This window comes from Cupressus sempervirens, chromosome 4 (genome assembly GCF_028749045.1).
Source record: "Cupressus sempervirens isolate cs-2001-9-10 chromosome 4, ASM2874904v1, whole genome shotgun sequence".
NCBI lineage: Eukaryota > Viridiplantae > Streptophyta > Pinopsida > Cupressales > Cupressaceae > Cupressus > Cupressus sempervirens.
Window position 1 is genome coordinate 449732482 of NC_143121.1, and position 129317 is coordinate 449861798.

The window sequence follows — 129317 nt, forward strand, 5'->3', positions numbered from 1 at the left end:
AACTCTACTCTATCTATTCTTAAGGTTGCATCAGGTTGATCATCTCTCAATGAAGCTTGCAAATGAAATCTTTACCTCTTCTGATAGGAAAACTGAGTAACACTAGATAATTTTCTAAGTTTATTTGCCAAAACTATATCCTTACATATTGCTCACCTCATGTTGAATATATGTTGCCATAAATGACAACACCATATTGTTTAACCTAGCCAAATAGCCAACACAACCCACTATTTTGAGCTTAAATCCCCTCCACATAGGATAGCATACTACTTTAGGATGCTCCTACATTAGACACCCTAGGTGCAAAGAAAGATGTTTTCAATAGCTGGAAGAACATCTTTCAAGGTTCAACACATAAACCCCAAACTAGTTCTTCACATACATGTCCTCCACTACATCAGCTTGCACACCGTTTCCTTTGTTCCACTTCTGTAACTCATTTTTTGTAATAGACAATAGTTCTCTCTGATTCTTCACATCCATTCTCAGGGCATCATGATAATATCTACCCCTTTTAGAATACTTCACCTTAACTCAACTACCAAAACTCAGGTTTCTCCTTCCAAGCTTTGCATTTTGCAAAGGAATTAGGGAATGCTTTTGGCCATCCTCTCAATAATAAACACAATCATGCGCTACCCTACAATCATACTACCAAGTTCTACCAAGTAATATGTGACAACTACTCATGTCCATAATATCACACAACACGTGATCAACATATTATCCAATCTGAAGATTAACAAGACATTGCTCCTTCACTTCCAAAGCATGTTCATCTTGTAACCAACTGATCCTACAAGGACAAGGATGTCTCACTCATTTTAAACCAAGTATCTGAATCATCTCATCAACAACTAGGTTATCAACACTACCACCATCCAAAATTACATTCTAGAATTTACCTCCAAACATGTAATGAGTCATGAACAAATTCCTTCTTTGACAAGGTTCGAGTATCTTCTTATTAAGAAACACTCTTTGAATCAACAAATTATCTTCCTCATGCTTATTTACTAAATCCACATTCTCATTCATCACATCAACTCTTTTATCACTAGCCTTCTTGTTAGTATCCAGACATTCAAACACTCTATGTCCTTCTTTACCACATTTGAAACAATAACCTTTAATGCAACCTTACCTGCTCTCCTCCTTTGCTCAACACTTTTTGGTTCATCTTCAACAATCTGTTTATCCTTCTCAGAGTGTTCCTTCCTTTCCTTATCTCTATAATTACCTTGATATCTTCTCTTCAACTTCTCTTATGCCCTTAGAGAATATTGATAAGCATCCTCAATGAAGCAACATTCAACATACCAATCTCATCCTAATATTTATTATTAGACCATTAATATATCTAGCCACCTTTTCTTTAGAAATTTCTCCATGTCTAGACCGAATGGTCAACTTGTACAACTTCTCTATATAATCTCATAGAAGAATCCTTTTGCTTCAGATATTGTAACATCTTAAACAACTCAAGTTCATAATCAAAAGGAATGAACTTAGCCTTCAATTTTATCACCATCAATCTCCATGAAGTGATCTTCATTTCACCTTCTTCTTCTCTATCTCTTTGTAATCACTTGCACCATAAAGCAACATGTCCTTTCAGCTTAGTTTGTGCCAATCCCACTCTGAGTGGATCTCCAATATCCTCTAACTCAAAGTAGTCTTCTAGATCAGCAATCTAATTAATTAGGTCTTCAGGATTCAAAGTACCCAAGAAATTAGAAATATTGATTTAATGCTTCATCTTCAATTGAGCTCGAGATCTATCCAATTGACCAATTTTGTCTTCCACATGTCCCTCCATGTGATTAGTTATGCCCTCATTACTAGATCCAATGGCTTCAAAGTCTTCAACAACTTCCTCATAACCTTCCTCACTACCCACATTCCTCGGTACACCAAAAATAGCTCTCATAATCTCAACAACCATATCATTCTTCATCAGCTCTATCTCAGATCTAAAATCTGATTTAATCTTCTCTGTAATCCTCGGCTCCACAATATCATAGAGATCTGCAATTGGCCCAGGTTCCAATCTTCTCGGAGGCATCTTCTAAGATCTTCACAAACCCAAAGCAAGAAATCCGCATAATAAACTTCCCTCTAATACCACTTGATGCAATACAAGGCGAGATAATCCCCATAGGAAATGTCCTAGCCCCTAGCAAGTAACCACACAATGGAATATAAATAATAACATTGAGATTTATATCTAAAACAATGCAAATTCACATAATAGAATCATAAGATTTACATCCAAAATGCCCGATTGTAAGGCCTTCTAGATTATGGCAAAATAAAAAGCAATTACAATAACAATTCTGTAAGACCTCATAATATATAAACTTCTATCTAGCCTAGACCCACAATTTGGTCAAAAAACCTAAGAAGAATCTAAACTTGTGCTCACAAGCCACCAATCAACCTTCTTATTTCCTAGCCCACACTTAGCTACAAGCTCTGCTAAATTTCACTTCTCTCAGCTACTCCATGTTGAACTCCATCACAAATAATGATCCAAGACATCACAAGACCCCCTACTTATACTAACCCAAGTCATAGGTCACCCTATAAAATTACATTAAATAAACACTCACATATTAAACAAACCCTCAAGCCACAAGTTGGCTTGGCAACAAACATTAAATACATGAAATAACTAAATACTTTGGAAAAGCCCCAAGTTTACAATGCATACCTAACTCAAAAGACCACATAAGAGTACACACACTTAGACATAGGTCCATGTGCCATCGAACAATCCAACTTTAAGAGCACACATGCCAACTCTCGTAGATTGAAGCTCATGAAAATAATATCCAAGATTTTCTAGTCAACCAGGAACACATTACCAACAATCACCAAAATGCTTCTAACTCCAAGATGATAACTCCAATATTTATGTACACTTAGGACAAGGTACCCCTATGTACCTCGAACTTATCCCTAACTGCAAAAACTGTCAATCCACCATTTTGAGCTCAAAGCCCTTGCATACAGGATTGCAAACCAACCCATGATTCTCTTGCATTAGATGGATTGGAACACTCAAAACTAAAAGGCATTACCCATCAAAAATTACATACTTGTCAATAGGATTGTCCTCATACAAAGACATGTCTTGAATGTTCATACCCTTCTAGGTTGATCATGCTATGATAAGGGAATACTGGTGCATTAGTAGATAATATTTAATTTAACTCTCAAACAAAGTGAAGAGGAAATGCACTTCAACAAGGAATTCTCATGACCATATTATCATTGTTAACAAGAATAGTACAATTCAATATATAAAATGAACAAAATTGCAAGTCTAAAAGCAATTGCAATGACCATTGTTGCAATCGCTTTTCTTGTGTCATGGAATTATTAACAAGGGTAGAGGTTTGGAATTTCATGAAGTTTTATGGCCACATCATTATTTTTTCCAATGTGTCCAAAAAAGCCCAGGAAATATGCAAGATTGATGCTTGCACACTAAGTCGTTATTAGTGCACTTAAGTGGCATCACATAATTTCTTGTCTTTTAGATCTAAGGAATACATTTCATTGAATGAAGTAAATCAAGGTCATTAAAAACTTTTAAGACTAAACTATTGGTGTTGTATTATTCAAAATATTGAACTTACGGATTTTTTTGTAGGGCATGTATATATATATATATATATATATATATATATATATATATATATATATATATACATAATTTCTTGTCTTTTAGATCTAAGGAATACATTTCATTGAATGAAGTAAATCAAGGTCATTAAAAACTTTTAAGACTAAACTATTGGTGTTGTATTATTCAAAATATTGAACTTACGGATTTTTTTGTAGGGCATGTATATATATATATATATATATATATATATATACATTGTGCATGTACATTTTGACATGATGTGTAGCTTAGGGTTAGAGGATATAAGCTTAGTTGAAGATGGTGTCGATTTCAAATCTAGGTTCACATATTGATTGAGATGGAATTTGAATCCTAGTACTAGATAGGGCGATGGATCCATCATTTCAATGAACCAACATACTTACCTATCCCATCTGTCCTAGCACCTTAGAATTGAAGGACCTAGCATCCCTTTTTACGAATCTATTTCTTATCGATAGGATGTGCCAAAACTCTGCTAGAACACACTAGAATATACCAAAACTTTGTTGGAGTTCACTAAATGAATATATGAATGATATGGAATGAGTGTATTGCATAGATGGGCCAGGGGGTTGCATTTGTGTTGTAACTTAGTTCTGACAAGAAGTTATCTTGAAAATATTGGTATCAAATAGGACAAGGGCTACATTGTTCTTAGGGCATAATTGATGGTGTTTTTGGACAATTTTTTTATGGTCTCAAGGAGTACATTTACTATTTTTGCACAAATTTTCTTTCAATCCTAGATAAGGATGGGGTGATTGCATAAGAGGAAGGTAAATTTTTGGGCTTGGAGTGCATGACTATCGTTGTGATAATAAAAAAGGCATGGACAAGAAGAAGAAGATGAATAAATAACATAATCCAAAAATAATAGACATAGAAACTAAAAAACTCCAAATAAGTTAAATACTAGTTAAGATGGAATTGGAAAATCCTACTAGATCTAAGTGATATGTGGGCTTGCAGCCTTGAGTGCCTCATAAGAGAATTTGAGAGCTTTCATGCTGAGACCTTTCACACTGGACATGTTCGACTATGAGAATGATTTTATGGTTTGTCTTTTTTTATGTATTGCCTAAGACCGTCAAAATTTTGATGGTCTGAGAAAATGAAGTTGGAATTCTACCGAAATTGGGGGTAACTGCAAAAAAAAATACCAGTTTCACAAAATGTGCCCCCTTTGTTAGAAATTTTCGTCAGAAAACTAAGCCAAATGTAGTATTGACATGACTACAAACCTTCACTCGCTAAACATTTCTTTACTTTTGTGGGATACTTTCTGCAACTGAAATAGTTCCATCCATTATATTACCATCCCACATTCAACATCAAGTCTACATCTATATTGCTCTATCTATAAACATGATTAACTTTGGATTACACAAAACTTCTAAGCACAATCTTGCTTTCTTCCATTATACTCTTTTAAGATTTGTTATTTATTTATTTGATGACCATTATTCTCACTAGGAATATGCTTAAATTTTTATTACCACATCTTTGAACTTCAATACTAGTTTTGTAACCCTTGAGCAGCTCACCCAAGTTATTCTTGGTTATAAATAATAATAAATAAAAATTTAACTTTGCTTTTTAAATCTATCTTTTAGTTGAATACTAAATAAATGCAACTAATGAAGGAGTCACGAAGAACGCGTTTTGGACTGACTGTAACAAAGTGCCATTAACAAACCCTAGCTCGTTGACCAGTCAGAAATCTACAGATGGAAAGCTGGACACCGCTTATCTCTTGGCCATGGCTAAGGATAACAACGAATTGATGCACCTCAAGGCGGAGGCTAGAAAAACGGCGGGAGTTCCTTCTGATGGTGGGGCTTTCTCATCCGCTCAGGGGGACAATGTAAACGCAAATATTGATACGGGTGTTATTGCAGCAAGTAAAGAAGATCATGAACAGGACAAAGACAATAGCCGGGTGGAAGATGTGATGGACGCAGGTCAAACCCACCACGCCGAAGGCGACAAAACTATGGAGGAGCCGACAAATGAAGGTAAAACCCTAGAGTATGTACTTCCTGATGATGTGCTCGAATCTATTGAAGATTGCCGTATAGATCTGTGATTCTGTTCTTTTTGAAGGGCATTCCTGCTGAAAGTGATTTCTTTAAATGGGCAAAGTTAAATTGGGAAAGCAAGGGGTGGGAAATTGAAGCCATGAGAGGGTTGGGTAAGGGTTACATTTCTTGCAAATTTAAATTTGCTGGTGCTTCTCAAGCAGTTCTTCAATATGGGACATGGGTAATATGTGGACAGATTTGTTATTTACAGGCTTGGACCTTAGATTTTCATCCCGAAGGCCATTCTAGATCAAAATACCCAATGTGGATTGAGTTACCATTCCTTAATCTAGCCTTCAGACCTTTTTTGAAAAATATAGTGGCCCAGCTTGGGAGAGTTATCTGGTGCAAAAACAATGCTGATAAGTTTTCTAGCCTACGAGTACATCCAAGGGCTTGTGTTGAGATAGATTTGAATAACCAGTTGCTAGAAACTATTAAGCTCGTTGGGCCAGGCTTTGAGTTTTCTCGACTAGTAGTCTACCTTAATAAACCCAATGCCTGTTTTTTCTGTAAACAGGAGGGACACTTGATAAGAGACTACCCAGCCCGTAAAAGTAGAGTTAGTCTCTCCAAGGCCATAGCTCCAACCTCAAACCCTGAGTTACAATCTTCTCAACCTTTGGTAAGGTCAACTATAACTGCCCAGCTAAATCAATCCAATCAGACTGCTAGTGAATTAGAGAGCCTAAATGACAATGCTACATCACCTACCTATAAAGAGGCAATAATGATAGATAGTTGGAGGATGATTAGGAAAAGAAAAGACCATCCTGGGTCTGCTACTACACCTAATACAAGGTCTTCACCTTTTCATAATCATTCTTCACCATCAACCAGAGCCAATGTCAAGAATAAGGAAACAGCCCTGTCTAGTCCTTCCACAAGGCATAGATCTCCTTCTCCTTCAAAGATAACCAACTCTGCTCAATCTGGAAGACATCGATCAAGGTCTCCTAGCCCTAAGATTAAGGATCAAGAGTATTCTGAGAAGTCTATTGTGCATGCAAACCGTTTTGATGTATTGCCACAGGAGGATGACTCTTCTACCTTAGTCTAACTATGAATTTTAAAACTGTGTCTTGGAATGTTAGAGGGTTATCCCTCTCACACCGCAAATTTGAGGTTAAGAAAACCATTGTTAAATGGAAACCTGATGTTGTTTTCTTACAAGAGGTCAAGTTAAGTGGCCCCCGTCTTGCAGCTTCATTACTCAATGTTTGGAGAGAGGGAACTTTCTTCTATACATCGCATAGTGAAGGTGGGTGGGGGGGGGGGGGGGGGCAGTCTTGGGGTTGGCTTCTTGGATCAATAGGTTTGTCATTGATAGAGGGGAGAACCCTGCACATAACTGTGTGTGGGTCCTCTCTTTTATCAATGGCCGACCTATTAGTTTTTGTTCAATTTATGCCCCGAATAGTGCTAAAGAAAGATGTGACTCATGGGATTGGTTGTCTAATAATTTACCTCAGGTTGACTGGGTTTTTGGAGGTGATTTTAATATGGTTGAACATCACTCAGATCGCAGTTGGTCCAACTGTGTAAAACTTAGCAATGATGAGTTTGATAAATGGCTTTTTTGTCGCAACATTGTTGGGGTCATAGATCCAATCAGTAAAAAATATTCCAGTCATCATCAAAATTGGTTTACTTGGACTAACTGCAGGATTGGAGCTGAACGGAAACTTAGCAGATTAGATAGATTCTACATCTCCCCAAACTTTCAACTCGTTGAAGGTCACATGGGTAACTTGGTTACTGTAGATTATTCTACCACTCTTTTGGATCACTTTCCTATTGTTTCCATCATTACTAAGGGGAATTTGAAAGTGGCCGAATCACAACTACCATTTAAATTTAACACCTCCCATCTAAAAATTCCATCCTGTGTTGATGTTTTGGTTGGGCTATGGAAATCTTTTCCCAAGCCGAAAGAAGGAGAGTCCTATAGAGTGTGGTGGCATTTAGCTATCTCTAAATGTGCTGAGTTTTTGCGTGCATTTGGCAGAAGATTAGCATGGCAGCAGAAAAGGAAAGAGAAATCTCTACAGGGAAAACTTGAACTACAACAAAAATTGTTGCATTCTGATCCAAGCAATGTAGTTATACAATCTTCCATAGCTTCCATTGAAACTCAACTTCGTAAGCTTGACTATTATAGAGGGCAAGGAGCCAAAATCAGAGCTAGATTACACTGGTTTAAAGAAGGCAATACAGGTTCTAAATACTTCTTTCAATATCTAAATTATAAGCATAAAAAGGAATTTATTGGGCCTATATTCGATGAGGATGGTCAAGTGCATTCTCATCCAGCAGACATCCAAAAATTATTTCAGAGTTTTTATGAAAAACTTTTCAGGGAAGAGAAGCATATGTGGGATGTGCATTTGGCTTTAGAAGATATCCTTGAAGATGTTATCCCGAGGAAGGTGGACCCAGATTATGGTCATTATATTGATCGCAACCTTTCTGTTGAGGACTTAGAACATGCTATTTTTTGAATGACTCGTAACAAGAGTCCTGGGATTGATGGATTATCAATTGAGTTCTATCAAACCTTATGGGAGCATATTAAGGAAGACTTCTATTATGTGTACCTTGAAGCTATCAAAGAAGGATCCTTGGGTCCAGAGATTAATGGAGGCTTGATTAAGCTTTTGCCTAAAGGGAAAAATATAGACTTCATATCCGGTTGGCGCCCCATCACATTGCTGAACACATCTTACAAAATTATTGCAAAAGCTTTGGCATCTAGGATTAAACCAATGACCCAAATGATAGTTCGACCTGAACAAACAAGGTTTCTTCATGGCAGATTCACATTGGATAATCTTATGTTAGCATGGGAGGCATGTGATTGGGCTCGACAATCAGGACAAAATGCGTTGCTAGTTAAGTTGGACTTTGATAAAGCTTATGACAGAATGTGGTGGGCCTTTATTATAAGGATGCTGCAGTTGTTGGGGCTTGGGCCCAATATTTGTAGGCATGTTAAGACGTTATTCAGTGATGCTAATGCTCAGTTAAGGGTCAATAATTCATTGTCTGAGCCATTTCCTTTACAACGCTCTATAAGGCAAGGATGTCCATTGTCTCTGTTCTTGTATGTTTTAGTTGCAGATGCTCTTGGATATCTTTTGCATAAATACAACCAAATGGGTCTTATTAAGGGCATATCTATTCCCAATAATTCAGTGGTAATCAATTCTCATTTTGCTGATGACAACCTGTTGTTTCTTCAGAACTCGAAGTCTAAAATTGAACATGTGATGGAGGTGCTGGACCTGTATTGTTCTGTGTCAAGCTCTCAACTTGCACAACACAAAATAGAGTTCTTGATGATTCAGTCTGATCCTGTACCTCCTTGGATTCCTAATCAATGGAAGATTATTAAACATGGACAAATTACCCGTTACCTCGGTATTCCCTTTGGTTTGGGGGTCACTCTTCGTGACATGTGGAGCTGGTTCCTTACTAAATTGAAGAACAAACTCTTTAATTGGGGCAATAAATATCTTTCCTTAGCGGGGAAAATACAGGTGATTAATCGAATCTTTTTAGCTTCACATGTGTATTATTCTTCTTGCTGGATGCCATCTAACAAATGTTACGATGATCTTACTAAGCTTATCTGCCAATTCTTGTGGGCTAAGTGGGATGGCAAGACAGGTTTTAGGGCTGCCTTATGGCTTTATTGTATTCAGCCTAAACAAAGAGTTGGATTGGGAATATTAGATCCTAAGACGCAGGGGGTTTGTTTATCTGCCAAATGGATAGTTAGAGTTGTTTCAGGTGATGAACCATGGAAGATCCTGGTACATAATAAAATTGCTTTTGCTGATATGAATAAGAGGTGGCATTTTGTGGGCTGGTTGGATAAAATTCTACTTGCTCCTTTTTTCCGTATCAGAGGTTCTCCACCTTTGCAATCCATTTGGCAGGCCTGGTAGCGAGTCTGTAGTTGTTTGGAATGGAGAAAAAGCTCCTTACAACATGGTTTTAGCTTTGCTGGTTCCTCAATTTGGTGGAATAGGCTTGTTCAATATCATGGACAACCCTTAGCGTTATGTTTCCCTAAGCAAGCTCGATATCTTTTCAGCAAAGGTATTAAACATTTTAGTGATATTTGGGATTTTAATACTCTTGGCTGGGCAGATTGGACAGATATCAAGGTATGCTATGGTTTACTTAACATGTTTGAAGGATTCGTAATTTTTATCAGGTCGCTTGTGCCCCAAGATCTCCTAATAAAGATGTGTACTCCCTTGCAATGTAACGTTCTCAAGGATTGGTGGTGGCTGGAGAAATTTCCGTTTTGCAGCTTCCCCCTAAAAAAAATATACCTTCAAATTCTCCCAGCCTTAAATTTGAACCCTCCTCTTAACAATAAGTGGAATTGTAAGTTTTCAGAGAAGACATGGATCAACTTAAGTTCGCAAATTTGGAAATCCAAAGCGGAGGCAAATGCTCAGATTTTTTCGTGGAAAGTTTTACATCAGAAATTACCAGTTGGTGACAAATTAAGATTCCTGTCCGTGAAAGCCAATTCTTGCCCTTTTTGCCATCAACCTGAAAATTTGAAACATATCCTTTGGAGTTGTCCTAGAGTAAGAAAGAAATGGAATGTTATATTTCAGCGTTTTCCTGCTATTTTTTATCATATTTTGAAATGGAAGGAGGCAATCTTCGAGATTGGTTTTCATAAGAACATAGTTGCATATTCTATGCGGCAATGCATTTTGTTACATATATGGAAAAGTAGATGTCGAGCACTTTTTACTAATCATTGTTTGCATCAGGAAATAGATATTCTAGTGTTTTACTCAGACATGTTGTTTGAACTAGTTTATCTATGTTCGCAGCTGAAGATTAAGCGTAAAGATGGAGCACGATATCAGAGACAGCTGGATGAAATTAAATATCAGTTTTTGCAGCTACAGGAAGGTGAAATAAAATGGTCCAGGCAGCTTCAACAATTTCTTAGTTTCAGAGTTTAATTGCTCCTTTATTTGTCTCAGTGAGCCGCTGTTCTAAGCCTTGTGGCTGGTTATGTTGCATGGTTATTTGTCTTAGTAAGCTGTTGTTCTAAGCCTTCTGGCTGGTGTAAGTTATGATGGTTCAGCATGTTTTGTCTTAGAGTTTCATAACTATGGCTATTTATTGTAATTCTTTCAGCTTTCTTCAATAAAAAATAAATAAAAAAATAAATGCAACTAATGAATAAATGTTCCAATATACTTTTTAAACCCATCTTATAGATAAATACTTAATAAATGCAACTATAAATAATAAGTAAATGCTTGACTAGCTTTTTAAATTTAATTTATCTTTTAATTGAATACTAAATAAATACAACTAAAAATGTAATTGAGGAAAATTTATAGAAATATATAAGAAAATAATTGTCTTTCTTGAAAATAATAGTTGAGTTTTCTTCTAAAGATATGTTTTCACCAAATAGTTAAATTATTATCTTATGATATAAATTTTATGATTTTTTTGTATGCTTTCTTCTTTTTGTATAAATTAAGTTTCAAAATTTTTATAACCTTTTTTTTTTTTTTTCTTTAAAAGAAAAATATTCATCGTATTTCTTGAAAGGTTTTCTAAAAAAAAATCTTGTATATTTAGTAATGATTTATTTCAATGTTATAAACGATAATGATTTTGAAAAGGTAAAACCTAATCTTGATCTAAGGAAAAGTAAATGTTCGTATAAGAAGAAGAGTACTAGGTGCAAGTTATGAAGGAGTTTACCACAAGCTTCTTGAGTCCTTATAATTAATTATTATTATTATTTTACTTATATTGATTTGAAATTGTCAATATGAGCTAATCTAAATTAGATTTAGCTCATTTTAATAAGTCTAAGTAAATATTTAATTTATTATCTAATAAATAGATTGTGGCATTCCATTAAATCTAATAAAATAAAATAATCAAAACTAATTAAGACAAAAAAACTACATAGATTTAATTTTAAAACTAAAAATCCACACTTAAAATTGAATGTTGTAGATATGAAACAAGTTAGGTGTATATTCTTAATAAATTAGCTGAGGTATTTGTTATATTGTAGGAACTATTGTTTGTTATATACTTCTCATGAAGATACAAATGGAAAATTTGAATGCCCAGATAGAGTGTGCTTGTTTTGATTGTGAGAAAACAAATAGTGGAGTTTGGGCAACCTATTTGAATCCTTTCATAATTTAAAATATATTCTTGAGCACATTTTTTTATAGGACTATTGTTAGGATGGAAGAAACATGAAAAGTGGATCTAAATTAGATGAAGCAAGAGGATAAATGATTGATAAAAAAATCACATTTAAATGGAAAGGATCATGCATGCAATTACTTATAATGTTTTCACTAGAAGGTGAATACAAAATTGAAGTGACAAGAATGTTGAGTTAGAATTAATTTTTTTTTTTTAAGAAGACACAAAATGGAAATAATTAATAAACAAACACAAACTACTAAAGATAGCTAGAGAGGTCTAAAAGGTTCAACATGTAATTTTTTGCCTTAGAGATGCAAACTAACCATCATATATTTTCAGGTTCTATAGGGATAAGATGAGAAGTTTCTTGGCTTTACACTTGTCAGCCTCATCACTTGATGATTTTTATTGGAAAAAAATAAGAATAATAGCTTGCTCAAGACTATGCTATTACTCATGGGGAGCCAATTCTAAATAACCAAGACACACTCAATGATAACTAGGGATTACAACATGATGGCTAATATCCTCTTGCTACTAATTTCATTTTTTTGTTTTCTTAATTGTTTGATTTTATATTTGTGGATGCACCCACTTGAAATTTTGTTTCTTCATAGACCTTTTCTTATGACATAAGAACTTAAATTTCATTTTAGAATGTAAAGCCATGTTGACCATTTATTCTCAACATAAATAATTAAAAGTAACAAATTCAACCTTTTCATTGCTAAGAAACTTCATCAAGGCTATATCATGTGAAAGGAGTAATTTAAGTTATTAAAAATTTCTATTAGTTTATTTAAGCATGCATGACTATTTTAACGATACTTTGTTTATTAATCATTGTTGACACTAACATTTCAAGAATAACTTAATAAAAGGCAAGAGCCTACAAGACAACGGTTAATTGTGAGCCTCTTTATTGGGAGGTCTTGGGTTCACATCTACTCAAAGTTTAAAAAATGAATGAAAAAACAAACAAACTTGTTAATATACATTAATGATTTTTTTTGTCCAATTGTTTAATTATAACCCTTAAGATTTACCACCCAATCAATACAAAACACATAATAAATCTCTAAGCGTACTTATCCCTCACCAACCTAAGTCTATAAATTAACCATCCAATCTAAAGACAACAAACAATATTCCTCCAACGATACTTATTTCTCAACAATCTATTTAAATAGTTAAATATTTCACATACACAGACTCTATAAATATTGCAAATGAGAATATGTAGCATGTAGTTCTAAGCTCCCTTGGATAGGAAACGTACGTAATTTTTAAATTGTAAAATTGGATAGAACAGCTGGTGCGTACGTAATTGTTATTAATGTGAATGCAAAACGATGAATGTGAAAGGAAGAAGAGATGGAAACTTAGGATGCTTGGTGTGGGACCTTAAAAATTCTCACAACCTGTTTCACAGGAGCGATCTGTGATGGTAAAACATATAAATCTAGAAATTTGTCCAGGCGGGATGTTGCACACCTTTACACCCACACTGTGTGGGACCCATTACTAACAACAATTTTGCCTCCATTCAAGAAAAAAACATTGAGCAAGTTGGAGACGTAATTTGGGCGTGTCAGAAAGTGGGAAGCTCGGGATATTGTGATTCAGATCCCACGATTCTTTGCATCACCAGGTATAATTTCTTCCCCCTTGTTTGGTTTCTTTCTTCAATCTTGTTTCCTTAAAAGGATTTCACAGATCTCAGAATCGAAACCACATATTGGAGATTATTAGATCTTATCTGTTTTAAAACCAAGGACGAGGGGCCCGAATTCCCATGGTCTGTGAGCTACAAACAATTCAATTTGTTCTGGTGTAAACTGTGAAACGACACACATTAAAGATTCTCGTTACTTTTTATATTGATCAGCCGTACACGAGGGGAGTTGAAAAGGCGTATATTTGAACAGGCTCGCAAAATCTCTAGACATAAATGCTGTAATTTGTGCATGCCTTAGTTCTACATGTAATCGGATCCCTGTCAGCTTTCCTGTAGCTAGGTCTTGACACAGTAAATGCTGTTTAATCGGAAATTAAGACAGGCTATTTGACATTTAATGGGATTTATTGGTGGCATTTATTGTAATCTTAATGTGTTTTTTTTTTGTCGCGTATGGAATGTTGCCGTATTTTTGGCTAATGTTAAACTGGTTTATGTTCCTGACAGAGGTTGAAAGTGCCGTGGCTAAAATTTGGCGAGTTTTACTGCAGTCTGTTCCTGTCAGTCGCTGGCAGAAATTTCTTCTGAGTAGCAGCTTGTACTTGTCTGGGGACGACCTCTGAAGTCTAACCTAACTTGCCAAGTGTTCATTACAGGATTTTGTTTGATTGTCTTCCAATATGGTTTAGTCATCAACAGACGGTCCCATCTTAGCTATGGGGTCATCTGGTTTAGCCGACTGACTTTTAGTTTTTATTTATTTTTGGTCGGGGGAGACAAGTTTATGGTGGATTGAAAACAATCAGCATATTTGATAAGCGAGAAGGAAGGCATGGGTTGTTGCCCCTCGAGTCTTAGGCACTCATCTCCTCCCCAGGAAGACGTTGAAATCATTGTGAAACCTGAAGGTATGATCGCATCTCTTTTCAGAAGAGCTTTTCTTTTAATTATGGACCAAGGAAGATGCAATACTTATATTAGTCTAATGCCATTGGCCTCTATTGGCAACATGAGGATGTTGATATCTAAACTAAATGAAATTTAATTGCCCTAATTGCCTCTGCTGTATTTCACATCATTCATATTGGCATTGGCCATTCAAGCTTTAGCGTCATTGTACCTTTGTGTAGTTTGAATTTCTGGTAATAGTGTGATTACTTGTTGGGATTCAACCGTGTAGATTCAAATCAATTTTATCAACTCGTATATCAGTAGTAGTGGATTTCCAAGAGCCCATTTTCATAAAATAGATTTCAAGAATTCATCTTTGATAATTATAAAAGGTCCATCACCCATTAAATATGGGTCCATGAAGCTTGACTCTAATCTATGCAGTTAAATCCAGATAAATCATCACATTGTTTGATACACTGCAGAATCACAACCTATGTGAAAATAATAAATATGGTAATTCCTTGTTAAAGTTTTTTGTTTGAGGGTTTAGGCATCTCTTTGGTATGTCATGTGACTGTTTATCCTGGGACCTGCAGTATGCGCATTTCCAACATAGTAGCAAGGCCATTCCCTTGGTTAGCCCATTTAGCTTCAAAAGTGAGTGCAGCAGGTTTAGCTCTTAGTATCCAGTATGATAACTTTAAAAGTTATTTAACTTCAATGACACAAACAAATGCAGCATACTATGGGGATGTATTCTGGAGACACAATTCTATGCCCGCAAGCCCCTTGAGAGCTTCATTTAGCATGATTACCTTTGTATTCAAGAGCATGAATAAATGTTTCTAACAGCATATATAATCTCTCTTTTGATTTCCAGAGGTCCACTGTTGATTGTATTCCTGTTTCTTCAATTGCTTTTCTTGCACTTACCCTTAGTCCAACAAATGACACTGCTAATATTAACAGTTCTTTGCCAACTAACTGTTGTGACTTAAGATATGTTTCTAATGTTTTTAAGTTTCACTCCCATTAAAGGCCCTGTGGTGAAGACAGGATGCCATTTTGTGCAGAAAAATCCTATTTGTCATTATTAATAATTTAATATTAAATGCATTCAACTTGGCTCTCTTGTTTGCTGGTAAGTTAATGTGTTTGCCATTAAATTAGTGTTGCTACCTATGATAAACAAATTTACAATTCAATTAATGCATATGACTGTAGATCTGATTCCGGCAACAGATCATTCATAATTGTGTGAAGCCAGGTGTTCATTTGAGACATTTTACTTATCCTGTTTTCAGAGGCACTGCCATTATACAACATTTATTTGATAAATTTAAGAACTACTACATGTTTGATATTTTAGATTTTTAATAAATATTTTTCATACATTACTATCTGTCCTGTATAAATCTTGTTTTGTCAGGTGCTATTCAATTTCAATATTTATTAGATAGATTAGAAGATTTCCTATGTGGAAAAACTCTAATTTTAATTCCAGTATTTTGACTAGCATATTTTGCATAGCTTTCAGTTTTGTGATTTCTATAATATGTTACTGTTGCAGAAAATGGAGGGGAGCCTGAAATGGATTCTATACCACCATTTACTGAATATTCACTTGAGGAGCTACGAGTGGCTACAAATTACTTCAATTCTGATAACATTGTTTCTGAAAGTGGAGAGAAGGCTCCAAATGTTGTCTACAAAGGCAGACTGGAGAACAATCGTTGGATTGCAGTTAAAAAATTCCCCAGAATAGCTTGGCCCGATGCCAAGCAGTTTGTGGTATAGTTTCAGTTCTTTGTTCAGTTTGGGTATTTCGGTCATGATAATTGTTTCCTTTTTCTAATTGCTTCAGAGTTACAGAAAACATGGGTGACAGTTGCAGAGGAAAACTTAAAGATGCTTTTTACCTTTATTTTTAGATTAGTACTGCAAGGTCACTCAGTTGCTAGTCTTTTAGACGCCATGTTTATGTCTTACCTTTTAACCTATCTTATATTTTATTTTATTTGTTAAGTGCAGGAGGAGGCCTGGGGAGTTGGGCGGCTACGCCATGAGAGATTGGTCAATTTAATAGGGTATTGTTGTGAAGGAGATGAGCGGCTCCTAGTTGCAGAGTATATGCCAAATGATACCCTTGCAAAACATCTTTTCCATTGTAAGTTGCCGAGTTTACTCAAAGCAAGCATCATTGTGACAAGAACATAGGATTCTATTGTATAAACATAAAGCTTCTTTATCAGCATAATTTAAAGTATTACAGCTGACTTTTCACAATTTAATTATATTTACTGTCTAGTTTGATAGAATTCAGAAGTCTAAACTAAATCTGCAATTTCAGAAAAGAAGTTGATTGATGTAGTTTTTTTAAAAAGAAACCATTCTGAGTAGAACATTTTAAACTTTAATTTAAAGGAAAATATATATGAGCTTGGATCTCAAATGCAATAATCTTTGAGAAGTGTTGGGCTTATACAAGAAAGAGCCAATAATCAAATTATCAATGGTATCTACTCATGCAATTCCTATTTAGAGAATTCATTCCACTTTTTAGTCTCTATGAAGACAGTCTACTAGTTAGATTTATTTCTCTACCTTATTTGACAGTATTGTCTGGAGATTTAGAATAATCTTGTGGTAGGTTGTTCCTCTTGAGAGAGAGTGGACAGAACTAAAAGTGAGCTAATCCCTTATTGTCTCTTGTGAGTTGAAGGAGCTGCTAGGCTCTACAAATGAAGAAACTATTGCCAGAGTATTTCGGATTGAACATTTTCATAGTGTTAGCTCAGAAACTTATTCTATCTCATAATTATAAGTACGAGGTATTCTCTCCAGCCTTTCTTCCTGCCATTTGGATTTTAGGCTATGTTACCCCGAGCGTCCAGTACAGGGACAGCAGGGGACGGCGGGACGGGTTTCCGGGATGGCAAATTTTTTTGCCCATTTTGGTGATGGGGGGGAAGGCAAATAGGGACGGCTATATAAATATAGGGAAACTCTAAAAATATACACTGAAATTTGCAAATATGCATGTGATTCATATGAAACTAAGCACAAAGTATGTCATTTAAACATTATAGAACCTCAACATACACCATTTGAATGCCATATAGGAAATAATAACTGATTCAGTACTCAATATGTATTAAAATCTAATCCTAGTCTATTATGCATTCATAGAACAGTTTCAATTGTCAATATTCATAAAAAATATAAGTTTAACAGTGAACAATATCATAGAAATCTGAAAATCTAAATATGCCCAAAGGCTAGAGGGCTGCCATAAAGTTTCATCATCATGTTCAAGTTCAACATAAAAAACAAAATATAGAAAAATAAAGCAGATTGCTGCTCCTATTCCTCTTCATGGAAAATAAAAAGTAAAACCCCAGCCTGCTGGTATAAACTCCAAATGCAAAATAAATGCGAAACAATGGCATATGAGGGTTGTTAAATGGGGAGGTGGGCTCCACTAAACACCCAAATAAATTACATTAAAATAAGATTCAAACACTTTATTAAATATTTGTTTGCTTTTACGCCCTGTCCCCCTTTTTTCCTTGTGACCTCCTGGCATTTCTGAAATGTCCCGGGCAAATTTTTCTGTTTTTGGGGATGTGGGGGGGATGTTCCGTACCTGTTCCCCCCTCTAGGGGATGTCCCTGTTCCAGAAACTCTGTTTTTTTTGTGTGAGGATGTGGCCCTGGGTGACGTAGGGTTTAGGTGGATGTATGCTGCTATGTGCAAATGAGTTGCCAACTTGGCTTACCTTTGCTGAACAAATTGGTTGATATTGCTCAATTTACAAGATTAGTGTGAATCCCTTTCTTCAATGGAAGCTCTAACCCAAAAAAGCATTTTGTCAATATGTTTGATTTCCTATATGGCAGGTTCTATTACTATGAAGGGCACCAGGTACTTGAAGTTCAACCATAAATTGTTTTTGGGCATCTTGTGTAGTATTCATCTCCTTGTCTTGGATTGTCTTCACCTGAACACCTTAAAATATAAAATCATAGACTATCAAATTTGTGCATGTTAAGTGTTCTTCCTAGGTGTGCCTAAAATAGTTGGCATTTATTATATGATATATCTATAATCTATAGCTTTGAGGAATTCTTTCATGAGGTAAGACTGACAATTAACAGCAGTGTTATCAGTGCAATCATTATTTGATTAGTCTTGCCAGTGTCTCTACAAATCTTCTCTTGTCCCTATTAGCCATGGACATGAAAGATCCCATGACAATGGAAATAACAGCTTCCATCACTAGGATTTAAAACTTGCAAACCTCCAATAGCTCTTTCTTATTTTCTTGTTTTGTATCTGAGGGCATAAGATTACTTCTTTCTCACATCCTTCAATATGGAATAGGCTATTTACCAAAATACGGTGATGAGTGAGGGTACAAGAAACGCCATTTTTTGGGACATTAGTATGGTTTATTCTTTAAGCACCTGATAGAAGGTATTCAAAAAAGGAAGAAAAATACCTCAATAACAATATTATGTGCATTTTGAGTGTAGTTTTACAAAATATTACATCATTTAAAAAATCAGAGGTTTATAGATTGCAATTTATGATGTAGGTTAACTTTTTAAATTTTTGTGGAAGGTTTTTTTAAATTTTCAGCAGACCTTTGCTGTTGTGGGTCTGTTCTGGGACTAGGGTATTTTGAAAAACCCAGGGCATTTCCTTAAAGATCCAGAAATGGCATCTGTACTGGGGCTGTTTCGGTTTTAAAATTTTAATGGCTATGGGCAATTAGTGACATATGTAATAAACATGCATTTTTTGTTTTCTCTTTCTGTAACTCCCTTTTCTTGTTGTAATTAGCCATACACCAATGCACAAGGGTTTTTAGACATCTTTGTCATGTGCATCTGAAATTCATTAAATAAAACTTATTGCCAGTGCTACCCAATGCAAGCCTTACCAGCAACTTGTAGTTCTGGTTGTATCACAAATTATAATTCTATTGATAATAAGTAGTTTGCCTCTGAAGACATAGTTATGATTTACCATTTCATGGCTGTTTTACTTGAGCATTTATGGAACTTTTCACAGCATGAAGTTACTACAACTCTGGAGTAAAATTGTTCTTTGAGAAAAGAGCATTGCTCTATAAGTCTGTTATCAGGATTCAGGAGATTGATTTTTTTTATCATTGCATCCTTACTAAGTTCTTTTGCTGATACACAAACCCCATATGTTGGCACATCTTCTTCAATGATTCTTCACATGCTTATGTGATTTTGAAATTTCGTATATATGAAATATGAAAATATTGACTTCTTCCAGATGCGAGCTTGGTCTATTTTTGTAATATGAAACTCATTTCTTTCAAAACAATTGAAAACTTCTCTCCATTCATCAAGCACTATTGTGTATAATGTTTATTGTTTCTCTGTTGGTTTTTTGATTTTTGTGATCTAGAAATCTCATGTTTATATATTCAATGCATGTTCTTTATTCTCGGTGGTTATTACTCTATGTTGGTAGTTTTAGTGGTTGTAATAAGTGCTTGTCAGGTGGAAGGCTTTTAAAGTCAGAATGTAAGCATTGACATTTTAATCTAGTTAGCATAATAAACTCTTTCTTGTTTCCTTTTGGTCCTGTGTTAATTTGTAACCATTTCTTCTAGATTTGTACCAAACAATGGTATTAGAGCCACAGGAAATATGGAAGGATTGAAGGCTTTTAAAGTTAGAATATAGGCATTGACATTTTAATCTATTTAGCATAATAAACTCTTTCTTGTTTCCTTTTGGTCCCGTTTTAATTTGTAAACATTTCTTCTAGATCTGTAGCAAACAATGGTATTAGAGCCACAGGAAATATGGAAGGATTGATTTCTTAAGGGCCTCCTGCAATTGCAAACTTGAAACATTTGCTTTTGTGGAAAGAACATCCAATTATTGTTGTAGTTTTTTCTTTTCCTACCAACCTTCTGGTGTGAGGGCATGAAATGTACAACATTGGAAGTTTGAAGGACTTGACAACATTCACGGAGGGTATGGAAAATAACACATTGATAGAGGCATTCAAAGAGTGTGATGTCAACAATGATTATTGATGTTTTCTTAGTTGAAATTTCTTTTGTATGCTGTGACAAACCCCTCAATTTTTATAGACTTTCATATATTGCATTTTTTTTTCTCTCTGTTTAATTAGATTTGTCCAATTACTCCAATCTACAGCATGTGTGATGGGTTGAGGTATTATTTCTGTAGTGCAATTTATTTCTAATTTTTGCTTGGACTTGGATGGGCACACCCAAGAAGGTTCCTGTGCTCAGAAGTAGCTTCTGTGCTGAAGGTCGTCTGGTATGACAACTACGAGGGGTATTCTTTTTGGCATATACTTCTTTTAGATGACTACTTCACTTTGCACTTGTTGCAGCTTATTCGTCATGTGACATTCAACATTCTGTGTTTAGCTCAGTGTAGCATCATTTAGTATGCTGAATATTGCTTCTTTTATTTGCTGAGGTAAGAGTCAATTTATTTGACCATCAGAGGGAGATGTGCCATGCCACAGGTTCATGGTTCACAGTAGGCAGAGATCAATGTGTTTGGACATTGGGTAGACATGCCACATGCCCTTTTGCACTCATGCATCTTGTCACATCAATGTCAGCAATTTCTCGACTCATTTTGAAATGCAGTGTCCAATGGTTCCTCTTTTTTTTGTCTAAGGGGTACTTTTAGTATCAAGGCCAATTGAGGCAGTAGTAAAGGGGTGGTCTTCTATCACAACATTTGTAGAAGGGGTTTGCATTCCCTTTTCTTTTTTAAACTTTTACTGTCAATGGTTGTATTTTGTGTAATGTCCCTGACATAATAAAATATTATTTGTTTGTATGGCCTCAAATTTAATAATAGTATTGTTTAGGCCCTTTTATTTTATTAGTTAGATGTTTTATCGTGTCGGTCCATTTGTAACCCTTCAAGAAGTTTCTTAGAGCTCCTTTATACGATCGAGTTCGACATAGTTGTAGGTATGGTGAATTGGATATTTCTTTGTATTTGCGAATTCGAGTTGGAGTTCAATTCTTTTGCAGTTTTGAAGGTGCAAGACCCTCCCTATTTTGTATTTGTAGTTTTGGTGGGAGTAACTCTTCACCTAGGTTTGGTTGTTGGTTTGAATCTATGAAGTTTTCATTCAACGACCAATTTGATGTAATCTACGAATCATAAATTTAATTTTGATCGCTACATATTTGATTATAGTTTGTATATCTTTACCATACAATTACTTGACTCCATTATTCTGTGGCCTAAGTATTCACCGATAACAACAAATCCCTACGCATATAGGAGAAAGTTGACAAATTCGTATGCAAATTGATTGTGCGGTGTACGAATGTGCAAAAAGTTGATGACTGTGCAGAGTCTGACCACACAAGTGTACATTACTAGCTATTCATAAGATAAAGTAAACTATTGTTTTCAAGTAAAACAAACTTGTGATACTATTTTGATTGCAAGGGGCTGTAGCATTTGAAATCTTTGGCCATGGAGGCACCACCAACTATGACCATCCTTACTAAATTGATTATGAAGATCATCATGGCTTAGACCTCTTACATTGACAAACTCTATGAACTCATCCGTAATAAAATCGTGCAAAGTGTGTCAAATGCTTCCTTGTACCCATCATACACTTACAAATCTCTATATGGTGGAAGCCTTCTTGGTAGATCAATATAATGGGTGCTATAATATTTGGGTGTTGTTGTCACAAAAGTTTGCACCCTTGCCTAAAGTTTGACCTAAAGGCAACTTTGTGAAACATGGAAATAGTCTCCAAGTTGTGGGACTTGAACAATGAGATTGAGTCTCTAGAGAAAGCTGACTTCTTTACTATTAGGATGCACCTAAACTACTGTTTGAGAGGAAAAGGGAGAAGGAATGCATAAAATTAAATTGCTGAAGGGGAAGGGGGGTGATGCACCAAGATGGAAATGGTTACAACTTTGCTCAGGGATGCACAACACATTGATGAAAAAACCAAATACACAAGTCTTGACTCTATTCTACCTTCTAAGAAACCACATGCAGGTTTGGAACTAATCAGATGTTGAAAGGAAAGACATCTTCACAGTACAACAATCATTAACAGTTTGAACACAACATATAAATCTAAGGAAGCGGAAAAGAAACATTCAAAGAGAGGCAAGATATATGCACAGACTCATGAATGGCAAGTAGAGGTAAGAAACTAGCTCTTTCCTTAATGTAAGGCAAGGAATATAGTTGCAGAGCATAAGGTTGCTGCAAGTAAACATGACAGAACAGGGAAGAACCTCTAAACATATTTACAACTGCCTTTTATAGAGTTCAGGCATAACTCTGATGTTACATTGAGTTCAAACCCCAACCAGCTAGAGTTGAGATTGTAGAGGAGAGCAATAATTGAGAATCAAAAAGGAAATCTGATCAGATGCATGTTTCCATGCAGAAAATTTGATCTTGCGTGCAAATCGAGCCTTGAAGAGACAGAAACAACGGCCATAACTGCTCTGACCAGTAGATGGATAACCAAGGCGGTGGAAGGATGAAATTTGCACTTACAAGGCATGGAAAGCACCAAAAGGTGGTTGCAGGCGATCAAAAGGACCTGTTTGCCATTAACGAGCTATTGAGTTTCATGTTCACTACAGCACCAAGTCAGCCATGTCATCATTCAATAGTCAACTCTTCCATGCGTCCTCATATCCTTTAAATGTTCTGCCACCTCACACAGCTTTCTAAATGTTCATGTTGACCCGTGCTTGTACTTGTTCGCAGCTTCGCAAATCATATTCTTTATTGACTGTATGGCCCTGCAAAATTGCGACTGCTTCATATTATGCCTTATTGCTGCATCGTAGCTATCTTCCATGTCAGTTCACTAATTGCTGTGACCTTGCAATGACCATGAACTGACCTCCTCGCAACTTCACAACAACTGATGACTTAACCTTTCATTTTCCTGCAATGTTGCGATGCCTGTATGTTTAACCTTGTCGCCTCTTCGCAATTGTTTATGCCTTCAGTGCCATTTCACTCGCGACATTGCGATAACTGCTTGAAGCCAACTGTCTCATGCCATCACAACTTTGCGACTTTAGATCTTTGTTCCCAGCTTAATCGTGCGATGTCGCGATAACCCATTTAAGGTTAACTGTTTCATGCCATCGCAACCTCGCAACTAATATCTTCATTGACCATGTTGATCTACGAAGATGCGATGGAGCGATGACTAAATCTTGACTGAAGCTGTTGACTTTCGTACCTTCGCAACTTGAAACATTGAAGCTTTTCGATGGAGTGATATCGATTCAATTTATCTGCTTTTATTCAACAAGACACTCCTTCGAAAACCGATTAACATTAAATTGCCTCATTATCCTGCGACGATGTGAAAAACGATCTCATATGCGCTTGGCCCCACCATTCCATGTGTCGCATGCTTGTTTTCCCGTTTTGGCTAAACTTCATGCATCTTCAGAAAGTGGGAAAAGGCCAGTTGTTGATCGACTAAGATATTGCTATAAAACTAGAAATCCCTTGTTGTAGTCAGCGCCTTCGACCAACAAACACCGCCATTTTGACAGACTGCTTTGACACATTTCCTTTTGGGGCCTGCAATTGAGTTTGGTCCCACTATATCCACGTAGTGAATGCTCGCTTTCTTGTTTTGGCTAAACTTCACGCATCTTTGAAAAGCGGGATCTTCCTCTTTTTCATTTATGATTTGCTTGATCTTCTCAAGCATTGAGTCTTTGCCATCATAGATTTTTCCAAGGCAAGGCCTATCCATGTCAATGTACCAAAGCATGCTCAGAATAGGCTCGGTGAACTTAATGAGATAATCCACACGTTCTTACCACGAGTCATCCAATACCCTTTACCATGAGTCATCCAATACCCTTAGCTTTATTTTGGTTGTCCTCTCAAAGTTGTTTTGCCTCCATATAGATCAATTATTGTTGATCACCAATTATACACTAATTATTTTTGGATCACCTTGACCTCTTTATTGAGCGAGGTGGTCCGTACTCTCTCATAATTGGGGCCCTTACCCTCCTAGAGCTTTATTGGCACTTTTCAACATCTTCTTCCACTATCGACAACAAACAACACTAAAAGGCTACCCTTTTGCATTCATGCATCTTGTCACATCAATGTCAGCAATTTCTCGACTCATTTTGAAATGCAGTGTCCAATGGTTCCTTTTTTTGTGTGTCTAAGGGGTACTTTTAGTATCAAGGCCAATTAAGGTAATATTGAAGGGATGGTCTTCTATCACAACATTTGTAGAAGAGGTTAACATTCCCTTTTCCTCTTAAAACTCTTATTGTCAATGGTTGTATTTTGTGTAATGTCCTTGACATATTCAAATATTATTTGTTTGTATGGCCTCAAGTGTAATAATAGTATCTTTTATGCCCTTTTATTTTATTAGATTTTTTGTTGTGTTGGTCCATTTGTAACCTTCGAGAAGTTTCTCAAGGCTCATTTATGAGGCCAAGTTTGGCGTAGTTGTAGGTATGGTGAATTGGATATTTCTTTGTATTTGCAGATTCTAGTTGGAGTTTAATTCTTCTGTAGTTTTGAAGGTGCAAGACCCTTCCTATTTTGTATTTGTAGTTTTGGTGGGAGTAACTCCTCACCCTAGTTTGCTGGTTGGTTTGAATCTATGAAGTCTTCATTCAACGACCAATTGATGTAATCTACGAAACATAAATATAATTTTGATCTTTACATATTTGATTATAGTTCATATATCTTTACCATGTAATTACTTGACTCCATTATTTCGTAGCCTAAGTATTCACCGGTGATGACAAGCCCCTACGCATATAGGAGGAAGTTGACAAATCCGTATGTAGATTGAACGTGTGGTGTACGAGTGTCCAAAATGTTGTTGACTGTACAGAGTCTGACCACGACTGTACATTACTAGCTATTCATAAGATAAAGTAAACTATTTTTTAAAAAGTAAAACACACTTGTGATACAATTTTGATTGCAAGGGGCTGTAGCATTTGAAATCTTTGGCTATGGAGGCACCACCAACTATGACAATCCTTCCTAAACCAATGATGAAGAGCATCATGACTTAGACCTCTTGCATTGACAAATCCTACAAAGTCATCTATAATAAAATCTTGCACATCGTCATTAGTAAAGAGTTTTTCAAATGCTTCCTTGTACCCATCAGACACTTCTAAATCTCTATATGATGGGTGCCTTCTTGGTAGATCTATATGGGGTGCTATAATATTTGGGCGTCAATGTATAGGCAAGCAAATGTAGATGGTTGGTCATTTGGTTCCATCATTCTACAACAATTGCTTGCAATTGTTTGAAGGTGGCCTCGGGATCTTCCTCTTTTTCATTTACAATTTGCTTGATCTTCTCAAACATTGAATCTTTGCAATCATAGACTTCTGCAAGGCAAGGCCTATTCATGTCAGTGTACCAAAGCATGCTCGAAATAGGCTCAGTGAACTTAATGAGATAATCCACACGATCTCACCGTGAGTCATCCAATATCCTTAGTTTTATTTTGGTTGTCCTCTCAATGTTGTTTTGCTTCCACATAGACCAATTATTGTTGATCACCAAATATACACTAATTATTGTTGGACCACCTTGACCTCTCTATTGAACGAGGTGGTTTGTACGCTCTCATAATTGGGGACCTTATACCCTCTTAGAGCTTTATTGGCACTTTTCAACATCTTCTTCAAGTATGGGGAGCAAACAAAAGTAAAAGGCAACCCTTTTGCATTCATGCATTTTGTCACATCATTGTCAACAATTTCTCGACTCGTTTTGAAATGCAGTGTCCAATGGTTCCTTTTTTTGTCCAAGGGGTACTTTAGTATCAAGGTCAATTGAGGCAATATTAAAGGGATGGCCTTCTAACACAAAATTGTAGAAGGGGTTTGCATTCCCTTTTCTTTTTAAAACTATTACTATCAGTAGTTGTATTTTGTGTAATGTCCCTAACACAATCAAATATTATTTGTTTGTATGGCCTCAAATGTAATAATAGTATCTTATAGGTCCTTATTAGTTAGATGTTTTGTCGTGTCGGTCTGTTTGTAACCCTTCGAGAAGATTCTTAGAGCTCATTTATGAGGCCAAGTTTGGCGTAGTTGTAGGTATGGTGAATTGGATATTTCTTTGTATTTGCGGATTCTAGTTGGAGTTTAATTCTTTTGTAGTTTTGAAGGTCCAAAACCCTCCCTATTTTGTATTTATAGTTTTGGTGGGAGTAACTTCTCACCCTAGTTTGCTGGTTGGTTTGAATCTACGAAGTCTTCATTCAACGACCGGTTGATTTAATCTATGAAACATAAATATAATTTTGATCTTTACATATTTGATTATAGTTCATATATCTTTACTGTGTAATTACCTGACTCCATTATTTTGTAGCCCAAGTATTCGCAAATGACAACAAACCCCTATGTGTATAGAAGGAAGTTGACAAATCCGTATGCAGATTGATCGTACGGTGTTTGAGTGTGCACAAAGTTGTTGACTGTACAGAGTGTAATCACACGAGTGTAGCTAACGAGTGTAGACCATTCAAAAGGGAGCTATCGAGTTAGGTGCTGTAGATGGCTAAATACTGTATAGAGTTTTGCATATAGAGGCATCGTATGGTGGAATAAGGAGACCGTATGGGTGTTGGGTGGACAATATAGCACTGTTCGGACATTGGTGTCCACTGTCACCTTACGAGTAAGAGGTGGGCTTGTCAAGCTAACACTGTACCATTCAAATTGACGTAGAGTTGCGAGGAGTTATTTTATAAACAAGTGCACAGAAGGGGAATGTATGGGGTGTATTGCTGGGCATCTTGGGGGTCATACGGGATGTTGAGATTGCCCTTGGAACATTCCAATGATATTAGAGCCAAAATCCTGCCAACCTTTGCAATGCTTTGGATGATTAGATAGATGGAAGAAAGGGATAATAAAATTGCTGCCTTTAAAATCAGTAGTGGTATGAGAGATGGTGATTTTGCTAGGCTATCAGGTAGTGGATGGTGGTGTACACCAGGTAGAGATATTGTTCTACTGACAGAATAAGGGAACCACAGGATCTAGCCATTGGAGTCATGACACTAGGGAGCTAACCAAAAGCCAAGCTCAACTCAACAAAGCCATGGTTAGAGGGGAACAACGACAGTAACTCATGGAGGAGATGTTGTAGAAATTGGTCGAAGGGAGAACAAAATGGGCACGATGATAATTCCGTCACAGGTAGAGCAAACGCTCAACAATTACACTCTCGACCATTGATACCGACATTTTCTTGAAATTTTCTCAGAAAACAGAAGCACCTTGCAAAGAGTGAGAACCTACTTTCCACTTGTTATAAGAGTAGCCGAGACAAGACTAGAGGGAGATATATCCTTCAAGGATTATGTTGATTCGCGAATGAAATACTCAGGTGATAGAAGACATAGCTACCTCAATAATGACTTCAAGTAGTATATAAGCAAAATAAATTTATCATCCTTTGATGGGATTGACAATATCAGCAAGAGCATGGGTACAAAAAGTAAATACTTCTAGCTTAATCCAATGGCTGACGATGACACTTCACTTGAGGGGTTGCTCATGAATGGTGGCATCATGGAATGGTCAACCTTGACCATAATCAAGTAACTTCATATGCTAAATTCACAGAGAGGTTGATAGATTGTTTTGGCAAAAAGAATCCAAAATTCAATTTTAAGGAGTTGGCACAATTGAAGCAACCCAAATCAGTGAATAGTTACATAACAGAGTTCCAAAGGCTATCCTTGCTCGTAACAAACATCTCAAAGAGGTGATTGATTGTATTATTCATGGATGGGCTGATAGAACCTTTGAAGGGTTGAGTGTAAGGGCTGAAACCTTATACACTTACCGAAGTATTAAGAAGTCGCGTGACATGACAACCTCTTCTCTTCCTGTAATTATTCGCACTCCAAATCACCACTCGCATTGAAGGAGAAAGATAAAAATTCCATCCAAAGAAGCCATCATTGGACGAGGCAACAAGATAGGAGCTTAGGAGGGAGGAAGTTCTGTTTTACTTGCAGGGAGTCGTGGGATCTAGGGAATTGATGCGTAGGCAAGGGGAAGATCCATTACATTGAGGCGATGTCTGACGATGAGGAGTATATGGAAACAGAAGCACCTTGCAAAGAGTCATTGTCATGCTCAACAGTGGGGTTATACTCAACTTCGTCAACTCGTCACTTAGAGGAGTCTGTGAAGAGAAGAACATGAAGGGTTCAAAGTCAAGATGGTAGGAGGAAATCTCTTCTCATGTACTCATCTGGTTTTGCAATTGACTATCACCATAGGAAACTGCAGAATGACTACTGATTTCTTTGCAGCGTGTCATATTGGGCATTTAATGGATGAAGACCCTCGACCAGTGCACCTAGAACTTGAAAAGGGTCGAGTTTTCGTTCAAGGTAGATGGTAAGAAGGTAGTTTTGAGTGGTGTGTCGAATGACAACACGAGGTAACTCTAGATGGCTCACTATTTGATCTCATGAAACTTGCGAAATGGCACAAATCTTACTACTAGATTAGGAGCTTCATGTGGTGTTCGAGAAGCACTACTTGCTCTTCACTGATATTCCACCCTGTATACCTCCACATCGAGGCTTTGAGCACAACATCTAGTTGGAGGAAGGAGCCAAGCTTGTTATCACCACACCCTATCACCATTCAAAGAAGTTCAAAATAGAGATAGAGAAGACGATCTCGGAACTCCTCGATAAAGAATGGATCAAGCCTTGGTATAACCCCTTTGCATCGCGATGGTATTGGTGAAGGAGGATGGACTTTCAAGGTGGTGTCGAGTATCGTGCATTGAACAAGAAAACTATCAAGAGTAGATGTCCCATTCCCAGGATTGGTGAGTTGTTGGGTGAGCTGTATGATGTAATCTATTTCTCCAAAATTAATCTTTGCTCTAGCTACCACTAGATCCACACGAGGGAGCAAAGTGTCAAGAAGGCAACTTTTTCATTACCACTACAATCGCTATATGTTCTTGGTTATGTCGTTTGGGTTGACCAATGCTCCAGCTAGTTTCCAGTTCTGCATGAGCCACATCTTCAATTGCACAAGTTTTTGTTGGTGTCCCTTGACAACACTCATTTACAACAAGACTTGGGAGGAACGTCTGAGACATTTGGATGAAGTATTGAGGATCATGGAGTCACAATCATTGTTTGCTAAGAGGTCCAAATGTGAGCTTGGGATGACTGAGATCTTGTACTTGGGTCATGTCATAAGTGCCCAAGAGGTATAGGAACATTCACACAATTCTAGAGTGTCCTCCATCCAAGACTGTCATGGAGATGTTTGGATTCTTTGGATTGTATAGTTATCACAAAAGGTTTGTGATGGATTTTCCCAGCTTTGTTTACCGTTGACAAACCTAATGAAGAAGGGATCCTTCCTTTGGGATGAGCAGACACAACTTATTTTCAACAAGTTGAACAAAGTTAGGAATATGTCCTTCATCTTGGAGTGCTATGCCTTGGGTTAGGATGAGCAGACGCAACATATTTTCAACAAGTTGAAGGAAGTCAGGAGTATGTGTTCAATACTGATACAACAAGACTTAACTTGGTCCTTCATCTTGGAGTGCTATGCCTTGGGTGAAGGCATTAGAGCGGTGTTAATGGAAGACTGTCACCCCATCGCATTTGAGAGTCAGAAGCTCTTGGGAGTGGAGCACATGTAATTCATAGATGATAAGGAGATGCTTGCCATTATGCTCACAATGGTGAGGTCTCGATAGTATCTCATTGGCGCAAAATTTGTTGTGTGGATGAACACAACATTTTGAGATATTTCTTGGTAGAGAAGGATTTGAACGAGTGACAACATAATGGGTGAGCAAACTCCAAGCTTATGATTTTGATATTGAGTAGGTAAGGGCAAGAATAATGTGGTAGTCGACACCTTGTCAAGAAGACTTGCCATATGTGCACTTTCACAAAATCTTGATAGATTGGAAGGCACACCTGCTAGTTGAGTACTCCAAGAATTCTTTTGCGTGCAAAGTGATGGATGGACAAATACAAGATGGTAGGTACAAGGTGGTTAACAACATCACCTATTACAAGGACAAAATCTATTTGGTACTTGAATTAAAGATGAAGGAGAAGATTTCAGAGGAAGTCTATGACTTGTCTCTCGTAGGACACCTAGGGTACCTCAAGACATATAGAGAAGTTTGAGGGAGGTTCACTTGGAGGGGATTGAAGGATGATGTCCTATACTACGTACGAGAGTGCTTCACTTGTCAACAGAGTAAATTCAAGTATACCTTGCCTGTAGGGTTATTACAACTCTTGACAATACTTGAGCAAAAATGGAAAAGCATTTTGATGGATTTTGTCATTGAGCTTTCGAAAGTGCAAGGGAGAGATTGCATTTATTTCTTGGTAGACCGTTTGACCAAATATGTGCATTTCTTTGCCATTCCACAGGAAGTCGGGAAACTCAAGTGGTTGAGATGTTATGCTTGCATAGCCTTTTGCTGAACATAGTTAGTGACTAGAACAACTATCTTCTTAGCACTTTTTAGGTGGAGTTATTTCTCTTGGCAAGAATAGAGTTGTTGTCGAGTATGAGCTACGACCTATAGATGGATGGTCAAACAAAGATTGTGAACAAATAGTTGGAGGGTTACCTTAGGAGCTTCTTTTTACCACAGCAAAAGGCGTGAGCCTATTAGTTGCACTTTGTAGAACACTACCACAACACTACCTATCACATGTCACTAGGTATGTCGCCCTTCAAGACACTATGGTTATGAGCCTTTGTCATTTGTGGATTTGACTTTAGGCAATATCTGTGCACCGAGAGCCAAGGACCGGCTGTAAGAAGTTTGTATATTCTAAGGGTTTTTAAGGACAACCTACAGAGGGCTTAGAATCAACAAAAGATGTATGCTGACTGACATGTGGTAGAGCGAAGTTTTGATGTAGAAGATTTGGTTTACCTTCGGCTGCAATTGTACAAATGATCATCCACGAAGAAAAGTGGTGCCAAGAAGTTAAGAATGTGTATAGGCCCTATAGAGTGTTTCAGAGGGTGAGTGAAGTTACCTACAAACTATAGCTTTATAAGGGAAGTCAGATTCATGTATTTCAGACAACGCGTCACGATTTCTGAGGAACTTCCACCCATGAATGAAGAAGGAAAACTTATTTTGGAGCTTGTAGAGATCATCAACATTAGAGAGATAAAGTTGAGGTCATGCATCATCAATGAGTATCTAGTTCTTTTGTAAGATCTACCAATTGAAGATGCCATTTGGTAAGGCAAACATATCTTGGAGCACCCTAGTTGCAATTGCTTGAGTGCAAGCAATTCTTGGGCTAGGAGGACTGTAATGCCCTCTACATAAATAAATAATTTAATTAAATATTATTTGTTTGTATATCGCCAAATTTGATAATAATATCTTTTAGGCCATTTTATTTTTATTAGTTAGATGTTTTGTCACGTCGGCCTGTTTGTAATCCTCTAGGATTTCCCAAAGCCCATTTGTAAGGCCGAGTTTTGCGCAGTTGTAAGTATTGTGAATTTGACGTTTTTTTTTTGTATTTGTGAATTCCAGTTAAAGTTCAACTTTGTCGTAGTTTCAGAGGTGCAAGACCCTCCTTATTCTGTATTTGCATTTTTGGTGCAAGTAACTCCTCACCCTATCTACCTATTGTTCCGAATCTATGAAGTAATCATTCGAAGACCAACTTGATGTAATGTTTTAAACATAAATGTAATAATGATCTTCACATATCTGATTATAGTTTGCATGTCTTTACCGTGTAATTTCTTGACCCCATTATTTCGTAGCCTTAGTATCTACAGATAATGACATACCCCTATGTGTGTACGAGGAAGTTGATAAATCTGTACGTAGATTGACTGTATGGTGTATGAGTGTAGAAGATGTTGTTAAGTGTACATTGGAGTATGACCACACGAGCATGGCTAAGGAGTTATTCAATGTCGATCGTACAGAAGTGAGGTGTCGAGTTAGGTGGTTGTACAGGGCTAAATATTGTACGGAGTTGTGCATATAGAGGTACTGTACAATGGGGTAAGGAGACTGGTATGGGTGTTGGGTGGAGAGTATGGTACTGTTCAATCATTGGTATCACCCTTTGGGTAGGAGGTGGGCTTGTCAAACTCACATTGTACCATTTGAATTGATAGAGGGAGAATTGCCGAACATTCGAGGGGCCATATAGGGTGTTGTGACTATCCTCAAAATATTACGTTTTGCACATTCTTCTCTTTTGCTGCCTCATACTCTGCAATATATTATAATACTGTTGCATTTGGTATAGGTGCATTTTTTTTCCAGGGCATTTTGTGACTCCACTTCTAGGGATTCCGCACAAATGATCTATCATACAATAAGATGAACTATTTCTTTCTACATCACAACCTCAAAATTTCTAATAGAATGCACCACCTCTAGAAGGGGTTATACAATATCAACATACTTCAACAAAGGAGAATCAGAATGGGGTTCAATTTTTTGTTTTACCTACGATGGAAGAGGTAGATGTCATTTTAGTTCCTTTTCATATGGAAAGAAATTATAAACATTCAATTTAGAAGCAAGAAAATGAAAAGTTCTAAAAAAAGGTAGATCTTATGGACAATGAAAGAGAAATGGAAAAAAAAAGAAAGAACTTAAACAAAAACAAAAGCTAATGGAACAAGAACTTACTTTTTCTATTCATTGTAAGCTTGCAAATGTGTAGGAATGAGCCACAAACACTTGAAGAAGATCCACAAATCAATCTACCAAATTCTACTTGCACAACCAAGCTCTTGCTCAACCCCCTATTTGCTCTAGCTCAAGACACAATAACCTATTTGCACACCACAAATGAGAATTAGAAGTCAACATTGTTGATGTATAGCATCAGCTGAAGTAATATTATATACATGCAATTATGATTTAATGAATTCTGTACATTCTTTAGTGAAATATATATATATATATATATATATATATATATATATATATATATATATATGTTTTTAGATATTCATAAAATGGACTTCATTCATATTGGGCTTATGCATTGGAGATTATCAGGGCTTTGTATCTACCACTGATTACTAATTAAATTGCCGCCAATTGCCATGGATATTAGGTAGTTATTGGTTATGTTTATGGTTGGTTAGTCATGCCTTCGTAGAGGCATGAACCTACATGACCTTTGGTCACATAGAGTCATGTCTCTATGGAGACGTGACTTCTCATGTTTATTTATATATGTGTGTGTGTGTGTGTGTGTGTGTGTGTGTTTGTTTGTGTGTGTGAAGAGATCGCTGGGAACTATATCAATTTAAGGCATACAAGTCCCAACGATCTACTTCTCCTATCTGCAGATTATAACAATTAAATTGTTTGATTAAGTAAAAACAGGTTTTAAAGGACCTGAAACCTTTACAAAAAAACAAAAGTCGAGATAAATGAGAGAAGTAAACATCAGAGAAAAGAAGCACAGGACAACATGAGACAGACCTCCAAAAAGAACAGCCACGAGATCACCCAAGAGAAAGCTGGAAAAGACAGCAAAAGAACAGTAAAAGAACAACAACCGACCAGCTAAGAAGTCTTTATCAGGTCAACAGCTTGATCTGCTAGAATATGCATATTTTCAGCAATGGCCTTCACCTCGTCCTTTTTGCTCACATCCTCATTCTTCTTAGAATGAGCTCGGGTGCGTTTGCTAGGTCCCTGAATCTCTACCACCAGAGGGGAGTCCTGCCCTTTGTCCTTCTCAATCCTCTTTTGAAGGATCTCTGAATAACAGTTAAATTGTTGATACTCCATTGGTGAATAATTTTGAAGATTACTGGACAATAGTCAGATCTGAAGATTGTATTATCTGAAATACAAAGACACAGGTTTGGATCATTCCTTCTATAGTACAAAGATATCAAGTAAGGATAATTATAGTTGTTACATTCTGATATAATAGTTTACTCTGTCAGTGATCCTTAAAATTAACATGGTATCAAAGCTATTCTGATAAGGAACTCTATTATTCAGAATTAAATCTAAAATCTCAGATTTATAAAATTTAAATTATATCCTTAAATCAAAATGGTGAATCTCATAAGGTTAGAGGATAGACTTGAGAGAGCATCAAAATTTTCATCATGGAAAATTCAAGTCATGATAATATTAAGAGAAATGTAATTAGAGTACATAGAAATAAACAAATCCATGCCTGAAAATGATCCAGATAAAATAACATGGAAAAGACACGATAACAAGGCAATGAAAATTATAATAGACTTTGTGAAAGATCATATTATTCCCTCTACATCCAGTCTTAAGACTGCATCTGAGATGTTCTTTACTATCAAAGACACATTTGAAATCAACAATACTAGTAGATTGCTAACCCTAAAACAAGATCTACTGTACATAAAGATGAATAATGGGGAATCTATTACATCCTATTTTCTAAGAATTTCTGAATTAAACGATCAACTTGCAACAATGGAAAATCGAGTTGATGACAAAGAACTTAGCATGATAGCAATAAGAGGACTTCTTCTATCTTGGGAAACATTTATTCGAGGTCTAAGCTCTTGACCTGAGCTTCCTAAATTTGAATTACTAAAAAATGAGTGCGCACAAGAAGAATCAAGATTAGTCTCAAGAGGACGAAGCATAAATCAAGAGGGAGACATTCAAGCTCTTCATGCAAATTCAAACAAGAAAAGAAAATTCAAACATAATAAAAGGGAATTTGACAAATCATATAAGAAACGTGATTGGTCCAAGGTAAGATGTTTAAAATGTGATAAAATTGGTCACTCTCATTACTTTTGCCCTGAACGGAAGAGAATTCAAGCAGCCCTAGTAGAAATCAAAGGAGAGGAAGTAGAGAAAGAGGAAAAAGAAAACTATGCATTTTATTTAGCTCTTTCAAGTGAATTAAACTCAAACAAGAACACTTGGATTATAGGCAGTGGAGCATCTCGGCATATAATAGGTTTTAGAGACAAATTTGAAAACTTCTCAGAAAACTTCTCAGAAGAAGTCACCATTGGAGATAATTCTACTCATCCTATCAAAGGTATTGGCTCTTGCTCAGTTCACCTAAATTCAGGAATTACTTTCCAACTCAAAAATGTTTTATATGTACCTAGTATAAAAAAGAATTTGGTCTTTATTTCTGGTCTTGATGATCAAGGATTTAGAGTCACTTTTCATGAGGACAAAGTTCTATTTTGGCCAACGAACTCTAATATCAAGAAAGCTATTTTTATTGGATTTAGAGATGGAAGTCTATATAAACTTTGTAATAATCAAAACTTAGCCTTAAGTCATGAAACCTCAAATTCTATCGAAATTTGGCATAGGAGGCTAGGTCATTTTCACTATCGTGCATTATCATCTATAGGAAAAATTGTAACATGATTACTTACTCTCAAAATTGATCACTTAAGCATCTGTAAAGGATGTGCCTTAGGCAAAAACACAAAGCAATCATTTTCTAAAAGTGTTCACAAATCAAAATGTATTCTTTCACTGATCCACACTGACCTTTGTGGTCCTATGTTTGTACCTTCACTAAACGAGTGTCTCTTTTTATGTAATTTTTATTGATTACTATTCTAGAAGAATTTGGATCTACTTCCTAAAATAGAAGGAATTGGTTGAAGTATTATCAAAATTCAAGGAATTCAAAGCTCTAGTTGAAAACCAGTCAAGATAGAAAATAAAAATACTAAGGTCAGACAATGGAGGTGAATAAATCTCCAAATTTTTAAAAAACTTTTGCATTACTGTTGGGATTAAGAGGGAGTTTTCTATACCATATAATCCTCAACAAAATGGAGTTGTAGAACATAAAAATAGATCAATTGTTAAATTAGTTAGAGCAATGATGCATGATCAAAACCTTCACACTTCCTTCCGGGCTGAAGCATCTAACACTGCAGTCTACATTCAAAACAGATGTCCACACTCAGTATTAGAGAGTACCACTTTTGAAGAAGTATTTACAAGCATTAAAGTAGATCTAAGTTACTTAAGAATATTTGGGTGTCCTATTTATATTCACATTATTAAAGAGAAAAGAACAAAACTAGAACCATCCGGAAAGAAGGGGATACTCATTGGATACAGTGAAACAAAGGCTTCAGAGTTTTTGTTCTAGGTCAAAGAACAATTGAGATTAGTAGAGATGTGAAATTTGAAGAAGATATTGCCTTTAGTATTTCTAAAAATAGTGATGAATCATTTACCAAACCTGTTCTTGAAATAGATGAAAATCACACAACAGAAAAGGGAGAATGATAGTGAACCATCTTTTACCACTACATCAAATCATGAAGATTCTGAAAATGTTAACAATAAAAAGAGGCCACTTGGGCTAGGAAAATGATAGAAGAGAATTATGTTGAACCTAATCAAGTGATTCGAGAAAGTAAAAGATCAAGAAACCAGTCATGCTATGTAGCATTATTAATTGAACTTATAAAAACAAAACTTTCAAATGTTAAAGAAGCACTATCAAGCCAACCTTGGAAAGAAGCAATGATTGATGAATATAATTCCATACTAAAAAATGATGTATGAGATGTTGAACCCAGACCTAAAAACAAATCAATTGTTTCTTCTAAGTGGTTCAAAATTAAGCATGCACTTGATGGTAGCATTGAAAAGTACAAGCACGAGGTTTCTCACAGGAAGAAGGTATCGATTATGAAGAAACATTTGCTTCAGTTGCTAGATACACTTCAGTTAGAACTATCTTGGCTATCACAACATGCAAAGGATGGAAAGTTCATCAAATGGATGTTAAAACAACATTCCTAAATGGTAAAATTGAAAAGGAAGTTTATATTGAGCACCCAGAAGGGTTCTATACTAATGACAATAAATCTCACGTATGTAAGTTAAAGAAAGCATTATATGGTCTCAAACAGGCTCCCAGAGTGTGGTATGAAAGAATAGACAACTATCTAACAAAGTTAGGATACTCTAAAAATGAAGCTGATCCTAACTTATACTTCAAAATAGATGGTGATGATATGATTATTCTTTTGTTATATGTTGATGACTTGTTGATAATAGGTAAAGAACATCTCATAAAGAAATGCAAACAAGAACTAACAATAGAGTTTGATATGAAAGATTTACGTCTTCTACATTACATCCTAGGATTGGAAATTTGGCAAAGGGTAACTACATTTTTTTGAATTAGAGAAAATATACAGTTGATATTTTAACAAAATTTTGGGTGATGGAATGTAAACCAGCTACTACTCCTATGGAAGTCAATTTACACAAACTGAAGGATGATATGATCAAATCTGAATCTACGGATCCTACTTACTACAGGCAAATTACTGGATCCTAAATGTATTTAGTGAATACTCGAATTGACCTATGTTAAGCGACTAACACCTTAAGCTAGTTTATGTGTGCACCGAAGAAGATACATCTACATGCAGCTAAATACATCTTGAGATAGCTAAAAGGTACTATTGGCACGGGAGTCAGATATGATCAAGTTAGCATCAATCTTCATGGATATTCTAATTCTGATTGGGCAAGCAGCCCTATTGAACGTAAGAGTACTTTTGGATGTTGCTTCAGTCTTGGATTTGGAATGGTTTCTTGGTTCAACAGAAAACAATCTTCAGTTGCATTAAGTTCTATTGAAGCAGAATACATTACCTCTTCTTTGGGAGCTAGAGAAGCTGTATGGTTATGAAAATTGCTAGTTGATTTGTTCAAAAGACCTTTGAAGCCCACCGTGATTCATTGCAACAATCAGAGTTGTATCAAGCTCTCAGCTATCCAGTCTTCCACAATCGTTCCAAGCATATTGAAATTCCTTATCACTACATTAGAGATATGGTGGATCGAGGAGTCATTCAACTGGAGTACATCAGTACTAATGAGCAAACAACAAATATCTTTACTAAGCCTCTTGCTAAAGTGAAGTTGGAACACTTCAGAGGAAAACTTGGTATGATCAAATTGTAATATTGGATATTGAATTTAAATTTTCAATTTATATGTGTTTATGCTTCTATTGTTGTTTAGTTGCATCAGATTAGTAATGAAAGGTGATGATCTTTCATAGACATATATATTCAGAAGGTAATCATTTGTGAGGTGACGATCTTGCAAATGACAGGCCTGTTATGATGAAAACTCTACGTATTGTTTCGGACAATTAGAGATCATTGATAACGAATGCATTATATGATTACTCTTGTTATTGTTTCAGACAATTAGAGATCATAATATATGTTATGATAGTTTAATCTGTCAGTGATCCTTAAAATTAACAAACATAAGCCTTTCAAATCCATTTTTTAGGGTTGTAGATGTCAAAAAGTCATTAGATTTGCAAAAAAACTTCAACTTGGCCACTGTCAAGCGCCAATTTGCACAAGTTGGATGGTAGCTCGTCAGTTTTGGGGGTGCTGCGCCCGGGTCCGACTGGCCCCTGGTCTGGTTCAAACCTGGCTTGTGTGGAATGGACCCTGTCCAGACCCACAGATGGATGGGACTAGAACCATAGACAAGATCGAACTGTGGCTGTTCTGGCAGCCAGTTTCGACCAATTGGATGTCCTAGATTTTAAGCAATGTTTTTTTTATGTTAGATCGTTACTAGTAATTCTGGTAGTTACAAATGGAAGGCTTTTAAGACCAGACTGTAAGCATTGAATTTTAATCTATTGAAGCATGAATAACATTCGTTTTTTGTTACCTTTTGATCATGTTATTTTGTAACCATTTCTTCTGGGCCTGCTTCACCATTCTGCCTCTTAAAATTAATAGAAGTGATTGTAATCTTTGAATCAATATGTCTGCAATCCTCTTCATGAAAATGTGTGGTGGCAACTAAGGTGGTTGTTAAGCATGAATCTCGGTATTCTCTGCTTTGATATTACCTTCCAGATGTTCTGAACCAGCCAAATACTCCAATCAAATTTTAGCAGCATTGACAGTTAGTGATTTGCACTTACTGTGGCCAACTCCTCAGTTCTTTTCATGGGCGATATAATAATGTTCCAAATAAAATTAACACACTTTGATAATTGCGCTTTAATTAATTCATGGTTGTTAAGCATGAATCCTGGTATTCTCTGCTTTGATATTACCTTCGAGGTGTTCTGAACCAGCCAAATACTCCAACCAAAGTTTAGCAGTATCATTGACAGTTAATGATTTGCACTTACTGTGGCCAACTCCTCAGTTCTTTTCATGGGCGATATAACAATGTTCCAAATAAATTAACACACTTTGAGAATTGACCTTTAATTAATTATGTTGATCTTCTGGCACCTTAACGAGCATCTAATATCATTTAAGATTATTATTACATTGATTTCAAACTATTGGATAAGATATAGCGTTAAACTCCTCATTTTACAGAGTTCCTAAAGCCTTGAAATGCACACCACTTCGAAAATTTCCAAGATTTTAATTCTGTTATTTAACTTTTTCCTTAAAAAAGATCGAAGAAGTAGCAGCGAAGAAGTTTGTATCTGCATAAAATAGCTTGGCCATTACTCTGAGCATTACTTGCCCCTCTTTAGGCCCCAATCCAAGCCCATGAGATATAGGTTCTTGTGAATGTTATTCATAAAATATGGGTTGATAGGATTGACTCAAAAACTATGCAATTTAATTTCCTCCCCTCCCCCTCCATCCCTCCATGCCCCCCATGCCTTATGCTGTGTGCATCATGTGAATGCAATGAGTGCTCTGTGGACCATCCATGCACATGAGATATAGGTTCATGTGAATGTTACTCATAAAATATGGGTTAATAAGATTGACTTAAAAGCTATGCAATTGAATACCGCCCCTCGCCAAAGGAAAAAAACATCACATAATTCAACACACTGCAGAAATACCACCCACTTGAAAAAGCTCTCAAACTGTTGAACTTAGTCTGCTCTGCATCTTTATATTATTTCCACCCCTATACAAAATATTGTTTTGATATTGGTGCAAATTGAAACAATTTCTTCAAAAAATTAATAAGTTTTGATGGGGTTCTATGTTTTCAAGGCTTCTGTTATTTGCACGGAAAGCTCCCCAACTAGCTCATAGCTTAATTCAACAGAATACAGTTCGTAATAAATATATAAAATGCAAATTTTGTACCCGTTTTACATGGACTTCAGATAGGATTGTGGTGGACATATTACCAGTGTAATCCATTGAGCAGTATTACCAAAATCTTGGAGTTAAGTTTACTGTTAATTGCAAATCTACATCAGTATTTAATTTTCAAAAATTACAATTGGTTTTGAACAAACTCTTGATAATCAATTAATTGCTATAAATCAACCTTTCTTATGTTTTCTGGTCCTCATCGCTAGCTTCTACAAGCTACTTTACACATGATAATCTCTTAATTGGCTCTAATACCTTGGCAGGGGAGAAGCAGACAATGGAATGGGCCATGCGTTTGAGAGTTGCATTTTATATTGCTCAAGCATTAGAGCATTGTAGTAATGAAGGCCGACCTCTATACCATGACTTGAATGCCTACAGAGTCCTTTTTGACCAGGTAAAATGCATTAATGCTTTCAGACCACATCGTATGTGCTGCTATTATTAAAGTGATACAATGTGTAGAAAGAATATATCTTCATTTGCTCATTAGAGAACATTCACAAACTGTGGTCCAACTTTTGATGTAGATGTGGGTTGTAAGCACCATGTGAATGAGCAAAATAATAACCCAAACATTTTTTTAAATACCAAGATGCAGGAGTGACCCAAACATTTTTAAAATATCAAAATTCAAAAGGTTACAGTGAGCAAGCAGTTTGTCTTTCATTATGCAATTTTATTTGAACTGTCAAAGGATAGTTGCTGGCTGGAATAATAACTTGTTTTTCTATCTTAAGTTCCATGGATGGTTCTTTTTCTTGATATCATGTTTGCCCATGCAAAAATTGTAACACAATCTGCAATTTCATAGAAGAGTAAACGACTTTAAAATCAGAAATGTACAACGAATTTCAACTTATGATATGTCTCATGAATATCCATTGTATTTGTGGTCATCCACATGTAGGAGAGTAGGATAGATCTTTCCAGCAAAGAATTGATGAACATTGCAAAGACATTTACTATGGCAGCATTAAGAGCTCAGCACTAAGAGCACTTCCAATTTCAAGAAATTTGCATAGGATGGAAACATCTGTGTGAGAGGGTATCATTTCACGAAGATAAGCTAAGGGAAGTTACAAAGATTGGGAAGCATCTGAATAATCTAAATCAGTACAAAGGGTTGGAAATGTTGGGGGGATGGCCGATAAAATAAAATAAAATCATTAAAAAATATAAAATGTATTTGAAAATAAGTGATTTGGTAATCCATTTGATATTCCTGATGACATAATATGAAGTTTGTAAATGCAAATTATAAAAACGCAAATTGCAAATGATGAAGTGATGGAAATGATAAAATGGTAAGTGAATTTTGGGTTATGTTCCTGTGGTAAAGTGTGATCTTTACGTTGGGTGGCTTTGTTGGACCCCATAAAGGCTCTAGGTAGATATTATTTTTGTTTTAAGCTCTTTTTTTCTTTGCATAAGTTTTTTGTTGGGAAGGGAATGGCCTAATATTCCAGAATATTTAGCATGGTTGGTCCCTGATCAGTAGTTTCCAAAGGGGGACATCTCTGGGTAGCAAAAGTAGTTAAAAATTGGGAAGCAGAGAATGTTCTGCTTGCATCCTCAAGAGATCCCCAAATGGAGGGGCATGATAATGCCTCTGGGGATTTCCCAGGGGTACTCTGGAAATAATTAGATACACTGTTAAAATTGATAACATTTGTGACTCAGTTATTTATTTTTAGGTTGGTGAGTGGGATTTTGAGTCCAGTCTTACTAGGTAGGGCCACAAATAAGGGACCGCATCCCTGAGATGAACACTCAAAATCAATGGGAACAGTCTAGATCCATGAGTACAGTAGCTCAGCGAGGGTCTGGAGCACTAGGAACTTCCAATGGACATGAGCAGCATCAATTTGAAGGTTCAAACCTGCAAGCCCATTGGATCAGCAAGGGCACAAAACCCATGATTACAATAGCCTAGTAGAGATTTGAACCTTGGTGGCAACAACAACAATGCAATGACCTAACCTTTCAACTATGGGATGAACCCCAACAGTTCTGATTTAGTTAATATTCATTTTTTATTTAATGATTCTCTACTTTATTGATGTAATTTGAGCTATCCACATAAGGATTTAGCTGTAATCTATCTTTCATCCTTTTGATGGGCCTAGTGCAGTCTGAACAGCACACACACATCAATACAAGACGTGTTTTTAGGGATATGTCTCATATGGAAAATGATGAATGTCGTTTAATTAATTTCATCATATTCATTCTTGAGGACAATCTTAATTCATAAAAGGAATAAAACCATAGTTATTGTAGTTTAGTTTTTTCTGCCTAATTTGGGATTTTGCATGATAGCTAAAAGTAGTTACCTGATAAGGAATGGATTTTGTTTCCCGCTGATGCTTCCCTATCTACATATACAACCATAGCTTCTGAGCTGTATCTCGATTAAAAACTGTGCTTTCTGTCTCTCTTGCAGGCACAACAAAAGGCTGAGAGATTTGTGGGATTTAGTTATCTTCGATCTTGTGTTTACATAGATAGCTATGTGGCATAACATAATTTTACATCCTTTTAAGTTTGCAGAAGTGCAGACTGTAACTACAGCAGTTCAAATTGAAGCTATGGATCTGGAAAATATTCAAAAAGGCATATGCCAGTATTTGTTGTTAATTCTTATTGAATGCTACACCAAGTTTCATAGATGGAATGGCAGTGGACTCGTTTCTGGGACAGAATATTGGGGAGGCCCTTTTTAGGGGACAGTAGAAGATGACTAGAAAAATTTGGAAAATTTAAAATTCGTATGAGACATTGATAAGGCATTCATAAGATTATGTAACCCATATGCCAGTATTTGTTGTTAATTCTTATTGAATGCTACACCAAGTTTCATAGATGGAATGGCAGTGGACTCGTTTCTGGGACAGAGTATTGGGGAGGCCCTTTTTAGGGGACAGTAGAAGATGACTAGAAAAAATTGGAAAATTAAAATTCATATGAAACATTGAGAAGGCATTCATAAGATTATGTAACCTTATACAATAAGCTATAACATTGCAGCTGCATTGAGATTCCACATCAGAGTCAACACACAAATTAACAAAGTCAAATGTTATTGCTTTAATGCACCCGGTTCCCCCTCCCAACCCAATCAGCTGCTTTCATGTGCGTGCAGAAAGCCCACCCCACTCTGCACCAATGAACCATCCCTGCATGCAGGGTGGGAGGGAACTCTATAGGGAAGATGCCTTACCTTCATGGTGGGGCATGTTATGTATGGAATCTTGAGCCATGGCGACAACTTAAATGGCTATGGCTCGCTATACATTGGGTAATAATTAAAACAGACCACCTAAAGGATGTGGTCATATATGTCTATATAAGAAGCGATGCTTTGTATATGTAAGAAGTGCTACTTTTCCATCTCCTAAAGGATGTGATCATCTATGTATATATAAGAAGCGATGCTTTGTATATGTAAGAAGTGCTACTTTTCCATCTAGCATGGGCTGAAGTGATTTTTATTGTTTGCTTTTTACAACTAGAGCAGGTGTTTGGGGTAGCACCCTCAGTGGGTAAGGGATAGCAAGGGGTCAGGATCCCTTGTATGTTCCCTGTTGTGGAACAGGGCAGGTTGAGATATTGAGCTCCTTCCATCAAGACCAAATTAAAGCCTTTGAGGCCACACAAACCTTTAAAGTGGATTCCATTTTTCAGAATTTGTCACTTTCCATGTTTGAAATATAGATCTTGAAGTGTGGTAAACCTTCCTTTAAGTGTTTTGTGTTATATTTGAAATTTCTATCATATTTATGATTTTAAAATTTTAATAGTATGGTTGATATACTGAAAATTCAAAGTTTGTTTTTAATCTGTTGCGGCAGCCAAGAACAAGAGCTAACCAGACCTTGTACCATCAGTAGTGTATTTTTTCGATTCAAAATATAGAATATGTGTCCACCTGAAATGTTTCAATCCATTTGCAAGAAATATCCTCTACCAATAGAGATCATGGAGTCTTCCAAAATCTCCATAAAATATCATTTGTTAATATCTCATGAAACAGTAGGGTTGTTCATCTCATTTATAATCTATAAATTTATAATATAGCTTCAGAGTTGGCACTCATTCATTTAAAATTTAAGTTCAAAGGCCATGCCAGAGCATTTAGAAACCTATGAATACCAACCTTTATTGATTATCTTGAATTCCTAGGAATCCTTTGCTGAATCATATTGGTTCCAGAGTTTTTTGTATTTTCTTTTTGAATGTTTTAGATTTCTGTAGCATGCCCTGAACATTTTAGAGTATAGTATATAGTGGGGAGAGATTTCCAGGGCATTCCTGCATCATTGGTATAGTTACGTGTGCAAAGGGGCAAGGAACACATTCGTGTGTATTATAGTTCTTGTTGACTATGCTTTCAAAAAATAATTTTCCAAGTAATTGGAGTATTTGTAGAAAACTATTTTACAGGATTTTACTGTGTGGAGTGTTTTAACAGTTAATCCTTAGGTCACTGGTTTTTCTGGAGTGCTTATTTCAAGAGATTCTCATGTCATGTACACTAGCAATAATCACAAGGTAAAGGGAACTCCAGGAAGAAACATAAGGGCTTCTTGCATCTCGAAGTCATGTTTTTGGATAGAAAATGCTGAAGATTTGTCAAACATAAATAGTTTCGAGCCATGTTTGCTCACCAAGATTATTGCAAACATTCACAAACTCACTTAATGATATGATGAAAATTGCCACAAAGCATTTACATGGAATCAGTGATGGAACCAAGGATTCAAATATAGTCATCTTGGACCTACGGACTTAATGCCTAAATTTTGCATTGAAATCAAGAACCATTCAACTTAAACATCTTAAGATTTGTCAAAGGATGAGACTGAGAGTAGGTAAGGAAATGCTCTTCATATTGATGTCTTCTCTTGACCATCTTGACTATAGTCATTGGGATTGAGCCCTACAGATATAGCATTTTTATAATGTTATTGGGATGTACTTATTTTTAGGAATGACTTTTGAATCTATAGAATCTAGTTGGTCTTTGGGTCTAGACTATTGTTTGCAAATTTGTAAAGTTGTTGAGTACTCTCAAAAAAGTTCTCGCACGGAGTTTTTGCAGGATTGACTTCCAACTTGCTGAAACATGGGAAAAAATGCTAAAAAATGCCCCAAAATATTTTAAAATATTGTATTTTTGCTGTCTTTTTTGCGTGCCTAAAACATGTCCCTTATAACGCATTTTTAGATTGAAAAATCTGACTGTAGACTGAAAAGCTTCCTTTGCTGCTTTATTTTTCTGAATTGCAAAGTTTTGTTGAGTTTCGCTTGAGTTCTTTTATTTGGGGTTTTCAAATTTTGTGTTTCTGAATTATAGTGTAGATTACTATCAATAATTAATAGTATCTTGTATATAATTAGCAAATTGGGTTCAAGTACTCAATTAGCTATAACCATAGTTTGAAATGTTAATGTTGTAGCTTCAGTCGGATTGAATTGACCTAGAGATAATCATTCTATGGTTATTGGTTAATCATTAATTAGACACTCTCATATATATATATATATATATATATATATATATATAGATATGTTTATATAATTGTTAGTATTTTCTAAATGGTTATTAACTTACAAATTACCATAGAGACATGTCTCTTCATGAGACAGGTCTCCTCCACTCATATATATATTCAAATCTGCACTTGGAACACAGATACCGAATGGGCAGTGCCATTACATTTGTAGTGATCCTGAAATCTCAACATGGTTTTAGAGCCCGACTGCAATTGTAGAAAAGAAGATAAAAATGATAAGAAATTATAATTTTTTTTGACAACTTTAAGATTTTTTTTAGGAAAGATAATGTTAAATAAGCCAGACTCAAAACGAAGAATAGGAAAGCACCAATGCTACCACACAACAAAATAGAAAGACATAGTGGGAACCAATAAAAATGACCAATCATAGGATATGATAGAGTGGCTACATAAATATCACAGATATGAATTGAATTGAAGAGATTTGGAGGACATGGGATACATCACTGGACATTCTCAGATATTGGAATAACGGTGGTCACAGAACAGAGATATATGATTGACTCCAAATAACTAGTGGCTAGGGTGAATTAGATTCAATATGATTGCACAGACTCCCCTATCAGCATAGATTTATGTGTTATCACAAAGATATTTACAGTTGTAGTTGGAAGTGCGTGGTACTAAATATCGTAAGTGAGAGTTGCAGTGAAATATGGATGAGACCTTAATATATAATTTAGTTAGCAATCATGGATCATTATGGTAATCAAGATAGAGTCCACCAAATATATATGAAGAACGAGGGTTATGAACAGGAATACATAGAGCCACAAAGAATACGATCAATGGACATAGTATACAATCAACAAATGGAGTATTCAATCAACGTTGTATAAGTCTAGCAAGCAAGGGTCATCTTTAATCAAATTTCATCAGTGGGACAAAAATCAATGGACTAAAGCGGTGATCTAGATGATGATGGGTACATTGGCCAGATAGATGTTGCTGTCTTGGCGGCCATCATGACTGTTCGCATGTTCTTTGCAGAAGCTACAAGTTCTCGCAAAATTGGAGTTCACTGACACATTGAGGAACTATGGCTTCAAACAGTGCTGAATTGAAAGAGTAGTGAAATGGCTGCCCACATTTGCGATTTGCAATATGAAGGAAATGAGCTCACCTCGTCGTATATGATGCCGCTAGGGTACTCACACTCTCTTCCTTGTCAATTGATGAACTTTGTTTTATTCATACTGGGGACATGAATAAAAAAAAACATGTTTTGGTAGTAGTGATTCCGGCAGGCACAGAAACAATGGAGACTAAGCTGCACAAGTTTTTAACTCTATGGACTCATGCTTATTGGAGAGGAATGAATTAGAGATGAACTCAGAAGGATCTAAGTCAACAGAGAAAAATCACAGTGGTAAAAATATATATTATAATTACCACTCTGTGGGTCAGAGCTAAAATACAAAGCAACAGCAAGAACAGTCAGCAATAATAAAAACATATGCAATCCAAATTAATAAAAAAGATTAACATGTCAAAGAATAACTTACATCTTATAAATTCAAAAAAGGGAGGTGAATACTAGGCAGAATAACTGCTCAACAATCATGAGCACCCACTCAAGGAACACCGATGCATAACACTAGGCATTCCAACAGAGAGTGAATTCAGGTTTAAAAGGGAACCATATATCAGTGGGTTTGAACGCATATGGAATGAAGAGCACTGCCAGAAAAGAAATAAAGAAATATCCAACATAGCAGAAATATGTTATAATAACCAGGACTAATGTATCACAATATAATCGCAGAAGGATATGATAATAAGCAAGACACATACAAACATCACTCATTACTGAAGGAAGAACGTATGGGTATTACCGTTAAAGCCCACCTTAAAGAGGACATCTATGAATAAAATGTCAAAACAATAATCTGGTCAGTGGAAAAGCAAATGGAATAGAAACTTTACTGTGGAATACAATACAAACCATGGTGTATATCGGGGCATTAGGGATATATCTATGGACAACAATAGTAAAGATAAATTAAGACTGCCAATTATATCTCTACAATTTGAGTAAACAAAAAAACAAAATTCTCCGTGATCATAGGAGATATTTGAGATTTTATATTTTGGACATTTGTATTGCTCTAGTTCAGTAATGTTTGTATTAAATAGATGTTGTTGACTTAAAAATCATAATAAAAGTAGTACATTGGTGAAATATTAAATAAGATGTAGAGTTATTAGCACCACGCTGATGCCCCAATACACAATATTCGACAATCATATTAATAGATATACACATACAATTTTAAGTGTGAACCCTTCCAATGGCGACACCTCGATATATTAGAGGGACATAGATAATGACGTGTATCTTCATGTTGGACTGGAGACCATTTGAGAATGATAGTTCCTGAGCCAAATATTTCTAAACTCACACTAAGAAAGGAGATTGATAATATGCCAAAAAATTAACTAAATTAGAAAACTCAATGATCAACTAATAAGCAAACTATTTGAATGTATCATGGGGACGTTAGATTGTTCATGCAAATAGCCATGGGTGTCAAGTTGATTGCAAATTTGGTGATAGTGGCAAAGGCTGGTAGTGATGATTATATAAGAACTACTAATGCTATTAACACAATTGTAGAGGAGTGAAAAATTGATTGATTATCTCTCATTGGACCTGATAGTGATTGAAAACTCTATAAAATGGAGTAGGTGGAAATTTTACATTGTGGGGGGGGGGGGGGGGGGGGGGTGCGCGGGGGAATTATAGCCAATGTTTCACTTCCATTGTTTGACAAATGCTTATATGGAGGCGTTTTCTGATTTGTTGCATATGGACCTTTATTGGAGCAACTTGTATCAAGGATATTGATGTTTAGATAGGTATTTATTATTCTTGAGTATTACATTTATCTACTCATTGTATTCTCTCTCTTATTTGCATTTCTATACAAAGCTATTTGCCTTGATCTTTTCCTTTGTCTATGAGAATGTGCTTGCATGAAAAGAAGATTGGTACATTAGGCATGCTACCAACTACTATACAAGACTCAATCTTATACAGTAGGTCCAAGAGTAAGTAAGTAGAGGATCTAGTTTAGTTGACATTAGAAGATCTTGGACATTTTGTTTTAGAGGAAGATTGACACTTCATTAAAGGAAACCTTGAACGCAGAGGTCTGAAGATTAATATCAGATTCATAGGGAGTCTAACAAGCAACCTTGGGCGAAAAAGTCAACAGATTGAGATATGCTTAATGAGTTCTTTTTTTGAGGGAGAAGTTCGAGGTGAAATTTCTTGTAATGCATTCTTCTCTATGAGAGAAGTTTTGAGGTGAAAGCCCTTGTTCCACCCTCTAGGAGCAGCTATGTTGGATCCACCCTCTGACATGGTTCATGGTGGATATCATCTAAGTTACTACACGATTCTGTTGAAAAACATCATGAGGTGACGATCTTTCATTGACGTTTGATTATGGTTGCTATTGTAAGGTGGCGATCTTCACAATGACTTGATTTGTTATCATGATGGACTACATTAAGTTGCTGTCTCAGAGTTAGATAACACGTATCCCTCTAGGATATGACATTCCCTTGGTAGGCAGCATGGACTTGATGCCAGTGCACATACCAAGAGAATATAATTATGATGAATATCGTATGGTTGATATTCCTGTTGAATCATGCTTAGAATGATATCGAAACATAACATCTATTTTGATGGATATATGTTAATATCCTTAAATATGTCATTCCAAGAATATCATATTGAAATGATATCTCTTTATATGTTTGAGAGCATAATGTGTTCTATAACAATCCTCCCTAGCTAAGAGGGGTTGTTAATGTTGTAGTTTCAATTGGATTGAATTGACCTCTTGATAATCATTCTATGGTTATTGTCTAAATGGTTATTAACTTACAAATTACCATAGAGACATGTTTCTTCATGAGACATGTCTCCATTACTCATATATATATATATATATATATATATATTCAAATCTGCACTTGAGACACATATACCAAATAGGCAGAGTCATTAAATTTACTGTGATCTTGATTTCTGAACATGAAAACTCACGATCAACAAAATCTTGACAAACCCAATTTTGACTGGGATTAAAAAAATACTTAAATTCCTTAAAATCTTGCAAAATACAATTACACAATGTGTTAACTGAATTTGTACAATGTTGGGGAAATACTTTCTACTACATTTGAATAAGTAAAGTGCACAATATTGCATCAACATGCAAATACAACACTCAGCTATCATGTTGATTGAGAATAATCATCAAAAATATAAATTCCATACAAGTTGCAACAATTTATAGTTTTTTCTTCCTTCTGTATTTAAGTGATTGGGGGCCCATTCCTCTCAACCTACTATACCTCCACCCTCAAACTAGAAGGTAATTGCATTTTAGATTCAACATCATCATTATTGATATGATGCTATCTAATCCAATGCCTCCTTTTGTTGCAGCTTCCATCTTTTGTAAACTTGGAGTCCTCAACCTACATAATCTATTTACTATATGGATGGATGCCATTGAAATTAAAATCAGTTAGCTCATGACTAGTTGATCCTTGCATTTTAGTTTACTAAGACATATGTTATATTGCATGGAGACATGGCCATTGGGGTGCTCTTTTGTGCAAATGATATAAAAAAAGCGTTGGTTGTGGTCATATCATGAAGTAACAAAAGACTGGGACAAATTTTAGAGGGCTAACTTTTGAAGATTTTTGTTTTTTTCCACCCCAATCTTTCTACCAAACAATTGCATAGAATAGTTGTGTACATCAAAGATTTGAAATTTGGAAGGGGGGAATATGATTTTTTCTTACTACATGTTTGTGTGGTTTCCCTCTTCAATAACAAGTGGTGAAGTGAAGAGCCTCCTTTCAACACACTTGTATTTTTGCAACTCTTTTATAATTGGATCCTTGACTCAAACCTCAAGCAATGCCCTCGCAATGCATGGTGAGAGGCCTTATATAACGTCCTCATCAACATCCTCAAAGTTATATGCAAAGAAAATCAGATTTGATTGGCACTCCCTTGCATGAATGGGTTGTTGGAGTTGATTGTTTCATCTCCGACCAATAATATTCCAAACGGAGTCGAAATTTCTTCCATCTCCCTTGTGATGGTTTTAAATGGCCTCATAAATGTACACCATTGAGTTTGCTCCCCTTCCACTTAGTGCGGTACCTTTACCAAAGGGTAAGACACTTACAAATACATTAAAACTGCAATTAAAGTAATTATTTAATAAAAATAGAACCAATATCTTGTATTTAGAATTTAAAATTTAGATAAAAGTTCAAGTCACCTTGTGATCTCAATAGTGCTCTTTGCAAAGAAATAAATAGTCATCTTTGTGACCTCTTTCTAGTCATCTTCTTTGTGAAAAAAAATCCAACCATTGTTGGCTCACAGGCATTTGCATGAAAGATGTTAGCCTTTTATAATGATTTGCAATGTGAGAATGTTAGTTACAAACTCTGTAGCACTTGCTTGCAGAATCTCTTTCCTCTTAGTACAATTTCTAATTAGGTTAATTACTCGAGGGTGATTGTATATGTATTTGGCAATGTTCTGAAAGTTACCTTGGTGATTTCATTGGAGGAAATAGCAAACTAGTCACGCTTGATCGCACAAGCTCCTTTCCTTGATGCAATCTCTCATCGAAGTCAGTACCCAAGGGTTATTGTTGTGTATTTGGTGATATTTATAGACTTCACCCAATCAAGTTTGCCTATGTCTTCCATTAGAAAATTAATGCAATGAGCAATACAAAGGTCAAAACGAGGCGTTGAGTGCCTCTCTACAAGTAGTCACCTTGTCACCACATTTTTTGCTGCATTAGTTTTTACAACGTGTGTCTTCCATTAGAAAATTAATGCAATGAGCAATACAAAGATCAAAACGAGGCGTTGAGTGCCTCTCTACAAGTAGTCACCTTGTCACCACATTTTTTGCTGCATTAGTTTTTACAACGTAGGCCTCATTTTCTATGCCAACCTCTAACACAACCTTATGCAACATTGTACTCAATTTTTTTACTTTCTTGACTTTCTTTGAGGTGTTAATGGACCTCAATAACATCATCTCATCAAAGGAAGCCAGTAGGAAGTTGACGAATGTATGGATCCTTTCATTTGTGTCTTGATATGAATTTGAGGTAATCATCAAGGTGACACACGTGGCAGTCACTACTCTGCACCTGCTGAAGGATAATCAGGAGGTGGACCTGACTAATGAAGACTCCAAAATGCTGTTTGACTTCTTGGCTGAGGACTGGGCCAACATCCTCCTTAAGGGGAAGATTGAGAACAAGCCCGATTAAGGCCGGCTCCCCTTGGTTTCTTGTGTTTTATGATTTGCTGCTTACTAAACTTAGTGTGGTTTAAGGCAGCTCTACCTTTGTTTATAAACTTTTACAGTTTAAGTACTGTTTCAGGCAATAGTTGTAAGTTGCCTGGTAATACTTTTTTTAATGATCCTTCGGGTGTTGTTTTTGCTTGGATTAGTAGTAGTAGTAAGGGGTAATTTTGTCTGGTGGTAATTTGCTGGTTTTATGCCAGTTTGTCTGTTGTAAGGGCCGGCCCCCTTGTTTTGGCTGCTTTTTAATTCAACAACAATATATGAATTTGAGGTAACTAATGTCTCCACTTATTGTAAGTTCACAACAGTTGCAAATGACTGTTCTTGTTATAATGTCCTTAAAATTAGCTGTAATTGCTCAAATGAAAAATAAAGTGCAATGTGAAACTGAATGCAGGTCAAATAGGTTTTTAAAAGGAAGATCAATTTATTTAACATCTGTCCTTTGCCTAGGCTGTGTTCTGTCTGCTGCACTGTATCTGTCCAGGCAAGTCCTAGACATCGTGTTGGAAAGTACATTGTGAATTGGTGGCTTTCGACTGATGAGTACCCTATGATTTTCAAACTATGGTTATGACAACTCATAACTCAATTATTCTTAAGTTCAGCCTAGTCAATTCTCTTCTCTATAATTGGTAGTATATTCGAATAAGAGGAAGCTGTTCATTATCCATCTATTGGAGGAAGAAATGCTACTGAGGAGATATCAAATTGGTGCTCTAGGGTAGAGACATGTACTAATACTTTTTGCTCTCGGTCTTACAAAAACAGTGATATTTATTAATTCCACAACAGATGCTTATTGCAAAACCCTTGTTAAAGAGAAAGAACTACATTGTAACAAGATAAGAGCCCAAAATGATGCGTATAGGGAAATTTCCCTTTAGCTTGGAGATCATGCCTTGTTCTTTGAGTGGTTTTAAATTGACTTATCATTTCTCAATGGAAAGAGAGACCTTTGGAGGGGTATCTAATTTGAGGTTAAACTCATCTTATTTCTTTGATGGATATTGAATGCTAGACAAAGCCTTGGAGATCCTCTGTGCAGTTTTAAGAAAGCTCTGGAGCAACAGCTTCTTTGAGGTTTTGATTAACAGTAGAGCTTGATGTATTGTAGCTATGCAAGGAGATGATTGTGTCCTTAGGCCTTGGAACATGGTCCTTTTATTCTGGATTGATATGTTGTCTGCTAGGAGTCTTGGTTGTGATTGTGTACGCATTAAGTTAGGAGGTTTGTAGAGAGTGGTATCAACTAAAAGTTGAATTAGTTTCTGCTACATTTAACTATTATTTTAAATTGCCACCACCATTGATTATTTTTTCTAAGCTCAAAATAATTCCTTTTTCGCCCTGCCACTAGCACAAGCTACTGCCTCACATGCAATTGTAGTTATGATTTATCACCTAATTTAAATAAGTGACAATATCATATTTATATTTACTTAAATTCTAATTTAACATAATAGTATTTTATTTTAATAAATAATACATTTGACTATATTATTTAATAATATAATTCATTTTTAAATTTAGTATTGTTAAGTTATTTAAAATTTAATAAATTTAATATTTACTTAGTTACCGGTTTGAGTTCGATTCGATGTTCAAGTTCAAAGAATCGGTTCATTGGTATACCAAAATTATGGAAAGGGGTTTGGGTTCGTTTGAACAAAAATATGTAAAAATAAAAATATATATACATATTTATGAAGCCTAGAAGCATAAGTTAAAATTAGAATGTCACATAGTATCATAAAATCATATGATTTAATCATTCAAACAACCAAAACACCATAGGCATAAACTTAAAACTCGTAAATTTGTAATCAGAGCATCATGAATCGTGATCATACTATCATGTATTTCAAGTTCAACATCAAAGATTCAAAACATTGAACTTAAATCATGATTCATGAATCATAATAGCAAATTCAAGTTTCATTGTTTCAAGTTCAAGTTTTAACTAATGGATTAAAAATGTATTATTATTCATCTTCTTCTACTCCTCCTCCTAGTTCTTCGGCATAAATTTGTTAATTCTGTAACTTCGATCTCATACTGATCTGATTGTACAGATCGTACAGGTCTAATTATGCATGATATGCCTTACTATTAAAGGCCTATATATAATTGTTCTATTCTTTAGGTATGATTGATGTCTTCCTTGGAATGTTGCTTGAGAATAAACTTGTCTAAACTTAGTTTAAATCACTAACAAATTCTATTCCTCCATTAGACGCCAATTAAAAGAATACAATTCAGGGCCGACCTAGAGAAGGACATGTCCCTTCTAGGGACATGCCCCTTGGTTGCCATAGTTGTGTAGGGTATTATTGCGGATAAATGACACACAAATATTATATGGTCTGCTCCTCTAGCAATACTGCCCTATCCAATTTATTGCAGAGTTAAGAACATTTCAGAATAGTATTATACTATTGATTACACTTCATAAAGAGGTCTGTACATTCAAGATCATCTTCAGCAATATAAAAAGATATTATCTCAGTCTGCTTTATAGCAGAATTTGCAGAAACTTTACATTGTATCAGAGCTCTGGTAGTTGAACCTTGGGTTCGCAAATTGACAATCAGATTTAAAATATCTAGCGACTCCTTATACCTTCATTGCAAGCACAATCCGACTCGAAGATAGGTTTGATGGAAAAGAACACTTTGTTGCTGGGAAATTCAGAATTATGATGATTCTTGAAGACAATGATGTAATACAGTTTGTTGATAAAGAATACAAGCAACCTGATACTGATCCTCATAAAACTATTTGGATTAAAGGAAACATGAAACCCATGCAAATCATATTAGATGGGGTTAAAAATGAAATAGTACCTATGCTAATGAAACATCAAACAACATTTATTATGATGAATGCATTATTAAATGCATACGAGGTTAACAATGCGACTAGAACCTTTGCACTAAAAAGGCAACTAAATCATGTATAGATAAAGAAGGGAGAATCTATGAAATCATACTTCCTAAGGGTGGCTAGTTTAAGAGATGAACTTTCAAGTATAGGGACCATAATTGAAGACAAAGAGCTAACTCTTATGGCTATAGATGGGTTACTGGATTCATGGGAAACATTTTCACAAGGAGTAAGTACTACAGACAATCTTCTAGACTTCAAAAGACTTAAAGGAGATTGCCTTCAAGAAGAATCTAGGAAACTTAAGAAAGGAGGAAAATTGAAAAGTGAAGATGAAGAACTTCATGTTCTCAACACAAATTCCTATAAAGGTAAGAAGAAACACTTCAAGAAGAAAGGTAATCAAAGAAATGACAAACCTAAGAAAGATTTATCCAAAATAAAATGCTTCAAATGTGAAAAATTTGGACACTATAGATCTAATTGTCCTGAGAATATAAAGTAGTAAGTAAAGTGTACAAACGTTACCAGGAAAGAAGAAAACTATGATCTTGAGAATTGTGTATTGTATTCTGAATTATCAAATGTAGTATCAAGCAAAGCATGGGTAATCGATAGCGGATCACCTCGACACATTATAGGATACAAAGAAGAACTAGATTCTATATCAGAAGAAGTTGACAACGAAGTTACCATCGATGATAATTCCTCTCATTTAGTCAAAGGAATTGGGAATTGCACCTTGAAACTAAAGTTAGGTACTTCTCTACATCTCAAAAGAGTACTCTATGTACCTGAAATAAAGAGGAATCTAATCTCTGTTACAACACTTGAAGATGATGGACATAATGTTGCATTCATGGACGGTAAAGTAATGACGTAGTCTAAGAACTCTTCATTTAAGAAATCAAAGTTGGTTGGTCAAAGAAGGGGTTCTTGTATGAATTAAATACAAAACCTAGTCAACCCATTCAAGCCTTAATTCTTGAAGCTGCTGATATAAACAAAATATAGCACAGAATGTTAGGACATCTAAATTTCAAAGCCTTATAGACTATGGAGAAAATGGTCTGGTTTACCTAAGTTGAATCAGATCATTCAAGCATATGAAAGGATGTGATTTGGGTAAGAACACCAAAAGTCCATTTCATGATAGAACTAGAAAAAGTAAGAATGTTTTGGAATTAGTGCACTCAGATATATGTGGACTTATGTTTGGTCCTTCTCTTGGAGGATTCTGTTACTATATTCTTTTTATAGATGACTTCTCTAGGAAACTTGGATTTACTTCTTAAAATGTAAAGAATCAAAAGAAATCCGTAATAGATTTAAAGAATTCAAAAACTTAATTGAAAACTTATCAGGATACAAATTTAAAACTCTTAGGACTGATAATGGAGGGGAATATACTTAAGATTTGTTTAAAGAGTTTTGTAAACTGGAAGGAATTAAAAGGGAGTATACCGTTCCTTATAACCCACAACAAAATGGGGTAGTAGAAAGGAAGAATAGAACAATTATAGAAGCAACAAGAGCTATGATATTTGATCAAAAGTTAGAATATTATCTTTGGGCATAAGCCTCTTGTACTATTGTTTATATTCAAAACAGAAGCCCTCACTCCCACCTTTGAGATAAAACTCCTGAAGAAGTCTTTTCTAAGGTTAAGCCTAATATAAGCCATTTTAGGATATTTGGGTGCCCAGTATATATACATGTTCCAAAAGAAAAGAGAACTAAGTTAGAACCCTCTGGGATTAAAGGTATTTTTGTCGAGTATAGTGAAACATCTAAAGCATATAAAATTTTGATACTTGGTTAGAAAAATATTGAACTTAGTAGGGATTCAATATTTGAAGAACATTTAGCATTCAAAAGAGCCCTAAGTCCTGAAGATCTCACACATTTACCTAGTTTTGAAGAAAATCATGAATCTGAGTTTCAGAGAGAGAACATTGAAGAAATTGAAGATGAAATTCAAAATCTTAATCTTGAGGAAACTAAAAATCCTAAGAAAAGACCACTCTGGGCTATTAAGACTATAGAGGAAGCACAAGACTTCACTACACCATTTGGAACCTTCAGAGAAAGAAAAAGACCCAAAAGATGTTCTAGTTATGTAGCAAACATGAGTGATTTATCTAAATCAGAACCAACCAATGTTTCAGATGCTATTAAACATACAACTTGGAAGGATGCTATGATGAAAGAATACCGATCCATTATTAAGAATGATGTTTGGGAAATTGTTCCAAGGCTTGAAGGAAAATCAGTTGTTTCTTCTAAGTGGATATTTAAAATTAAGCATGTTGCTAACGGTAGCATTGAAAAATATAAAGCCAGATTCTTAGCCAGAGGTTTCTCTCAGAAGGAGGGAATTGATTATGAAAAAACCTTTGCTACAGTTGCCAGATACACCTTTGTAAGAGTAGTCCTAGCTATTGCAACATTGAAGGGATGGAAAGTACATAAGATGGATGTAAAAACAATATTTTTGAATGGAAAGATTATAGAAGAGGTATATTTGGAATAACCTAAAGGATTTGAAGCTCATAACCCTAAAGTTTTTGTTTGTAGGCTCAAAAAAGCTCTTTGTGGGCTTCAATAGGCTCCAAGGGCATGGTATGAAAGAATTGATAAGTATCTCACTAATTTGGGATTCTCCAAGAATGAAGCTGATCCAAATCTCTATTATAAAAGGATAAAGATGATATCATAATATTGATGAGTTACTAATAACAGGTGATGATCATCTTATAGATCAATGCAAGAAAGATCTAATCAGAGAATTTGAAATGAAAGATTTAGGACTCCTTCATTACTTCATAGGATTGGAGTTATGGCAGAATTTTGACAGCATCATACTTAATCAAGGAAAGTATACATTAGACATTTTGAAGAGATTTGGAATGTGGAATTGTAGGCCTATGTCTTCTCCAATGGAGATTAATCTACATAAACTTAAGGAAGCAACAACAAAATCACCCTCTATAGATTTATACTCTTTACAGACAGATAATTGGGTCTCTTATGTACTTAGTAAATACAAGACCTGATATTTGCTATGCTGTTAATGCTTTAAGTCAGTTTTTGTGTGAGCACAAGGAAATTCACCTAGTTGTAGTCAAACACATTATGAGATACTTACAAGGCACTCTTAACCTTGGGCTCAAGTATGAGAAAGTTGACTTGGACCTACATGAGTACACAGACTCAGATTGGGCTGGAAGTGTTGCTGATAGGAAAAGCATTTTAGGATGATGTTTTAGTTTAGGCTCAGTGATGATATTTTGGACATGCAGAAAGCAGGCATCAATAGCAAAGAGTTCTATAGAAGCTGAATACATTGCCGCAGCAATGGCCTCTCGGGAAGCAATTTGGCTTAGAAAGTTACTTGTGGGATTTTTTGGTCGACCCATGAATCCTACTATTATTCATTGTGATAATCAAAGTTCCATCAAGCTTTCTGTGAATCCATTTTTTCATGACAGGTCCAAGCATATTGAAATTCCTTACCATTATGTAAGAGATACAATAGATAGGAATACTATAAAATTAGAATACATTTGCACTGCAGCTTAGAGATCAGATATTCTTACCAAAACTCTCTCTCGAGTGAAGATAGATCTCTGAGATAATGAACGCTTGTATAAAAGACATTATAAAAGATGACGATTTCATAGATAATGTGCTAAATGGTAGAGATCTACTGTCAGATCTAGATGAGTTCAAGATCACATTGTGATGTAGACATTTCTATGCCTATGAATCACAAATTGGATAAAGGAAGAATTTAATCATTCTCTGGAGTTTATCTTGTGCACTGATAGATCTTAACTCAGGATCATATTGTGATATAGGCTTGCCCAATACCTATGAGTCACAACTTTGATAAAGGAAGAATTTAATCATTCTTCAAATTTTATCCTATATATTGCATTCCATGCAATACTGTTATCACAAGTATAAGTGATAAGTGATATCACAGGTATAATAATATGACTTAGTATCATGTGTTCAATGATACCACATACTTAGAAGATTTTGATAGATATAGAGTATCAATCTATGCTTATTCATCTTAATTGATGATGTTAGATATGTTATGTCTCAGTATGATTATCAAGTTAAGAGGGAGTGTTAATTCTGTAACTTTGATCTCATACTGATCTAATTGTACAGATCGTACAGGTCTAATTATGCATGAAATGCCTTACTACGAAAAGGCCTATATATAATTGTTTTATTCTTTAGGTATGATCGGCGTCTCCCTTGGAATGTTGTTTGAGAATAAACTTGTCTAAACTTAGTTTAAATTACTAACAAATTCTATTCCTCCATTAGACGCTGATTAGAAGAATACAATTGAGGGCTGACCTAGAGAGGGACATGTCCCTTCTAGGGGAAGGGACATGCCCCTTGGTTGCCATATTTATGTAGGGTACTATTGTGGATGAAGGACACACAAATATTATATGGTTTGCTCCTTTAGCAATATTGTCCTATCCAATTTATTGCAGAGTTAAGAACATTTTAGAATAGTAATTATAGTATTGATTCCAATTCATAAAGAGGTTTGTACATTCAAGACCATCTTCAGCAATATAAAAAGATATTATCTTAGTCTGATTTATAGCAGAATTTGTAGAAACTTTGCAAAATTGACTCAACAATAGAGCTAAGGCCCATGGGATCAGCAACAACAGTAATAGTATGGGCATCAGAACCTTTAAATCTTCAATTGTAAGCCGAGAAGTAGAAGCATCCAAGTCCGCCAACTTTGCATTTACATATCACCTCTTTGTCTCCCCTTCTTTGTATTCGTTAGTCTTGTGTGACAAGAGACACAAATTGTAATCCTCAAATACCAAGTTCTCCGCTCTTTTTATTGCAACCTATTGCGCTTCATTGAGTGGATGAACGAATATTTGCTCCAATTTCTTTCCGAAGTAGATGAATTAGCAACCTATGAAGACATGACCAAGTAAACAATTAAAATAACATTTAAATTATGTATCTTAAATCTTAGAATTTCTAGTAATTTTTGAAGACAAAGTAAACTAATAGTAATTTAAGAAACATTAAACTTACTTGTGATATCACTTTGATTGCCAAGGGCTGCAACGTTTGGAATCTTTGGCCATGGAGATACCACCAACTATGAGCATCCTTCCTAAACCGATGCCAAAGAGCATCATTACTTAGATTTTTTGCATCCACCAACTATATGAACTCATTCGTAAACAAATCTCACATTATCATTATCAGGAAGGAGTCTTTGAAATGCTGCCTTGTATCCATCAGACACTTCTATATCTCTATAGGGTGGTAGCCTTCTTTGCAGATCAATATATTGGGTGCTATAGTATTTGCACGTCAATGCATAGTCAAGAAAATGTAGAGGAGTGGTCATTTTGTTCCATCGTTCTACAACAATTGCTTGCAATTGTATCAGGAAGGTCCCTTGAGGATCTTGCTCTTTTTCATTTACAATTTGCTTGATCTTCTCAAGCATTGAATCTATGCCATCCTAGATCTCTCCAAGGCAAGGTCTTTCCATTTTTGCATACCTAACCATGATCATAATGGGCTCAGTGATTTTAATGAGATATTCCACATGTTCCCACCATAAGCATCCAAAATCCTAAGCTTTATTTTGGATGTCCTCTCATTGTTGCTTTGCCTCCATATAGCCCAATTGTTGCTGATTACCATATTGGAAAGTGTCTCTTTCACTTCCATAAGTCATCTCAAGATGATTGCATTTGATGCGAAATGTGTCTCAACAACTGGTAACATAAAATAGAGAAAAAAACACAATTATTAGAGACATACTTCAAAAAAGAATAAACATTACACAATAAAAAAATCAGAAATTGTAAGAAACTATTTTTATAAATTCAAATAACTTGAGTTTAAGTTCACTTACCTTCAATATCTCCAAATGTGAGAACATTTTGAATATCCCTTGAGTCATGTGGTGCTTTGTGATGAACACTTGGATGTCCTCAGCTTCTACATACACCTTCTTGATCCACTCAATACTCTTCCCAATCTTTTGTAGCATAAGATTGAGTGAGTGAACTGCAAAAGGTGTCTAAAAAATATGATGGTATCTCTTCAACCAACAAACCGGCAACTCTACAATTCTTGGCATTGTCTATGACAACTTAGACAACGTTTCTAGACCCACTTTTTCAATGACAGAGATGAGAATATTAACAATAAATTGCCCATCTTTTACTTGCCCCTCACAATCCATTGCTTTTAAAAAACATTGCTCCTTTAGGAGACACCGCCAAAACATTGATTAATGGACAATCTCTCAAATCTTTCCACTCGTTTGAAACATATGTTGCCCCCGTCTCAATCCATGAATTCTTTATGGGCTTCCATTGCTCATCAGCCAACTTGACCTCTTGATCTAGCAAGGTTGTTTGTACTCTCAACATCCTCTTGAAATATGGAGAGAAAACAAGATTAAAAGACAACCCATTTGCAGACAAGCATCTTGCCGCATCAATGCTGGCAATTTCCTTACTTTGATTTTGAACTACATTTTCTAGTGGTCCCATTCTTTTGTGTGGAAGGGGTGCTTCATCTTGAGAATTAGAGGCATCTGAGGTAGGATAAAAGGGGTAATCTTCTATCAAAACCATCCATGGTGGATTTCATTCCCTCTGCTCTTTTTATAATTTTATTGCCATCAATGGTATTTTGCCTAAGTTCTTCTCTCTCTTTGGCTTACTCATGCTCTTGGATATATTTTAATACTAATTAATTTGGCACAACTGCATTTCTCTTTCCATGACATTTCTTGACTCCTCTTCCAGGGTATCCACACAAATGGCCCACTGCATGAAATTATGAACTATTTCTTTCTACATTACAACCTCGACATTTCCAACGGAAAGCAACACTTCTTAGAAGAGGTCGCATAATAAACACATACTTCCACAAAGGAGAATTAGAATGGGGTTCTATTCTTTGGTTGGTATTGGCATTGCCTAGTGAGGAAGAGGTAAATCCCATTAAAGTTTCTTTTGCTCTGGCAAGAAATTGTATACATATCGAGAATGAAATCTTAGGGAAAACAATGGCTAGATCTTATTGGCAATGAAAGATAATTGAAAAAAAATAAAAAAACTTAAAAAGAAAAAAAAGGAAAATGGAACAGGGACTTACGTCTTGCTGCCATTGTAAGCTTGCAAAGGTGCAGGAATGAGGCACAAGCACTTAAAGTTAGCTCACAAACCAATCTTCCAACTCCTTGCACAAACAAACTCTTGCTCAACCACCTATTTGCTCTTGCTCAAGACAAAATAACCTATTTGCAGACCACAAATGAGTGTTAGAAGCCAACATAAGCCTTTCACATTCATTTTTTAGGGTTTAGAAACTCAAAAAATTATAAAATGTCAACAAAAAAAAAACTCAATCTATGGGTCACTAGTATGCTTTGTGTAATAACCCCACTTGGTTATATCCTGGACAAGGACCAATTTCTGTTTTATTTAGCAATTTGGCATTTCGTCAAACACTTTGTGAGCAAGCTCATATATCACTCTAATGAACTTGCATAGCAAATATTTTATAATTGCAGTTCCAATCTCTAATTGTGACATAGTCATAAATTGCAATTTAACCAAGCCAATCTCTATACAACAAATAATTGTAAATGGCATTCTACTGTTTCACCCTAGAATCAAATGGGCTGACAAAATAATCTTCAATTTATAATTATTATTTTTGCTATTCAAATACTTGAGCAAATACAACTCAAATCACATTGCCCCCATCAGATAGATGAGACACCCCTATACATGTTGCTTCCTTGAACAAATCACAGCTACTAACCAGGGATGAAGTTGCCCATGTATTTGTAGAAGTCTGGGGGCTCAACTTTCAGATTTTCAGCCACCTAGACACTGATACCAGTTACAGCACAACAGCAGAGTATAAATGCCTGTAGCTGGCATTAGAAGTAAGAAACCCAATATGGCAATTTGCCCTCTCAATATACAGATCATGCCTTTAAACAGTCAGCCAGAACTACTGTAGAAAATCACAGCCTATGCATGATGAATACCTGCCCAAATCTTGTCGCCAACAGCTCCCAATGTGCAGCCTGAAATGTCTAGGAAAGATGTTGATATTTGCAAACCTGGGCCTGTTAATATTTAACCCAATAACAGCACCATTAATAGGGGATTTTAGGTGCTTAGCAACTGATGAAAATTCTACCAACAAAGTCGCCTGTAATAGGTACTCTGCCCCACACAAAATCAAGGAAGATGGATGCTGAACCTCAGTGATGAGAAACCTAAAATTATATTTGCAGATTACCATCAATTTTCTCAACACGACAGTATCTCTGAACGACAGAAATTGCAGCTGTTGGAAGATAACAATGATTCCCCGCAATGCAATTTAAAAATATGTTTATCAGTAGCAACAATATATCCCAGCTACGGTCATTCACAGTAAAGGAGATTCAACAAATATTGAGAATATAATGAAATCACTATAACTCAGCAGTGATTCAAATACACTTCTCGGCTTCAAACCCTTATACCTCAGCAAGGGACTTGAAAACTCAGGAAACTCAGAAGCCCTTTACAAGACAATAAAAGAAAATAAACAACTGGATCCTTCATTTGCTTCAGGAAGCCACCTTTTATAATCCGCTTGGCTTCACCAACACGCCATTAATTAGAAGCTTCCATTAGATTCTTTTAAAAAATTACTTTTCTAGCACGACTTCAAGAAGACACTTTTCACTTAAGTGGCTTCAACTTTTACATATAACAACTCCTTGCCCTTTTATATATAAAACTTGACTTAGGCTTATAACTAATTAAATAAATGGCCCCTTCCAATGAGGATCCAACCCTCAACTTAAGTGAAAGTATAACTTTATATTGAGCCATTTAATGATTCAATAATAATTTGGCCACTAAAATAATAATAACTTTCAAAAGACCTTATCCTTTAAGTACGCCGTTTAAAATAGGAGTCACACCTATTATTTCCCCATGTGATCAAATGCACTTAACTAAAATAGAAAGGGTCCCTCTCAATCATCACCCCACTTGCCATAAATAGCAGGTGTATGAAACTAAGCCCAAACGAAGTCCAATTTGAGTCAAGCGAAGACCAAATTGGAACATATTGAATTGTGAAGAAGACAAGACCTTCCCATAGCCAAGCCTCTGCTTCAGAAGACTATCCATCCACAATAATTAGCCTTCGAGGATCACAATAATAGGCTAATTTCTCAAACTCTGATGGTGGCAAAAATGGGGACATTACACCTGGGTTCATTTTTAATTGGGACCAATTCAAATTTGATAGCAAAAAATCAAACCTTGGTCGAATTTCTGCCCAACTGTACCTGGACCAGCTAGTAGTTGGAACCCTGGCCTGCTCCAGAGGGCATACCAGTGAATCAGGGTAACTAAAATTATTTATATATTTTAAAAATTCAAATAGGTATATGACGAATTTAATGTCGATTTTCTTCTGAATTTTTTACCTTTGTCAAATTTCATCCTAATTTCATTGTCGCCGAACTTGAACTCGAATTTGAACGTTGTGACATTTCCAAGTGATGTTTGAAGATGGGCAGGGAGTAAATTTGTGTTAGGATTTGAGCCCCATGTTTCACTTGAAAATTACAACAAAATGATATCATTATTAGGCTATGGGCATTCATATTTTAACTTTTTTGACCCCTGATTTACTTCTCTTGTCTGATATTTGTGAAAGATGATTCGTTTTTTCTGTACTTTGTCCAGAGGGATCCTCTTCATGACTGTAGGGATGGTATCCCCAAATTTGAATAATCTTGCTTGAAATTCAGTAACATGCCTAATGAATAAGATCTGCTGATAGCCTTTTCCTTATACTTGGACGCATAACAGATCATCCAAACTCTAGTTGAAACAGTGATTTAGTTGTGCAATGATATTTTTGAAAGATGGTTCTTCCTTTCTCTATTTGGTCTAGACGGATCCTCTTCATAGCAGTGTGAATGATATCCCAAAATTTGAATTATTCTCAGTGAAAATCTGTAACATGCATCATAATGTTAGGATTCAGCTATATTCTCTGAAATCTTCTACTTCATAATTTAAGCCAAACGGGTTATCCAAACACTGTGTTAAATGTCACTTTTGGTTGTGCAATATTTGCATTCATGATCCTCTATTTTAGCACCTGTCTTTAAATTGAGTGAAGTTTCATTTGTAAATATATGAATTTTAATTCCCCTACTTCCTGCTCTCAACACATACACATACATTGTATGATCTTGCATCTTTATAATGCTAGCAGAGGAAAACTAGTGAATGAGAGCATGTACTGACATTTCTTGATAGCATATGAGACATTGGGAAGTGTACTCTAGACACCATAATGCTGTAGGTATTTCTGTTAATCAACTTTTCACTTGTATATTTTCAGGAAGGGGATCCTCGACTTTCATGCTTTGGCCTTATGAAAAATAGCAGAGATGGAAAGAGTTACAGCACAAATCTTGCATACACACCTCCAGAATATTTGAGAACTGGTAACCTTTAATTTACGAGACATTTTCTTTAATTCACTGTATAAATAATTTAGGAAATTTCTTGCTCAGCAGCATTTCATTTCTCTATTATTCTTGTAGTGTCTATTGATGATAAACAGTTATAATGAACTTAAGAAGAATCTTGAATTAATTTTTTTGGTTCTGCTTATAGTTTTTCTTGAAGACATAGGAGTAGTCAATTTGTTTGAGGCATTGCATAATTTCACATATCCACCAAAGGGAGTGATGGAGGAAAGAAGGGGTGGAGTTGTGTTTGAAATTTGCATAAGATTGTATTTTTTCTTTGAAAGCATGGCTCTTTTAGATTCAGCTCCTAACTATTGATTCATGTTGAACTTTTCTGGAAGAAATTGTTACATCATTTATGTACTTACAAACAAGAAAAAAGCTTGTCTGGTTCTCTAGACCAATGAATCAGTAGATTGCAATTGTAAATGCTCTGATAAAATAATTCTACCAATGAATGCTAGCATTTATTAACATAAAGTAACAAGAAAAGTTAATTTGATCTTTAAAATGGTCATTATAGTTTATTTAGATCCTGTGTACATGTACAGTTACTTATTTAGGGGTTTCAGTGTAGGATGTCTAGCACTTGACAATAAATTAATTATGTTCCCGGTGTTGGCATGGATAGATATTTGCAGACTAAAAAGAGAATTAAGTTTAGAATACCACATAGCATAATATATTCAACAAGATCTCTGTATGCTCTACAGTCGTTTAAAACGCAAATGATAAATATAATAAAATATTCATCGTTCAAACTTCAAACGTCAAGTTCAATATTAAAATAATAATATCAAGCTCAACAATCAATTTTCAGTGTCATTTTCTAATTCATCAACACTAGCATCATCATTGACAATAAATGATGTAGGAACATTTACAGAACCGCAAGTAGTGCCTTAGGTATGCACACTAAAATTGTGCTCGCTTTTCGAACTTAGGTGTATTAGATTGGAAAATGAAAACATCCAAAAGATAATTATGTTCCCGGTGTTGGCATGGATGGATATTTGCAGACTAAAAATAGAATTAAGTTTAGAATACCACATAGCATAATATATTCAACAAGATCTCTGTATGCTCTACAGTCGTTTAAAACGCAAATGATAAATAAAATAAAATATTCATTGTTCAAACTTCAAACGTCAAGTTCAATATTAAAATAATAATATCAAGCTCAACAATCAATTTTCAGTGTCATTTTCTAATTCATCAACACTAGCATCATCATTGACAATAAATGATGTAGGAACATTTGCAGAACCGCAAGTAGTGCCTTAGGTACGCACACTAAAATTGTGCTCACTTTTCAAACTTAGGTGTATTAGATTGGAAAGTGAAAACATCCAAAAGTCAGTTATATGTGGCTCCATATCACATAGCTTCATGGGGGTTCAAAGGAAGTGCTACAAGTTCCTAGTTTGATTTGAATAGAATACACCTTTCCAACACATAGGTAAAGAAGTGGTCTTCAGGACCTTGGTGCAGTTCATCAAGAAGTAGCCCAAGACATGGGATGAATAACCTCCATACATTCAATACTTGCACAATAGAGTGTTGGATTGTTCTACTAATATGTCACTGTTTGAAGCATGTTCAGGATACTTGCCTTCTAGGCCAAGCTTTTGGGAAATTTCAATCTTGAAACAATTGTTTGACATTCAAGAATAGTATCGATTTGGTGAGATTCAGGGCTTTGACTACTAAAATATAGAAGCTAAAATTTGTATGCAAAATAAAAAATAAGTGTTCATAATCTTGGACTAACACGAACCATTATAATTGGATTTAAATTAGCAAATAATAAAGTCAGAAAAGACCATTATTCCAACACATAACGTAGAATTTACATGTAGAAATCTGAAATCCTTGTGGGAATTCTTTTTTACCAAGAAGAGAGGCCAATCATATATTAACTTTGAAAGAAAGATTACAGTACAATCATGCTTCCATTCTCCTCATTGCCTGCAATTCGGTAGCAGTTATGCACTTGTGAACAATGTTGACACACACAACTCTCTATCCTATCCTTGCAAATATTCCTCAATGTTCCAACTACTCTGAGATTTTCCACTATGTTGGGTATATAAACTTTAATGAAAGAGGAATTCATTGGTAGCTTATAAAACAAGACAAAGCTCAGTAGGTTCCAACAAGGCATCTAAAAATAACTTTCATGAATTCACACGAATTGTCCACGAATCATAATTGGAAAAAGAAAATCCCGAATCCACGGATCTGATTCACGTGTCCAAATTGGATTTGTTTCACGAATCGGCAACTAAGGTTTAATTGAGTACACAAATTAATATCCAATAACAGCTCAAGTGTGCCTAGTGACACTTCTGAAGGATGTTGCAAACACGTAAAATGACATAGGATTTATGAGGCCGATGGAAACTAAAGCCTAGCTCAACCAAGATGAATAAGCAGGGCAACATGATGAGGTGACTTAAGCATCTGAATTTGTTAAAAAATTAGGGGAACTCAAAATTGAGCTCAAACTCAAAGAACAATTGGCAAGAACCCAACAGTTGTGTGAAGAAAGACATGATTAATGTAGAAGGTAGCCAAAACTTGAGGTGGGAGACAGTTTTGACTTTCAATGGGCAACGGAAGACCTAAGTTAAAACAAAGAACATTAAGCCATTAAGGTATTGACATTGCACAAATTTGGAGGCCACAGGTTAAAATGCTTCCAAGCTTACCCTTTTACCTTTCATGAAAATATGTTCATCTATAAATTATGAGTATTTATAGCTTTATGAGTCCCGACTCCGCTAGGCTGGATAAAGAAGGACAAGTGTTACCATCTGTAGAGGACTTGGGTGTGGAAGGAATACCTACGCTTCATGAGGATGTGGTACTCTGTAATAACCACCCTAGATTTGTTTAAAAGAAATTCAAAACACTTATGTGTGGAAGGAAGAAATATGCTTCATGAGGATGTGGTACTCTGTAATAATCACTCTAGGTTTATGTTTATATTCTAAAAAAGTTAAAAAACAGCACGTAAGCTCAACACAACACATCAGCACTGATATCTCTGCTATCATTTTATTTTCTTGGTTTTGTTAGTATTGTTTTATAGTTTTTATTTTTGGGTTAATTTTTATCATTTTTTGCAAATTGTGCTTTGTTAAGTTTTATATCTTTTATTTCTCCAGTAGTTGCAGTTCAAAGCAGACACAAAGATCATCAAGAAACCAATAATCAACAACCCAACAATTGAAACTATAATATGATACCTTGTATGGATGGTATTGAACACGGTGGAACAGGTCTGAAAATGGTTGGTGTCATGCTGCTATAGGGCTTAACACCAAGAAACCACACTAGAAAACTCATCAACTCTTATCCAACACACCCTACATAAGCATTGGCTTGAATATCGTCTCAAACTTCACCACACGCACTCCAAAATCATTGTAAATGAGGTCATATCAAACTGTACGCACATAGAGAGCACACTAAAAACTACCATTGACTGAAATTTGACTAAGTGTGAAAACTTTTAAAGATATGAAACCCATCTCAAACATCATGTAATGCATGAAATGTAACTTTTTAAGAAAGGAAATAACCAAGTATAAATGCCACTTACACTTAAATGTTTATGTCTATATACCAAACCTCATGGAAAATCTTTAGCAAGCTTTTGCGGCTTAAACCATCAAGAATTACAGCCTAAAACATAGGTGCTTTGACTCAGCAAGCTCACACCTTGTTTAAGGAAGAGGTACAGTTGTACCTGGCCACACAAATAAGCAAACACACCTGCATAATCACTTCGAACCAGTTTGAAATCAGTCCTAAATGTGGCAGACAGACATGCAGATCACCACTAAATTGTTTGGAGCCTTATAAAATTATGATCAATCTCTTCCTCAGTTGGAAATATCCGCTCTTTAATCCTGCAAGATAAGAACTTGTCAAATCATTTTCAAGATTTAGCAACGACTTTGTTAAATGTTAGATAAACATTTCAAAAAATACGTGCTATCAGAAGACATTAAATGTTTCCATCAAGAAATACAAAACTGAAAACTTTTCTTAAAGCTCAATGGTGCTTCATGAGTGAAATCATGCCCAATCTAGCTAGGGATTATCTTTCAAATCTGAATCTAGGAACCAAATGAATTAATCATCTTTAATCAGTTTGGGAAGACTACACAGGGTCAATCCAACAGCATAACAGCATAACAGCATAACAAATCTTCAACACATCCACAAATGAGTCCCAAGACCTCCTTTTATAGACTTTTGATTGTCATTGCAATTTAAAAATTATAATGACTATTTTTTTGTCAAAAAATCACGTTTTTAAAATAATAACATTTCAAGTGCAAGGGTCCCCTTGTCTAGGCATCCATCACTTATTTAATTACCTTTCCAATGAGCTATTACGCTAATTTGTCCATTTAATAATTCTCAGTATTAGACAACTTAAGTGAATTAATAAAAAATGTCGGGATAACTCGTCCAAGTTGTAAAAAGCACTGAAATGACATCAAATCCAAATTTGATCATTCCACGATGAAATTGAAGCGACTAGATGATTGCTGCAATTTTGATGACTTGGTAAAACTAGACAGGCTCTCCGAGAATTGGAAAACACCCCAGGAGTTTGAAAACGCTTTCAAAATGGGTCAGGATGGTCCATAACACCAACTAAGCTCAAGGCCATAAATTGATGCCAATAAAAACTGAACTGCATACTCCAAGAAGTTTGGAGTTCTCTATTAAGGAGCAATTTAAATGAATAGATGTTTGACAGTGCTGTTAAACTGTATTGGACATAGACTGTAACGGGAATGTGCTAGCATTTGGAATTTACTTTGGATGTGAAGGCATCCAATACTGAACAATGTGTGTAATATAATCCTTGACTAATACAATATGCTATAATTAATTGGTGTCTTGGTGTCTTTGACTGCGTTTACACCTTTTCTGGATTTATATTTATTTTTACTCTCTATCAATACATTTGAAATAACCACACTTCCAATCTCAATGGTTACATTGTATATACCTTTTAATAAAATCTATTCATTTTTTATGGTTGCCACTTCTTGGGCTAACATTTGCCCTTGGGTTAATCCTAACATACAGTCCTTGCACAGGTTGCCAACTTTGCTGGCATTGTTTTCATTGCTAAATTGTTTGGGGATACCTACTTCTGTATTGTGTTCGACTCATTATTTTCAGTTATTTTCTCGTTCTTTGTTTGGTCTGCCCTTTCTTACTGAATGCACTGGTCCTATTGCTTTTGGCCAATTGTTAATGGTCTTCTCAGCCTGAATTACATCTTGCATCCATCACTATTCAAACAGCATATATAATTATTTTTGCTAAATTTACAAATAAAAGGAGCTGATTAAAAAGTCTAACAAAGACTCACCACAGCTGCAAAGAGATCCAATAGGAAATCCATAATAATAATCCCATCAGTCTCTCCCAACCAAACTGTCAAGATATTACATCGTATAACTAGTTATACAAAATATTTAAAAGGGGAATATTCAGAAGGAATTGGATAGTTTTTAGACAGTATTGTTTACCATAAGTGACAATATTAGTCAAGTATCACTGCACTATTAATCAAACTTTTTAATGAAATACTTAATGCACTTTCCCAGTGTCTTGACTCTAAGATCAACACATTACTGAAGACAGGACTGGATATGAGTTTATAACTCAATAGGAAAACTCAATAAACGGGAAACAGCCATGTCCAAATAATTGGGTCAAGAAGACCCAATAATATTTTGCAAACCAAACTGCCCAGAGGTGACTGCAACAACTTCTATCTACACCATGGAAATTCAAATCAGGAGTACTAGCAACACGCAACTTAGAAGGAGGACCACAGCCACCTGGATTAGCAACAATGGTAGGAGAGATATCTTAAACAAATTTCAACATCATAAGCAAGGGTAGAACAGCTAGCATTATCATCCCATATGAGAAAAAAAGGAATCCACCTGAAGGGCATGAAAGCCACTATTGAAATAATGTAATATTTCTGTAGTGGTCATCCTAGCTACATTAGTTGCTTTAGGAGGTTTTCTTTTCTGTCTTCAGTTCATGATTGTTCAATTTAGAAACATAGTCTCTGCAAATCTAGTTAAGGATGCTTCGTTTCCTTTTGTCTGATATATCGATTTACTATAACATGGTATTAGAGTGGGTCGATGGGGTTTTGTAGAATTTGGCAAATTTTTAATAAAAAAATCGTAGCCTCTTTTATCTGGAACCTTTTTCCAAAACATTGCTTTTTTTTGATCTTATATGTAAAAAAGCTGCTGGAGGTTTCTTTGAGATTGCTGGAACTTTCTTCTGATTTTTGTGGGTTCTTGTCTTCTGCAAAATCTCATTTCTGCATGTGTGAGGGTTTGTGTAAAAATCTGGGGTTCGCTTTTCATCTTCTAGAGTATTTTTCTGGCCCGAGCGACCTTTTCTGTTGAGATTTCCTCGTATTCAGTAGAATGCTGTGTGCTTTTCGGCCCTCATGAGGCCTGGGCATCTCTGTGTGTGCGATTTATCCTGTTCTTGCAGCACCATTTTTGCATTTGTTTGCTACAAGTTTACACTTTGTTTGCCAGAGTAGGGTTTTCTGTGACGGTATTTTCTCTGCCTGATGGCTCATTTTTTTCCTCTTGCCATCTCTGAGTTTTGTAACTATTTTTTTTGCGGATGAAGCCCGTGTTTCCAACCCCTATCCAAAAGCCATTTAGGATAATCAAAATTCCACTTTAAAATGCTAGATTGTAAACATAAATCTTAGAGCTCGAAGTAATATAATACAATTCCAACTAGTCTTGAACAATCTAAAAATATCCTCATCCATTTCAACAGAAGTCATAGTATCATCTGCAACTTAGAGCTCTGCGGCATAGGCATTGAAAGGCAATTATTGACCTTTTATACGAAGAGCTTAATTTCAAATCCTCAAGCAAATAGTGCATAGTGCTAGGAGCAACAATAAATAAATAAGTAGTAATGGGGAATTCCCTGATCAACCTATGAAGAGGAAAGAATCAGATGAATTAACGCTTTTATAAGTCTGTCTAGAGGCATCTCTAAACAAAACATTGACCATTCCACAATAGAAATTTCCAAACCCTATAACCTTAAATGTAAGTAGATTAAAAGGCCATTCAATTTTATCACATGCTTTCTTAAAAAGAGCTATACCAATTGTAGACACCCAAAATACATTCTTGCATTTTCACGAACATCACACCAAAACTATCCCATAGATCCTATTTCATTGTTGATCAAATAAATACTAATTTAATTTAGCTATTCAATTGTTCTACTAGAATTAATTCAGCCACTCCAGACTATTTAGTCAACACAACCTTTCTTTTAAAATTATTGAATAAATTACCTCTAGTTATTTAATCAATTTAAACAATTTAGCCCTTTTTCTGAATTCCAACCTTAATTGAATAAGTCACATTTACTTAATTAGATCATTCATTTCCACAAGATTCTCTCATAAATTGAATGAATGTACAATATTTCTTTCATTCCTATAAAATCACCTTCATCATTAGTTGAATAAATGAATTCAATCTTACACATGGCTCCAAGTGTGCAAGGCTTCAAAAAGCTTTTCAATCTCGATCTTCTATCATATAATATATTTAATCAAAGCTCCACCATTCATCTCTTCTCAATCCTTGCCTTGACCATGTGCACTAATTGTAGGATGCTACTTGTCGTCCTCTCATTCTCCTCTAAATCAGCCTCAACTCTTCAGTAAACAAGATCTAATCTCATTCATCGTTCCTATCAAAAAACTATGAATTGACCAATACATAATCAGTGTCAAGAAGAGTAATAGCAGTCAAACAAGGTTATACTATAGAAGCAAGTAACTTAATTTGATTTCAACAATCAACCAATCATTTTGAGCATACCATTTAGGCAAACAAAAGTTTGTGAGGTAAAACGTTTATTGCTTTGTAAGTAGTTTACTTGCCTTTTGCTCTTTTGGTAGCTTGGTTAGGTATACTAGGATTCTTGCTTTATGCTAGCTATGTTTCCTATTGTTTTCCTCTATATTTTAGTGTTTGTATGAACATTTGCTTAGAAATTTAGCTCAATGCATCCCTTTACCCAATGAAATAAGGTAGTGGCCACAAAATTGCTTACATGCAAGAAGGGGACATTACAAAATGAGAAACGACAATATTTTGATGTGAAACATGGCCCAATATAAATTTTTTGTGTGGTTTTGTTGGGTGAATATTTTTACAATTGACAGTTTTGTTAAAATCTAGTCGCAAAATAGGATGATCAATCACAACGTATGAGATAAAGTCTCTCCTACCTTAAAGGGTAGGCTCCCCCTTCTCACCAGTCCTTGGATCAACTCAAGCTAAGCAAGAAGTTGAGAGATTTGTAATGGGTGTTACCAATATTCTTTACTCTTAGCTTTTAGGAAAGATTCTACTTACCCGTGGAGTGAGTAATGGGCAAGATGAAATCTCTAACTACAGTTCTATCTAATAGCTGGAAACAGTGATACTGATAAACCAACACCAACTCAAAGGCTAATTCAAAGCGTACTGGTTTAACTCTTGGTCCTATTTTAATCTAGTTTATAAGAATAACCTCTACTATTGGGGCACAAAGACTTTCAGAAGTAGGGAATTTTAACTATTTCAAAAATTATGGCAATTCAAGCTACAACCAAAGCTTTTAGTCTATGTATTACTGCAACCACTCCCTGTCAAAGCTTTGGCTCCGGTTGCTTCTTAACTCAATATGATCTATCTTTAAAATACACAATAATAACACGAATCAAATACAATAGGCACAAATTATAGTCAAAGCTTCTAATTTGTACTATCACAATTGCTTCCAGTCAAAACTTCGAATCCAATTGCTTCCTTTATTCACCTTTCTCCCAAATTGGTACTACACAATCAAAGTTATGCTTGCACAAGTTTGACAGAGCTTTCTTGCATATAACAAAAGATGATTTTTACAATGAGGGGAGCACTTTTGATGTAGGAAAAGAAGTGAGAAAAAAAAGGAAAAAGTGGGAGCAACTCAACCACTTTGACCCGGTAAAACTAGTTGAGAAGAATTATTGGATTACATGTTTGAAGGACATGTAAATGAAATGACATGTAATTGTATCGCATGCAATTCATCCTTATTAGCTACAAGCATAAAAACACTTGAAGAAAATGTTGAGGCTGTTGATTCTGAATGAATCAATCCTGTAGACTATCTGCATCGCTGCATTCTCTTTGATGATTTTCTAGTTGTCATTAATTCTCCTTTGTAGATTGGCACATTCTGGAGTCACTAACACTTTGAAAATCTTCTTGATGGTGTCCAAATGTAAACTTGGAACAACTTTCCATTAACACCATTAGCAGCTTTAAGTCTTCTTTTTTCTTTTTTGCTTTTTGAAGCAAAGTGCTTGGTGCATTCCTACACGAACTCAGGTTTTCAAACAACCTTTGGGAAAATGGAGACCAAATGAATTACTGCTTCTTTTGATTTGAAGCATGTCTTCTCAACAAGATGCCTCTGTTCTTTGAAGAAGTTCTGGCATATCTTGAAGAGTGTGCCGCAACATGAAGATGAAAACATCTTCCATTGAGATTGGATTCATGTTTGGGATTTGAGTTATAATTGTTAGTGACGATAGGCAATAAACCGATTGCTATCGAACATCCATAATGGGCTCTAACTCATTCACACCGATTGTATTATCGGGTGACATCCCGTGTTAAGTATTACAATTGTTATTGGGTCTAACTAATACCCGTGGCTTATATTGAAATTGTTATCGGTTTAACTAAATCATTATGAATCCGTGCTAGTGTATGTGCATATTGAGGCATGATCACGTAGGGTCACGCCCCTACTTGGTTGTGCTCCAATATGTATATATATTAGTTCCAATTTTATATCTGCAGATCATATCAATAAAAGTGGCATACAGATCTCAGAACATAGAGAATATTACTGCAATAAAACATATAATATTAAGGAGTCAAGTTTATATAAGGAATACAAAAGTCTTTTGAATCAAGTAAATCGGACTGAATCTAATTGATAAAGTCTCCACCAACTAAGATTTATTAAACTTTACAAACTCAAACCTCCAATGCTTTCTAATTCTGGCATGGATCAGATTATTAACAAATATGATTATCGCTAATAGATATGAATCAAATTTTCATCATTTTTCTAAACCAATTCTGTATAGAAGTGTATCGCTTAAAATGATAGGTCAGACTTGAAAATATTCAAACACTGTTATGTTTAATATTCTATGCTTTTGATGCCATACAGTGTGACTCATGATCACTACCCAGTATTGTCTTCTTATTACAGTCTTTACCTCTGCATGGTCATCATCTCTTGCATGACTCCAAACCTCTGACTAGAATATTTTCTTTACTTTCAAAGAAACTCGTATCTCCATCATATCTGTTCTGCCCAGGTGGATACGATGAAACTTTGTATTCATAATTGTTTCAACATCAATCTTAAATACTGTCAATTATTTTGCCACCATATATAAATCTCATTGTTTATATGAGTGTGTCACTGCATATCATGATGCAATTTCCTGTGTCTTTAGTACTGTTCGTTGCTTAGTGTAGATTTCCACATGTTTATGTAGTTTTGCCAACATATGCAATTAATTTGGTGTCTCTAAATATTACTTCCTTAGGAAATATATAGGTCTATTTGTAATGAATTAAAATATTATATCAATAATATGTATCTTCAAATTTATATGCAACTCTGATCATGCCTTTGACTTTGATATCAATGACAATATTCCATCACAAACAAGGAAAACTTTGCACAAAACAAAAAACATACCTTTGGCTATTGACATGGACATGACAAGTAACAAGACAACTCTCTTACATGTAATTTCGTTTTTGGAGTTTGGGGAAGTTTCAAGCACTTGAATAGATAAGATTTCATCTTATTTAAAGAAAATTTGCAAAATATATGGCATGACTTTGAACAAATGGACAAAGGTAAGCCAAAATATGCAACAAAATAGCGAAGTAAGAAAAGACAAGCAAAGTTGAAATCTTCTTACTTGGAGCTCAAAGAGCCCAATGTGAAAGATTAAGAAGTTGGAATGAATGACTTTCCTCCAAATTCGAATTTCCCAAACAATTCTTCTCTTTGACTATTTCAAAGCTTGCAAATGTGATCCTCCAATGTCAAATATATGGGGCGTTTTTACATGTGGATGCAAAAAACGTGATTATTAAAACCTCCAAGTGTAAGTTTTTTTGAGAAACTCATGTATATGGGATGTTTTTGGGTTAAAATGTGCCCTCTAGATGCATGAATATGGGTCGTTTTTGCATAAAAGGTCAAAAACATGGATTTCAAGTGCATTTTAAAACTAAAAAATGTGCTCCCTAAATCCCAATGCATGGGCTGGAAATGCCATTTTATGGGCGTTTTAAGCTTAAACGTGCCCTAAAAATGCATATGTATCATGTTGATGTATAGCATCTGTGAAAGTGATATTGAGCACTTGAATTCATGATTTACATGAACTTTGTTTTACTGGTGAGAATATATACATATATACTTATATACACACACACACACACATATATGATTATATATATATATTCAATTGTTCATAAAATGACTTCATCTTAATCAAGCTCTTATCCTTGAAGAGACTATTGTTGTCGAGGCCTTGTATATTTCTGTTCTACCACCAATTGCAAAGTAGACAAATTACATTTCTTATAGCTGAAACTAATATTAGTATGCCCATGTAGGGGCATGACCGGCCATGTAGAGCCATGTCTCTACAGGGACGTAACTCTCCATTCTTATATAAATGATGCCGAGCAGTCGTTGAGGAAATGTATCAATAACAAGGCACATACAGTGCCATTGATTGCTCTCCCTACAGGTAAACAAAAGAAAAGTTCATCGATCCTCCATTAGCATTCAAGTTTGAAGATTATCTTACACAAATTTCTATCCAAGGTTGAAGATCTGCACCATTCAACAACACAGTCAATCTGAGATACAGGTAAGTAAATTTGAGTTTGTACAGTTTGCAACTATAGTTTATCTCTATCAGAGATCCTTATATTTAACATGGTATCAAAGCCATCTTGATAGGAATTTCTATTATTCAGGATTAAAACTAAAATCTCAGATTTATCAAATTTAGAATTTATCCTCAAATTCAAAATGGTTAATCACGTAAGATTAGAGGATAGACTTGAGGGAGCATCAAACTTTTCATCATGGAAAATTCAGGTCATGATAATACTAAGAGAAATGAAATTAGAACAGTACATAGAATCAAACAAATCCATTTCTGAAAATGATCCAGATAAAATGACATGGAAAAGACACAACAACAAGGCCATGAAAAATATTAGACTCCGTAAAGGATCATATTCTCCCTTCTATATCCAGTCTTAAAACTGCATTTGAGATTTTCTCTACTATTAAGAACACTTTTGAAATCAATAATACTAGTAGATTGCTAACTTTAAAGCTAGATCTTCTATACATAAAGATGAATAATGGGGAGTCAATTACGTCCTATTTTCTAAGAATCTTTGAATTAAAAGATCAACTTGCAACAATTGAAAGTCAAGTTGATCACACAGAACTTAGCATGATAGCTTTAAGAGGACTTCCACTCTCTTGGGCTACGGATCCTACTCACTATAGGTGGATCATTGGATCCTTAATGTATTTGGTGAATACTCGTCCCAATATATGTTATGCTACTAATACCTTAAGTCAGTTCATGTGTGCACCAAAGAAGATACATCTAATGGCAGCCAAATATGTCTTAAGATATCTAAGAGGTACTGTTGGCATGGGAATCAGATATGATTAAGTCGAAATCAATCTTCATGGATATTCCGATTCTGATTGGGCAAGCAACTCTATTGAACGTAAAAGTACTTCTGGATGTTGCTTTAGTCTTGGATCTGGGATGATTTCTTGGTTCAACAGAAAACAATCCTTAGTTGCATTAAGCTCTATTGAAGTAGAATATATAGCCTCTTCCTTGGGAGCCAGAGAAGCTGTATGGTTACGAAAGTTACTAGTTGATTTGTTTAAGAAGCCTTTGAAGCCCACTGTTATTCACTGTGATAATCAGAGTTGTATCAAGCTTTCAACTGATCCAGTTTTTCACAATCGGTCTAAGCATTTTGAAATTCCTTATCATTACATTCGAGATATAGTAGATCGAGGTGTTATCAAACTGGAGTACATAAGTACTAATGAGCAAACAACATATATTTTTACCAAGCCTCTTGCCTAAGTAAAATTGGAATACTTTAGAGGAAAACTTGGTATGATTAAATTGTAATGTTGAACATTGAATTTAAATTTTAATTCATATGTGTATATGCTTCTATGGTTGTTAGTTGCATCAGATATGTAATGAAAGGTGATGACCTTTCATGAACATATATATATTTAGAAGGTAATCTTTGTAAGGTGACGATCTTGCAAATGATAGGCTTGTTATTATGACAGTTTTGTTCTGGATACGTCGGAAGTCATTGATAACGAATGCATTATGATTACTCTAGATATTGTTTTGGACAATTAGAGATCATAATATATGTTATGATAGTGTTCATAACATGGTGATTATAATTATTTGACAAGTCACTATTTCAGAGTGAAGTTAGATAATGTGTTATGTACAGAGATTCTATATTTTGGTGTCTCTTAAAGAGTTTGTTACTTCTCCCTTGCTAAGAGGGAGTGTTGATGTATAGCATCAGTTGAAGGGATGTTGAGCACTTGAATCCATGATTTACATGAACTCTGTTTTACTGGTGAGAATATATGCATATATACCTATATGATTATATTTATATATGATAATATATATATATATATATATATATATATATATATATATATTCAATTGTTCATAAAATGACTTCATCTTAATCGGGCTCTTATCCTTGAAGAGATTATTGTTATCGGGGCCTTGCATATTTCTGTTCTATCATCGATTGCAAAGTAGACAAATTGAAACTAATAATAGTTATGCCTACATAGGGGCATGACCCTATGTGGCCTTTGGCCATGTAGAGCCATGTCTCTACGGGGACGTTTACTCACCATTCTTATATAAATGATGCCAAGCAATCGTTGAGGAAATATATTAATAACAAGGCATATACAGTCCCAACGATTGCTCTCCCTGTAGGTAAACAAAACATAAGTTCATCGATCTTCTGTTGGCATTCAAGTTTGAAGATTATCTTACACAGACTGCTATCCAAGGTTGAAGATCTGCACCATTCAACAACACAGTCACTCTGAGATACAAGTAAGTAAATTTGAGTTTGTATAGTCTGCAATTATAGTTTATCTCTATCAGAGATCCTTATATTCAACATATCGGTCGTTTTTGACTTGTGAATGTGTCTTCTCTAAATGCTAAAACATGGATGAAAATCCAATGTGTTGGGCATTTTCAGCAAAAGCGTGCCCTAAAAATGCATGTATTTGAGCAATTTTTGGCTTGGGAATGCAAAATCATGGTCTCCAATAGCATTTTACATGTATTAAAATGTCCAAAGGCACTCCATGGAGGAGTTTTACATGTTCAAAATTCATAAATTTGAAGGTTGGGAAAGCAAATCACACTCTCCATGGCCAAACACATGTTTTAAATTGCATGTAAATGGGGTTGAAGGAGCGAATTGCACTCTCCCAGCTTTATTGCGTGTTTTAAAATATGCAATATGTTATATGCTTTGGTTGTTTTTGGACTTGGAGGGAAAAATTATGGACTTGGGATGCAATTACATGAGTTTTAAGTGCAAAATCAGATTCTCCAAGACACATTACATGTATAGTTCATTGGTTGGAAGAGCATTTACATGTAAATGGACTCCAATAAGTCTATTGCATATTTCAAATATGCATTTACATGTTTAAAATCAGACAGTAAATATACATTTGCATTTTTACATTTTTTTGTGCGAATCACACTCTAGAAGGGCATTTGCATGTTTTAAAAACTCACTTTTTATTTGCTTAAGTCCATAAAATAACTTTCTAGTGCAAATCACACTCTCAAGGGGCAATTTCATTTAAAGTGATTTACATGTAATGGGGATTTTTTTATGCAAAGTGGACTCTAGGAAGTCTATTACATGCATTTCTAGTGAAAATTGCACTCTAGAATTGCCTTTACATGTAAACATGTAATAGACATGTAAGTTGAGTTTACACAACTTAAAAGACCAATTAAGCACATGTTTGATTGATTTTTGAGTCAATATTAATTAATTGGGTCAAAAGTAATATTTACACTATATGGTTAATATGTCTTTTGCAAATATTATTCAAAAAGTCAAAAATAATATTTACACTATATAGTTAATTAATCATGTGCAAATATTAGTCAAAAAGTAATATTTAACTTCGATGTGTTAAAATAAAACAAAATGTAACTCTCAAAAATAATTTAAATTATATAGTTAATAGTCACTTAAATGAAAAATTTAAAATCAACTCAACATGAAAATATAACATGATATTTTAAATATGCAATTGCATCTGAAGAGTCCACCTTTTGGGCCCTTAAATGATCATATCTTTTGACTACCAATTTCGATTAAGCCCTAAGATATATCGAATCCAAGGGAAAACCAAAAGCAAGAGATTGAACGAAACCAAATGACTAAAAGCAACTAAACACACACTCAAAAATGCGAAAAGGACATTGAAGGCTTCAAAAATCATGCATAGGCTTAATAAATTGAAAAATGAAAAGGACTTGATGAAAGCCTTTAGAAAAAGGGCTCATTATACCAACTGGGAACGACCGGTTGATCAATGTTGGCCGATTAAATAATGAACTATCTCAGATAAATGCGAAACTAAGTTGAAAAAGTTTTGTACTGTCACCTACATTTTGTGGTGACAAAATGCAATGTCAGCACTCATCTCTCATGCATTTGTCATTGTAACTCAAATCCCAAAATTTTCATGAATACGATCTCATTCGAAGATGTTTTCATCTTTATGTTGGGTGCACTCTTCAAGATATGTCAAAACTTCTTCAAAGAACAGAAGCATCCTATTGAGAAGACATGCTTCCAATCAAAAGAAGCAGTAATTCATTTGGTCCCCATTTTCCCTATGGTGTTCCAAGAAGCTGAGTTCGTGTGCAAATGTGCCAAACACTTTGCTTCAAAATGCAAAAAAGCGAAAAAAAGAGAGTTAAAGGTGCTAATGGTAAGTTTTTTTGAGTTTACATCTGGACACTATCAAGAAGGTTTTCAAAGTGTCAAAGACTTAAAAATATGCCAATCTACAAAGCAGACAATGACAACTAGAAACTCATCAAAGAGAATGTAATGGTGTTGAATACACGAATCCTCGATCCAACAGTCACCACGAAGTACAAGGCTTTTGCGATAGTCTATAGGATTGATTCATTTAGAATAAACAACCTTAACATTTTCTTAAAGTGTTTTTTATGCTTGTAGTTGGAGAGGATGAATTGCATGCGGTGCAATTACATGTAATTCGATTTACATGTCCTTTAGACATGTAATCCAATAATTCTTCTCACCTAGTTTTACTGGGTCAAAGTGCTTGAGTTGCTCCCACTTTTTCCTCCTCTTTCTCACTTCTTTTTCTTTATAAGAAGTGCCCCCCGCATCGTAAAAATTATCTTTTGTTATATGCAAGAAAGTTCTGTGAAACTTGTGCAAGCATAACTTTGATTCTGCAATACCAATTTGGGAGAAAAGTGAATAAAGGAAGCAATTGGATTCAAAGCTTTGCTTGGAAGCAATTGTGATAGCACAAATTAGAAGCTTTGATTGTAATTTGTGCCTGTTGTATTTGATCAATGTTATTAATGCGTGTTTAATCATAGATCATAGTGAGTTAAGAAACAATCAGAGCCGAAGCTTTGACAGGGAGTGGTTGTGGTAATACATAGACTAGAAGCTTTGGCTGTAGCTTGTATCGCTGTCTCAATATACTAAAATAGTCAAAATTCCATACTTCTGGAAGTCTTTGTGCCCCAATGTTAGAGGTTTTTCTTATAGAATAAATTAAAATAGGTACTAGAGCCAAACCGGTACACTTTCAATTATCCTTTGAGTTGGTGTTGCTTTACTGGTATCACCATTTTCAGCTAATAGATAGAAGTGTAGTTAGAGATTTCATCTCCCTTAACTTCTTGCTTACCTTGAGTTGATCCAAGGAACGGTGAGAAGGGGGAGCCTTCCCTTCAAGGTAGGAAAGACTTTATCTCATGTTATGGCGGTCATCCTAGTTTGCAACTGGATTTTAACAAAACTATCGGCTGCAAAACATCCACCGAATAGGTTCAACAAGCAAAACTTTCATAATTAATTAAATCTCCATGGCTTTTATCTCTTTTCTGATGGCTAATAGTTACTACATCTAGAATGACAAATAATATTGACAAATATGCCAAATTCTACTTATTGACAATTAATTCGAGGTGAGTAGAATTTTCTTTTTCATTGATGGTTGTAGGTGTCAGCTTGTGGTAAGTCCTTTATGGATCTGTTTGGAAAACTGCTTGCTCTTTTGCCATGGATTTCATAGATTTGGCCATTCTAGAAACAATTTTATTTGGGTACCATGGCAAAAGCTTGATGAGAATTTCTTAGATTTGGCCATTAATGTCAAAAAATGATTAGTATTCTTTGTTTCCCAATCACAATGTGTAGGGAGGATATTTACTAGATTTGAGTTCGTTTGTATAAGAAGTGTGGGTTGCTATGAACTCTAGCTTATATGTTCTTAATTTAGTTTTCCAGTTCTGATGTCAACTGCTTTACTGTATGAAAACTTGGAGGTGGTAGAAGAAACTGTAAAATTTAGAAAACGGGCATAGGGGAATAATTATTCCACTTAAAGTTGCTAAATCATTTGATCAAGGGATAAGGCTTCACAATACAAATTTGATTGCTTGAGTTTGATACTTCAACATCTTGAAAGGAAGAGAGGCCAACAAATTTTGCTATTGCACCTGTGTTGCAGAAACTCTAGAGGGATTGGTTTTGGCCTCAGAAATGATTCAAAAATTGAAACATTATAGGTATGTGTGAAATTTTTTCTTTCCACACTTCCTGATCTGGGAATTGTATGGAAAACATTTTTAATGCATTTTCAGACACTTTGGCCACTTTTTAGTAAACAAAGCCTTCACGACCCTTCGTGGTACAAATTTGACATTATAGAAAGTTTAAGAATACTAAATTGAGGAATACACAGAGAACTCATGACCATTATGAGACATGCACACCTGATTTGATGAAGAGTTGATTCGAGCCTGCCGACAAATTTTCTTCATAGTTGTTTGACATCTTCTCGCAAAGCTTCCAATATTTTTCAAATCTACTCAGCTGTTGCGCATTGAAAGTATTATGAAATATATGGTAATAATGAAATAGTGAACGGGGGAAAAAGGATTCTCTGCACGGATGATGCCATTACATGAACTTATATTATGTTAATGTCTTTGATAGGCATAGTGGAAAACTCTCACTCGGCAACAACTCGCCAAGCCCCTAAAAGTTTATTTGGGAAAAAATTGACCAATTTAAAAAAAAAAAACTTGGGAAAGCTTGGGAACCTTAAAAAACTGCTGAAATTTAATTAAAAATACTTTTTTTTTTGGGCAAATTTCACTGAGAAGATGCATTTAATGAGTTAATTAAAGAGAACACAAAAGAAACCAGCAAAGGTTTGATATATATAAATGCATATTGGGTACAAATCGCATTCTCATGCGGAATGCTGATGATGGGAAGCAAAATAGTAAATAGCTTCTGTCAAAAAAATAGCGTTTTTGGCTTTAACTTGCCATGGCCAAGTCATTTTGTGAAACTCGCCAAGTTTTTTTCCAAATACTCGGCGATTAAATGGCAATTTTTTTGAAAAAATTGGTGATTTTTTTTCAGTGAGTAAAAATGCCTAAAACTCGCCACCGAGAAAACCTGGATGATTAGTGGCAAGTCACCAAGTATTCGGCGATTATGCCAACTATGTTGACAGGTCACATGAACTTTTATTATGTTAATGTCTTTAACCTATGCCAGGTCTGGAAGATTATTACTGATGCACTATTAACTAAATAATAAATTTAATGAAAAATTAGAATTTCTGGCAGCGACATTATTATTTTTTTGAAACAAAAAAGATTTACATTTGGACACTTGAATTATTTTTCTCAACAAACAATGTAAAAGAGCATCTCAATCAAAGCTTGAATCAGTAAATTCTTTTTGATATTTAGACTCACAAATTACTTTTACATCGACTAAAAAATGCACACCCTAGATAAATGTAAATGTGTTTTTCATGCATTTGTCATATTTATTTTCTTTATATTATATATGTTTAAAATATTACGTTCGAAGTTGTATCCTGTTTTGTTTCTGCGTTGTCATGAGGTTTGACAGTTCATGCTATCAAAGGTGCTTTTGTTTAGGAAATTCAGTGCATCAGCATTTCATGCATAACTAATTTTAAATCTAAATATTCTCATATATAATTTCTTGTTCTTACAAACTTTTGCTTGTGTTTTGATTGAGTGCTGTAATTGTTGAATTTGGTCCATATGGTTATGCTCAAGATGTTGACATTGTGGAATTTGTGAGTGTTTATTTTTTGTTTGTCATGCTTGTGCACTTATATTTTGAAAAAACAGTAAGATAAAATTGCAGTTATCATTGGTAGTTTGCATTTAGATTTTTCTCATTCTAATGTGGATTGTGCATATTACTTTTGCAGGAAGAGTCACACCTGAGAGTGTCAGTTACAGTTATGGCACTGTTCTTTTGGACCTTTTAAGTGGAAAGCACATTCCACCAAGCCATGTAATTATATTTTAGTCCATAGCATCTGCAAATTTTCCTCAGTACTGAAAATATCTCTATTTGTATTTAGGCTACACGGTTTTCTGTTTGAAAAAAAGGCTGGAAAGATACAATTTGTGAAGAGGGATAGCAATTCAGAAAATTTCTCATTTTCTCCCTCTGCATTTATCTGAAGTTCCAAATAAAAATGTAAACCTAGAGAAAAAAAGAGAAAAACTACATTATCCCTTTCTATTTCCTTGCATCTCTTTGTAAACTGTTTGTGTTCCAAAAAGTACAAAAATCGTACGTCAAGAAAAAGCTTTGTTGTTAGCAATTTCTAGATGGCAGGACAACCGTCTTGCATCTAACTGCATTTCTTTTTATAGAGATGGAACAGGAAGTGGTACAGGCTATCTTTCGAAGAGCTAAACTTTTTGTCTACTGAATTGATATGACCAGTACAAATGTTTTAGGGTTGGTTTAGTAACTTGGGCATTTTTCGCACCTATTGCAGATGGACCTTTTGCCTTCATTACTGCTTGCCTAGTAATTTGTTAGATGGCACACTGTGTAGCACCCACTGTTGGACTGGGCTTCACATGTACTACAAGACAAGTCCCTGGAAACATGAAGTCCACGTGTAATTCAAATTCCAGATTCCAGGTTAAACAATGATTAGTGAAGTTTAAGGCTCGAAGCCCTTGGCACATGAACGGGTTTTTCTAAGCATTCATCTCTCTCTAAAGTATTGTAATATGACTGTTTCACATTCTCTCAACTGAAGAACAAGAGAGTCAATTCCGACATTAATTCTACCATCAGTATAGAGTCTAATATTTAAATGCCACACAATCCTTCTGAGTATTCTGTGAACAAGAGATAATTTTGTCTACTTCAACTTCCAGGGCAAACAATGATCAGGACATGAATGTGTTCTTCTAAACATGCATCTCTCTGTAAAGTATTGTAATATAACTGTTTTGCATTTTCTCAACTGATCAATTGGAGACTCAATTGAGATATTGATTGTACCATCAATACACAGTCTAAATTCCATGCAATCCTTCTGACTATTCTGCGCATGAGAGATAACTTTGGATTTATAGGTCTTAAGTGTACTATTTATACAATTTTTTATTCACAAATAGTATAAATGCTTGTGTTTTTGTCTGTTTAATTTCTATTACACGGTACAACATATTTCATGTATTAGTTTATTCATGAACAATAGAAACACATTGTTCACAATCCCTTTCCTTATTGTATATGGAATACAGCTTGTGCTTTGGTCTTATATGGAATACAGCTTGTGCTTTGGTCTGTTTAATTTATATTACATGTTCAACATATTTCACTTATTAGTTTCTGTAGATCTGTCTCTTATTATGTTGTAGCTTTATGGTTTTAAAATAGGTGATTGGTATTAGATCATTGACCTATTTGGTATTTTGTGAGTTGACTTCCAACCATCCTATCATTCTTTTTACACAATATATTGCCGTTTTGTATGACTATTTGTTTGCAGTTTTAGAAAGAAGGCGTACAACAAGGTCAAACAATATCTTTTGAGAATTTTCCCTGTAGTAGATGCATCATATCACAACATAGCAAAATACATTGTGCAGCATAAAATTAATTTCAATCCCATTTGGATTCAATTATGACACTTTCTTACTTCTAGCAAGAATTAATGTGCATTGAAAGAAACCATTAGTTTTTGATATGCTTTGGCTTTGTGTATGCATTTTAGGCCCTTGATTTGATAAGGGGGAAGAATATGCCATTATTAATGGATTCCCACTTGGAAGGGAAATTTTCACCAGAGGATGGAACTGAACTTGTGCGTATTGCTTCACGTTGCTTACAATTTGAACCACGGGATAGGCCCAATCCAAAGACTCTTGTAACATCATTGGCACTACTGCAGAAAAGAACAGAAGTAAGTTTTTTAAGCTTTTGCTGCTTACATGAACTATTACATGATGAGCAGAAAGTGCTTCATGGATATGGTTAATTATATTGGCAATGTTGGCCACAATCACTTTAACTATTGCATTTTTCCTTCTTCAATTTATTGACTGATTTTTTTCTGATTGTTTGATGATTGATAACGTTTTCAAATGTGTATAAGCCAATTGAAGATGCTGAATATTTTTTGTGTGTTATTTGGGATTAATAGTGAGCTTTTTACTAGTAATGTTTCTCTTATTATGAAGGTATAGAGGAAGAATCATACAACCTATACATAGTTGATTAATTGAAAAATATCATCTTATTCTATCACCAAATATAGTGGGTCCAATGCTTTGACATAAATTGTTCATTTGTCCCCCTTGCTCACAATCCATGCCAATCAGACACTCACATGTTCTATGTTCTCTCCACTCCGGAGATTACTGGCCATCGATGTGAGGAGGGGTTTTTAGGTGGGGTACTGTAGTTCCTAAGTAAATTCTTTGGATACAACATATACATGTTTAGTTATATGGATTGCCTATGATACCTCTTGGAATATCTTATGGTCTGACAAATACATTCTGCATCAACAACAAATATAAAGAACCTACAAGATGTTTAGTTCTCACAGTTAATGCAAAGTAAAGTCATATTACAAAAGGAAATAAAAGCTCACCTTGTTATATCAAAAGTATTCCCTTCCCTACCTGAAAGAGGAAATAAAGTACATCTAGTATGTGCCCCTGGCAGTATCCACCCAGACACAATAGACAAAACCTGGCTCACGCTTGAATTTCTTATTCATCTGTATATACCATAATCAGATGAAAGTTTTACTACAAAATTAATTCTCAAAGGTCTTTAAATTTCAACTTTCCTATTGCCAACGAAAAGAGAGAATTGACAGTCTGAGGACAACCTAGAAATTATTCTCTACATTAACATGGATCGAATTCTAAAGGTGTAGTCTTCCAATGTGAGGGTTAGAAAAGGCTACCACAGTAAACCTGGAAGTTTGCATACGAAAACTAAAGTCAGTTTTAGCTAATCTATATTTTCTAATCGACCAATGATATGTCTAGGCTTGAAACCAAATGTTAAATCACATATAGAAGGATTATTTCAAGCTATCTAGAAATGAAGTATCTCGCCATTTATCTGAGGTCTGTTAAAGTAATCATGTAATGTTTATATAATGATGATTCAGTTAGGATCTTTCCTTTTTGTAGTTAGTTCTTATTTAGAATGTTTCTTTTCTGTTTTAGAAACTCTGCATGCAGTCTTTATTAAAGGAGCTTTCATCTCCTTTGCAATTCAATCAATCAATCATCATTTCGATGTCTAGTTTATCAACCGCATTATGTGATATATGTTATTAGTTGACCTCGGATGTACACCTGTAAAGACTCACAGGGACAATTGGAACAAGCATAGATATGTTCAGTTTGAGCGATGATTGTATGGTGATGTCCTGGAAATTCTACCATGGTTAGTATTTTATTTGCTTTTCTTTTGGCTGGAGAAGGACGCGGACTTCAATTTGTACTAGAATTAAGCTTGTACAATTTACTAGTTTATTGATTATTCTTGTAATTTTTATAATCAATATTTTTGGAAATATTGTGTTAAAATGATGCTATGAACTCAATGTTTTGCATCTAGAAATTTGATCTGTCATCTAGAGAAAAAATAGCAAAAATTTTTAATAAGCAAAAGTCTCTCTGCTTGTAATGTTCTGTTTTTGGGACAATAGAAAAATTGAAGTCAATATCATGAAATATTAAATTGGCTTATGGGAAGAAGACAAGAAGATAGGCTAGGGGAAGCCGAAGAGTCATGGCATTGGGCATTAAAAGGAGGAGAGTCGGTTTCATTTCACATGCATGGATATTGATTTTGGTTTTGAGTTTCTCTTGGAAAGTCTGCGAAGTGTTCATCTTCATGTTCAAAACTTGAGTACAGAGACCTTCAGGCTCTACCCAGCAAATTGGATGCAAAACCGGTTCAGCATTGGAGGTGAACTCGTGATGGAGTTCACATTGGAGTTACAAGTTCATTTCTATAGTTTTTCGAATCTGACTATTTTTGTTGTTTGTAAGATTGGATTCTATCTTATGTTATTGTATTGCTGGTTTATAATGCAATAAGGAATTCTGAAGTTCTTGATTTGAGCATTTGCTGGTCATTTTCTGGTTGATATGAGATTTTATTGCCTTAAGTTATCTCTTGCATTTTGAAAATAATGTTGGGAAGTTCTTTGGGCAGAATATCCAGCTGAGATATTTCAATGGTATTAGAGCGGTGTATCTTGTCATCTAGTGAGGTTTAAGAGTGACGAAGAGATTTTTATTATTTCTGAAGCTTTTTGGATGAAGAATATGAATATTGAAACATTGTTCTATTGCTGAGTTTTATCGTGTGGCCTGGATCAAACCGTATTTGTTGAGGATAGACTAGTCACTTTTTTGGCAGGGAGAAGCTTTTGAAAGTAATATTGTTCTGGACTGGAAATATCGTGTGAGAAAAGTTACAGTCGGGAAGGGCGACGGTGCTGAGATTAGAGATTTCTTTAGAAACCGGGTAATGCAGCAATTTAACAAAACATTTCAGACTTCACACAATAAGGGAGCCTAGAATCAATTTTCAAGTCTTCTGTTCAGCATATTAAGAGTGAGTATTGAGGAGTTTATGAACTGAAGACTGCATATCAGCATGATACTCGCTGAATGTTGATGTCACGAACTCAAATGTCGAACATCTACAAGAGCCTGCGAATTTGGAAGGGACAAACAAATACCTCAACTATCGTGTCCAATTTTGAGTGAGACGAAAATACATTGTTGTAATGTCTTCTCAGACTGGGTACAGGTTCTAATATTTCCAGCTCTTTATATTCCAAGTCAGTCGTGTGATGATTGACATTTCTTGGCACTTGGTTGATTTTTATTATTATTGAACTAGAGAACTAATATATTGGCAAACAGATGTTTGGACCATGTTGTAAAGGTTAATATTGTGGATATATTTCTTCATAGGTTCTGGTGAAATTTTAATCTATTGGGTGAAATTATAATATTCAACGAGCTGTTTATTTTATTATTTGACATTTTGAGGGTGTTTTGACTATTAATAAGCCTGATAATTTATTAAGTTTTCCAAAGGTTTGGTGATTAAAACTAGTATTGCATTGGGTGATTAAATTTGGTATTGGGGTATTGTTTTTCATGGAGGGTCCGGTTAAAACGACTGTCAGTCTTTAATAAACTTTATTTGCCGCAAACACCTACGATGGGCATTTGGAGCTATAAGGACATACAAAGTTTGATCTATAAATTATTTCTAAGGAACTTGATACATACCTTTGCCGTAAATAAAGGCTTTGGCTAGAAATAAATATTTTGTCGGAAAGCCTATAGCCTGGGTAAAATGAATTACTGAAGCTGATTTCAGCTGTTGTCAATTCATAATTGCAGGTTGGCCGAAATTTATCATTCCCTGAACTTTAGCAGAGGCTATAATATGGGCGCACATTCTTAATTTGAGATGCCTATTGGCTGTATTTCATGGTGCTTTAACTACTGTTACAAGAATTATTGTCATTTTAATTTAGGAGTTTTCATTGCTGTAGGAGGTGTCAAAAGGAGAAAATTATTTCTAGTTCCAGTATTATTTTAATTTTAAATTTCTTTCTAGTTAGTTTTCTTCAAAACAGGTCATTTCATTTGATTGGTTGAAACATTTGTTCATTGAGGAGCTTAAGTGTATTGTCATGATTACTTGGCCGACAACTATAATATTCTTGGTGATTGTGAAATGAATTTGGTATGTGCAGGTACAAAGCCTATTCAAACCAAGAGTCATTAAAATGTTGATGCAACTTGGTTAGTTTCCTCTGAGCAGATGACCACACCATGGATGCTATTCGCATAGGTCTTTGGCTCAAGGCATTACAAATGGATTCAACTTCTGTAAATGGTGGGAACCTTGGTAAAATGTAATCAACTTGCTAAGAAACAGAGAATTGGAGTGTGATACCATGTCATATTTATAGGATCATTTTGAGTGATAGTTGGGTCAATAAGTAGCAAACTGAATCATTTTGATGGTATCTATCAACACAGACACAAGTATTGGTGGTCTTGAAGTTGATTGGTGTATGTTCATACCTTATATCTCATATCAATCTTCCCTGACAAACATTGTGCTGAGTCTATTGACACACACAGGCAAAAGTTGACCAGCAAGACAAAGTCATTGTGGTTGAGCAGTGCATATGTTGCTTACACTGCTTATGGTGTATAATGGCTAAAAACAATAAAATTGTTTGACAAAATTACTCAGAGAGTGAAGTGTGAATATCTGAATGTTACTTTCATACAAGTGTATGTCTAAATGACTTCTTAGGGTGTTTGTCAATGATAGTGAGCTTGGGTGTGTAGTGAGTCTATGACAGCAAGCTTTTGTTAATAAGATCAGTAGGTATCTTTCAACTCTTTGAAAAGCTGCATTCCTTAAAGGTTGGGGCTGTAAGGGACTGTGTTTGGTTGGCTCCTTCGTTGATTAAATATTTAGCTGTGGATGCTTCTACATTCGAGTGTTGGCATCTGGTGTATTGACTTATAACAGCAGCACATATACGGGTTAGATATTTCATCTACATGACTGTACCACACTCATTTATTTAAATCGGTTCTCTAAAAACATTGAATATCATTGCCAAAGCTTATTGATGACATCAAGCGGCCAAACAAATTTAATTCTGTACCTCAAAGTATGCTTAGACGGTTAGCCTAAACTCTCAATGAGATTATACCAATGTTACACCAGTACTGGGGTACGTTTGTGTAAGCATGCTTTTAGCACCTGAGTTTCAAACTTGGAAAATTGGGTTGGTGGGAAAAGGATTCTTAATTGTTTTAGTTTCTCGTTAGTTTTCGCTACTAATGATGCCTTAGTAAAGTTTAATTTGTGAAAGAGACAATGTCATGATTTTTTGTCGAACTTGAACTTTGAACCTTCAAGTTCTAGTTCAAGGTTCGAGTTCAGGTTCAAAAGCATGAATGATCAGTTCAAATTCAGTGATAGTCCAAAGTTCAGATGCTCAAGAATTCAAGTTCAGAAGCTCAGATCCAAAATTCAGTTTAAGCTTAAGATTTGAACACACGCTTCAGAATTCAGATTCAAGGTTTTGTGTTCGGATTCAGGTTCAAGTTCAGATTCATTGGTTTGAAAATGCAGATTCTTTAGAACCAAGTGCAGGTTGGCCAGGCTACTTAAGTCACGACTATCATTCCAAGTCAATGAAAGTGCCAAATATTATGATCCTGTTCCGAAAATTATGGGGATACTTAATTTGAAACCTTGAAGATCCAATCAGTGCTCTTCTATAGGGAATGTATAAAGTTGTAAGGTGTATTCAAAGAATCCATATTTTTGCCCGATCAAATTATGATCGTTTGTAAATTAAGCAATAGTTGATGGGGTCCAATTGTATAGCACCAAAAGAGTGATGCCATTCATCAAACTTCAAAGAGTTGGGTTTGAATCCGCACAACAAATGTGATTCAATATGGCATAATGATGAGACATTCAAAGATTAGTTAAGCACCATAGTGAGCAACCATATCCTTCGCATTGAAGGCCTACTATGTTCTTTAATTCTCAAATGCACTTCTTAACAAGGCTCAAGGATTTCCCACGACAAACACATTGGTAGCCAAGTCGAGGTAGAGGAATATTCTAAAAATGGATAACCCGATCACTCGAACACATTCCCATAATTGCTAGTGTGAAGCTACAGTCTGAGGTTGAGGGATATCAAAGGTGTTATTTGTATCCCAATAATAGCCAGAAGCAATGATATGAGAGGAAGGGAGTAAAGATAGCTATCACTTTTTCAAGACACAAAGATATTCATCATGATGAATATTTGGGAATGTTTTCTTTTGATCCGCGTCCGGCTCAAAAAGGTGATAATGTACAAATTATAACTCCCTCCCAAATATGGCTCCACTAGAGTAGACTTTCATGATATTAGGCAAACTATAGTCCCCTCGCAAAGTGCTCGTGTGCCAATAGCGTGAATATCACTAATTATATTTGAGACACTTGTTGAAATAAGATGACATGAATATGGAAATCGCGGGTTGGATTTGTTTTCATAGTGATAGTGAAGCATAGGAGTCGCCGCCAGTATGGTGAGGATATTGATAAGTATGATCTCCAAATCGAATCTAGACTCCCACATACCTTTGGCTTCTCTAATTTCTTTGGGTTGCTAATGGGATTGAAGAAGATATGCCACTTTACATATCCCATATTGCTATGGTAGATTGCAGCATGCATCTCAGGTGACTTGCAAATTGTTTGATAGAATGTAGATATCATCAGCCGCCTTGTGTGAACCCTTGTAAGAATTCAGAAGAGAACGAGGTGCTCAATCTTCAAGATGACTGATTTCCATAGATAAGATGCATGCCACTAAGCTTTGAAGCTCCTCTTTGATGTGTCAGATGATATAAAATGTGCTTGAATCTTGATGGAAAATATTAGAAATGCAAAATGTCCGATCCATCCTGGCTATCGTCTAATGATGACTTGGTATAGAGCAAGCCCGAGGCTAGTGACAGTATAACTATCGGGTCCCATGAATGTGAACAGGCACCAATAGAGGCATCGACACACCAGTCAGTGACTAAATTGAATAGATAGGTAACATTGGAAATGGGAAGCAATATCAAGCCCATTAAGTATGTTTCCATAATGGCTCGAGCCCCATAGTGTAAATAAAAACTCATCGAGTCAAGTTTTGAAGGAGATAATCCTTGTAAACTTGAGGATGCATAGGGATTCCAAGTGTTACATCAGAAAGTTTTGAACTAATTTAAAAGTTGTTCATAATCGTTGGATTTAACGAATTATTCATTCATGATCATGTGAAATAGGTAGTTATTTATATACGTTGTATTAACTGTTAATGAAGATGGTCGTTGTTACAAGATTCAAGAATTGGAAGATTAACAGATTTTCGGATGATTGATTGATTAATAGAGGAACAAATGTGTTCCTTATAAAGAATTACAAGGACGTTGTTTCTTTTAGAAACAACGTAGACTGAAGATGAAATTAGAAACAAAACTGAAGACAGGATAGGAAACATTCCTATTTGGACTGAAGACAAAAGAGATAGGATAGAAAACATTCCTATCTAGACTAAAAGATGGACTACAGACAAGTAGTTGACCATTATAGAAAGTATTTAACTAAGGAGATAATATCTTAATACCCTCCCTTAACGGTCAACGTACAAATGTCGGAACATTTTGGGATAATTGAGACCCTACTTGGATCTACAAAATGCTGAAACCAAGAAGCTTTGCCAGAAGAGTGCTATGACTCAAAACAGATTGTAGTTACAAAACTTTGTTTTTGTGGAAAAATGGTAAAACCTAGAATCTCATGCAACCTTGTGTATTACAAACAACATGAAACGATTTTTGAGAAAAAAATCAACAAACCCATCACGCCTGTGAGTGAAATGTCGGGAGGCACCGAAATCTATGTACCAGGCAGAAGATTTCACATGATCTATAGGTATGCTGGCCATAAAGGCATGGTAGATAGATTCTTTTTGCTCTGAGTGTTGGACAACATTGGCTTGCTTTTCAATTGAGTCTGACTTTTGATGCTGCTGAACAGATGCTCATAATATGTGAATATCTCAAATGGCACAAACTTTGAGGTGAAAAAATGAAAGACCTAGAAAAATCAAAGTACCCAGAAGAGAGCTCGAAAAACCCAGAATAATGTTGTTGGAATTCGGATTCGCTGGCTTGAAAATCAAGGCACAAAAATCGAGGCACCCAGAAAAATCTAACAACCCATTTGAGATCTTGAAAAACCCATCAAGAATTTATAATTAGAAAAAGTTTCTGAGCCCAAAAATTAGGGTTTCAAAAAAACTCAGATTTCTTGATAATAATGGCGAATTTGTTAAACAAAACGTTGTTGGCTCCCACCAATGAAGTCGTTTTTTGAATTGTGAAGTCTAAAACGACACTATTTGTGCAAGAAAGACACCATAAACTACACTAAGAAAAGACTATGCCCAGATTTTCAAAAAATCTCAGAAGAAAATAGACCCAAAGAATTTCGAAAATTTCAGTCACAAAATTATAGGGGTTTTCGAAAAATTCCCTATAATGGCTCTGATACTATGTTACAAGATTCAAGAATTGGCAGATTAACGGATTTCTGGATGATTGATTGATTAACAGAGGAACAAATGTGTTCCTTATAAAGAATTACAAGGAAGTTTCTAAAATAAACAACGTAGATTGAAGACGAAATTAGAAACAAAACTAAAGATAGGATAGGAAACATTTCTATCTGGACTGAAGACAAAAGAGACAGGATAGGAAACATTCCTATCTAGATTGAAAGACAGACTATAGACAAGTAGTTGACCATTATAGAAAGTATTTAACTAAGGAGATAATATTTTAATAGTTAACCATTCACTGTTATTAGATGATTAGCAGTTGCTTGATTTAAAATAACGATTATTATGTTTATATGAAATTATTATTATGGCGAAAGTGTTTTCATGGGTGATTGGAGGAGAAGATGTAGAGGGGAGAAGCATTGCTAAACGGGATCATCGGAATGGGATGTTCGCTTAGTTCAGTCATTAGGATTAGTAGGTATGACCTTAAACTTCTTTGGAAAGGATGCAACGACTTGATTGCAGGATACATTTTTGGGACCGCATGAGCTATTAAGAACAATAATCAAAGAAAACATAAAATAATCTAATTTAAAATATAAAACATACCTCAAGAGATTTTTAATGGATCTTCATCATATTATTATAATAAATATTTACATACGTATAGATAAATATAAGAATGAAATGATACCAATAAATTATAATATCATAATTTAATGATGTCACCCCATTGATATACTTACATGAACGTATATAACTATATATTATAATAACAATTGAAAATTATAATCTTTTCAATTCTTCTTTCCAACTTATTTTATTTTTTATTTCCTTTTCCTCTCTTCCATAATCGATTTAATACTTGGAATTCCAATGGTTTTAAGTCTTTAAACCGATGGAAGCCAAGAAGTCACAGCTATATTTTTAAATAGAAGCTGTGAAGGGAGTCGGACACCACTGTCCACATTCTTACCTTCTTTTCTGCCACCATTTCCAAACTCCTTGCTTCAATAAGCCCTAGTGCTATTTTATCACTATAATTTTTCTACATTGGCCAACACCTTGCAAATATCGATTCAAACCTTGATCTGATTTTGTGAACATAACTGAGCCGAGGAAGTATTTCGGCTAGATTCCTGAGGTCAGGCATTGAAGTGACATCTTAAGAGATGAGAGGATGCCGATCTGAAGTCAAGTTCTTCAAACTATATATATCAGGTCATGAAATACTTTCCTACGTTTTTTCTTTCCTTTGTTTGAATGCAAGATCTACTATAGCGGGCTAGGCATAGAAGTTCGTTCTTAAGACTGAGATCATAATATGTAGTTTGCTGACTGTCTCTTGCGAGTTATATAGAGTTTACCATTTTTTATTTTCATTGTATCCTGAACCATCATTAAAGAAGTCGAGTGGTAACTTTGAAAAGGAGTCTCATAATGTTGTAAGAACCGTCAGGAATAATATTGATATCAATATCAAGATTTATGCTGTCTCAAAACATGATAAAGATATTAAGAGCAGAATGCTCATCCAATGCACATGGGAATCACCAGCAATGAAACCACAAAATGGTGAAGAGGTGAAAAAGGGCAAAGTGCTCATAAATTCTTAATGAACCTGGGACTCACTGGCTGGTAACCATGAAATGGTGAAGAGGTGGAACACATCTGCAAGAAAACAAAGAAGAAATTAGACACGAATAACTTAAAAGAAATATGCTCAATAGCTCATGCTTATCCCTGTAATAGAACTTGTTGTCAAGTCGAGTGGTGGTGATCCTGAGGTAGGGAGGGCCATTCTAATTTAATAGAATGTGTGGGGATAAGTATGGTCCGAGGTTGGGAGGTTAAGCCTATGTCAATGCTTCTCTCACCAATGTCGAGGCTTGCACAACTAGCTAAAGATATTCCGATGATGCTTGTATGTTTCTTTCTTTCTTGTTAAGCATTTACTTTACTTGTTAATCGGTTGATCATGAATACATTATGATAGTTAATCATTAATTTGGTTATTTCAGCTGAACATGATTACAATTATACTTAGTTATTTCAATTCAATATGATTACAGTTATTTTCTGTTGATCATTTATACAGTTATGATAGTTAGTCGTTAATCTATTTATTTCAGCTGATCATGAATTACAACTATGAATAATTAATTGTTGATCTTGAATATGATTACAGTTAATTTCAGTTAAATGTTGAAAGCAGTTTTTATCATGGGAAAGGGATTCAATTATCTACATATAATGCTGGGAGATTTTAGTTAAAACCGTCAATGAATTAGATATGAAAATCCGTTTGTTACACCAAGACAGTCTAATACTTTTCAACGGCTCGTAGTGTTCAAATTGGGTTTACCTAGTCTCCTGATCCTTTTCATTGATGTAATACGATTACAGTGGATTAGTAAAAGCCGAAGATAGGGCATTGAAAGTAGCAATTATAAAAGAAGTAGGATAATATTTATAATCCCCTGCATAGATTCATTCATATACAAATCGATGGTGTTGCCTTGAAAAGCACAATTGAATTATCGGGCTCAAAAAGAGATGTCAACTATAGGAAACATATTGAAGTAAGGCTTCCGGGGGTGAAAGTCAGAGGAACTGATCAAACCCAAATAGATCATTGCATATTTTAAAGTTTTAAAAGCTTTTTATAGAGACATGCATCAAACATAGCCAACATAAGCTAGAGTGATACATAGAAACTTCACCTCCTCACAAATGTTGATTGTTAAAGATGTATGCCTCATTTCCCTAAACAATTGTGCCTTACAAGTGGATCGTAAGTTATAGGTTGAAAGATGTGTGCCTCATTTCCCCAAACAATTGTGCCTTACAAGTGGATCGTAATTTATAGGTTGAGATCGGCTATCCTAAATGAAGTCGTGTTTCAATACAAACACAATGATCATTGGAAGAACATCTGGGAAGCCACGAAATAATGAAAGGATAATAATGAATCAATTTCAAGAAATGATTACCATAACCGAATCACAACCGTAGACATTATTTATTGCAAAAACGTAGATGTAAAGAGGGTTTTTCTTTTTTGGTTCTAGGAGTCCTGAGGCTGCCAAGGAAGAGGGAAATACATCTTTATGCTATTTGTAACAGGGAAATATATGAAAGTTTATTTGATATTTGCTGCATTCTTGATTATAGGGATAGGATACAGAATGGTCTTGTGGTCATTTTGTGATACTTAGATATAAGGCTAAATATATTTCACAGATCATGTGGTTTGTAAGTTTATTTGTCCTTGTTTCTAGGGTTTTAAAACCCTAAGTATCCCCTCTTCACTCAACAATGTGAGAGATTAGCAAAAGGCAAGCTTCTAAAGATCATTTCTAAATTATTTTGCATTATATAGTATTTAATTCTTTAAAAGAATTAAATATTAAAATATTCAAATGCAAAATAATTAAATATCAAATTAATTTAAATAACATTAATCTCTCACATAATTAATTCTATGAGAATTAATTATGTGAGAGATTAATGAGAATTAATTATTATCATAATGTGAAAAAGAAATAAATTAGGTGAGTTAACGGGAGTGGATTAAATTTGAAGAGGAATGTAAAATAATTAATTCGTGATAGAATTAATTATTATTGTAATGTCCATAAAGATTTGTGGAATTGAAGTGGAGGATAAGGTAAGGAGATAAAATGTAAATTGATTTGGTAAGAAGTTGTGGTAGTTACCAACTTCTTGGGGAAAACTATTTAATGGGGGAAAATCTATTGTTGCGAGGTTCTTCTCCGGTTTTGACTTGCCTATGCATTTCTGAAGGAAAGGGAAGGCATTTTAGGTTTCAATTTGTAACAGAGAAGTAGAGGGAGATGATCTTATTTTATTTTTGCAAACTTGTTAATGGTTAAGGGACAAAATGAGCAGTTGGTCATTTTGTATGTGTATTTGGAATAAAAAGGAAATACATTTTCAGATTTGTTGGTTTGGACTTATAGTTCTCTAGTTGGGAGTGATCTGTTGGTTATTCCAATCTAATTTCAAATATCATCTTGCTCTCATTTATTAAGGGTTTTGGGTGTGTGATGGAATCTTGAGGTTTTATTCATCCAAATATGCAAAATGAATATTAGATCTCCATTTCATTTCTCTGTAGATGGGAAGATTGATTAGATGGTCTGTGTGCCATAGATTTGATTTTCTTTTAGAGGTATTTAAATCAAACTTTGCATTCATATCATGTTGATGAATGGATGTTAGTGTTCCTTCTTTGGCTTCTGGTGAAAGACATATCGGAAAATTATTTATTATAAATCAAAAGGAGGGAGCTGTACCTTCATTTCAAAATTCAGAGAACACTGGACAAAATAGTTACAAGTGACTCAGCTATTGGTTTTAGAGTTTGTCTTCTAGTTTGGGCATTTCAAAGCTAATTGTGAAGGATTTTGAAAGAAGACAAATCTGTTTGCTAACAGTCCTGATTAAGATTAATTATATGGTTCTCTTTTTCATGTTTCTAAATGTCTTCCTCCAATATTGTATCGAGCATGTGTTATATGTAATCTTGTGGTTCGCATACTCACTTCTTGTAGAGTAATATATCTAACTTTTTTTATCTCCTCTGTTATGTGAAGGATTAAATATGCAATCTTGTGGTCGTTTGTTTGTCCTTCTTTCACCTTTTAGTTTATAAATCTTATAATCGCATTCATTTCATGCTTATGAATGAATGTTAGAAAGCCGTAGTATCTTCAGGTTAAAGATACATCCTATTATTTAATTCATTGCAAATCTTTTTATGAGCGAGCTGTACCTTTCAATTCAGAGGAGAGTTATCAATCAATGGTAATTTGTCCTACTGTTGGTGAGTTTGTTTTTCCATTCGGGCATTTCTAAGTCATTCTATATTTCTTTTTGAAGGACAAATTTGTTTACCAACAGTTAGACAGCGAGATGTTGGTACGAGTTTCCTAGACAGGGGGAAAGTGGACCTCATTTTCGAGACGACGACAAGGGGAGGACGGGGCAAGGAGGGGTGTTGTATAGTATATATATAGAACTTGAAATGCTTGTTATGAAATGAAGTTTCATTAGAACATACCAAAATAAAAATACTTTAACATAGCAAAATTGAAACATGAACGAACATTCAACATAGTAAACATATTACAAAAATCATAATTCAAGTAGAAATCCAAGTACCCATTCTAGTGGCAGCATGGTTGCGGAATGGCGGAGGTGGGGGTACTTGGGTATGCAAGTACCTCGTGCTGGGATGTCTTGGGGATGGGTACTTCAAGGTGTGGGAGGTGGGTGCGAGTCCTCGTGTTACACTGGATTGTACTTGATTGTTTGCCAAAATTCTTAATAACTCACGAAGTTCAACAAAACTCCGTGAAAATAGATTTTATGCAAATTTTTTGACAAAATTATTGTAAGATTAAAGGACAAAAAGAACAACTGTTGGTGCAGAAATTTTTAGTGCATCAGACTTGGTGAAGGAAAACAAAATAAGCAAAAATGGAAAATCTAAAGAATGAGGTGTTCTCAAAGTAATTTAATGACACCTTTAATGATCAACAACTAAGATACTTGTAGGAGGAGAAAATAGGGAATGGGCTCTATATAGTCGGGTTGCAATTAGAGCTTGTGGATTTTAATGATGGTCTCCTTTCAAAGTTGGAAGAGCTGTTTAACCAAAGTGGATTAGTTTGATTGGAGGCTATTAAATTGGGCCTTACGGCCTTCTGTGATTGCCTTAGTCGAGCATAGGTTAATGGAGTGTTTGTGTGAAGATGTGAGGTTAATAGTTGCTACTTTCCTGTGTGAGATTATCAGGATAAGATCTCCTATTATGCCTTATGATTATATCACATTGAACAAGGTATTACAATTGATTGTGAAATTGTTTATGGGGAGTGCATGACATCAAGGGTCCTACCTTTGGTGAGAAGATGAAGATCTTAGAACTCATGACAAAGATAAGATTTTTTATTCTCATGTTGGATCTTGATTGCGAAGAAATGATTCTATAGTTGATACAATGTTTCTTAAGGGAGTATAGGAAACATCAACCAGACAATGTGAGAGCTTGCATAAAACCCATCGTGTCATTAACCCTAGATGAGGATGATGACATATGTAAGCAAGTACAATCAGATTCGTTAGCTATACGAAGAAGTGAGAATAGAACCTTACTCATGGCTTTTGAGCTTGTAGAGGAATTGATTGAACATAAGTTGAATGTGTCCAAATAATTTATGAATGAACATGAGCTAAGATCAACAGGGATATAGATTGTGGGATCTTCAAATTTGAGCAAGAATCAAATGAGGAAAAAGAGGCTTTGTTTCACTTGCAAGTGTGCTTGGTCTCTTGGATGCTTTTGTGAGAAGAAAAGGGAAGAAGAGTCAACTTAAGAAGTGCAGATCAACATTGAGGAAGTTGAGAACTCTATAGTCTAACTTCAACATAATGAAAACCATGGGATGGAACCAACTATGGATGATAGTAAGGATTATACTATTATTTGGTGACTTGGAAGTGCTAATTGACAAAAGCCCTTTCATGAGAATGTCTATCAACTAGTAATTTCCAAAGATGAAAATGTATCTCTCTATGAGAATGACCTATTTGAACACAATGATGTCATAGTTGATGAGAGAATACATTCTGAGATTGAGGAAAATTCTGAAAAATAATGCAGTTGGAAATGAAAATTACCTAGGGGATGCTCAATGTAGTATTCAAGAACTAGAGCAAGATGAAGTTACTATAGGGGCTGATTTGAAGGACCAATCCGAAATTGATGATGATTTTGGAGCGTATAATTTGGGGGATAAGCTGAAAGCATTAGATGATATAGTCATTGCAGTCTTTTTGTTCTTTGAAAACATCAATAAAAACGTTGAAGAAACTTTGTTGGAAGTACAAATGGTGTTGAGAGAGAAGGGGATAGTGAGTGGAATTAGTAGTGCATACGCTCACACATTTAAAGGGGCCTTGATTAAGATGAAATTAGATTATTTGAAGTTGCTTAAATATAGGGATATGGCCATCAAACATGCATTAGATAAAGAGGAGTTAGATGAGCTATGCCTTTGATTGAGTACGACACAATACTTAATTGTTGAAGACTGAAAATCATTCTTCTATGGCAGCTACTCACAAAGAAGGTGGTCCAAATTCAAAATCCAAGGATACCATACAAATTGTTGAAGGAATGAACCATAGTTGGAAAACTCTCACTTGCCAACAACTCTCCAAGCCCCAAAAAGTTTATTCGAGAAAAAATCAAACTATTTTAAAAAAAACTCTAGAAAACTCGGGAATCTAAATATCGCTTAAATTTAATTAAAAATACATTTTTTTTGCAAGATTCAACGAGAAGATTCATCTAATGAGTTAATTAAAGAGAACACAAAAGAAATAAGTAGAGTTTAGATATATATAAATGCATAATGGGTAAAAAATTGCATTCTGGTGGGGAATGCTGATGGTAGGAAGCGAAATAATAAATAGTTTGTGCCAAACTAGAAGTAAATACATCATTACAATCACATCTTCCTCTTCCCAACTCTACTAGCATATTGTAAATTCTCTATTTTATATAATACATATAGGCTTTCGTTAAAAAAAATTAAAAATTAAAAATATAATTTAAAAAAAAAAAATTAAAAAAGAAGGGTTTTTTTTGAAAAACTCTTTGCGATTAATCAGTGATTTTTTCACAAAAAGTTGGCGATTTTTTCGCTAGCCAAGTCGCGATTAAATTTGGGAAAAACTTGCCGGTCAGAAAAACTCGATGATTAGTAGAAACTTGCTGATTTTTTTGGCAATTATGCCAACTATGGAATGAACATCATTTGTAAAGATGAAAGTAAGCATAACATTCCCACCTCCCCCTATGCAAACAAGACTATCATGCTAATGATTATCAAAAAGACCATCAATAAGTTAGACTCAAGAATTTTGATTTTTATAACAACAATTTTATGTCTTCACCAAGCCATGATGCAACACTTTTTCCATATGAGGATGAGGATAAAATTAGTGTTACTAGCTCTGAACTTTTAAGTGGTGATGGTCATTTCCTTGGTGGAGTTGAAGAGTTGATTGTTAACACCAGAAAATTTAGAGTTGTCTTTAAGGTGTATTGATGAGTTTTACAGTTTGTCAAATGATTTATCACTGCATTTTAATGAGATGGAAATAATCTATATATTGGTTAGTGATTTTATCCTTATTGGGCTGCCCTATTTGGTCACATGTTGCGTTTTCAAATTCGACTTAGTCTATAGAAATTATTTAGTTGAATGACCATTTGTGGAGACTCAACCATGTGTTAGATAATGCACATATGATAGATTTCTTCCATATACATGAGAATAGTTACGCCTTCAATATCCTACTTAATGCTAGCTTATCTTATAACAATGACTTTTGGTGGCCTATTGGGTTGATTGCCATACATATTGGAGGTGTGTTTGGCAATTGTTGGATGGGTCATTCATTCAAGTGGTTATTACATGAAGATGGTAGGATGATGCACACCCGTTTCTACTCCTGAGTTCAGATGGATAGATTGGTTTGGGATCCAAGAGTTGATAGGATGAGTGCTTTGTGGTTTATGGTGAGTTGCTACACTGTCTGGAGTAGTTGTAAGTAGAGTAGCGCAACATATAGTTGTAGTAGTTGTAAGTAGGTGTAGTAGTGTTTTTCAGGTTGACTTGGGATCCATGGATCCTACAGATGGATGAATTGCACTTGGACTCCTTGCCTCACAGTATGCCACGATGTCATCTCAGTGGTTCCAGATTGGGCCATAGAAATACTGGCGGATTTATATGGAATCTGAGGATAATTGCAGGATTCATGATTTCTTGAGGACAAGTGGTCTCAAGGAGGGAGGACTGTAATGTCCCCCTCTTGGGACATCAGATAAATTAAAGTCAAATGTATGAAATATTAAATTGGCTTATGGGAGCTCAATGCAGATTAATAAAAAAAGGTCGATTCTAAGGCACACTTTTGAAGGGTCATCATTGTGTTTTGGGAAGCTCAAATGTCCTAGAAATACCCCACAACCCATAGTGTACCCATGGGACAAGTCATTTTTCGCCAAAACTAAATGACCTCCCATGCATGTAGGGATGTTACCCTTCCCACACCTGGGGGTGTAACAGGGTAGGACATCCTTCATCCCCGGTAGTTAGATAAATTAAAGTCAAATGCATGAAATATTAAATTGGCTTATGGGAGCTCAATGCAGATTAATAAAAAAAGGTCGATTCTATGGCACTTTTGAAGGGTCATCATTGTGTTTTGGGAAGCTCAAATGTCCTAGAAATACCCCTCAACCCATAGTATACCCATGGGACAAGTCATTTTTAGCCTAAACTACCCCCTAGGGTTACTTTTTACCTTCCAAATGTCCACTAAAAGTTGACTTGTGAATTTGAGTGATGGGACAACCATCTTGGTTCCCTAAACAATAAATCTTACCTAGATCTCCCACATGCTTATTGAAGGGTTACTCTATCCAACCCAACTCACCTTGTCATGCCACATCACAATACATGTGTCAATTTTCACCACATTAAACACATCACTTTACAACCACTAGGCATGCCAACAAGGATATTCACAAATTACATTTAAAAATTACACATTTCATTCCAACACAATTTATAAATAAAATACAATTACATTTAGGTTATATCCCTCCTTGGGGTTAACCTTGGTTTCACAAGGATTCAACAATTCACCTGGCAAAGGTTTTCCATAGTGTCCATGGTCACTTTCCTGCATAACTCAAATCGAACATTAGTATTCCAAGAATCTTAAACATATAAGTATATTAAAGTACTCATCATTTAGTCATGTAACATTTAATGAACAATTGTACATGATCAAATCGTATCTCACTGCATAGAACCAATTATCACATTTTTAAGGAAACCACATGCATATAACCTTTAAAATATACTTACAACAATTCACAACTCACCATCACATAACTCTGATCAATATTTACAAAACAATTCCATGTGAAACACATAGATGTGAGTATAGGATAAGTCCATTTTATAGCATCTAGTTAACCTCTAATCTCCTCCAAGGCATAATTCCACATGAACAACTCAATTCAATGTAAAACCCAATACTCTATTGCATGTATAAGACAACAAATTCTAATGCATGAAACACTGCATCTCATCATTATCATTATAAGGGTTAAAATCAACATGACATAAAGTGCATCATAAATCAATGTAGCAAATCCCTATTCAATAAGGTCTAAATTCATATTGCATCAGCATAGAATACCAATGGAGAGTCTATCATGCATATGAACAAAATGCTATGACATGCTAGGGATTAGGGCCTCATGATACAACAACTAGATGAAGGAGTACAAATGGCAGACATGAAATAAGAACCCTCTAATCTCCTAATCCCCTATTAACAAATATTTATAACAAGCATTTTATCAAATTATCACTTGGAGAAAAATATGTGTCTGCATAATCCTCATCCAATTTCCAATTGGTGAAAAAAAACACATATTCAAGAATCCTAGGAACCCTCTTAATAACATCCTTACATAAAATGTATTACATCAATTTTTCACATGGAGAAACACTATGTGATTTACAACAGTATTCTCAAGGAAAACCATCACTCATACCTCAAATGAAACATCGCATCTCACACACTCAACCTATGTAATTCACTCTATTAAAGGACACATTCATGAAATTAGAGTTTTATTAAGTGCATAAGAGGAGGGGTTTTACAGTTTCTAAACGAGACAATCGTGAATTGAAGCTGGAATGGGAAACTAACTAAACTAGGGAAGATGGCCATTAAAGAAACTATACCCTCCCTTAATGCTCATTGTCCTAACTACCCTACAGAAGACAATTTGCATGTCTTTTGGTCACAAATCCATAGAAGGGAGCCCCCTGCTATCATGAATACATAGAAGGCTCGTTCTAGGAAATGGGCCTGCTGCAGATACCCTACCTAATTTTGTAGAACTTCTAGATATGATCAAGATAACCATAAACCTTCCAACTTGATTGTTGGGAAACAAAGTTGCCCCTCCCTATTGCCAAAGACACCAAGTTGAACTTTTGAAATTGAAACCACAAGTTTGAGGAGAAAATTGTCAAACCCCCTAGTGCTCCAAAAAAATTACAATTTTGGAAAAAATCAGCAAAAGCTTTTGCATATTAAAACTATGACCCCAAAGAACCTATAAGAAACCACAATTTTTGTGGAAAAAATTGCCAAACCCTTTAATAATATTTTTTGGAAAAAATAAAAAACCCCTGAGATCAACATCACCGGTCATGATTTTTATGGAAAAGAAAACTAAGAGAACTTTTAAGATGATGGAGATTTCATTGTATGCCACGTGTTCGCTTGAATGGATGTACAACCAATGGTGGGAGTGGCTCTTTACGAGGGGGACCAAGGCACAAAGAGGCCACAAGGCTAACCCATTGAAGAGTAGCAATTGTTATGGTAAATCAATGTTGTTGTAGTTGTATTAACAAAGGAGATGAAAGCTCCTTATTTAAATTTACGGCCGTGTTTCGAAAAGAAACAATTGTGAACTAAAGATGAAAGTAGAAAGTACCTAATAAACTAAAGACTAATTAAGATGACCATTAAAGAAACATTATAATATTCTAATACCTTGCCTTAATGGTCAGTGCCTAATTGTTGTTTTTTGGTCACAAATTCTTCAAAACATTATGCTATTGCCGAGACCCTCCCTGGATTTATAAAATGTTAATGACCAAGAAGCCAAAATTTGTCTATAAAAGAATAGATAAGGGTTCCCCTTCTTCAAAAATCTTTGCAAAAAGATACAAGAGCTTGCCATCGACTCTTCCATTGAGACGAGTCTGCCACTAAACCTTTGTAAGAATCAACAAAACATCTAACTAGACATCATCACAAAACAATCCAACCTAATGTTGGATAATGAAGTTGCTCTTCCCTAGAGAGAGATACGCAGTAAGAACAAGTAGCACGATTTTGAGGAAAAATCGACAAACCCTCCAAACTTTGTGGATGAGCATGATGCCCAAAATAGACTGCAAGATACTATGGTTTGAAGTTTACAAAACATTGTTTTTAGGAGAAAAATTGATGAAAACTCAACACAATTTTCAAGGTGAATTTTATCAAAACCCAACATGTTTTTTGAGTTGAAAAATTAATCAAAACCAAACATAATCTGAGACACAAGTAATAGAATACAAAACTTCATTTCAGAGGAAAAATGGTAGAACCCAATAGATAAACTTAGAGGAATTTTTTTATAAACCCACTAGATGATTTTTGAGGAAAAAATAAATAAAACCCATCAAAGAAACCTTCATGCGGCAAAACACGAGACTTTGTAGGGTAAATACTAAAACCATACATGCAACTCACAAAAAGCACATGCAAGCAATATGCAAGCACAAGCAACAAACATGCAAGTACATGCAATCCTAAAAAATTAGAGACTTCTATTCATACCAAGAAACCACACAATCAAAACCTACAACAAGGCTCACGATTTTCAGCAAAAATCTTCTAAGACGAGCAAGTTTTTTCATACAATACCCGTGGTAATTTTTATTTCAAAATATAAAAAATCAGATTTCTGGAAAAAAATTCAAATTAGAAGAGGTTCAAATTTTTCCTAAAAGATTTGCAAAATTTCATGAAATCCCATTGACCCGCTTTGATACCATGTTATGGTAAAGCGAAGTTTTTGAATTAAACAAAGGAGATGAAAGCTCCTTATATAGAATTACAAAGACGATGTTTCTAAAATAGACAATCATGAACTAAAGATGAAAACAGGAAATACCTAATAAATTAAACACCAACTAAGAGAACCATTTAAGAAACATTATAATATTCTAATTATTTTTTAGGAAATTTTTTATAAAACCTAACACTATTTTTTTTGAATTTTTTTTGTAAAACCCAAAAGTGGATTTTATGGAAACAGTTATGAAGCTGAGATTGCAAAATAATTCTTTCTTGTAGAAGGTATAACATTGTTTGCAAATGTCCATGGTTGGGGAGAAAACCCTAGGTTGGCCAACAACCACCCTAGATATGCAAAATAATATGATTTTGTTGACAAAACAACTTCGATCTGCAAATCTGAATCTGGAAACAATACAGAGGAGATGAAAGCTCCTTATATAGAGTTACAAACACGATGTTTCTAAAAGAAACAATCATGAACTAAAGATGAAAATAGGAACTACCTAATAAACTAAAGACTAACTAAGAGAACCATTTAAGAAACATTATAATAGTCTAATAATTTTTTAGAAATTTTTTTATAAAACCCAATAGTATTTTTTTAGAAAAAAATTTGTAAAACCCAAAAGTAGTTTTTTATGGAAACAATTATGAAGCTGAGATTGTGAAATAATTCATTCTTGTAGAAGGTATAATATTGTTTGCAAATATGTTATAAAAGGTATAACATTGTTTGTTGGTACCATATATATTATTATTACAAACATATTGCAAATCTGAATCTGGAAACAATACATTACATCTTAAAACTTTACCACTGTTCTTATTTTGAAAACTCATTGTCATGACTCACATTTTCAGGTTTTCTATAAAATATTAAATAATATAAAAAAATGATGTACCCAGGTACTCCTCTCCCCTATTTTGAAAAATAGCCATACCCATACCCAAAGTACCCAAGTACCCCTGTCCCCGTGCAACCTTGTTAGGAAAGATGCCATTTTTTATTTAAATTAGGCAAGAAGGGAAATACTATATGTTAAGATTACCGTTGATAGTATAAATAAACAGTATACGCATTTGCTTCAAAGGTTAAGGGAAAAGGAATTGTACTGAATCATAGATAGTGGACATTTTTGGTGTACCTGACCCCCTTCATTTGATTGGTGACATTTTGTCTATATGCTATTGTTTAAATTTTGAATATCCCTGAGGTCTATATCTTGTTACAAAGTGAGCAAACATGGTGTTTGCCCATCTGTGTAGACCCTCAAGGAGTATTGACATTTACATATAATATTGATAACTTGACTGGTAGTAGACATTTCAACAGGCATCTTTAATATTCAAATATTATGTCGAGATGAAACATACTGCATAGATTCAATGATGAGCATTTCAGATCAGTTCAGTCTCACCAATGGCACACATTTGTATATGAATACCTAATTCCAACTTCTAGTATATCGTGGGTTGTATTACATATTCTAAAACATACATGTTCTCATAGGCATGCTTCTAAGAATATCCATTATGGCACTTTCCATTTTGACAATCTTAAAAGGAGTTATTATTATTACTGTAAATTAATAATAGATATTGAAATTATAAAAGATCAGTCATCTGCTCTTAGTCTAACAACAAAATTGCACTTTTATAGGTATCATCTCATGTTATGATGGGTATTTCAAAAAAAGAGGAAGCACCACCTCCTCCACCGCTTCCACCTCTTTCTCAGTTGGGTGAGGCATGTGCAAGAATGGATCTAACTGCAATGCATCAAATAATGGTCATGATACATTATAAGGATGATGAGGGTACTAATGAGGTGCGTTATTCTTCGTATTTCATATTTGCTTTGGTAAAATTCTGTATTATGTTGATTTCTTAATTTCCAGAATAAACACAAAAAATGTGTATGAATGTCTTAGTACTATACCTGGCCCAAATTTAAGTTATTAAATTCAGAAAACTGAAGTAAGATTTAATTGTTAATTTCGGTGGCACAGAAAGCAGTTTGCAAATCCTGTTGCTTATTCATCATAGCTTGTGTATAAAACCTATTCAAACTTTAGGTGCATGGCTACCTGTAGAACGGGAAAGGAAGGGAATCATCCATCATGGAAGCATTTGTTTCTACATCATTCTTATAACTAGGACGGGATCACTTTTTTCAAGGAAATTTCAATTCATAATGTGAGGAAACTGAGACAAAGGACAAAAGCCCTTGTTATTCGTCTGTAAACTTAGTAAGACACTAGTAGAGTAGTAAATGAATTTCTTACTATAGCTTTTCTAAAAACACTCAAAATTCAATTATTTACAAATTCAATCAGCAAGACAGTTTAACCATCAATTACATCTTGCAAATACCTAAATAATCATGGAAGACTAATAGAAATATAATGCATGACAATGACTGCAAATGCACGAGACACACAGGAGATACATTGAAAGGGTGAAAAATACAGCAAGAGCAAGCATTTAGCTCCTTAATCCACAATGCATTTGTCAATTATAGATGCTTTAAGTTGACAACATTAACAACGGAACCTTAAACACATTTACAAGCTTGTAAAATTTGGAATCATGTCTGCCCTTCATAGTGACAAAAACCTACAACTTGAGTATAACATGTGGATAGGAGAGATAATTGTCACACAATGTTCATTATGTACCATGGTGTATACTGTATATATACTTTGTATGTCTCTTGAGGCTCAAAAATACTCTTTCCAACACTTGGAAGATGAAATAAATTGATATAAACCTGTACATTACTTTTCTTGTTTGATTTGTGGCAAAATTGGCACTTTTGCTGGCGGTATTTTGGAAAATGTGCATCATTGACACTTTCAACATGTGACAAAATTTAAGTACCATAGTCAATAGCATTTTCGCTGCCTGCAGAAACCAACAAAAATGTCTCGATTTAAAAGTCACTTCAGTTTGATGCCTGCACACCTATCCAGTTTCAACCTTGGGATGCACTAGATCATCCCAAACTACAAATATACACAAACATATGAACCCCTGATATTGGTGAACTTTGATTTCCTTGTGAAGGGAGTTTACAACTCACACAAAATGTGAACTGTTAATATGGGTGAAATTTGATCTCCTTGTGAAAGGTTGCCTTGAAAATTTGAAATGACTCACTAACTGTGGACACATCCAATCAATTGATTATGGAGAAGTGATCCGATTTACATATCAAACCTCTAAACTGGAGGCGATTGGGCCCCAAATCTCAGGGGCACGTTGCTAATCTTTTGTGGTGTTTTTCATATTGTTTTTCTTTACCCAGGGCATTGTAAAACCATCTTTTTTATGTACCTATTAATATTTTTATATGTACGAGGGGTTGGAGTAGTGAGTTTTATAGAGATCTCACAGATATGCAGGGGCTGCTAGAATGCTGAAGGGAGAAAGCATGTTGCATATGTACTGTTGTGTTGAATACACACTTTTTCTTTTCTTCAATGGCGGGGCTTTTTCTGGCAAGGGTTTCTTCATATACATTTCGTGTTATGTGTTTATTTATCATGCTTTGTTGGTTTCTGTTTGTACTCATAAATCTTTTAATGGAGAACTCAATGTCATATTGTTAAAAATCATATGTGCACATTTTGGATTGGATAATATTTTAGTGGTTTAAAAATCAGATTTGCATACTTCTGAATGGATAAAATTTGTAGTTATTTACATTATTTTAACAACAGTAGTTAGGTGGGAAAATTACCGACATCCTCTTTTGGATACCATTCTGCTTTATGTGGAAGTTGAACCTTAAAGATATTTAACTATATGTTATGTGAACCTCTCGACATGTTTTCCTTTCCTTCTAAAAAACTGCATTATGTTTCAACTCTTCTAATACACCTATATAAGGATCCTCAACTGAAGGCAATAATTTTATGTCTCTCAATCCATCACGGAGGCTCAAGTGGATGAAGATTTTCAATATTCATCACTGAATATATCACGTGGTGGCAAATCGAGTTTAAAATTATTCTTCCTGTCTATTCCCAAATGAGATTTGGGATTAGATCTTTATGTACATTGGCAAAACAAGACAAAAAACCTTTTTTGCTATTTGTTCAAGATTGAGAAATAGACCATACCTTTTCAACTGTCTTGTTTGTTCTTGGAGTCTTTCTTTTCCCAAGTACAACCACACTTTGTTGCCCACCTAGAATTTGTGCTCTCAATGGTGCTGATCACATCTTTTCTTGTACATGGTAGGTAGCCAAGACATGTCTCAAATAACAAGAGCTTTGCCAAAGTATGTTATATCCTGGTTTTAGAATGTTATATCTCAAATAACAAGAGCTTTGCCAAAGTATGTTATATCCTGGTTTTAGAATGTTATATGCATGCAATACTCTTGGCCCATGTCTTTGGATGCTTTTGGTTGTAATCTCAAAGAAGCTATGCCAAGGTGCAATCGATCACTTGTGTTTAATACATACTTTTGCTTTTCTTCAATGGTGGAGCTTTTTCTGGCAACGGTTTACTCGTGTTTAGAGATGGGACTCTGTGGACCTTCTCAATGAGTTATTCATCTTCTCCCACAAAGCACACAAAAACTTTATCTTGAATCCCTAACTGTTACAATACTTTAGAGAGAAAAATAAAGAATTCAAATATGTTTGAAAAGCAACACAGCTGTATCGTTACCTGTGCCTTTTTGCATGGAACAAGAGTGCACATCTTGCTAAACCAGTCAAACAACACAGAGATAGTTATGCACTTTGTTTGACATGGGCAAACCAGCTAAAAAATACATATAAATGTCTCAAATGATGATAACTATAGATAATGTCTGACATAGGCCTTACTTCTAGTTGTTTCATTGATTACACCAGAACTTGCAACTTCTTATGAACTTTGAGAAATCCACATTTTACATGTAATGGCTAATATGCATACTGCTGGAGGTTAGAGAGGATCTTGTTAACCCCAAATTGTCCAGCCACCTTGGAGGTATGGTGAATGATATACAACAGGATACTGAATGAGATGGTTGCTATATTCCAGAATTTTTAATCTTTGTGGAAATCCAACTTGGCCCAACAAAGGGGATATACGTTTGATAAATTTGAGGTATTCCTCTCTGATAAATGCCCAGATATACTGGCTCTCACAGCAGCTGGACCCTTCATCTCCTCTTCATTCATCTGCACCAGAGTAGCTATCTGTTTGATCTTTGTAACAACTCTTTGCATGTTGCAGGTCTACATTTTATCCTATCCCATTCTAAGTTACTGATTTGGGTGTGGATGCAGGTATGAGAATCCAGTATGGGGATTTGTAATTTTTTTTTGGGGGGTTTGGATGTGTTTATATGCACACACACATATAAAAAATGAAAGAAATATATGAATTAAATCATTTGGTAGTATGATACAAAGTCACTCAAGTCAGAGATATAAATGGGCAGCGTTGCAGTGAACTGGTTCCGTGACAAATTGAGTTTCTGCAAATGCATGCACTGCAAGAGGGCATGGGGGAAGTGACCAATGGAAGCATTGGCTTGAAGAGCAAGGCAGTGAGATTAGAAAGGGCACATGTGGTGGAACTAAGGTTGCCAGAAATGGGGGCCCTGTGAGAACAAGGATTTTGGTGAGACTCATTCCAGTAGCTCAAAGCACTCTGTGCATTCCTCCAATCTGCTTTTTAATTTTGAGCAGAATAACGGCATCTTGGGAAAGGGAATTGCAATGGGAAAGAAAATGCAAAAAGGTGAGAATGCAGCAAAAGCAAGAAAGAATGCGGATGGGTATCACTGCTGACATAATATCCCTGTTTTTGCAAAATAAAAAACTCTCCTTTCAGAAATATCAGGAAAGCTCTCAGATTTAAGGCTCGTTGGTAGATTGTTTTATTCCCAAATTCCAATTGATGTAGTGGATGCGCATCGTGGGAGCTTCTGATAACATCAGCTTCCACCTCTGCTTCCAAACACATCCGCTTCCGCCTCTGGCCAGTCACTGAGGGGATCTGGTAACTCAGATCCCATGTATCATTCAAAACAGCCTAGTTTCTGGACTGTAAAACAGCCAATTTTAATATTTTTTTTTACAGACTTTGAATAAAACCTTACGTATTTATACGGACAAATCTTATAGACAAATTTAAACAAGTTTTTGGCAATAGTAATGATATTGTCTTGATTTCTAATTTTTGATTGATGTAGGGCCAATGCTCTGACATAGTCTAGCAATCTTTTGGTTTAATAGGCCTTTATTTGCTTCCCCAGCTAATGGAACTGTAAAATAATGAAAAAATGCTTTGAGATCAGATGAATCTTTCATTAAGAATTAATTTCTTATGATCTTCTTGGATGAGGCCTCTAAAAGAAATTGAGTGGAGTAAGCGTGCACAGAATTTTAGGAAACTTTGTGGCTAAAGCTGATCTGTAATACTGGCCAGTTTTCTGAATCTCTATTATCAATTGATTGGGTGTGTCCATAATCAATCAGCAAGCTATTTCAGGGCTTGACACGGAGATTGGAGTTCCCAGTTTCTATTATGGTAAAATAATGAATGTGTTATTAAACAGAGATCATAAATGATCTATATATACAAGTATACACAAGAATGTTTCTATAACAAACAAATAGAGAGAAATAGAAACATTCTGAAGAGGGAAAGAGAAAGAATTCCATATTGAACAGAGAGAGTATGGAAACATAGAAGAAGAGTGACCATTAGAAAGAGAAGTAAATCTATGGAAGAGAGAAACAAAACTAGAGAGATTTTACTCTAATAGTTTCAGGGGTTCATATGTTTGTATAAAGTACATATGGCACATAAATTTGATCCAGACCATCCTAGGCTAGACTAAGGACAGGTACACAGACATAAAAGACAAGTGGCTTTTTGATAGTGTCACTTTCACTTGTTTCTGTAAGCAGTAAAAATACCATCAACTGTGGCAATTTCTTTTTCTCCACCTAGCAAAAGTGGCTAAAGCATCAAGACCATAGCAATTTCAAAAGTGCCTCCTAGCAGAAGTGGGAATTTCATCATAGACACAAACAAGACAAGGAATGTGAAAGGTTAAATTGCTTCCTTCATCTGCCAAGGATTGGAAAGCACATTTTTGAGCCTACAAAGATGTTGGAGCTCTGGAATACACTATGGTACAGATTGTGCAAGGATTAACTCTATTGTTATCTTCATGTTATACTCAAGTTACAAAATTGTTTTGTCATAATGGGTGGGGCAGACACGATTATGGCTCTACTAGCTTATAAGCATGTTGAAGGCTCTGCTTGGAGTATTACTTGGTAATTACAATATATAAATGAGCTCACTCCTGCTGGAATTTCTAATCTTTAAAGTTTCTCTGGGTTATCATATCTGTTTACAGTCAATCTCACGTGTTCTCGTGTTTCTATCATTATTTTATGTTTCTCTAGGTATTTCTACATACTCCAATTATGGTTGGAATGTTTTTGTGGTAGAACTTGCTATAGCAGTGTTCTTGAAGGTGTTTTTAACTTTTTAGAAGAGCTATAATAAGAAACCCATTGCAACTGATAAGTTGTTTAAGAATATCTGGCTCAATTCATGGATCAAGTTGTATCAGAACACGTTAGAATTATCTATTGATTGGTGAAATTCCAAGGTTATGCCTGCTGTTACGTCAAGCAGAAGTTGTAATTTGGGGGCATGAGAATGAGTTTGGTTCTGAGAATTCGAATTGAATGTAGACATGACTGTCCAGAGAAGGAGAAAAGAGATCTAGAAAATTGGAAGAAGATGATGCAGTGATCTCTATGCCTATGGGGAAGATAGACATACTTGAGGGTGTTCTTCATGCTATTTAAGTATAAATATTAAAAAATGAGCAAGAACAAGAGAAGCAGCTCAATAAGCCTAGATTTGAGAGATGCTGAGCATGTGGTGTGGACAACTGGTGGTAAATAGAGTTTCCAGAAATAGCATGTTTCCTTTGAAGACGTGTCTATCAAGTAACTGATGTTTTACTTTGATTGATTTCTTTTAGTATTTTGTGAGAGAAACAGTTTTTCATAGTGAACTGTAAAACCACATACCTGGGACTGTTGAAAGAATCCAACAGTCCAACAATCTGAATGTTACTAGGTTCTGCAGAAACCCAGGCTGAACCTGAAGCTACTCAATAAATATCTTATTCCCATTTTACCAGATTCTTTAGAAAGTCATGCTGAAACCAAAGCTATTCAGATTGCTGATTGAGTCGAGGGTAGGGAACGAATTGAATGGTGGATTTTACCTTGCAGTGAAACCCCACATAACTTCATCAAGACACTCATAATGGGATCTAAGGTGTGATTTCGACAGGGTTTTTTAAAACAACATGAAGAGACTGTTACTGGGCAACAAAATTTCGAAGCAGATATTCAACCATAACTGGAACAAGCTATAAATTGGATATGATTGTGAGGGACATTAAAGCACATATTGTACTGAATTACTACGAACCGTAATGAAATAAATTTCAATGGTTCTCTAACTTGCTGAGTTTTATTTCAAAGATGGAACCTAATTACATCAAACTTCCATTGGAGAATTTGGGCAACATCTCTTACAAGACTGATCCAGAACAGATCTGCAACCTTTCAAAGTGACACGATATAAAACAAACTTTATGGAAAAACCTAAAGAACTAGAATAAAATTTGACTTTATAGTCCAACACTGTCTGTCAAATAGGAGTCAAAACTCCACCCTTGAGCTCCTGACCAGAAAACAATCTCTTTAAAGGATTTCTCCCACCTTCAACCTGCAGGAAAACATGTAGAAGGCTAACCCAGACTCATTTGTCACTCTTACTAATTCTCTAATGAGGTGCAACAATGAGAAGTTATCCAAGTTCAAACATCACAGAAGGAAGGATCTCTGTGTAAGATGAACTAAATTAGATGTTGAATTCTGTGCTAAGAAGTTGAACTATACCTCAGCTGTAAACATCAAGCAGAGCTTCTACAATATAGCAGTTGATCATGTAAGACCTAAATAAACAAGTCATGCAGATAATGACTACATAAATATTGTTGCACATGTATATGATAACTCCCTCCAATATCAACTCATGCAGACTCTTTCAAAGCGGTTGCAATGCAATTCAACTATTTCTGTGGCAAGTGTCCTTGCTATGTTTATGCTGCCATTTTATAAGGGAAAAATATTTGAATTTGAAAGTTCCTCTCCACACATAAGAAGCCAGGAGTTGGTCAATGAAGAAATAAAAATGCATTTTTTTGGTTGATGCCAATCTCACAATTTTCCAAGACGCTGGGTTTTAATCCTGGTCCAGCTCCTGCTCAGGTTCATCCAGGGTCCTGTTCCCTGGTCAAGTGATTGCCGCTAGAGGTATGAAGAACTAAATGTGAGGTTGCTTTTACCTTCTTATCTATGAAGCATTTGCAGCTTCCATGCTCATGTTACTCAAGAAAAAGCATAGGCTTTCTGCTGATCTATTTAGTTTTTTTTTCAGACATCCATTCAATTCTCAGCTTTGTGAGGACCAATTTGATTAAACTGCAATAATGGTGCAATTTGGTTTAATAGTATCCTGTAATAAACTGTACTGTATGGCATCTGTGTATCCAGTGAAGATCTGTTTGGTGCTTTGCTTGACAAATGTCATTTTTGACTCCAACACAAAGGGGTTAATTATTTGATTCATTTCTACCGAGGGTATAATGTACAATGGAACTTTGGATCACTTAAATGTTGATGTGCTGATATAAACCATTGTGATTTATCTACAATCGACATTGAATTTATCAATTACGAGCTATATTATTTACTTAATTTTGCCCAAGCCTTTGGATCTTGAGTAAAATGTTGGTGCACGGATGTGAACCAATATGATTCATCTTTAATTTTTGAAAGTGAAATATGATGCACTGATGTCATAGGAGTCTTCCTTTTCTTTTCTTTTGGTAGAAAATAAACAATAATAGGTTTGGTAACATGGAGTTTGGTTTTGGCTTGTGTGGAATTAGATGCATTTATCAATTCTGTTGTGTATTCCTTGTGAAATAGTGATGTAGATTTATTTGGATTGAATAATTTGTTAGTGGCTAAATTTGTTTGTTTTATTAATTGTACTTTATGTTCTAATCTTTGGACTGACAAACCAAAAGGCTGATGCCATTTTAAATTATCTTATACTCTGGTATTTTGTAAATGTTCCCAGCTATCTTTTCAAGAATGGACACAACAGATGCAAGATATGCTAAATGCAAGGAAGCTTGGTGATCTAGCTTTTCGTGACAAAGACTTTAAAACCGCTATAGATTATTATGCACAGGTGTGTTCAACTTATCTTTCTTGTAGACAGTGTAATATAATTTATCTACGTGGATACAATTTTCAAATTTTGATGTGGAACATGGTAGCCAAAACCAAGGAAGAATTTTCTATTCTCCAATCTAGTTCATGTTGACCCATCCATAGCCAGGAACTTGAAACTGTCAACCAAACTTTGATAAACACTACTGTGAAAGAAACTAAAGGTGTTTAACATTGTGATAACTTTTTGGCTTGCAAATTAGTCAGTACTTCTGTACATTACTGGTCCATAACTGATTTGATTCATGTGATAAGATATTGATTGTAAACATGGGAAAGAAAGTATATTTACCTTGTCAAAATTATTATTTTGTCCCCAGTTATCAAAAGCTTTTACAATATTCTATGTTGCCTTTTTGGGGGAAGTCAGCAATCTATTTCCTTGGCATGTTTAATTTAGTAGTGCAGAATTCGTCAATCTTTAATCAGTTGATTATATTGAGCATGGTCAAATCAAGAAACTAAAAATTAATTTACCATGGACTCTCAAAATTTCATGCATCTAGCTGATTTCATTGTTGTTATGGTAACAATCAAGGAGCATAGTTTTCATCTCTTTTGTCCTTTGTATGGCCACAGTTTATTGAAGTTGGGACCATGGTATCTCCTACAGTTTATGCCAGGAGAAGTCTAGCTTATCTTCTCTGTGATCAACCAGATGCTGCTCTTCGTGATGCTATGCAAGCACAATGTGTATGTCCTGAATGGCCCACTGCATTCTACATGCAATCTGCTGCACTTAATAAACTTGATATGCACAAGGATGCGGCTGATATGTTAAAAGAAGGGGCAGCACTGGAGGAGAAGCGGCAACAAGCAAGGGGTTCATAGAAGCACCAATTTTTGTCATACACATAATTGAAGAGTCATTTAGTTGTAACTAGTCCTCTGTGCATCGTGCTTTCTTATTAAGTGTTATTTTGCTGGCAATCAAGTTTGCCCGTCTCCTACGGAACTCTAGTTCCATGATTATAGTATAGTAACATATCAATCTTAGTGGTGCACCACTGTATTTATTATTCTTTTGGGATTATTGTGGTAGAACTATCAATCGTTTATAGCAAGGAATGTGGTGTTCATTTGAACAGCTTGCTCATAAAGAGTGTCGAGGTGATGTCCATAGGCAATGCATATTGTAATCAGCATTTCTGAAGGTGCTTGAATTGTTGTACCGATTATGAAAGGTCCACTATAATATTTTTATATCGAGGTTGTTTTGTTGTTTCCCTATTTGTTTGCATGCGGTAAGTTGTTATTGTGTGAGGAAGCTGGTTCAAATATTGGGCATCTTTCCATTGCAGAAACAGTTTGAAGACTTGTCCATAGTCTTTCCAAAATGTTATGATGTTCCTAATTTTTTTTTTTGCTGGACAGGAATAATCGTATATTATGTAATAAAACATGTGCAACCACTTAGGTTTCCCATAGCTGTTTTTTTCACGATGATCCTCTTTGTTTTAGTATGGCAATTTGGCTTTTAAAGACTACTAAGGAGGAATAATGGAGGAGACCAAGAAGCTATGAAGTAAAAGACGCCAAATAATGCCTATTAGTTTCATAACTTTATTGCATATTATGACCTATGAAATAATGCCATACGATAAAGGATTAAAATCTACATCTACACTAGAAAACGAATTTTTATGTGATTTACTGGCATGTAATGGCAATAATTTCGATTGAAAACCGTTCCTATCATTCTATCGAACGTCCTGCCAAAACGGTAGTCATGGTAAATCAGAGAAAAAATTGGTATCCTCAAAAACTGAAATGCGAGCCCCGTTAAGTTGAATTTTTATTGAGAAACTATACAGAAATGTTCTCTGCCTACCGTTTGTAGGGAGTCTCGAGTTTTTCGCACGTGCCTTTCAGCAGAATTTGATAGAATTTTGCATATGTTTCATAATATGTTTTGATATAAAGAGAACTTCCTTTGGTATAATTTTTAAAAAAATACATCGGTCCTTTTGTGGAAAACGTAGCTAAATAACTAACTTTGATATAATTTTTTGGAAAATACATCGATCCTTTGTTGAAAACGTAGCTAAATTTGTTGAAATAAGCAACATTAACTTGTATGTTTTTTAGACTTTACCATTAATTTGTAACTGGAAACTACTTTGGATTCTATTAATTGAAATCAAGAGGACGCAAATGACCATTTATGACCAAACATTGACCAGAATGAGATCCTAGTCCATTCCATGCCACATAGCCTCAGTCAAAACAATTGACAAACTATGAATACTTTTATTTTTTGATCTCATCTTTGCCATTAGGTCGAGCATGGTATACATTTTGTAAGTAATGTGCAATTGTTAGACAAGATTTTTCCAATGGTTGCATCATCTTGGTTGTATAAATGTTAAAGAATTATAATATAGACGGTTGAAATTGCAATACATTTGCACGGAAATACACTAGAAAGAACAGCATGAGGAAAATGAGAAGTGGGATTTTGCTTGAATGAATAGTGTAGTTTGTTATGATGAAACTCTGGCGATACTGCTGAGATAAAAACCTAAAGCACTACGAATGAGATACAAGCTTCAAGCACCGCGAATGCAGATTGCCAAATCTTAAAGGTATGCCAAATCTTATAGTGAGGTTTGACAATGTTTTTTTCACACTATTAAGGCGGGGGCATCTGGTTGCGTCATGTTTCTTATTTTCCTTTGATTAATTAATAATCTAATGACAGATTTAATTTGTATTACTTCTTATTTGATCAAATCGACTTGGCATATGAGTTGATATGCTCTTTCTTATACTTCATTCCTATTCTAACTTCTTCATCTGTTACTTCTGATTGCAACTATCTTCTACTATCACTTTTGTCTTGCAACATGAACTTGTTTCTGTCTATCCTCTATTGTGCGTACTGTAAATTTGATTTTATTCTTGGATGTGTTTTATAATTCCGTGGGCACTGAATCGCTCGTCTTCTAACCCTATGTATAATTCTCGAAGACAATTTTGAAACTCCCTCTTGGCGAGTCTACCAATTATCTAACCTTCAATTTTACAATTATATATCTTCAATTACAATTAGTCTGATTGAATTTAACTCTTCTAGAAAAATCAATTAGAGTAAAATATAAATAGCCACATTTTGTCTTTACAACATAGAATCTTCACACAAGAATTTAAGTTAGCAACCATTCATTGCAAGCGATGATAACAAATAACTAATTAAAATATAGATTTTTCCAATTGCTCAATTGAAAAGAAGAAAAAATGGAACTTTTTATTAACTCTTGATGAAAAATGTCTTAAATTGCGATGTCGATTCATATTCCTTACATTTTACACAACACATATGTGGTTGAATAGTTTTGCCACCCCTTTGGGATGAACCGACTAATTAGCTAATAAGTACCCTTTCTTTTGGATTTTGGCTTGGTCAACAACCCAAAACACCTAGTACATACCTAAGATGTAGATTTGCAAGTTAGAAATTGAATTTTCTAAATTGGGTCTTTTGTTATTTTCAAATCTTGTTCAAAATTTTGACGTCTCTGAAGCCTTTGCTCATAAAATTTTGATTGTTTGTCATAGAAATTCCTCCCTTACTCCTTCAACTTTGAATTGAAAATAATCTAATGTTGTATTCCCTGTCATCTCTTTATAGATGTGCTTTGTCATTTCATCTACTACTTATGATTGATTTTTTTTGTCAATTTGCCAAGCCATGATTTCTTCCTAGCAAAATAGGGTAAGTTTGTTACTTATGTAACTAATGAAACATTTTGAATATTATAGTGGTGCTCATTGGGCCTTTAAATGGACACAAGTATATTATTACGAGGATAATCACATGGAATAATTGATTTGGCGAGGAAGGGCTTATTTATTGAAATATCCATTGTGAGGATGTCTTGATTGAAGGGATTTACAAGATGCATTGTAAGATTGCACAGGTATCTTAAGGCTTTTGTACTCTAGGCACATCAATTTTGACTTTGAAAGGATAACAATGAATGTACACCTAATTATAAGTGGCTAATAAGATTCATGGAGAACTTATTAAGCATGGGGTTTAGGAGGCCTTTTTTAGGGTTTTCTCATTATATGGACATCTAAGTTTTGCTAAAAATTTGGAGCTCCAAGAGGCTCTATTTGAGGGCGTATGTCCCTTGTGGGCATTGCGAGAATCCACCATTCATGGCAAAAGTAGACTACGTGCTTGTCATATCCAATTTGCACTTGGTGGCCCTAGGCCACCTAAAAGGAAAAATAATGCTTTCTTCTATCAAAAATATTATTTTCATCATACATAAATATAAAGGCTTTGAAAATATCATTGACATCAGCTTGGTCGTATCATTATGTACATTATTCATTATTTCATTTACATCATATTGTATTGAAAACTCCTTTGCCTAGTTTGAAGAACAATACTTGCAATTTCTCAAATATTTAATGCTTTTTATTTGAAATATGCATATTATATCTAAGGCCCTCCAAAAAATTCCCTTGTGACTTATTCAAAGTGAAAAACTCACCTTTTATTTTCACTTGCACCCCATGGTGAAAAGAAAGGTTTCTTGACAACCCTACATTTTTCTTATGGCTTTTTTCTTTCATTTTTGAGATTTTTTTCTTTAAACTTTAACAATCAAAGTGGGCTCCACCTTAGGCCAATGACCTTCATCACAATTTTTAGACAATCAACTTAATTTGTGCTACATTTTGTTTTCTCCATTGGTGCCAACTCTTGATTATTTGGAAATATGTTTTCTACCTCATATAGTAAGTTTGAAAATACATAAAAGTTATTTTCAAGAGTACCTTGCCATGTGTTATCTAATCCTCTTTTATTTCCATATCATATAAGAAGTTAGAATACATTTAAAGTTATTTTCATAGTCACACGTTTCCTCTATTTATTAGTCATAATCTTAACTTTTAGTATCATCACAAAACTCAGGCTCTTCATCAACAGTACATGATTTTTCTCCTTTACCTATATTATTTCTGTTACTAGTACACTCAATAACATTAACTATTTCATCATGAATGGATCGATCATTTACATCTTACTCTATTTACTATATTATTTTACCCTAAGAGTATTTTCATCCACTCTTGGCTCATTACTATCCAAATCTATCCGTATGAGGCATGCAAAATCTAAGTCACTCTTATGAGTATATATTTATGATATTCTATGTCTAGCAACTTGGAAATTCGTTCAATATTAAGAGAATTTTCCTCCTTGTTTCCTTTATCATTAACATTATTGTATTTTCCAACCAAGAATAGATCACATTTATCCTCTCTTTTATGATCAATATACTCTTCATTTGCATAGAAAACGTTAGATATTTGAAGCTATTCTTCATCATCTATAATTCTTCACAATCAAAATATTCCTCACTTTTGAAAAGTGTATCATAGTTGACAACCTAGGGAACTTCCACTATCATTAGTGCATTGACTTTTGCTATCAGAAAACTGGGAAAGCCTTTCATACATCATAATATTTCAACATTAGAAATTACTACCAAGTGCTAGTTTGTTTGTCTATGAATTCTTCTTCATTATTACAAATGCCATCCTCACACACCTACATTTCATTGATTATTTTATTATGCAAATAATTTGAATATTTTTTGAATCAATCTCTTGGTGTGTGTCTTTTTGCTTCATGATCTCAATGTATATCTTAATGAGATGCAACCTTTTCATAAAATATATGAACATGCCTCTGACACTTCCACGCATCTAAAAGTTGTTCTCTAATATCTGCATCTAGGGGCCCCTTAACCTTCATAACTCCACCTATTGACAATGATTTTGAAGCATTCAATAATTCAAAAATCTATTTTGCAATATCTACTAATAATCTCACAAACAATCTCATGATTACACCTTTATCAATTTGAAAATCTTCAATGATCATGTAGAATGCTTTCAAATGCATGATTGCTAATTTTGTTCCATCTCTAAAAAATTTGGTACATTTCTTTTTATCTCATTAGGAAAGTGTTTAAGACCACTAGGATTGTTATAGAAGTTCAAATGGATTATGTGCTTAAAAAAATACATAGTTGTCCCTAAGGGCACGGTTGGAGTTATAAACCATAAAAAATTGTAACATCATATGTTCTTTGGTAAATCTTGGATGCAAGAATCTATTGCAACTTCTATCTACTTTCACCAGGTCCCTTTTAATAGAGTTGCTAGCTTTTCAAAGAAGAAAAAACATTTCTCTTTCTTTTAAGTTTTTCCCTTAGTAGAGTCACTTTGATTTATATTCATACACTATTTTGATTATTTCAATTGTCAAGAGTCACCACCCCTACATGAGAAATATGTTTTATTAGTCTACTAGGTTCTTATCTCTAGCAAAGTATACTTCTCTTTAGACACCAAAGATTCTAAACAATCATTTTCTCATTCCCCAATATAGTCACCAATCTGTTGGTTGTGTGACTTGAATGGGGAAAACCAATCTATCTAATCTTCAACAAGTTAAATCCAGAGATTCTAGGCCAAACTTACATATATTTTTCATATACAACCCCCCAACAGAGTTACCAATCTATTGTGCAATTCAGTTGGGAAAATAGAACTAACCAATCTTTAAAAAGTTAACACTACAGATTCTAGGGAAAATTCAAAAATATCTGTGATATACAACTCCCAAGTGGAGTTGCCTATTATTTGGTTTCCAAAGTTGTAGATTGCCAAACCCTAAAGGTATGCCAAATCATATACTTAGGTCGACAATGCTTTTTTTCCAATGAACAAGAATGATCAATATGGTCCAATTCCATGGCACTTCTAGTGCCCACCAATGCAAGTACACCTGATTGCTTAATCTCATTTATCTTATTTTGAATAATTAACAATTTAAGGGAAGATTTAATATGTATTACTTCTTGTTTGATTAATTCAACTTGGAAAATGAATTGAAATTGATCTATTCCCCTTCTACTTTATTCCTAAAGATAACTTCTTAATCTCCTACTTCTAATTGCAACTATCTCCTAGTATCACTTCTGTCTTACAACTACCCTTTTATCTAGCTTGATTTTGTTTCTATCTATCCTCTATTTCTCTCACTATAAATTTGATTTTATTCTTGGATGTGTTTTATGAATTGGACCAATGCCTTCTTATTGTATGCAAAAAATGTGACACACTTTTGTAAACCATTACACTTGAGATCAGAACCCATGCAAAGAGAGTATGAAGAAGCAGATTATAGCTTCCTATCTATGATGTACAAGGAATTAAAGAGATGTGATAATAGTGGCTCTCAAATGAACCTGAAAATGAGACCCTTGCAAGGTGCACCAGAGAATGGAAGATTAAAAAATAAGAGCAAGAATGCTAGTATCTAAGAACTTTAAGAGAATGCAAATGCAATCTAGAATGATAGTGCAAAACTAAGCTAAGATGTAATGCAAGCATAAGAAAAGTAAAGCTAATCTAACAGGATGAGGGTTACAATCCTCCTAATTAAGCTATATTTGTTAAGCTAAATTCCATTGAAAAGAATATACCAAGCTAGTATGCAAGTAAGCTAAGATGATAATGCAAAGTGTTCAAGTGAAAGCCCATCATCATAATATTGAACTCCAAAGATCATGAAAGAGTGTGGAGAGAGACCCCTGTTAAAGAGCAATATATGGTTAGAGATTAAGAGGAAAAATCTATGGTGGAGAATAATCTTCATGTTGACTTTGATGCACAAGATTCTCAAGAGGCAAAATCAATGGTTATATTTAAAAGAGGCAAATGAGATTCAACTCAGCTTGAAAAGTGTGCGTTCAAGATGTAGGCAAAAAGTATTTTTCTTATATTGTTAAATAAGGAAATTCTTAATACCGTGGATGCCATTCGTGTGGTCTCACATTGGCTAAGAGGATTCTCAAAAATGGATAGTATTGGACTTCTGTGGAAGCACATGCATATCATTTTGTGAAATGTTGTGTTCCTTGTAAACATCACAAATATTTGATACATTCTCCCAACCAATACCTCCAACCCACCATCACACCATGGCCCTTTTCCCACCAGGGTTTTGATCTTATTAGCAAAATATATACTAATTCCTCAAATGGCCACAAGTACATTATGACCACCACTGAATATTTCACAAAGTGGGTCAAGGCTAATCCACTGAATTACACTATGGGAAAAAAGATTTTGAAGTTCATCTTGAACTACATTATCTATTGCTATGACATTGCCTTGACTAATAATGGGACTCCATTCAAGAATAAGGAAGTTGCTACATTATGTAAGAAGTTTGGAACTACCCAACATTTCTCCACCAAGTACTTCCTTTAGGGAAATGGTCAAGCTAAGGATACAAACAAAACCATCTTGAAAATTCTCAAAAATAGAGTTGATGCAGTTGGCCATAATTGGCACCTCCAAATCACTCCCACCCTTTGAACCTACTACACCGCCATCCATACTCCCATAGGAGTCACTCCATTTTCCTCTATTTTTGGTATTGGGGCCATCCTACCCATTGAAATCAAGCTCCCTTCCTTAAGAATATCCCTCAAGAATTTGATGTTCAAAGAAGAATATTGAGTTGCTCACTTGCAAGAGATGCAAGTCCTTGATGAAAGATGCCTCAATGCCCTAAATCACCTCCACGTGTATCAAAATTGCCTTCAACTATAATTTCACAAGGTCAAGCCTCACGAGTTTGAGGTTGGTGATGTGGTCCTATATCACAACATAAGAAACCTTCATAACTAAGAAAATAAATGAAAGTTTGAGCCTAATTGGCTTGGATTGTTTATCATCACAACTAAGTTTGGTTATGAGGTATATTAGATTGCCACTTTAGAGGGAGATCTGCTCCCTTAGCCTGTCAATATTTAGCACTTTAAGTTCTTCTATGTTTGATTCCAATAGTTCCCATATAGTGTAAATCAGTTCTAAAAAAAACCTGAAAGTTAGAAAATCTTCAAAAATCCAAAAAAGTAGAAGAGATTCAAAATTTCCCAAAATAGTGTAAAAACATCTTGAAGAAAAACTAAAAAGAAGAAAAAAAATCTAGAAAATCCATTACTATGGTGAAAACCTAGCAAAGAGGTACCTCAATGATATCAAAAACATCCAAACGAAGAAAAAAGAAAAGAAAAAGAGAGAGACACATAAATCATCCAGTTGTAAAAATATGACAATCAAACCCTTTGGATAAGTACCATGCTGAAAAGCCACCTCAGGCGTTATGCATAGTAAACTAGATCCATTATCTATCTGGTTCATTCACTCACATTGTCACAAGTTTCTCCTCTTATCCCATGTTTGTATAAGAGTCCTCTTTGATTCAAGTATTCCCATGCATCTAATAAAAGACCTCTAGGTCTGTGAGCATTCATTTTCACATTCAAAATACCTCTAGTCTATGAGGCAATTCCCTTGTCACATGATCACAATAAAGAGACACATTGATCCCATGAAACTAAGCTTTACCCCATCATACTGAGCTTTTCAAAATAGTGGCTACAAACGTACCTAAACCAAATGGACACTAAGACCAAACAATTTGAGAACATTGTTCCTTTCACAACAATTGCTAGTGAACCCTCTCACATAACGACACAACAAATTCAAATAAACAATCTTTTCCCTTTAGGATAATTCCTTTCTAAGCATATCAAGATTCACCATCAAAATAATGTTTATGAAAAGAATTGTGGACGAGATGACTACTTGGTTGGGAGAATTTTTCGTTCATTTCCTCTTTTTGTGTTAGTTGAAATCTTCTCAAGATTGTTTCAATCATCTTGAAACCTCCTTAAGATTTCTTCTATCATCAATATCTTCATACCTCTTGAATGGTTAATATTGATTACACATATTTTTGTAGTATGACCTATTTTCCTAGTACTTTAGTGCATCTTTGTTAGTTCCTAGTTACAT

The 129317-nt window shown here is 35.0% G+C and overlaps 1 protein-coding gene across 2 annotated transcripts; it reads left to right on the forward strand.

Moving 5' to 3' along the window:
- The first annotated feature begins 13564 nt into the window (after positions 1-13564).
- Positions 13565-120645, forward strand: LOC149561928 (serine/threonine-protein kinase BSK1-like). 2 transcript variants are annotated; one of them, XM_089825444.1, is made up of 11 exons: positions 13565-13941; positions 14171-14571; positions 16128-16348; positions 16589-16724; positions 41057-41190; positions 66099-66204; positions 86050-86135; positions 87868-88056; positions 110726-110893; positions 119263-119376; positions 119997-120645. In XM_089825444.1, exons 2-11 carry the CDS (start codon positions 14496-14498, stop codon positions 120246-120248), a joined length of 1482 nt encoding a protein of 493 aa, XP_089681570.1. In that variant the 5' UTR covers positions 13565-13941; positions 14171-14495; the 3' UTR covers positions 120249-120645. The 2 variants fall into 2 exon arrangements, with proteins under 2 accessions (XP_089681570.1, XP_089681569.1); XM_089825443.1 differs by having other exon boundaries at positions 13565-13636.
- The last annotated feature ends 8672 nt before the right edge of the window (positions 120646-129317 follow it).

Coding starts and splice junctions, on each gene's coding strand:
- LOC149561928 (XM_089825444.1), top strand. CDS start 14,496: ATGGGTTGTTGCCCCTCGAGTCTTAGGCACTCATCTCCTCCCCAGGAA. Junction 16,725..41,056: donor TGCAAAACATCTTTTCCATT/GTAAGTTGCCGA, acceptor ATACCTTGGCAG/GGGAGAAGCAGACAATGGAA. Junction 88,057..110,725: donor TACTGCAGAAAAGAACAGAA/GTAAGTTTTTTA, acceptor GCACTTTTATAG/GTATCATCTCATGTTATGAT.